Consider the following 142933-nt stretch of genomic DNA (forward strand, 5'->3'; position numbering starts at 1 on the left):
TTAAGCTGGCCCTTTAAGCTGGCCCTCTAAGGCTGGCCCTCTAAGGTTGGCCCTTTAAGGATGGCCCCTTAAGGCTGGCCCTCTAAGGCTGGCCCTCTAAGGCTGGCCCTCTAAGGCTGGCCCTCTAAGGCTGGCCCTTTAAGCTGGCCCTCTAAGGCTGGCCCTCTAAGGCTGGCCCTTTAAGCTGGCCCTTTAAGGCTGGCCCTCTAAGGCTAGCCCTTTAAGCTGGCCCTTTAAGATGGTCCTCTAAGGCTGGCCCTCTAAGGCTGGCCCTTTAAGGCTGGCTCTTTAAGGCTGGCCCTTTAAGGCTGGCCTTTTAAGGCTGGCCCTCTAAGGCTGGCCCTCTAAGGCTGGCCCTTTAAGGCTGGCCCTCTAAGGCTGGCCCTTTAAGGCTGGCCCTCTAAGGCTGGCCCTCTAAGGCTGGCCCTTTAAGCGGGCCCTGTAAGGCTGGCCCTTTAAGCTGTCCCTGTAAGGCTTGCCCTCTAAGGCTGGCCCTTTAAGGATGGCCCTTTAAGGATGGCCCTTTAAGGCTGGCCCTCTAAGGCTGGCCCTCTAAGGCTGGCCCTTTAAGGCTGGCACTTTAAGGCTGGCCCTCTAAGGCTGGCCGTTTAAAACTGGCCCTTTCAGGATGGCCCTTTAAGGCTGGCCCTTTAAGGCTGGCCCTCTAAAGCTGGCCCTCTAATGCTGGCCCTTTAAGGCTGGCCCTCTAAGGCTGGCCCTTTAAGGCGGGCCTTTTAAGCTGGCCCTTTAAGCTGGCCCTGTAAGGCAGGCCCTCTAAGGCTGGCCCTTTAAGGCTGGCCCTTTAAGGCTGGCCCTCTAAGGCTGGCCCTTTAAGGCTGGCCCTCTAAGGCTGGCCCTCTAAGGCTGGCCCTCTAAGGCTGGCCCTTTAAGGCTGGCCCTCTAAGGCTGACCCTTTAAGCTGGCCCTTTAAGCGGGCCCTGTAAGGCTGGCCCTCTAAGGCTGGCCCTTTAAAACTACAGCTTTAAGGCTGGCCCTTTAAGCTGGCCCTTTAAGGCTGGCCCTCTAAGGCTGGCCCTTTAAGGCTGCCCCTTTAAGTCTGGCCCTTTAAGCTGGCCCTTTAAGCTGGCCCTGTAAGGCTGGCCCTCTAAGGCTGGCCCTTTAAGGCTGGCCCTCTAAGGCTGGCCCTTTAAGGCTGGCCCTCTAAGGCTGGCCCTCTAAGGCTGGCCCTTTAAGCGGGCCCTGTAAGGCTGGCCCTTTAAGCTGTCCCTGTATGGCTTGCCCTCTAAGGCTGGCCCTTTAAGGATGGCCCTTTAAGGCTGGCCCTTTAAGGCTGGCCCTCTAAGGCTGGCCCTCTAAGGCTGGCCCTGTAAGGCTGGCACTTTAAGGCTGGCCCTCTAAGGCTGGCCGTTTAAAACTGGCCCTTTCAGGATGGCCCTTTAAGGCTGGCCCTTTAAGGCTGGCCCTTTAAGGCTGGCCCTCTAAAGCGGGCCCTCTAATGCTGGCCCTTTAAGGCTGGCCCTCTAAGGCTGGCCCTTTAAGGCGGGCCTTTTAAGCTGGCCCTTTAAGCTGGCCCTGTATGGCTGGCCCTCTAAGGCTGGCCCTTTAAGGCTGGCCCTCTAAGGCTGGCCCTTTAAGGCTGGCCCTCTAAGGCTGGCCCTCTAAGGCTGGCCCTCTAAGGCTGGCCCTCTAAGGCTGGCCCTCTAAGGCTGACCCTTTAAGCTGGCCCTTTAAGCGGGCCCTGTAAGGCTGGCCCTCTAAGGCTGGCCCTTTAAAGCTACAGCTTTAAGGCTGGCCCTTTAAGCTGGCCCTTTAAGGCTGGCCCTCTAAGGCTGGCCCTCTAAGGCTGGCCCTTTAAGGCTGGCCCTCTAAGGCTGGCCCTCTAAGGCTGGCCCTCTAAGGCTGGCCCTCTAAGGCTGGCCCTCTAAGGCTGGCCCTCTAAGGCTGGCCCTTTAAGGCTGGCCCTCTAAGGCTGGCCCTCTAAGGCTGGCCCTCTAAGGCTGGCCCTCTAAGGCTGGCCCTCTAAGGCTGCCCCTTTAAGCTGGCCCTTTAAGCGGGCCCTGTAAGGCTGGCCCTTTAAGTGGGCCCTGTAAGGCTGGCCCTTTAGGCGGGCCCTGTAAGGCTGGCCCTCTAAGGCTGGCCCTTTAAGGCTACAGCTTTAAGGCTGGCCCTTTAAGCTGGCCCTTTAAGCTGGCCCTCTAAGGCTGGCCCTCTAAGGCTGGCCTTCTAAGGCTGGCCTTCTAAGGCTGGCCCTCTAAGGCTGGCCCTTTAAGGCTGGCCCTCTAAGGCTGGCCCTCTAAGGCTGACCCTTTAAGCTGGCCCTTTAAGCGGGCCCTGTAAGGCTGGCCCTCTAAGGCTGGCCCTTTAAAGGTACAGCTTTAAGGCTGGCCCTTTAAGCTGGCCCTTTAAGGCTGGCCCTCTAAGGCTGGCCCTCTAAGGCTGGCCCTTTAAGGCTGGCCCTCTAAGGCTGGCCCTCTAAGGCTGGCCCTCTAAGGCTGGCCCTCTAAGGCTGCCCCTTTAAGCTGGCCCTTTAAGCGGGCCCTGTAAGGCTGGCCCTTTAAGTGGGCCCTGTAAGGCTGGCCCTTTAAGCGGGCCCTGTAAGGCTGGCCCTCTAAGGCTGGCCCTTTAAGGCTACAGCTTTAAGGCTGGCCCTCTAAAGCGGGCCCTCTAATGCTGGCCCTTTAAGGCTGGCCCTCTAAGGCTGGCCCTTTAAGGCGGGCCTTTTAAGCTGGCCCTTTAAGCTGGCCCTGTATGGCTGGCCGTCTAAGGCTGGCCCTTTAAGGCTGGCCCTCTAAGGCTGGCCCTTTAAGGCTGGCCCTCTAAGGCAGGCCCTCTAAGGCTGGCCCTCTAAGGCTGGCCCTCTAAGGCTGGCCCTTTAAGGCTGGCCCTCTAAGGCTGGCCTTCTAAGGCTGGCCCTCTAAGGCTGCCCCTTTAAGCTGGCCCTTTAAGCGGGCCCTGTAACGCTGGCCCTTTAAGCGGGCCCTGTAAGGCTGGCCCTTTAAGCGGGCCCTGTAAGGCTGGCCCTCTAAGGCTGGCCCTTTAAGGCTACAGCTTTAAGGCTGGCCCTTTAAGCTGGCCCTCTAAGGCTGGCCCTCTAAGGCTGGCCCTTTAAGGATGGCCCCTTAAGGCTGGCCCTCTAAGGCTGGCCCTCTAAGGCTGGCCCTCTAAGGCTGGTCCTTTAAGCTGGCCCTCTAAGGCTGGCCCTCTAAGGCTGGCCCTTTAAGCTGGCCCTTTAAGGCTGGCCCTCTAAGGCTAGCCCTTTAAGCTGGCCCTTTAAGATGGCCCTCTAAGGCTGGCCCTCTAAGGCTGGCCCTTTAAGGCTGGCCCTTTAAGGCTGGCCCTTTAAGGCTGGCCTTTTAAGGCTGGCCCTCTAAGGCTGGCCCTCTAAGGCTGGTCCTTTAAGCTGGCCCTCTAAGGCTGGCCCTCTAAGGCTGGCCCTCTAAGGCTGGCCCTTGAAGCTGGCCCTTTAAGCTGGCCCTTTAAGCGGGCCCTGTAAGGCTGGCCCTTTAAGCGGGCCCTGTAAGGCTGGCCCTCTAAGGCTGGCCCTTTAAGGATGGCCCCTTAAGGCTGGCCCTCTAAGGCTGGCCCTCTAAGGCTGGCCCTCTAAGGCTGGCCCTTTAAGCTTGCCCTCTAAGGCTGGCCCTCTAAGGCTGGCCCTCTAAGGCTGGCCCTTTAAAGCTGGCCCTCTAAGGCTGGCCCTCTAAGGCTGGCCCTTTAAGGCTGGCCCTTTAAGGCTGGCCCTTTAAGCTGGCCCTTTAAGCTGGCCCTGTAAGGCTGGTCCTCTAACACTGGCCCTCTAAAGCTGGCGCATTAAGGCTGGCCTTTTAAGCCGGCCCTCTGAAGCTGGCCCTCCAAGGCTGGCCCTCTAAGCTGACCCTTTAAGGCTGCCCTCTAAGGCTGGCCCTCTAAGACTGGCCCTTTAAGGCTGGCACTTTAAGCTAACCCTTTAAGGCTGACCCTCGCTGGCCCTCTAAGACTGGCCCTTTAAGGCTGGCACTTTAAGCTAACCCTTTAAGGCTGACCCTCGCTGGCCTTCTAAGGCTGGCCTTCTAAGGCTGGCCCTCTAAGGCTGGCCCTTTAAGGCTGGCCCTCTAAGGCTGGGCCTCTAAGGCTGGCCCTCTAAGGCTGGCCCTCTAAGGCTGGCCCTCTAAGGCTGGCCCTCTAAGGCTGGCCCTCTAAGGCTGGCCCTCTAAGGCTGGCCCTCTAAGGTCGGCCATGTAAGGCTGGCCCTCTAAGGCTGGCCCTTTCAGGATGGCCCTTTCAGGATGGCCTTTAAGGCTGGCCCTTTAAGGCTGGCCCTTTAAGGCTACAGCTTTAAGGCTGGCCCTTTAAGCTGGCCCTTTAAGCTGGCCCTCTAAGGCTGGCCCTCTAAGGCTGGCCCTTTAAGGATGGCCCATTAAGGCTGGCCCTCTAAGGCTGGCCCTCTAAGGCTGGCCCTCTAAGGCTGGCCCTTTAAGCTGGCCCTCTAAGGCTGGCCCTTTAAGCTGGCCCTTTAAGGCTGGCCCTCTAAGGCTAGCCCTTTAAGCTGGCCCTCTAAGGCTGGCCCTCTAAGGCTGGCCCTTTAAGGCTGGCCCTCTAAGGCTGGCCCTCTAAGGCTGGCCCTTTAAGGCTGGCCCTTTAAGGCTGGCCCTTTAAGCTGGCCCTTTAAGCTGGCCCTGTAAGGCTGGTCCTCTAACACTGGCCCTCTAAAGCTGGCGCATTAAGGCTGGCCTTTTAAGCCGGCCCTCTGAAGCTGGCCCTCCAAGGCTGGCCCTCTAAGCTGACCCTTTAAGGCTGCCCTCTAAGGCTGGCCCTCTAAGACTGGCCCTTTAAGGCTGGCACTTTAAGCTAACCCTTTAAGGCTGACCCTCGCTGGCCCTCTAAGACTGGCCCTTTAAGGCTGGCACTTTAAGCTAACCCTTTAAGGCTGACCCTCGCTGGCCTTCTAAGGCTGGCCTTCTAAGGCTGGCCCTCTAAGGCTGGCCCTTTAAGGCTGGCCCTCTAAGGCTGGGCCTCTAAGGCTGGCCCTCTAAGGCTGGCCCTCTAAGGCTGGCCCTCTAAGGCTGGCCCTCTAAGGCTGGCCCTCTAAGGTCGGCCATGTAAGGCTGGCCCTCTAAGGCTGGCCCTTTCAGGATGGCCCTTTCAGGATGGCCTTTAAGGCTGGCCCTTTAAGGCTGGCCCTTTAAGGCTACAGCTTTAAGGCTGGCCCTTTAAGCTGGCCCTTTAAGCTGGCCCTCTAAGGCTGGCCCTCTAAGGCTGGCCCTTTAAGGATGGCCCCTTAAGGCTGGCCCTCTAAGGCTGGCCCTCTAAGGCTGGCCCTCTAAGGCTGGCCCTTTAAGCTGGCCCTCTAAGGCTGGCCCTTTAAGCTGGCCCTTTAAGGCTGGCCCTCTAAGGCTAGCCCTTTAAGCTGGCCCTTTAAGATGGCCCTCTAAGGCTGGCCCTCTAAGGCTGGCCCTTTAAGGCTGGCCCTTTAAGGCTGGCCCTTTAAGGCTGGCCTTTTAAGGCTGGCCCTCTAAGGCTGGCCCTCTAAGGCTGGTCCTTTAAGCTGGCCCTCTAAGGCTGGCCCTCTAAGGCTGGCCCTCTAAGACTGGCCCTTTAAGGCTGGCACTTTAAGCTAACCCTTTAAGGCTGACCCTCGCTGGCCCTCTAAGACTGGCCTTTTAAGGCTGGCACTTTAAGCTAACCCTTTAAGGCTGACCCTCGCTGGCCTTCTAAGGCTGGCCTTCTAAGGCTGGCCCTCTAAGGCTGGCCCTTTAAGGCTGGCCCTCTAAGGCTGGGCCTCTAAGGCTGGCCCTCTAAGGCTGGCCCTCTAAGGCTGGCCCTCTAAGGCTGGCCCTCTAAGGCTGGCCCTCTAAGGTCGGCCATGTAAGGCTGGCCCTCTAAGGCTGGCCCTTTCAGGATGGCCCTTTCAGGATGGCCTTTAAGGCTGGCCCTTTAAGGCTGGCCCTCTAAAGCTGGCCCGCTAAGGCTGGCCCTCTAAGGCTGGCCCTCTAATGCTGGCCCTCTAAGACTGGCCCTCTAAGGCTGGCCCTCTAAGGCTGGCCCTTTAAGCTGGCCCTTTAAGCTGGCCCCTTAAGGCTTGCCCGCTAAGGCTTGCCCTCTAAGGCTTGCCCTCTAAGGCTTGCCCTCTAAGGCTGGCCCTCAAAGGCTGGCCCTCTAAGGCTGGCCCTTTAAGCTGGCCCTTTAAGGCTGGCCCTTTAAGGCTGGCCCTTTAAGGCTGGCCCTTTAAGCGGGCCCTGTAAGGCTGGCCCTCTAAGGCTGGCCCTCTAAGGCTGGCCCTTTTAGCTGGCCCTTTAAGCTGGCCCTTTAAGCTGGCCCTTTAAGGCTGGCCCTCTAAGGTCGGCCCTTTAAGCTTGCCCTGTAAGGCTGGCCCTCTAAGGCTGGCCCTTCAAGGCTGGCCCTTTAAGGCTGGCCCTTTAAGGCTGGCCCTTTCAGGATGGCCCTTTAAGGCTGGCCCTTTAAGGCTGGCCCTTTAAGCTGGCCATTTAAGCTGGCCCTGTAAGGCTGGCCCTCTAAGTCTGGCCCTTTAAGGCTGGCCCTCTAAGGCTGGCCCTTTAAGGCTTGCCCTCTAAGGCTGGCCCTCTAAGGCTGGCCCTCTAAGGCTGGCCCTCTAAGGCTGGCCCTCTAAGGCTGGCCCTTTAAGGCTGGCCCTTTAAGGCTGGCCCTTTAAGCTGGCCCTTTAAGCTGGCCCTGTAAGGCTTGCCCTCTAAGCCTGGCCCTTTAAGGCTGGCCCTCTAAGGCTGGCCCTCTAAGGCTGGCCCTCTAAGGCTGGCCCTTTAAGCTGGCCCTTTAAGCTGGCCCTTTAAGCGGGCCCTGTAAGGCTGGCCCTTTAAGCGGGCCCTGTAAGGCTGGCCCTCTAAGGCTGGCCCTTTAAGGCTACAGCTTTAAGGCTGGCCCTTTAAGCTGGCCCTTTAAGCTGGCCCTCTAAGGCTGGCCCTCTAAGGCTGGCCCTTTAAGGATGGCCCCTTAAGGCTGGCCATCTAAGGCTGGCCCTCTAAGGCTGGCCCTTTAAGCTGGCCCTCTATGGCTGGCCCTCTAAGGCTGGCCCTCTAAGGCTGGCCCTCTATGGTCGGCCATGTAAGGCTGGCCCTTTAAGGCTGGCCCTCTAAGGCTGGCCCTTTAAGCTGGCCCTTTAAGCGGGCCCTATAAGGCTGGCCCTTTAAGCGGGCCCTGTAAGGCTGGCCCTCTAAGGCTGGCCCTTTAAGGCTACAGCTTTAAGGCTGGCCCTTTAAGCTGGCCCTCTAAGGCTGGCCCTCTAAGGCTGGCCCTCTAAGGCTGGCCCTTTAAGGATGGCCCCTTAAGGCTGGCCCTCTAAGGCTGGCCCTCTAAGGCTGGCCCTCTAAGGCTGGCCCTTTAAGCTGGCCCTCTAAGGCTGGCCCTCTAAGGCTGGGCCGCTAAGGCTGGCCCTTTAAGCTGGCCCTTTAAGATGGCCCTGTAAGGCTGGCCCTCTAAAGCTGGCCCTTTAAGATGGCCCTGTAAGGCTGGCCCTCTAAGGCTGGCCCTTTAAGGCTGGCCCTTTAAGGCTGGCCTTTTAAGGCTGGCCCTTTAAGGATGGCCCTTTAAGGATGGGCCTTTAAGGCTGGCCCTTTACGGCTGGCCCTCTAAGGCTGGCCCTTTAAGCTGACCCTTTAAGGCTAGAGCTTTAAGGCAGCCCTTCAAGGCTGGCCCTTTAATGCCAGAAACAGGTATTAACATGTCAGTCCACTTTACAAAATGTACCGGTAAATAATCCAACACTTATACATCCAATTCAAGATGGCCATCCTTCATAATGACAGTAAAAGTTCACTCGTGGCATTCATCCCACTTTACTGTCGAGCAATGAGTTTAGCAGTTGAAATATATATATACACACAGATAATAATATATAATATATATACATAATATATCCATTCAGATGTGGCGGCCACAGACATGGCCGGTGAAATGGAAAGGCTTACCGCAAAGTTGTTTTCTGTAGGTATGGATATCAAAGAGGGTTGTGAGCATGCAGCTTGTTGACCAACCACAGCAGGAGCCACTGATGACCTGCACCTGCTGGCCTTTTACTGCTTCCTTGCAGCACAGACAGCCAATCAGGAGGGGACCTACCGTCAGCTGACCAAGTCATATGGCTGCTCATGATTAGGCTGGTGGGAAGACATGGGTTACACTGGCCCTCTAAAGCTGGCGCATTAAGGCTGGCCTTTTAAGCCGGCCCTCTAAAGCTGGCCCTCCAAGGCTGGCCCTCTAAGCTGACCCTTTATGGCTGCCCTCTAAGGCTGGCCCTCTAAGACTGGCCCTTTAAGGCTGGCACTTTAAGCTAACCCTTTAAGGCTGACCCTCACTGGCCGTCTAAGGCTGGCCTTCTAAGGCTGGCCCTCTAAGGCTGGCCCTTTAAGGCTGGCCCTCTAAGGCTGGGCCTCTAAGGCTGGCCCTCTAAGGCTGGCCCTCTAAGGCTGGCCCTCTAAGGCTGGCCCTTTAAGGTCGGCCCTTTAAGCTGTCCCTGTAAGGCTTGCCCTCTAAGGCTGGCCCTTTAAGGATGGCCCTTTAAGGATGGCCCTTTAAGGCTGGCCCTCTAAGGCTGGCCCTCTAAGGCTGGCCCTGTAAGGCTGGCACTTTAAGGCTGGCCCTCTAAGGCTGGCCCTTTAAGGCGGGCCTTTTAAGCTGGCCCTTTAAGCTGGCCCTGTAAGGCTGGCCCTCTAAGGCTGGCCCTTTAAGGCTGGCCCTCTAAGGCTGGCCCTTTAAGGCTGGCCCTCTAAGGCTGGCCCTCTAAGGCTGGCCCTCTAAGGCTGGCCCTTTAAGGCTGGCCCTCTAAGGCTGGCCCTCTAAGGCTGGCCCTCTAAGGCTGACCCTTTAAGCTGGCCCTTTAAGCGGGCCCTGTAAGGCTGGCCCTCTAAGGCTGGCCCTTTAAAGCTACAGCTTTAAGGCTGGCCCTTTAAGCTGGCCCTTTAAGGCTGGCCCTCTAAGGCTGGCCCTTTAAGGCTGCCCCTTTAAGGCTGGCCCTTTAAGCTGGCCCTTTAAGCTGGCCCTCTAAGGCTGGCCCTTTAAGGCTGGCCCTCTAAGGCTGGCCCTCTAAGGCTGGCCCTCTAAGGCTGGCCCTCTAAGGCTGGCCCTTTAAGCTGGCCCTTTAAGCGGGCCCTTTAAGGCTGGCCCTTTAAGCGGGCCCTGTAAGGCTGGCCCTCTAAGGCTGGCCTTTTAAGGCTACAGCTTTAAGGCTGGCCCTTTAAGCTGGCCCTTTAAGCTGGCCCTCTAAGGCTGGCCCTCTAAGGCTGGCCCTTTAAGGATGGCCCCTTAAGGCTGGCCCTCTAAGGCTGGCCCTCTAAGGCTGGCCCTCTAAGGCTGGCCCTCTAAGGCTGGCCCTCTAAGGCTGGCCCTTTAAGCTGGCCCTTTAAGGCTGGCCCTCTAAGGCTAGCCCTTTAAGCTGGCCCTTTAAGATGGCCCTGTAAGGCTGGCCCTCTAAAGCTGGCCCTTTAAGATGGCCCTGTAAGGCTGGCCCTCTAAGGCTGGCCCTTTAAGGCTGGCCCTTTAAGGCTGGCCTTTTAAGGCTGGCCCTTTAAGGATGGCCCTTTAAGGATGGGCCTTTAAGGCTGGCCCTTTAAGGCTGGCCCTCTAAGGCTGGCCCTTTAAGCTGACCCTTTAAGGCTAGAGCTTTAAGGCGGCCCTTCAAGGCTGGCCCTTTAATGCCAGAAACAGGTATTAACATGTCAGTCCACTTTACAAAATGTACCGGTAAATAATCCAACACTTATACATCCAATTCAAGATGGCCATCCTTCATAATGACAGTAAAAGTTCACTCGTGGCATTCATCCCACTTTACTGTCGAGCAATGAGTTTAGCAGTTGAAATATATATATACACACAGATAATAATATATAATATATATACATAATATATCCATTCAGATGTAGCGGCCACAGACATGGCCGGTGAAATGGAAAGGCTTACCGCAAAGTTGTTTTCTGTAGGTATGGATATCAAAGAGGGTTGTGAGCATGCAGCTTGTTGACCAACCACAGCAGGAGCCACTGATGACCTGCACCTGCTGGCCTTTTACTGCTTCCTTGCAGCACAGACAGCCAATCAGGAGGGGACCTACCGTCAGCTGACCAAGTCATATGGCTGCTCATGATTAGGCTGGTGGGAAGACATGGGTTACACTGGCCCTCTAAAGCTGGCCCATTAAGGCTGGCCCTTTAAGCCGGCCCTCTAAAGCTGGCCCTCCAAGGCTGGCCCTCTAAGCTGACCCTTTAAGGCTGCCCTCTAAGGCTGGCCCTCTAAGACTGGCCCTTTAAGGCTGGCACTTTAAGGTAACCCTTTAAGGCTGGCCCTCGCTGGCCTTCTAAGGCTGGCCCTCTAAGGCTGGCCCTTTAAGGCTGGCCCTTTAAGGCTGGCCCTCTAAGGCTGGCCCTTTAAGGCTGGCCCTCTAAGGCTGGCCCTTTAAGCTGGCCCTTTAAGCTGGCCCTTTAAGGCTGGCCCTCTAAGGTCGGCCCTTTAAGCTGGCCCTGTAAGGCTGGCCATCTAAGGCTGGCCCTTCAAGGCTGGCCCTTTAAGGCTGGCCCTTTCAGGATGGCCCTTTAAGGCTGGTCCTTTAAGGCTGGTCCTTTAAGCTGGCCCTTTAAGGCTGGCCCTTTAAGCTGGCCCTCTAAGGCTGGCCCTCTAAGGCTGGCCCTCTAAGGCTGGCCCTCTAAGGCTGGCCCTTTAAGCTGGCCCTGTAAGGCTGGCCCTGGAAGGCTGGCCCTTCAAGGCTGGCGCTTTAAGGCTGGCCCTCTAAGCTGACCCTTTAAGGCTGCCCTCTAAGGCTGGCCCTCTAAGACTGGCCCTTTAAGGCTGGCAACTTTAAGCTAACCCTTTAAGGCTGGCCCTCGCTGGCCTTCTAAGGCTGGCCCTCAAAGGCTGGCCCTTTAAGGCTGGCCCTTTAAGGCTGGCCCTCTAAGGCTGGCCCTTTAAGCTGGCCCTTTAAGGCTGGCCCTCTAAGGCTGGCCCTCTAAGGCTGGCCCTTTAAGCTGGCCCTTTAAGCTGGCCCTTTAAGGCTGGCCCTCTAAGGTCGGCCCTTTAAGCTGGCCCTGTAAGGCTGGCCCTCTAAGGCTGGCCCTCTAAGGCTGGCCCTTCAAGGCTGGCCCTTTAAGGCTGGCCCTTTCAGGATGGCGCTTTAAGGCTGGCCCTTTAAGGCTGGCCCTTTAAGCTGGCCCTTTTAGGCTGGCCCTTTCAGGATGGCCCTTTAAGGCTGGCCCTTTAAGGCTGGCCCTTTAAGCTGGCCCTTTAAGGCTGGCCCTTTAAGCTGGCCCTCTAAGGCTGGCTCTTTGAGCTGGCCCATAAAGCTGGCCCTTTAAGGCTGGCCCTCTAAGGCTGGCCCTTTCAGGATGGCCCTTTCAGGATGGCCCTTTAAGGCTGGCCCTTTAAGGCTGGCCCTATAAAGCTGGCCCTCTAATGCTGGCCCTCTAATGCTGGCCCTTTAAGGCTGGCCCTTTAAGGCTGGCCCTTTAAAGTCGGCCCTTTAAGGCTGGCCCTGTAAGGCTGGCCCTTTAAGCTGGCCCTCTAAGGCTGGCCCTTTAAGCTGGCCCTTTAAGATGGCCCTGTAAGGCTGGCCCTCTAAGGCTGGCCCTTTAAGGCTGGCCCTTTAAGACTGGCCCTATAAGGCTGGCCCTATAAGGCTGGCCCTCTAAGCCTGGCCCTTTAAGCTGGCCCTCTAAGGCTGGCCCTCTAAGGCTGGCCCTTTAAGGCTACAGCTTTAAGGCTGGCCCTGTAAGGCTGGCCCTTTAAGCTGGCCCTCTAAGGCTTGCCCTCTAAGGCTGGCCCTGTACGGCTGGCCCTTTAAGCTGGCCCTCTAAGGCTGGACCTCTAAGGCTGGCCCTTTAAAGATGGCCCTTTAAGGCTGGCCCTTTAAGGCTGGCCCTCTAAGGCTGGCCCTCTAAGGCTGGCCGTTTCAGGATGGCCCTTTAAGGCTGGCCCTTTAAGGCTGGCCCTTTAAGGCTGGCCCTTTAAGCTGGCCCTTTAAGGCTGACCCTGTAAGGCTGGCCCTCTAAGGCTGGCCCTCCAAGGCTGGCCCTCTAAGACTGGCCCTTTAAGGCTGGCACTTTAAGCTAACCCTTTAAGGCTGGCCCTCGCTGGCCTTCTAAGGCTGGCCCTCTAAGGCTGGCCCTTTAAGGCTGGCCCTTTAAGGCTGGCCCTCTAAGGCTGGCCCTCTAAGGCTGGCCCTCTAAGGCTGGCCCTCTAAGGCTGGCCGTTTCAGGATGGCCCTTTAAAGCTGGCCCATTAAGGCTGGCCCTTTAAGCCGGCCCTCTAAAGCTGGCCCTCCAAGGCTGGCCCTCTAAGCTGACCCTTTAAGGCTGCCCTCTAAGGCTGGCCCTCTAAGACTGGCCCTTTAAGGCTGGCACTTTAAGGCTGGCCCTCTAAGGCTGGCCCTTTAAGGCTGGCCCTTTAAGGCTGGCCCTTTAAGGCTGGCCCTCTAAGGCTGGCCCTCTAAGGCTGGCCCTCTAAGGCTGGCCCTTTAAGGCTGGCCCTCTAAGGTCGGCCCTTTAAGCTGTCCCTGTAAGGCTGGCCCTCTAAGGCTGGCCCTTTAAGGATGGCCCTTTAAGGATGGCCCTTTAAGGCTGGCCCTCTAAGGCTGGCCCTTTAAGGCTGGCCCTCTAAGGCTGGCCCTCTAAGGCTGGCACTTTAAGGCTGGCCCTCTAAGGCTGGCCCTTTAAGGCTGGCCCTCTAAGGCTGGCCCTCTAAGGCTGGCCCTCTAAAGCTGGCCTTCTAAAGCTGGCCCTTTAAGCTGGCCCTTTAAGGCTGGCCCTCTAAGGTCGGCCCTTTAAGCTGGCCCTGTAAGGCTGGCTCTCTAAGGCTTGCCCTCTAAGGAGGGCCCTTTAAGGCTGGCCCTCTAAAGTCGGCCCTTTAAGCTGGCCCTCTAAGGCTGGCCCTTTAAGGCTGGGCCTGTAAGGCTGGCCCTCTAAGGCTGGCCCTCTATGGCTGGCCCTCTAAGGCTGGCCCTTTAAGCTGGCCCTTTAAGATGGCCCTGTAAGGCTGGCCCTCTAAGGCCGGCCCTTTAAGGCTGGCCCTTTAAGGCTGGCCTTCTAAGGCTGGCCCTCTAAGGCTGGCCCTTTAAGGCTGGCCATTTAAGGCTGTACCTTTAAGGATGGCCCTTTAATGATGGGCCTTTAAGGCTGGCCCTTTCAGACTGGCCGTTTAAGGCTGGCCCTATAAGGCTGGCCCTCTAAGGCTGGCCCTTTAAGGCTAGAGCTTTAAGGCTGGCCCTGTAAGGCTGGCCCCTTAAGCTGGCCCTCTAAGGCTGGCCCTCTAAGGCTGGCCCTGTACGGCTGGCCCTTTAAGCTGGCCCTCTAAGGCTGGCCCTCTAAGGCTGGCCCTTTAAAGATGGCCCTCTAAGGTCGGCCCTTTAAGCTGTCCCTGTAAGGCTGGCCCTCTAAGGCTGGCCCTTTAAGGATGGCCCTTTAAGGATGGCCCTTTAAGGCTGGCCCTCTAAGGCTGGCCCTTTAAGGCTGGCCCTCTAAGGCTGGCCCTCTAAGGCTGGCACTTTAAGGCTGGCCCTCTAAGGCTGGCCCTTTAAGGCTGGCCCTCTAAGGCTGGCCCTCTAAGGCTGGCCCTCTAAGGCCGGCCCTTTAAGGCTGGCCCTTTAAGGCTGGCCTTCTAAGGCTGGCCCTCTAAGGCTGGCCCTTTAAGGCTGGCCATTTAAGGCTGTACCTTTAAGGATGGCCCTTTAATGATGGGCCTTTAAGGCTGGCCCTTTCAGACTGGCCGTTTAAGGCTGGCCCTATAAGGCTGGCCCTCTAAGGCTGGCCCTTTAAGGCTAGAGCTTTAAGGCTGGCCCTGTAAGGCTGGCCCCTTAAGCTGGCCCTCTAAGGCTGGCCCTCTAAGGCTGGCCCTTTAAGGATGGCCCTTTAAGGATGGCGCTTTAAGGCTCGCCCTTTAAGGCTGGCCCTCTAAGGCTGGCCCTCTAAGGCTGGCCCTTTAAGCTGGCCCTTTAAGATGGCCCTGTAAGGCTGGCCCTCTAAGGCTGGCCCTTTAAGCTGGCCCTTTAAGGCTGGCCCTCTAAGGCTGGCCCTCTAAGGCTGGCCCTTTAAGCTGGCCCTTTAAGGCTGGCCCTGTAAGGCTGGCCCTCTAAGGCTGGCCCTCTAAGGCTGGCCCTCTAAGTGGTAAGGGAGGAGTTAATGATACTTGTGATCAGCGGAGAGATGATGTGGAGGCAGGGTTTAATGAATGAAGAAGGGATAGGATCCAGGGAGCAGGTTGGAGTCTTAATACCAGTTAGGATTTCAGTGAGTTGCACGGGTGAGATAGGTGAAAAATGGGAGAGTCGTTGAGTGGAGCCAGATAGCGGAGGGTCGGGGGGCAGCGAGTGAGCTGAGGGGGGATTGAGGGAGCAGTATATTTAGGCAATTTTGGACTGGAAGTAGGTTAGGAAATGGTTGCACTTGGTGGTGGTGAAGGATGAGGGGTCGTCGTTGGGCTTTAGCAGTGTGTTGATTGTTGAAAAAAGAGATTTGGGATTGTTGGAACCAGATGTAATGAGATTAGAGTAGTATTGTGATCGAGTCGTATTTAAAGCATTTTGTTGTAGAAAATCTGTATAGGCTTGGAGATGAACAGTTAGGCCAGATTTCTTGTACAGCCTCTCAAGCTGGCGTTTACGGGACTTCATATTATGGAGCAGAGGGGTGTACCGGGGTTAGGGTTAGGGTCAGGCTTCCACCATAGAAATCTCAGGTAAGTGCGATGTTTAGCAGACATAGTTTAAAAAATTAAAACAAAACCAACAGCATAAATAAACAAATATGAAATGAAAGTCAAAATATTTTTTCAAGTCATGCTCTAATAATAAAAAGTCACCATTTAACAAGAATAAACTTTAGTAGCATAGAGTTGAAATGTGTTGGGGAAAAAAAGGCATAATTTTGTAAGCCTTTTCACCCACGACAAAGCTGAGATGGATTTTTTTTCTTGAAATACTATAAATAGCCTCTTAGTATATCTTGAGTTGCTGTATCAAATCTGCATCCTTTTGGGCCTTGCTGGAAAAAGGACACCCCTGCTATACGATTACTCAGCGGTAAAATGGACAGGGGAACCAAAGTTGCATCGACCAATCGACTTGGTACCTCGCCACTACAAATATGAACTCCTTGGCAGAAGTTTCCCGTGTGGCAAGCAATGCAGTCAAGCAAACAAGTCAGTCAGTAGGCTTTCACTACCATGTTTATTTACATAGCGCAGCGTTACAACTGAATTGTTTTCACCGTTTTATTATAAATACACCACTCGTTAAAATACATCCTTCAAACCCTTTGATGCGAAACCATAAAAATAATGTAATAAACCATTTCACGGCGCCTGCTCGTTCATATTTGTATCTTTTAAATGTTAGTAAATCATGCAAGTCATGGAAAAAATATATGAAAATAAAAGTATATAGGCTGACTAGTGATGCTGCTTTACAAAGAAGATTGAACATCAATACATACGTTGGCGTGGGGAAAAAATACTGCAGCTGGTGGCAAAGGAACAAAACGGGTGCTCAGGGCTTTCAGCAGTGGTGCTCCTACTTCCGAATTACACAACAGTCAAACCTCTGTTTTTGTATGATTTGGCAAAATCATGCTGTTTTCAGACAGCATCTCGGTTATCGTACAGCCAAACACAGACCCCAGTTTTCGTTAGACCCTGACCCGACCAGGAACCAAGGCACCACCGTACTTGTCCGTCAAATCTGTATTAACATGAGCGCTTCTTGTTTCATGTCGCACCTTAAAATAATGTAGACCTGATCACAAAGTACATCCTGCTTTCAGTCATGCCAGCACCGTCTTGTTGATAATATGCAGCAGCTTCCCAAAGTGTTTTTTGCAGGCACTTTAAGGAATTCTAACATTGTGAGCGAGCTCAGGTATTAGTATTGCGTCTCAGTTCAGCCACACCAGAGTGAATTTGGTATTTTTGCATCAATTATAGTCCTAGTCCAGGTGAGTTGTAATTCAGATGAATTCCGTGGGTCTCAGGACCTGGAGCAAAGGGTCGGGACAATATCTGCAAGGGAGAAAATAGGACGTCAGAACCTGGTGGATACAAACCTAAGACATAACAAGAACTGTCCTTCCATACCATTCACAGGATCCAGAGAGGCAGGGACTAGGTTTCTTTGGTATAAAGGGTCGAGAATTCCGAATGGTGAATATTACGTTGGTAGTGTACTTCTTCTGGTACATGGGAATGCGCGTGTTGCTGGTTTCCCCTTTTGATGTAAATCCATTGTGTTGTGAAGGACATCGAGAACAGGGTGGAGTTGGAGTTCTTGTAGTCACTGGCACAAAGGCATGCAGCACCGCAGCCGAGAAGAGGAAAGATCTTGAAGCTTAGTGTTTAGACACGAGTTAGTCATTTTGCCGAGACTCTTGATTCTGCTCCGCAGAGTGGACTTTTTCTTTCAATATATTCCTTTTTCAATGCAATCAAAGAGTATGTTCTTGAGTCGTCTCCATGTGACATCAAGGAAATGTACAATTGGAACATCTGGTGTAGATAAAGATAACATTCAAGAAAATACAAAGAGTTGCCTAACTGGTAGAAAATTAAATATTTAAAGTCTTGCAGCAACCATATGCAGAGCAGAAATCTGGTCGTCTGAGGCATCTTGGTGGCTTTATCGTCAACCCTTCCCTTCCATCAGTATCGGCGGCCATAGCCTGGCGAAGTGTATGACGTGGAGGAGTAGGTCGATGTGAAACTGGACCCAGTGGCGTCAAAGCTTCCTCTTCTGGACCCTGACCGGGAACCGGTCCTGGAGCCCGAGCGTGACCCAGTGGCGGAGCCAGAACCACTAATGCTGTAGGGACTGTACAGGCCTTTGCTGGACTGGGATGATGCTTCAAGGAGTCTGAGGCCAGTTCCCTCCTCTATCATGCTTCTTTCCAGCGCGTCCTTATAGGAGATTTTAAGTTTGGTTTTCGGGCAGGTGAGGTATTTTGAATGAGTGTTGACATCTCGCAACTTCTGTGCAGTGCGTGCCTCTAAGGTACCCTTTTTCACGGCTTCATCCAGTGGGACTCTGTTAGGGATGTCTGGTTCTATTAAACCACCAGTGAGGTACTGGACTTCCAGAAAGCGCTGGCCTGCCTCATAGTACAGCCAGCCTTTCTTGAGGGCTTGGGCTGCTGACATTTTGGTTTTGGTTCGAGGATCCTCAAATCCACAACACGCCTTCTGTGCGAGACTGATGCGGTCCACCATGATTTTATCCACAAGACCTTTGTTCATTGCATCAGCAATAGAGAACTTTTCTCCAGTGTTTGGATCAATGATGCCTCCGGTGCAAACCTGAGCTTCCAGCAGCCTTTGACCTGTTATGTTGTCCACAAGGTTTCTGTGAATGGCCTCTGTGACGGACACCTTCTCCAGTGTTTCAGTGTCCAAGATTCCAGCCACAGGGCCAGTTTCCTCGGTTGGGTCATTCCATGGGACAGCAGAAGTTTTTATGGTGGGCACTGGACTCATGGGGTAAGACGACGTAGAACCAAATGAAGATGACCGTGATCTAACGTCGCTGGAATTTCCAGACAGCATGTCTGCAAACTCTGTGATAGACAGAGTTCCAGACCGGTACTGATCCAGAGCTGACCTCTCAATGAGGCCACTTGAAATTGCATCATCGATATCATACTGTCGACCGGACCGTCTGTCAATAATTGTGGACTTTACAACTCCGTCTGCTAAGGTCTTGGTAATTTCCTCCCATTCACACTCCTGCTCTGCCAGCTCTAAGTAGGTCTGGTGGTCAATGAGGCCTTTCTGGTATGCCTCATACACAGACATCTCCTTGCCCGTCTCTGGATCCACAATAACAACTCGACGCTTGCGAACAGATGACTTGGACGATGTCTTCCTTTCTCTCTTCTTTTCCTTCAGCAGCAGAAGAGCAAGCCCTGTTTGTGGGTCGATCATACATCTTTCCATCAGCTGGAGGTAGGTGAGGTTTTCCTCCGTGTTGGGGTCAAAGAAGCCTTTGGTATCATCAGACGGGTCAGTGAGGATCTGATTCATTTCCTCGTCAAAGAGACCGCGTTCATACGCTGTTTCCACCGGCAAGCGATGACTCTCCTGTGGGTCAATAATTCCACCTGTAGCAATCTGAGCCTCTAGCAGGCGGATGCCGTGGTCCTTTAATATCAGGTCCTTCTTCATAGCCTGGAAAAGTGAGATGACCTTGCCGGAATAAGGATCTCTGTAGCCGGTGACTGCTCTCTCGGCTGACAGCAGCTTGTCTTTGAACTCTGGGCCGACAACACCCATCTTAACTGCTTCGTTGACATTTAGTTTTAGGTTTTTGATTGGGTCAATTATATAACCCGTCGCAGCTTGGGCCTCAAGGAGTTCAAAGGCAGTTCCCGGTCTGATCATGTTCTTCTTCATTGCTTGATAAATGGACAGGCGGTCTTTAGCTGATTCCACAAACACACCGGCAATGCAGCTTGTACCCTCGAGGTACTTCTTAAGGTCTCTGCTGACCTCTTCGACAGTCACGGTGCCCTCTGTGAGTTCGTTGTACGTCTTTTGGTTGATGATCTGAGAACGAAGCAGCTCGTCCACTGTGATTTGCTTTCTGAGACCCTTGAAGAGAAGCCTTCTGTCTGCCAGTGACAACAGCCTCAACTTGCTCTCTTTGTCAACTCGGCATCGATTCAGCAGCTGAGCGTAGGACAGGTCCTCATCTGTTGTTGGGTCGGTGTAGCCTTGTACATCACAGCCGGGCTGGGATATTCTGTCCATTGTCTCTTTATTGATGTAGCCACGCTGCATGGCAACATCTGAGGGGAGGCGGAAGTAGTATTCAGGATCCATTAACCCCCCAGTGGCATTTTGGGCTTCCAAGAGCCTCAGAGCATAATCTTCGGGAATCAGATCTTTTTTCATCGCCTGGAAAAGAGAAATCAGTTTTCCGCTGTAGGGATCTTTATAGCCAGTTACTGCTCTCTCAGCTGAGAGAAGTTTGTCATGAAGTTCTGGCCCCACAAGCCCCTTGCGCACAGCTTCGTCCACTGTCAGAAGTTCATCTTTGACCGGATCGATAATGAACCCGGTTGCAGCTTGGGCCTCGAGGAGCGTCAGAGCAACTTCAGGCTTAAGTTTTCCATTTTTCATGGCCTGATAAATGCTGATCTTGGTGGGACTGTCTGACATAATGCCGGCAACACAGCCAGTTCCAAAGAGATACTGTTTCACCGACGGCATTTCCATGATCTCGCTAATAGTCATTTTTTCTTGCTTCAAGAGATTGTAAGTTTGCAAGTCAATAATTCGAGCGCTGTAAAGCTCTTCGATTGTAATTCTCCTTCTGATTACGTCACATGACATGCCCTGCTCTGACTTTTCAGCCTCCCTTTGTTCAATAATCTCGATGATAATGACGAGCATTCTATCCTTTGTGATCTTTCCCAAGCGATACTGCTCCAGGAGGCGGCGCCTCTCCTCCTCTGGAAGCATGTTTGAATGAATGATTTCCCAGATGGTCATGCTCTTCCCTTCGAAGCTCTTGTGTGGGATGTCAATCTGAGTGTTTGCGAGATCTGACTGGGCTTGCTCCTCTGTGTACTGATAGGACTTCTCAACCGGAGTGGCAGTTTCTGCCTTTGACATAGGTAGGTAGCATAGACCAGAATTTGGCTCTTTAACACATTTCTCCAACAACTGCTTGTAAGTAACATTTTCATTGTTGTTGGGATTGGTGAAGCCTTGAACGTCACCAGAGGGTTCATCTAAAGAGGTGGCCATTTGTTTACTTAAGAAGCCCCGCTGGATAGCTACGTCGGTGGGAACACGATGGCTACTTACTGGATCGATGATGCCTCCTGTATGAATCTGAGCCTCGAGGAGAGGAATAGCATGCTCTCTCAGGACCAGCTCTTTCTTCAGGGCTTGGAACAGAGAAATTTTATTTCCAGTATATGGATCTTTGTATCCTGTCACAGCTTTTTCAGCAGACAGGAGCTTCTCATGAAGCTCTGGGCCAACAGCTCCTGCCTTCACGGCATCATCCACAGAATATTTCATATTTTTGACAGGATCTGTTATGAAACCAGTTCCAGCTTGGGCTTCAAGGAGCGCAAGCCCTGTGTTTGGTTGCAAAATGTTCTTTTTCATTGCCTGATATATGCTCAACTTTTCATTCGTTCCTTCCATTGAAATGCCGTCAATGCGCTCTGTGCCTTGTAAGTACTTCCTGACCTGATCGTAGTCACCGACTTCTTGAGGAGTCTTTGTCCCCCGTTGGAGCTGGTCAAAGGTAGTCTTATCGATGATGTTGGCGTCCATCAACAAGCTGGCAGGGACAGGCTCCCTGAGACCTTCAAAACGGGCCTTGTCTTTTGTCTGTGCCTCTTTTTCCTCGACCATGACCATCACAACCTTAATTAACTTTTCTATTGTCACATGGCCCGTCCTGTACTGACGAATCAGCTCGATTCTTTTCTCCTCTGTGATGTAATGAGAGTTGATGATTTCCCAGATTGTGACCTTTCTCCCCTTGAAAGGCCCATAGTCCAGCTCCATCATGTTCTGGTTTAAGGTCTCTTTCGTTTTGGCTTCTGTTATCTGTAGATCTTCTTTTGGCTTTGCTGCTTTCTTCGAGAGAGGCAGTAATGGAAGTCCAGTTTCATTATCAGACACACATTTCTTCATCAACTGTGCATAGGTTGCATCCTCTTGTATGTTTGGATCAAGAAAGACTTTAGTTTCATCACCAGTCTTGCTCAAGGTCTTGTTGGTCTCCTCATCTAAATAGCCACGTTTGCAGGCGACCTCATGCGGGACGCGATAGCTTTTAATGGGGTCAATGACTCCTCCTGTCGAGAGCTGTGCTTCTAGCAAACGGATGCCGTGGTCTCTCTTGATCAGACCTTTGTTCATGGCTTCAAACAGAGACACCTTTTTCCCAGTGTAGGGATCTCTGTAGCCACTGACAGCTCTCTCGGCAGACAGGAGCCGTTCATGAAGTTCTGGGCCGACTAAGCCCGACTTAACCGCTTCATCGACCGGGACCCTCTCATTCTTGACAGGATCGATGATGAATCCAGTAGCTGCTTGAGCCTCAAGAAGATTAATGGCTGTCTCGGGTGGGAGAAGTTCTTTCTTCATGGCTTGATAGAAAGACATTTTCTCCTTAGTTGGCTCATTAAACAGGCCAGCTATGCTTGGAGCTCCTTGGAGAGCTTTCTTTACGGGCTCCATCTCAGAGATCTCTTTGACTGTTATCTTGCCGTTACTTAATTTATTGAATACATCTTTGCTGATAATCTTCGAGTCCAGCAGTTCGCTGGCTGAGACCGGAGCCCTCAACCCGTTCAACACATTTTCGTTGCTCTTCTCCTTGTCCTCCACGACAGTGATGACAATTTTGATGATCTTCTCCACCGTGATCTTGCCTGTCTTGTACTGGCGAATCAGATCTCGTCTTTGTTCCTCGGTGAAGTACTCGGAGTTGATAACTTCCCAAATAGTAACCGTCTTCCCTTTGAATCGGCCAAAAGGCACATCGACATTTGATTTGCTGAACACTTCCTTCATCTCGGCGTCGGTGAATGTTGTCTCGCTTTGGGCAGCTTTCTCTGTCACGGGCAGAATCATCAGGCCTGAAACCGCATCCTTAGTGCACCTCTCCAGGAGCTGCTTGTAGGTGAGGGGCTCCTGGGTGCTGGGGTCTGAAAACGACTTGCAGTCTGCAAGCTGTTTATTCGTGTCGGCGTCAAACTGTCCCTGCTTGTAAGCTGTGGGCAGTCCCACTCTGTGACCATTAACGGGGTCAATGATGCCGCCAGTTGCAAGCTGCACATCTAAGAATCTGTTGGCCTGTTCCTTCTCAATTAGTCCTTTCTTCATGGCCTCAAAAAGGGAGATCTTGTCTCCGGTGTAAGGATCTTTAAAGCCAGTGGCTGCTCTCTCTGCAGAGAGCATTTTGTCATGGAGTTCAGGGCCAATCAACTCCTCCTTAACAGCCTCGTCCACAGACAGGAGTTTACCAGTGAGTGGATCCACGAGGTAACCAGAAGCCGCTTGAGCTTCCAACAGCATTGAGGCAGTGTTGGCCGTTATCATGTTGTCCTTCAGGGCCTGATAGATACTCATTTTCTCTTTGGATGGAGTCAAGACACCAGCAATGCAGCTCTGACCTCGAAGACACGACTGGATTTTGTCCATCTTCACAAGGTCTTGCACAGAGACTTTGCCCTTTTTGAGTTTGTCCAAGTCTTTTTTGGTCAGAACACCAACATCATGGAGCCTGTCAGCAGGAACTTTAGCTCGGATTCCATCAAAGGTCCAAGGCGACTCTTTCTTGACGCCATCAACCTCGCCAGAGCCATTGTACACCTTCTTTGTTGTTACCGCAGCTGTTGCAGCAACCAACTGCTCCCCAGCATCCTTGTCAGTCTGGACCTCAATTTCTTTTGTTTTAGATGGACTTTCTTTGGACGCCACCTCAAGACTGATGAGTTTCTCCCTGAGCTTTTTGTTCTCCTCTCCCAAGAGTTTTTCCTGCTCATTCCTTTTTTTCTCGAGCACCTCCATTTCCTTCTGCTTCTTCTTCATCTCGGCCTCGGCCTCCTTTTGCTTAAGCAAAGCATCATCCATGATGGCCTGGAGCTTCTTCTTCTCGTCCTCCATCAGCTTTTGCTGACGTTCCTGCTCTTCTTTGAGCGCCTTCGCCTTGCTCACTTCATCGTCAAACCGTTTCTCCAGCTTCTTTTTTTCATCCGCAACCTCCTTTTCTCTTTTCAACAGCAGCTCCTTCTCGGTGAGGAAGGTCTGCTGAAGAATGGCCTTCTGCTGCTCAATTTGCTCTTGTTGGGCAAGGGCCATCTAATCGGAACAAGAAAAGAATCACATTATAGAAGCACATTATAAAACAGTATGTTGGTTCATGTTATCGTACCTCTTTGGATTTTTTCTGAAGCTCCTCTGCATCTCCTTTCAGTTTCTCCCTCTCCTTCTCCAAGTCAGCAATGGCTTGCTTGAGGTCATCAGCCTCTCTGGTGCTCTGCAGCCGCTGAGTCTCCAGCTTCTTCACGACAGTCTCCGTGTTTTTTTGTTCCGTTTCTTGAAGACGAGCTTTGGCCTCATCCGCCTGCTTCCTGAACTTCTTTGCCTCCTCGGTGGCTTTTGCCTGAGCATCGCTGAGCTCTTTCACTTTCACTTTCAGCTTCTCTGCCTCAGCCGAAACCTCCTGTTTCCTCTTTCGCTCAGCCTCCAGGGACTTTTGAAAGCCTTCTGTCTCCTCGTCAAGCCGCTGCTGGATCTGCTGTTTGTCCTCCAGGAGCTTTTTGGCCGTTTCCTGTGCCTGGTCCTTCTGCCTCTGGAGCTCCTCGGCCTCAGCTTTAAGTTTTGTGGCCTCCTGGATGGCCTGCATCTTCTCCTTAAGCATTTTCTCTGCAAGTGCTCTCTGTTCCGCCAAGTCCATCTCTGCAGTCTGTCTCTGTTTAGCTGCTTCCTCTGCCTCCATGCTCAGTCGAGCTGCGTCCTCCGCCAAGGTCTTCATCCTCTCAGCCTCTTCTGCAAGTAATTTCTGTGACTTATCTTTGTCTTTTTTCATGAGACGCTTGTTCTCACTCTCAATTTTGATCTTGAGCTGAAGCAGCTCCTCCATTTGATTCCTAACTTTCAAGAGTTCGTCCTCCACCTGCGCCTTCTGCTTGACCGCATCGTTGACTTCGCCCTTTACTCTCTGAAGCTCCTCATCCAGAACGGCTTTCTGCTTGTCAGTTTCATCCAGCTGCAGTTTGACCGTCGTCAGTTCCTTCTCCACTTGAGACTTCTGCTTGAGGGCCTGCTCGGCCTCTTTCTTGTGTTTGGCCATCTCAGCATCAGCCTGTTGTTTCTGCTTCAGGGCGGCGGCCTCGGCTTCTGCCCGCTTGGAGGCCTCCGCCTCCGCTTCTTTCCTCAGTTTTTCAGCATCTCTCTGCGCTTTGGCTTGCTTGGCGGCCTCGTCCTCTGCAGTTTTTTTCTGTTTTTCTGCATCCTCTGCTTTCTGGCGGAGTAGCGCGGCTTCTTTCTCGGCTTTCTCTTTGGCCTTTTCAGCTTCTCCAGCAAGTTTCTTAGCGTTCACAAACTCCTCCTTCAACTTCTCCTGCGAGAGAACATCCTCCTTATTCTTGCTCAGAACATCTTGAGCTTTTTGTTCTGCGGCGCTGCATTTCTTAGCGGCCTCCTTTGCCAGCATCACCTGCTGCTCTGCTTCTTTCTCGGCCTTCTCTCGCTGTGTGTTTGCTTCTGCTGCTTTCTTCTTCAAGCGTTCCACCTCCTCTTGAGCGGCTTTGCATTGTCGAGCCGCTTCTTCCTCCGCCGCCGTGATCCTCTTCACTTTCTCCTCCGCTTCCTTCCTCTTCTTCTCCTCTTCTGCAGCAAGCTGTTTCAATAGCTCAGCTTCCTTTTCCGCCTTGAGTTTGCTTTTCTGTGTCTCATCCGCGATCGCCTTTAGTTTTTTTAATTCGTTCTCCAAGTCAGATTTGTCTTTGGAAGCCTTCTCAAAGTTGATCCTGATGATGTGAATTTCCTCCTCCACCACTTTCCTTTGTCTGAGAGTTTCTTCGACCATTGTTTTTTGTCGCTCTAGTTCGGTGTCAGACGAGCTCTTCAGGTGCTCGATCTTCTCTGCAATGTCTTGCTTATGCTGAGCCGCCTGGTCCTCCAACAGCTTCCTTTGATAGGCTTCGTCCTCAGCTTTTCTTTTCAGCCGTTCGTTCTCTGCCTCTTTGGCCTTCAGGGCGATCTCAGCCTCCGTCTTGAGACGAGTCGCCTCGTTGATGGCAGCCAGTTTCTCCTTTAGTATTTTCTCGGCTTCGGCTCGTTGTTTGCCCGCCTCCTCCTCTGCAATCTGCCTCTGCTTCTTTGCCTCCTCGGCCACGGACCTCAGCCGGGCGGCTTCTTCTGCAAGCTGCTTCATTTTCAGCACCTCAGACTCAAGAAGCTGCTTGCTCTTTTCCGTATTTGACAACGTCTCTTTCTCCGCTTTCACCTTCATCTGGAGTAGCGTGTCCATTTCCCTCCTGACCTTCGCCAGCTCCTCTTCCAGTTTTTTCCTCTGCCCTTCAACGGCGTTCACCTCATTTTTTAGACGCTGGAGCTCATTGTCCAGGAGGCTCCTCTGTTGCTCTGCATGTTCAAAGTCGGCCTTCAGGCGGATGCATTCCTGCTCGGCTGACAGCTTCTGCTGAGCTATCTGCTCCGCAAAAGTCTTCTGTTTGTCCAGCTCCTTCTCTGCATTCTCCTTCTGTTTGAGGGCAGCCTCCTCGGCTTTTGCTCTTTTCTTGGCATCTCGCTCTGCGTCTACTTTGTGCCGCTCTGCCTCCTCCTGAGCCTGGCTCTTCCTTTGGGCTTCTTCTTCGGCCTGCAGCCTTAAACGGAGAGCCTCGTTGGCCTTCTGTCTCCATGTTTCCAGCTCCTTCTCTGCTTGTTCACGGGCTTTGCTGGCTTCCTCTTGTTGTTTCCTGAGTTTCTCCGCTTCCTCCTGCAGCTGGAGAACAGTGCCCTGTTCCTTCTTGAGGGACTCCTCCAGTTTAGTCGCCCTCTCGCTGAATGATTTGGAGGTGCTCTGCAACTGTGCGGTGGCGCTCTTCTGTGCCACCTCCTCCACCACTTTGACCTGCCTGAGTTTCTCCTCCTCAGCCTGTTTCATACGCCTCTCTGCCTCTTCTGCCTGCATCTTGAATTTCTGCAGATCGTCCAGGGCCTTCTGCTTCTGTCTGGAGGCCTCTCGCTCCGCCTCAGATTTGCGCCTCAGCTCATCTTCTGCATTCTTCTTTTTCTGCGTCTCTTCTGCCACCTGCTTGCGAAGCCTCTCTGCCTCGTCCTGAGCAGCTTTTCGGAGCTTCTCGGCCTCGCCGGCCCTGTCTCGGAGCTGCTGTAGCTCACCATCGGCGGTGCTCTTCTGCTTGATTGTGGTCTCCAACTGGAGGCGGATTATGCGGATCTCCTCCTCGATCCTGGTCCGGCTGACTAAAGCCTCCTCAAGCTGCTGGTTCTTGGACTTAATCTCTTGCTCCGACAGACTCTTAAGTTGGTGCAGCTCCTGTTGGATGTTCTGCTTCTGCTTCTCAGCATCCACCGCAACATCTTGTCTCTTAATGGCCTCCTCCTTCATCTTAAGCTTCAGAGTCTGGGCCTCCTGTTCCGCCTTGGCCACAGACTGAGCATGGGCCTCCGCCAGTTGCCTCTGTTTGTCTAACTCAGCCTGGATCTCTGCCATCCTCTTCCTTTCCTCTTCTTTCAGCTTCTCAGACGCTTTCTGAATTTGTAGAAGCAAACAGCGAGTAGGGAATGTTATTAGAAGAGGGGAGTACGTTAAATGTTGCTGCAATAGTGTCACAAACACATTCTTTATTGAAATTATTGGACATGACCACTTCACAATGTCAACACAAACCCAATTTGCTTCCATGCATTTTCATGTTCAAGTATCATTCATGTGATCATTAATGTGAACGTTGTCTCCACCTAAGGAGGACTTTTCCTTCTTCTGATGTCTGATTGGACAAATGGAGAGTGCTGAATTCAATGGAGAGGTGACTGACAGCTCAAAGGAAGGTTCAGCATTCCAATGTGCTTAATTCACCAACTTATTTTCTGAAATATTTGCATCCTTGTCATAATTTACAAGGCGAAGAACCACTTAAGTTATTTCTGCTCGCATAGTGAGCAATGAATCCCAAACCTTCCTTTAAGTGCTGGATGGCGTGAATGATGCGGACTGAGAAGACGTTAAATACCTGCGTCTCTGTGGGACACTCGCTGTCTTAAGAGCGTGATTCTTAATCATCGTGACAAAGCACTGGCAAGCGGTTCAAAAGGATCAAACGCAATAAAACGTTAGAAGTGAGAGTGTAAGCAGTCTGGCAAAAAAAGAATTCATATGAGCAGGCAAGGAGAGCAAACGAGCGCCAGTGAATGACGAGAAAAATAAAAGACCAAATGAAATCAGCTGGAAGAGCCGTTTAGCGTGCGCTAGCGTGCAGGCTGACGTGCCTTTTCACTTTGGAGGCAAATGAGCAACAAGAGTTGTCATGGCGACATGCTGCAATGCTACAAAGATGCTGTACTGCAGATTGTAAATCCCAGTACTCAGTACTTGAACATTCAAGTGGTCGTTTATTTGAGGTACGTTTTTTTGAAGCATCATCACATGTTGTGTGTTTATACAAAAAAAGGTATCTCATTTTGATTCTCTTGAAGGAAAATGACAAACATGGAGGCAATAAGGAAGCCTCTCTTTGCACACGATGAAACTTTCAAGGCAAATAAGCTGAACAATTTTTTCATTGCGTTTTGAAACCGACAACATCAGAGACTGCAGTGTTGTTTTAGAAAATGTAACTTGTGATGTGAAAGACCGGATTCACATATAGATCCACACGCTGTTACCAAGGTTTTTAGATCTATGCACTTGAGAAAAGCGACAGGGCCTGATAACATGTCCACTTTTCTTTTCCAAACATTTGCCTGCGTGGCATCAGCTATCTGGAAAAAGTCCAAAAACTCCAGGTGCATATGCCAGATTGCTCCTTATTGATTTTAGCTCCGCTTTTAACTCCATCCAACCTCACATTCTCCTCAGGAAACTTTCTCAGCTGAATGTAAACCCCTTTTTAATCAGACGGTATCACTCTTGACTGTGTTAGTTCTGAGCCAAATCAATATGTGGTGAAGTTTTCTGATGACACTGCTATCCTTAGTCTGCTCACCAAGAATGCCAACGCATCCATCCACAAAGGGGGTGTGGATAGATTTGTGCACTGGTGTGAGGACCACAAACTTCACACGAACTCCTGTAAAGCTGTGGAAATGCTGTTTGACCCCAAATCAACTGGTGATCAAAGTCCTGTGACCAAACATGGTAACAATATAAAACAGGTGACATCATACAAGTACCTGCTAGCTAGCATTCACATAGACAGTGACCTTAGCTGGCAGAATCCATCAGCGCCTTCACTTCCTGCGGAGACTACAGTTGTTCAGCAAAAACATCATGCAAATTTTCTACAGAGCAACAATAGAGTCTATCTTACGGTACGAGATCACCAGTTGGTTTGGGAAACTCAACGTCAAATCAAAATCTCAGATCCTCAACCTGGTCAGAGTAGCAGGTAAGATTATGGGCAACTCCCCCCTCAACCCGCAGGAGCTGTTCAATCAGGCCGCCATCACCCAAGCAAAAAACCTCCTCGATGACAGCTCTCACGTTCTGTTCAATGAATACGTATTCATGCACTCGGGGAGAAGGTACAGGGTTCCGCTATGTAAACACCACCGTTACAAACTCATTTGTCCCTCTCTCAGTCAAGCTCATAAACGAGCAAATGTGAGATCTGGTCTATATGTGAACTAGCACTTGAAATTAGCATTTTAAATACTGCACACTGTAACTTACCAGGTTACCAGTTGGTCATGGCACAACTCAGATGATCGATCCCTCTGGGAACCAGTATGGTTCTGGTGTTTTTATGCTCTGTTTCTTTTATTCTCTCGTTTATGCTTGTTGTATCTGGTTTTACTATGTCTGTTTTTTTTCCATGTCTGTCATGTACTGTTTGTCTCTGTTGGTTGTATGCAGCTGTACCCTGCCTCTAAACCTCATTTCTCCCAAGGGAGACAAATAAATTGAACAGAACTGAACTATTATGTCAAATTTACAAATTTGCTCTAGATGGGAAATAGTTTTTTCATTAAGGGAATGGCAAAAGTTGATGAATTAAATGACGATAAATTATCCATCCATCCATTTTCTATGCCAGTTACTCTCACTAGAGTCACAGGGGCATGCTGGAGCCCATCCCAGCTGACCTCGGACAAGAGGTGGGGCACAACTCTGGAGTGGTCACCAGCCGGGATTAATGGATGTCAGTCATTTGTTGGAAAATGTCACAGTTTTATCACATTTACAATCGAATGACAAGAATTTAAGAATTTTACAACTTTCACCATTCCTTTGAAAAATGTCAACATTTTGTAAAATTGACTATAATAATCAGGAATGACGGAAATCTAATTTGCCCTTCTGCTATAGTAGGTTCATCATTCTTTTGTTGAAAGAATTTACCTGAGCTCAAATTTACCCCAGCCCCGGTGGTTGGAGCCCTCTGTTCTCGAAGTGGAGGTTGGAAGATTACATCATTTCACACATCATCATTCCCGAGATGGAAAATGTCCCAATTTTGTTGTGTTTACCAATCTGTTCCAGAAGGGAAGTTTGTCAATTGCATTTTACATTTTGTTAATTACATTTTATTTACTCTTTATCATTGGGAAATTGATCAGTTTTATATTTTGTCCTTCGTTTGATGGAAAATGTCACAATTATGATCATCTATCCATCCATTTTCTATACTGCTTATCCTCATGCATGCTGGAGCCTATCCCAGCTGTCTTCGGGCTAGAGGCGGGGTACACCCTGGACTGGTTGCCAGCCAATGACAGGGCACACAATTGACCTATTTTCCAGTCAATTATATTTTCATCATTCCTTTGATGACAATTTAATCAAATTTACAATTATGATAAAGAATGACAAAAATGCAATTAATCACAGAGGAAAATATTTATATAATAATATATAATAATATAATAATTGACCAACTTTCCCTCAAGAGCAAATTAATATGACAAAATTGAATGATGAAAATGATTTGGGGGGGGGGGGGGGTCAGCCAATTGTTGATTCATTCAGTTGATGAGAAAATTGATTTTGTCAAAATAAATAATAGTACATGGTTTTGTACAAACACAACCAATGTCACCATGCTCCAAAAAAAGACTTCCATTTTAAAGACTTAAATTCCTGAGAGACATGATAACAATCATATCTCAATCTGCAGTACGACGTCTTTGTCGCATCCCCATCACACGTTTACCGTCCACCCACCCTACTTTACTTTTCATGCCCCGGGATACATTGTGGTTGTCCACAGCAACCGAGTTGAGTTACCTCGTCGTCCTCCAGGCGACGCCGTCCGTCCGTGATGAACTGAATGTACTGGCTGACAAGCGTCATCAGCTCACTGTAGCGAGTCCTCAGAGTGACAAACTACACGAGACACCACAGCATTTAGCAGACAGCGCTAACGGCTACATTTTTGTTTTTTAGGAAAACCTGCCTCTTGGATGATGTCATCAGATGCACACTCCATTTTGGGTTTTTTGTACGGCGAGGCCACCGGGTCCTGCAGAGCCTTGTAGGTCAGAATCTGGAGCTCGTAGTCCTAGAAGTAGCGGGGACACTCTGAGTTTTGCCAGATGGACTTCAAGGCGATTGACAGACAAGACAAGGAACGCCAACAACAAACCTTGACAGAGTCAATGTAATCCTTGGCGTTTTTCTGGCACTTATCCATCTTGTCCTTGTTCTTCTCGATTTCATCCAGGAGTTTCTGCATTTGGAGGAAGTCAAAGGTTGCATGCTGAACTTAAGGTGCTAAAAATGAATGGAAGGACATGAGGTAATATTAAAACATATTAGCTAGCACGCTTGGGGCGTCGCAACTGGACTGTTCACATGGTCTTACAAACTGTTTCATCGCTCATAGGACTATTGTCCACTGTGGTCTTTCAGCAACAACCAATGAAGCTTGAAAGGGTCTCGACAGCTGACTAGTGCTGTCCTTTCTAGTCTTTCAGCATAAAATGATGACGCCTGCTTGAATGTGAAACAAAACATCCTCTAAGACTAGATAGGACTGCTGACTAGACCTTGTCCTATCTAGTCTTTGAGAGTAAAATGATGACGCCTGCTTGAATGTGAAACAAAACATCCTCTAAGACTAGATAGGACTGCTGACTAGACCTTGTCCTATCTAGTCTTTGAGAGTAAAATGATGACGCCTGCTTGAATGTGAAACAAAACATCCTCTAAGATGAGATAGGACTGCTGACTAGACCTTGTCCTATCTAGTCTTTGAGAGTAAAATGATGACGCCTGCTTGAATGTGAAACAAAACATCCTGTAAGTCTCGATAGGACTGCTGACTAGACCTTGTCCTATCTAGTCTTTGAGCTTGAACCAATGATCAGCATTTACATTTAAGAGGCATGTTAGGTCTTTAAAGACTAGATAGGACAGCGCCTATATAAAGAGTCCAGTAAGTTGAGGAGATACCTTCTCTTCTGACAGCTGCTCCTTCAGTGCCGCCCCGTCCCCAACAGGCGCCGCCTGGATGCCCTCCTGGCGCCGCCGGGCCTCAGCCAGCCAGCGTATGAGCCACTCGTAGCTGTCACAGTACGACCTCATATGGCGGCGGAGCAGCTCCAGTTCCTGCTGCCGAAGCACCAGCTGGGCCAGAACGGCCTGCCAGCGCTCTTGCAGGCCGCCCACCAGGTGGCGGTAATGTTCCAGCTCGGCATCGCGCTCGCTGTGGATTCGCGTCATCTTGTCGTGGATGTCCGCTGCCCTCTTGAGCTCATCCTGCAGGCGGTCGAACACCATCTGGTCCGCTTGAGATTCAGTTTGCATTTTCTGTCAGAACAAAAACGGACCTTCATTACAACCAAGGAATTCTAGATGGTGAATGATCCCGATACCTTTATCTGGCCCGCTTGGCTTTCCGCCTCCTTCCCCTCATACGGCACTTTATGGACATCCAGCAGACAAAACTCGTAGCTCTTCAGCGTTTCCTCCGCGTCTTTGGTGTTTCTGATCACGCCGTCGATGGCCTTCAGCCTGAGAAGAAGAGGAGATGGACTGCTTAGCACCAGCTTAGTCCCAACAGGACCTGGGCGCCGAGAGAGCCGCACTTGTCCAGATAGATGGATGACAGGCTGTAGACGTGGTCCATCTTCTTCTGCGTGCTGTCCAGCTCGGAGCGCAGCAAGGGGGCAGAGCTAGACGGCTGAGGGGAGGCCAGAACCTCCTCCGTCTTCTCCGTGATGGAGTGCAGTTCTTTCTTCAAGCCTTCCAGCTCAGACTGGACTTTCTGCCGCCAGGAACAAGACAGAAAACAAGATTTGTGAAAATTTGTGAAAATATGACATTTGAATGAGGCTGTATGGAGGTTGAGTGGTTAGCGCGCAGGCCTCACAGCTAGGAGACCCCAGTTCAATTCCACCCTTGGCCATCTCTGTGTGGAGTTAGCATGTTCTCCCCGTGCATGCGTGGGTTCCCCCCCCCCCCATTCCAAAAACATGCTAGGTTAATTGGCCACTCCAAATTGTCCATAGGTATGAATGTGAGTGTGAATGGTTGTTTGTCTATATGTGCCCTGGGATTGGCTGGCCACCAGTCCAGCTGGGATAGGCTCCAGCACCCCCGCAACCCTCGTGAGGATAAGCGGTTAAAAATGAATGAATGAATGACATTTGAATGCAGCACTTTTGTCATCATGGCATGGTGAACTACTAATATATGGTATTTTAGAGCAAAAAGCAAAATGCTGTTTTCATAGCAAAGCAGAACTTTTCCATTGCAATTTGACTTTTTGTGGTATGATAAAGTATATTTGTGGCAAATATGGCATTTTATAGCAAAATGTAGCAATCTTATGGCGTATAGAGATGCTTCCACTGCATATTTGTGCCAAGGTATTTGACTGCAGATTGTGGGGGCGTTGTGTGGAAAACATTCATTTCATGGCTAAATGTGGTGTTTTCATTGAAGTAGTAGTACTTTTTCTCATCTCACCATCTGCTCGGTGGTCTTCAGGGCGCAGGCTTTGAGTGGCTCCTTGTCAGCAAGCTGGCGAAGACGAGTCACTGTTCGATTCTCGCAAGCCTCCAGCCTCAGGCGGAGGTCCTTGAGCTTGTTCAGGTAAATCCTGCACACGGACTCGTCTTGTTCTCCTGGATGGAGAAGAAAAAAGATCTTAACTTAAAACGTAATGTGTTCTTCTGCGATGGATGTCAGACCCAATTTCACTGTGGATTGAATGTAAACAGTCTAAGCCAGATTGAACATGCCCGTCATTCAGGTTAAGTCATGTGAAAGATTCAACGGCATCAGAGTGGATCAGAGCACAGGAAACAGATGCCATGCTTGATTAAATCGTCCTCCGCAGACTCATTCACGGGTGGACATGACATCCGTGCACGTGGGCCACAAAGGCGTGGCGAGTGCAGTCAAGAAGACAAATCAGTGAGGAGGAGGAGGATGATGTTAATGAACACGGGAATGCAACATGGCCGCACGACAGCTTTGCTGGGGATCACAAGCGACACACAACGTTCAAACACACCGGCACACAAGGGGACCCACTAAGACATACATGAGGACGCATGAGAAGACATGGTGACATAGTTGGACACACTAAGACACAGCGGGACACATAAGGACCTACAGGACTCACTGGGAGATAAGGATGGGACACACAGCGAGGAGAGTAAGACACAGTGGGACATACTGGGTCACACAGGGACCAATTGGGACACGCATTATTTGGACCGGGTGAAATTAGGACCCCCGTGTTCAAACAGGGACATACTGGCGAGGACATACCTGTCTTGGGCGGCATGTAGCCTGTAACGTGAAGCCAACAGTCAACCGATGGAGCAACCATAAAGCGTGTGTCTAATGGACTGACTTGAGGACATGATGGACGCTTTCAAATGGAGTCTGCTAAAGACTTGGAAGGACACCCAGAGACGCACCTTGCTCCGCTGTGCTGACCAGCGTGTTGTAGTGCTGGTTGGCCTTGTTGTAGCTGGACTCCACCTGCATGCGGTCCTCGGCTCTGAACGTCTGGGAATCCTGGCTGTCTCTCAGGAAGTCCTGGTAGTGCTGCTCCAGGTTCCTCAGGGCCAGCCGGTACTCCTCCACCGTCAGGGTCTTGAACTGTCACACGATGAGGTTGAGTTTGTCCTGCTCAGGAATGAGAGGACGGTGTCTGGTGTTACCATGGAGATGTTCCAGGTGTTGATGATGTGGATGTCTCGCATGAGGTACTGCCAGGACAGGAGGCTCCTCAGGTCTACAAACAAGGTCTGCCACAAGTTCTGCAGCTTCTGCAAGTTCCCTTCCAGCCTGAAGAAGGTGAAGAGGAGTATGGTGAGCGTTTTTTTTGGTTTGTTTTTATAGTTGTCTTTTTTGGGAGGGTGGTCTTCACCCGGCAACGCTGCTCATGGCGTCCTTGTTGGTGGGCGGGACCAGGAAGCAGATGGACGGCACAGACGCCTCGCTGCCCTCTCGGTTGAGCACCTTCCACTTGTACGGCTGGGAGTTGTTGAGCAGGGCGCACTCGTCTCCTCTGTGGACGGTGATCTGGAGGGTGGGGGATGATGCGTCAGCGCCATCTACTGGCCAACTGGCTTTAGAAGCACCGTCCTACCTCCATCTGCTTGAAGTCACACACCGCCTGGATGGGCAGCTTGTTCTTGATCGGGGTGGCGGGGTTGCGCGGCTTCAGCTGCACCACGGTCTTGGCGCGGCGCTTCAGGCCTTCCAGGTGAGTTTTAAACTCACTCAGCAGCTCCTTCTCATCCTGGAAGCAACGCCTATCCCGTGTTAGGAGCACATCTCAAAACCAACAGACAACGCTAAATGAATGAACCCACAGCGGCGTCCTGCAGGAGGTCCTCCAGCCGTGTGACGGTGGTGGAACGCTCGCATGTGTACTTCCTCTTCATGGTGTCCTGCATCTTGGTCAGCTTGTCCTCGGCCTCTTTTACATCAGCAAAAAACTGCATCAGCAGGAAAAGAGGTGCACATATTTATTTATAGAAAAGTTCTGGCTGGAGTGGTTAGCGTGCAGCCCACACAGCTAGGAGACCCGAGTTCGATTCCACGCTCGGTGCACTCCACATCTCATGTGTGGAGTTTGCATGTTCTCCCCGTGCATGCGTGGGTTTTCTCCGGGTACTCCGGTTTCCTCCCACATTCCAAAAACATGCTAGGTTAATTAGCCACTCCAAATTGTCCATAGGTATGAATGTGAGTGTGAATGGTTGTTTGTCTATATGTGCCCTGGGATTGGCTGGCCACCAGTCCAGGGTGGACCCCGCCTCACCCAAAGATAGCTGGGATAGGCTCCAGCACCCCACCTGAATCCCTCATGTCGAACAGAAGCTCCTTACGGCCAAACGATTGGAGATATTGACACCACAAGACGGCCGTGAGCGGCCCGAGCGGTGGGGCTTCGCATAGACCTGCTCGTTTTGCAAATCGGTTGAGAAATGACCACAATAGGACGAGAGTTGGAGAAACAAAAGATGGCATCTTTAACATGGGAGTCAATAGGAGATTTTTTAGGGGCCACAGAAGGCAATCCGTACATCCCTCAGATGTAAAAGTGACATTTTTTGAAAGAGGAAGACAAAGATTCCTACGTTTTCATCAAAAGAAATCAAGCTAGCTAAAACGGCGTTGCCAGGAGGAGGACTTGTTTGCAAAAGTTATTTTTCAGCCTCCTATGCTGTAGCGCTAGAGTGAGAGACGAGGTGGATTTTGGCCCTGCACAAAACCTCCTTCTGACGAAGATAGAGCCAAAACTAAACATCCAACGAAAAAACAAATTAGCTACAGAGAGACATTTGTCTCAAAAATGAGCCATTAATCACGTTTCTACGTGATCAAGGCTGTGAAAAGTCTGTAAATTCTCGTTTTTTTCTCTGGCATTTGCTGTTCTAAAAGTAGAACAGGTGTACCTAATCTAGTGGCCCATTTTTGAACATTTTCCTTAATAGCGTCGCTATGGTTACGCGCACAAAAAATGTAAGATTAAGATCTAAGTATAGAGATGGGCTGTTCTGCTATGCAGACCCCCATTGACTGCTCCTTACGTTTTTCACCTGCAGTATATGATGAAGATGAGATGCATTTAAATGGGGTTAGGGTTAGATAACTTCTTAGCATATCTCCATGTCTTGCTTTGGAAAATATCAAAGCAGCAAAGTTGCGTCCTTTCATTTTTGTTGCTATGCTGCATGTATTTCTATATTATTCACTATTTTTCACTAAGTCACAATCACAGAGGGAGGTCCAGAAGTATGGACGCCCGAGGTGGACCACATGTATGCCAGCACTGCCAAGAAGAACCCACCTGGAAGTAGGCGGTGTTCTCCTTGAGGTGGCTTTCGATGCAGCAGCACAGCTGGAGGATCCAGCTCCACTGAGTCTGCAGAGCAGCGGTGAAGGCCTGCAGAAGGACGCCAACATCTTACGTATGCAGGGAGCGGGGTGGGGGCGGGGCCTGAGGAGGAGCCTACCTCTATGGTCTTCCTGCCTGGGTGGCTGTCTCTCAGTAGCTTGTCTCCCGTCACCTGGACGCCGTTCATCTTCTTCTCCCGCAGCTCCAGCTCCCTCATCAAACCCTGCAGACGTGACACGAGACGTCGCAGTCGAACCACTGATGGGTACAGGTGTAACCCGCCTCCCCGCCCCAGGCGGACGCCACCCGGGTTACCGAGTAGTTGTCCTTCTTGGCCGCCACGTTGGTGTTACGCTCGCTCCAGTCGTAGTTGACCTCCTCTTCCTCCTTCTCGTTCAGCCACATCAGCTCCTTGGTGGCGGCGGTGACAAAGGCGTGGAGCTGGTCCAGGTAGCGAAGGCGGGCCTTGGAAGCTTTCTAAGAGCAGAAGTTGGCGTGCGTACATCACCGCATTGTCTTTGGAGTACCTAATGAAGTGTTTAGCACGTTAACATGTTGGTAAGACTCACCAGAAGCTTCCCGTACTGAAGATCTACTTTGTTCAGGTAGTCATGGTAGGCGGCCTTACTCGCCGGTGAGACCTGGCTCTGCAGCAGAGAGGTCATAGTTCAAAGCCAAAGCCTACACACGACACCAAAGCCTGTTAACGCCGTTAACGATCATCACCTCATCCGCCTTGGCCCTTTCAATCTTGGAACGGAACTCCTCCACAGACAGGTGGAGCCCGCGGTGGCTGCCCAGCTGGGACTCCACGGTGGGCAGGTCAGAGCCCCATTCGCCCTGGTCCACCCGCTGCTGGTTCTCCTCCACCCAGCCCAGCAGGTCTTGCACGTAGCGCAGTGTGACCTCGTCCAGCTCGGGTCGCAGCCTGACGGGGGCCTGCTGCAGCACCTGGACCTGGTGGATCTGGGTCATGGGGATCTGCGCCGTGGTCACACCCGACTTGAGGCGCAAGTTGTACTCGCTGCGGAGGTTCACCAGCCGCTCGTGGAGGCGATACACTCTGGAGACAGAAGCCATCATTTGGCCATTTTCAGGGTTGGGCGATATGGACCTTAGCATATATCGATATTTTGGGGATGTAGTATCACGATGTGACGATATAAAATCATATCAGTCTAAAAAATTAAATAAAAATATCAGCAACAAATACAACATTTATTATATTCTTAAGCAGCATTGAACAAAGAAATGATTACATTGAATTTTTAAATTAATCTTAAAATTAATCTTAATCTCTGTTAACTGAAACACCCTAAAATAGACCAAGTAGATTAAAAAAAAGAAATAAAAGCTCTTTCATTTGAAACGATGGGTGTTCAGCGTATGCTGTGATTGAAATAAAATCAATGTTATGGTACATACTTCTTTGAAATGTTTACACTACGGCAAGACAAGGTAGGACAAGGTACGTGCACTTGGGAAGGTATCAGCTAGTACCTGCGGTACATCTGTTCGGCCTGCAGATGGCGCCCGTCCTTCAGCATCTGAACGTCGTTGAAGAGGAAGCGAATCATCCCCTCTGCTTTCTCCAGGTCCGCCTCCACCTCGGCCGTGTGCTGAGCGGGTTTGCCCGAGCTCAACATCCGCACGTCCTGCAACGCCACCGACGGACCGGTGATGTCACGTCCTGTTTTCATTTCATTCGACGGCATCAACCGGCGTGGAGACTCACCGTTTGCAGCAGAGTCTCCACCTGATTGAGCTGCTCCTCGCACACCCCAGACTCCATCTGGACCTTGCTGACGACCCTTTGGAGTCGCTCCAGCCTGCGGTGGGAAGAGAGTCGGGTGTCAAAGATCATAAATCAAAGCAGCTTAAGTGAAGAGTCGGGGCACTCACGCCGTCCTCTGGCGGAATTGAAACTTAAAGTCGTATCCCTGATGCATGAACGCCATGACGGCTCCCTGCAAGTCGTGGCACAGAAGTACAATAACAGAGCGCTCGCCCTGCTTGTCTTGTGATTCTATGTGCAAACATCATCATGTTGTTGTTGGACGGCTGCTGTGGCGCCAATGGCAACCGTGTCATGAGTTTCCCCTTTCCGACCTCCTCGGCTTGGTTTTAGTGCCAACATGGAGATGAGTCATGCCGGCGGTCACACTGTACCAACCTCATGACTCCTTTATCCGATTTATGTCATCCCTGAATTTTTTTTTATTAATGGGGGGCTGGGGGGGGGGGGGGGGGGGGGGGGTGGACTTGCCTCTCGAACTCCATCCTCAGGAGTCGCTCCCGCTCCAAGATGGCCACGTGCAGCCGACCCCATTCCTTTTCCACGTCCAACGGGTGGCAGCCTGGCGGCACCTTGACGTGGCCTGCCTGGACCGCACCCTGCAGACACACACACCCACATTTGGCGCTTCCTGTTCACCCTTCACCCATGATGACCTCCGAATGGCGCTTGTCAATACAACTCAGTACAGCAGACGGCATCTCCCTCTGCTTCTTAACAGAGCAAGAAGATGTAGCAAGAGGGCTCAGTGTTGCTGACATAGCTGCTTTGTTGCTAAATTTTAGGAGTTTTCAAACTAAAAAAAAATTGGACATATAATTCAAAAGTCCCACTATTATGGCAGTCTTACAAGATGGAATTTAAATAGAATATATGTCATATATTCATATCATATATTCAGACAAAAAAGTTGGATTTAACAAGAATAAACTTTTAATATTATGAGGAACAATAATGTCATTTTAATCATTTTTAATTAAAAAAATTGAATAAAAATTGAAATATTAAAGAAAAGGTATGTTATTTTTAAAAGCAGTAATAATGTCAAATTTCTTTTCCATAAAAGTGCTAAATCTATGGACTATTTCTAGCCTTATTGGACCCTGATAGAAGACTGTACGGCTCTTCTCAACGAGCGGTGGGTCCTTTTTCGGGGTCCTGGTGTCGTCTGTCTTCTGTCATCATTTTTTGCTGAGTTATTTGCTGCCATAAAAATGGCAATCATTATGCAAATGAGGATGCCATCGATGCCACTTACCTCGAAGGACTTGAAGATGTGTTTGGATCGGTTTTTGTCCGCCTCCTTGGCAGGGAGCTCCGTCTCCTTAAACTTGAGGAACTGACGCCACAGAACCTGTAGGAGGACGGCGGCCAGGGGTCAAGTGTACTTCCTGGATAAGACACAAGCGACAGCGGCGGCCACCGGGTACCTCGATCTCCTCGTAGCTGGTGGGAAACTTGCGCTCCTCGAACACGAGGACGTGGTGTCGGATCCACTGCAGGAGCATCGTGACCAGCTCGTAGTACTCCTGCCAGCGCAGCTCCAGCTCCTACACGACAACACTTGGCGCTAACATCGTGTCGATCTACGTTCCTGTCTAGAAGCCCGCCCCTAGAGGTACCCCACCATAACAGAACTGGAGGACTTACGTTGGCTTTGACGCCGTCCTGAGCGTCCGGCACCCGCGGCATGACGTCATAAAGCGAGGAGACGTACGTGATGATGGATTTCTCGTCAGGATGTGGCACGTCCACATCTGGAAGCAAAGATGATGTCATTGTTTGATGATTTTCCTGGCAGGCGGCGTCCTACGCCTCTGCCTCCTCACCTTCGGGGTCCAGCAACCTGGTGACGCCCAGCTCGCGCTCGGCCACGCTGAAGGCCTGCTCCAGGTTCTGCTGGTTGCTCTGGCGGCCCACTTGGTCCATGTCGATGAGGGTGGGCCTGTTAAGCAACGTTTGAAGTTGAAGCAACTGTCTTAAAGCATGAAGGCTGTCAAGTGTTAGTTTTTGTTAGTTTGTCTGGAGGACAGGAACGAGACGGAACACGCGTGGGCAAGACCGCAAAAGCTTGAAATTCCCCAAAGACTTGATAAGCCAAGTCTGATAGCATGCGAGCACAAGCACGGAACATCTCAGAGGACTAAAAGACATCTACGTGAGCACGCTCCAGTCTTCCTCCAGGTAGCAGGCCCGTCTGTAGGACAGTCTGTCCCTGCTCAGGTGGATCACGCCTCCATCGGGACCACCTGATTCCGAGCCCGCCTGGGTCTCCACCACAGCCTCTTCGCTCTTCCGATTTCTCTTTGAGCGTAACCTCCTCAACATGGCGGCACAAAAAAGTTATTGCTAGCTTCACCGAAGCTCCGCAGACACTCGTCTTCCTCCAAAGGATCTACCAGGAGTGGGTGCCACTTCATCCGTGTGATGCAACACCAAACCAGGAGGATGCCAGATTCAGACTTTGGGCGGGACTACACCCAAAAAAACACAACTATTTGTGCACATGTGACTAAATATAGCACTCTTACACATGACTGCTGTCAGGTATAAGGTACGAATAAAGCTTCTCTTCAATTGTTATTGACTTCTTCTATTTGTGAAATTACACAAAATGTCATATATGAATTCCTTTTTTGCAACATCTTACTATTCAAGTGCTTAACTTCTTTTTACACTTGTGGACAACCAAGAAAGTCAAAGTTCATCTTCCAGTATGTAAACGGTCCCGGATCAGCTTGAGAGTGCCCTGCCATGAAACCCGACAATCACTCCAGGCGGAGATGATATCCCGCGGTCCTTGAACGCCTCAAGCGTCGGAAGGCGAGCTCTGCTAAGCAGTGAAGGGGTCACCTGTGTTTGTGTATGATGGCGTTGAAGAGCTTGCCGTCCCGCCAGCTGCTGGTGAAGTTGTCGCAGCGAAGACCCTGGTAGCCCTCCACCATCCGCTGGGACCACAGCAGCAGGCGCTCCTTGGCCGTCATGTCGTCCGACTGGCCGTTCACCTGAATGTCAGAGATCTGCAGGGGGGGGGGGGGGGCAGGCGTGAGTGCAGTTGTACCTAATGAAGTGACTCCACTCGTGATGGTTCTTTTCCATTTGTGGAGTCATCTGCCCACATTTCCCCCCCAAAATTGACATGAGTCACTTTCTAAAGCTCGGTGAAAGTCAGTCTAACACAAACAGACACACAACAAAAGTCCTGAGCAATGAGTCATTCATCAAGTTTTTTTCAAAAGGAATGTTTCCCCAGGACTTCCACAAGCTAATTCCCAAATATTTCCTCCCAAATGAATGACTCACAGCAACAGACACTGAAAATGAAAAAGTCATCTACTACTACTGTTGGTCATTACATGTGCCCGTGAAACCCGTGCAGGGTCCTGGGTGTTTGTTTTAGGCATCGTGACATGCCACATGGGTGGGGTTTTACCACATAAGCAGCAGGGGACACTGCAACAATGTCAGGAAATCACCTTTTGTCTTTTTCTTTTTATTACAGCTTGTTTTGCTACTACTAAAGATCAGGACAGGTCCAAACTACTAGAGACACCTTAACTACTTAACTACCAGACTTCTGCTATAGAAATACAATCTTTATTTTTCAGTATAGTTGTACAGGTTAGAATTCTCAAAGAACTTTTCACACTTGCATTGAATTCAATTGAATTCAATTAAATATAGAAATAGAGCAAAATAAAAGTATAATAAAATTAAATGTAAATAAATAAAAATACAATGAAAAGTGAAATAAAAGAAATAAAAAATTGAATCAATTCAATTTACTATAACAACATTTTATTATAGAAATATAGAAAATAAGCAAAAGATAAATTGACGTTCTTACTAATGCTGCATATGTTTGCCATTGTGTTCATGACTCATGTAAACTTTCAGTTTGGGTTTTTTTTTTGCAGGAAAGGGTGGAGGAAGGCACATTTCTAAATAAAGGGGAAACCCTGACAAAGTGTGATTCAGACGCTGAATGGAAATTAGCCCTCCACCCTTTTTCTTGAAAGAGCATCCACTTCCTTCTTTTCATCCACTAAAACATTTGTTGGTTGTTTTTGGTCTTGAAATGAAATCTAAGCTCTGTAAAGATGCTGGTGGTGGTTTGGGTCGTTCCCACCGCGCTTTAAGGCCATCACACCCACATCTTTGCCCCCTTGGCTTTCCCGAGGGGGGCAGTGAATCACACAGGAAAACAATCCCCGCGTCCCAATGCGACCGTTACACCCGTTGGAGCTAGCGTGGAAACATCATGTGGACTCCCGCCGCTGTACGCGCAACATTTCCAAAGCTGCATTTTCATTCACAAGAAATGTTCTGACAAATGAGTGCTCTTTAAAAGTCTTTTGCTGGAATCGAAGATGGTCAAAATATTAGAATAGCCAGGTTTACACGGGGAAAGGAATATTCCAATCTCTTGTCTACATGCGCCGCTATAATCAACCACAATAGACAATGCTGCTTGCATACATATTTATAATATAATATAATATAATATAATATAATATAATATAATATAATATAATATAATATAATATAATATAATATAATATAATATAATATAATATAATATAATATAATATAATATAATATAATATAATATAATATAATATAATATAATATAATATAATATAATATAATATAATATAATATGGGGCGGCACGGTGGTCTAGGGGTTAGCGCGCAGACCTCACAGCTAGGAGACCAGGGTTCAATTCCACCCTCGGCCATCTCTGTGTGGAGTTTGCATGTTCTCCCCGTGCATGCGTGGGTTTTCTCCGGGTACTCCGGTTTCCTCCCACATTCCAAAAACATGCTAGGTTAATTGGCCACTCCAAATTGTCCATAGGTATGAATGTGAGTGTGAATGGTTGTTTGTCTATATGTGCCCTGGATTGGCTGGCGACCAGTCCAGGGTGTACCCCGCCTCTCGCCCGAAGACAGCTGGGATAGGCTCCAGCACCCCCCGCGACCCTCGTGAGGAAAAAGCGGTAGAAAATGAATGAATGAATGAATGAATGAATAATATAATATGGGGCGGCACGGTGGTCTAGGGGTTAGCGCGCAGACCTCACAGCTAGGAGACCAGGGTTCAATTCCACCCTCGGGCATCTCTGTGTGGAGTTTGCATGTTCTCCCCGTGCATGCGTGGGTTTTCTCCGAGTACTCCGGTTTCCTCCCACATTCCAAAAACATGCTAGGTTAATTGGCCACTCCAAATTGTCCATAGGTATGAATGTGAGTGTGAATGGTTGTTTGTCTATATGTGCCCTGTGATTGGCTGGCGACCAGTCCAGGGTGGACCCCGCCTCTCGCCCAAAGACAGCTGGGATGAATGAATAATATGTTCATTTTTCTTTTGGAATGAGGTGTAATCAAAGGTTCAATTCTTTCCCTTTGAGCAAATAAACCCAATGCAATTGGAATATTTGCCTCAATGTATACGTGGCTAATGTAAAAATCATTGCAGCGTTACCAAAGACCTACCTGGAAGTGAAGGATGATGGTCCAAATGAGGCCCAGAGTCAACTTGGGGTTTCCGTCGGCGATATCATCATTCCTGATGTTGACCAGTTTGACCTTCAGAAGCCACAAGTATCATTTTGTAACCAATCGATGAAGCAAGATGAGAGAGAAATCATCTTTAAATGAAATGAAATAAGAACCTGTCGGTGCTTGAGGAAGTCCAGAGCGATCTGAACATTCTGGAGCTTGTGGAAGCGCATGCGACCTTTCTCCCGCGGCTGCAAGACACCGGAGAACATAAAGGTTAAAAAAAAAACATCAACTGACTTGAAAAGGCGAGCCTGCATGACATCTGCAGGTTGCAGGTGTTGGTGATGATGATGATGATGATGATGGACGTGAGAAATTTCAAGCTTCCTCCCCGAGAACAACCTGGGCTCCGGTTTATCATCATGCATCGGTCATAAGCGCAATCAACTTTTATAGAGGCACGACTTGAAACCACTGTAAGGATACACGATGTCATTCCTGACACTTGGGGGGGGGGGGGGGGGGGGCTCCAGCCTAAACATGTTTGATGCAGCATGGAAGTATGTCACATGCAGACCAATATGTTGCTTTTTCTTGCTTTCATTCCAATGATTGCTAACGTACAGTGAGACTTAAGCGAGTTTGCATTTGTCTTATGGTAACACAATTTTTTTTTTTTTAATTCTGTATTGTTTTCACGCATGTAATTGCTATTTTATTATTATTGTTGATTTTATTTTATTTTGTATACACCATATGCTTTCCTAAATAAGTACATTGTAAATTTTAAATGCATATTATATTTAATTTTTTTGGAACTAATTCGGGATGTCCAATAATTATCTGTATCTATATTTAGCAGCCCGATTAGTATCGCATTTTTTGCCGATCATGAAAACAGATACTGTTTCAAATATTATGTCATGTTACATACAGTATATCAGTATCGGATGATCGGTATTGGAAATTGACAATATCGGCGTATTGGTCTTATTGTCAATATTGGACATCCCTAATATACTGTATACATATTTACTTTGTCATCAAGTCAAAATATTCAAACTTGTATGAAGTATATTTTTATTAATTTTGTATAAACATCATCATCATCATTCCATTGTGTCATTAAAAAAGAAATAGTTTAATTTTCAATAAATTTGTATTTTACTTTTTAAAACAAATAATAATGATGAATTATTTAAATTTTTAGTAATTTTTTTATTACATATTTTTTAGATAATTTGAATGAAATATGTGTCAATGTATTATTTAAGTTGAATTATTTTATGAATAATTTCTTCCATGTAGATTGTATTAGCAGTATTATCGTTTGTCATCAACAAATATAAATGTAACTGAATAATAAACACAAATAAGGTGGCAATAATAATAATCCCTCATCACTTCATGTTTGATGTGGCGGGGGGGTCGTTTCAGGGGGCCTGGGGTGGGGGCGTGGACACATGCTGCAGGCAGGCGGTGCACACACCACTCACCAACCGCACGTTCCTCACTAGGTCACGTTCCCTCGGCTAGCATGACAAGAACATCACAAGAGAGGAAGGCACAGGGTCGGGGGGGGGGGGGGTTAGGTCAAAGGTCAGCAGACGGCAAACATGACTCAAGATGGCAGCCGAGAATGACAATTAGTCCGTGCGTGCAACACAAGTCAACAACAATAGAAGAAGAAGACAGCACATGAAGCGCGGGGGGGGGGGGGGGGGGGTCGGTGGAGGGAGGGGGGGGCACGAAAGTGAAAGGTAGCTTCTCACCAGCGTCTCTCCAGAGAGCACCTCCAGCAGGGAGATGAGGTTGTGTCCATCTCGAAGATCCTCATACAGGTCGCTGACGTGTCGCTGGGCCTAAAACACAACATTACTACTATTATCAGTAGTACTCATAGTAACAGTAGTAGTAGTACTAGTAGTAGTATTTGCATATATTTGCATGATGAGGATGGTCAACATTAGAAACATGTCCCAGCATGATGCAGCACAGCAAACTACAAGCACAATAATAAACATACTTCAAATACTACATCAAATACTACTACTTGGATCTTGATGAGGTTTTAAGTGCAGCTACGATATGCAAAAACAAGAAGGGGGAGTGGGATTTTTATTGGAAACACCAATTGAAGTGAAATAGCTGATATATAAAATACTGTATATCATGAAATAGTTGAATCAGCTGATGAAAAGTTGAAGACCATCGCTCCAAAAATGGCCAAAGACTCCCCAAAGCAAAAGAAAAAAAAGTCGGCAATGAGTAGCTCCACCATTCTTGTTAAAAAAATGGCTTTGGGCATGCTTGATGCGAGCGCTGGGAACGTTGGTCTTCAACAAGGACATCAACGATCTGTCAACTTCCCTTGCCATCCATCCCCAAATGTTCTCCATGGGATGTCAATCGGGGGAACATGAGGGATGGTCCAAGAGAGAAGAAGCAGTCCTTAGTCAAGCCAGCATCATGAACTTCAGCGTTGTCCTCGGTTATGAGGGATGCTTGTCCACCGTTTGACAACCCTGCACCACACGAAGCTCCGGTGTTCTACTGAATGAAAAAAAAGCACCCTGGCTCATGACAGACCCCCCCCTCCTTGTCATGCCAGTGACTTTGGAAGCCATCCGGACCGCCAAGGTTACATTTTTTCTCATCAGAGAATCAAACATTTGTCCACCTTTCAATGTCCCATGTTTGATGCTCCCTTCCAAAGACTAAACGGGCAGTTTTGTGGCATTAAGGAGACCAGGTCTTTGAATTCCTTTTTGTTTTTTGATGGCATCTGATGGTTATTTTGCTGCAGTCGGCACCAGTAAGGGCCTTCATATGGGTCCAGGACCGCCCCGTGTCTTGACAGACAGCCCATTGGATCATTGTCATTTTTTGGGGTGTATCACTTGACTTTTTTTGTTCCGTAATGTTGAGGATCTTCCAAAAAGGTGGAATGAGCGTCTCACTGCGTCCAAGCTCAGCAGCCATGGCACGCTGCCAGAGGCCCGGCTTCGGCAGCTTCGGCAGCTCCACCATGCCACCGCGTTGAAGAAGAGAAAGCCATCAGGAGGGCATGACCGTGTCAATGCCTGACAGAAAATGACCATTTTGAAGCAGATTTTGGCTTTTATAGCTTACGGTCTTAAACTTTTGATCAGGTGAAAAATAACCTTTTATTATTTTTTAGATTTAAGTTCCAAATGTTTTTTGTCCAAGTCCCCCTTCTTGCTTTTGGGTATTGCAGTTCTACATAAAAGCTCATTAAGGTCTGAATGTGCAAAATACATATTCTAGCAATTTATCGACTGGTCTTAAGATTTGGATGGCGTCTGTGTAAGGCATTCAGAAAACACACTGAAGGACACTGATGATATGTAGTATTCTACACTGACCACCAGGTGTCAGCAATGTTACATTGATGAGACAATAGCCGCTGCAGGAAGTCCTGTGCAGAAACCCAAACAATCGATATCATTGAAAGAGCACGGATCCTGCCTGCTGAAGCAACGATGCCTACAACTCCGTCACCCCTACGTCGTCAACATTCCCGAGTCCAACACCCAGTGTCGTCTTTACTCCTACATCCCCAAAAACAGCCGGGTCGTGGAACTCGCTCTCACCAACTACGTATGTTTCCAACTGTTTCAAGTCAGCAGGTAATGCACAGTTTTTGGAACAAAATTATGAGGAAAATTATGAGGCGTTGTGGATATTTATATTTTATATTTTAGAACCATTTGACGGCACCACCAGGCCTTGAAGCTGCTAATAATAACTATACATCTCTTATTTTCTCTTATCATTAGGGATGTCCCATATGGGCTTTTTTGTCAAAAAACGATATTGTCCAACTCTCAATTTCCGATAGCGATGTCAGCCAATACCATATGTGTAACATGACATATCGCCTGTGGCGGAATCAACACATACGTATGTACATATTGTATACAGCACTTTTGAAATATCCTTTTTCATGATTGGGAAAATATACTTTGTCAATATAATTATCGGACATCCCTACTCATTGTGTCTATTATACTGGGCAATAGAGTGTAAATCTGGCTATAGGGATGTTATTTCATGTCGAGAGGGCTCTAATAGTAAAAAAAAACAAAGTTTGTAAAAGTTTAATATTCTATCTATATCTATAATATTGGATTTATATTGTGGAAATTCACCAATCACGGTGGGGTCTGAAACCATAAAGAGATTATTGTATATATTGTTTGATATATTTAGATTCTATAAAATATACATGAAATAATGATATTTTTACAACATGCCAGAAAACAACTTACGTGCCACTTTGGACACCCCTGATGTAGGATATGATTCCTGCTCCACTTGTCCTTTTCCTAAACGTAACCTTGGATGTGTCAATGATGAAATGAGGTGGAGGAGCAGTGAATGTTTATTTTAGAAAGGCTTGCACACGTTGGTCAAACATTGACGCCAGAGAGTGAGTAGCAGGTTGGCACGCTTAAATAAGAAGGTGGAATGCAGACAAGAACCTACCTCGGCCTTCCAGTGCTGGCAGGGAAAGACGGGACGGGTGTGGAGGATGGAAGGAAGACGGACGGTGATGAGAAAAGATTGAAAAATGAAAGTATGCAGACGCTGGTTTTGGATTTTGACTTTTGAAGAAAAAAAAGGTGTATGAAATTTAAAATTGTAATATTATGAGAAACAAAACAGCCAACAAAGTTGTGATTTTTACAAGAATAGTTACAAGTTACAAGAATAAAGTTATGGCAAAATCAAAACTCAAGGATAAAAAATGTATACAAGAACAGAGTTGAAATAGTTGAAGTAAAAAGATTATATTGTACGAGAATGAAGTCAAAATATTAAGAGAAAAAGTCCAATTCTAACAAGAAAAAAAGACGCAATTTATCCAGAATAATCTTGTAATATTAGGAGGGAAAATAATGTCAATTTGGTAGCATAGAGTCGAAATATTTTTTGTTTGTGAAGTTGAAATATCATTACAAACAAAACTAAATCAAGCTGTCATTTTTGGAAATGTTTATGGCAAAGCTGAGAATAAAGTAGAAATGTTCCGAAAAGAAAAAAATTTGGAAAGGATAGAAAGACAGCAAAAATAGAAAGCAAGCGCTAAGATGTAAGTTGGTACGAATAATACACTTTTTCACCTGTATGACAAAGCTGAGATGCATTGAAATATATGAACTTGTTAGCATGTCTACTTTGTTTGTTTGTGTTGCTTTACAAACATCAGTGGCAAAGTCGCATCCCTTCATATTTCACAGTGTGGCCCTCGCTGGAAAAAGTTTGGAAAAATGATGATAAAGATGATAAAACTATGGTGGCCGTCTGGCAAATACACACAGCAATATTCAAACGGGCTGCGAGCAAAAAATGGCCCCCAGGGCCGCACTTTGGACATTCCTGCCTTGTCATTATTCGGCATTATAGGCAGTCCAATAACCGGCCTTTTGGTCCCTTCCATAACTAGCAGAAGTCGAGCAGCAAAGTGCCCGGTGTGTCCTTGGTCAGTCACACGGCCCTGATGGAGAAACAATCGGCTTTGTTCCTCTTCGCATGAGAAAACCTGAGAGTTAGTCATCTTCCGCAGCGTCTCGTTTCCACGAAGGCAGACAACGTGTGTTATGAACACACCCCGTGCACTGAGTGCTCTGCGTGATGCTATCACAGGACGCACATCACAGGCACACCTGTACAATACCTTATTATATTGCAATAACCAACACAAAACAATACAGTATACACTGTACTGTACTGTACTGTACTGTACTGTACTGTACTGTATATACACCATCATGTCCACACTATAAGTTGCACTTTTTTCATAATTTCATACCGACTAACAAGAAGCAAAAAGTGAATATTACTGTCAACAGCTGGGAAAGGGCTCTCTAGGCTCGCATGGAATGGCTTCAGTGATGTGCAATGAGATTGGGAGCTCGGTGAACCTGCCGATAGGGTAACTTGAATGTGGATATGTTAAGATATGCGAACAAGTTAAATGTAATCATATGCATCTCAGCTTTGTCATATATGGTGAAAAAGCCCATTATTACTTCACTCTTTGCGTCCCCCCTTCCCCGTTTTCTTTAATGTTTCAACTTTTTTCATACTTTTACAAATTTTATTTGCGGTTGTAAAATTACAGTCCTAATTTATTCTTGTAAAATGTTTTCACATTTTGCTGTGTTTTTTTCTTGTCAGGTGACATTTTTAGAATGTGCTAGGAGTTGCAAACGGCCCCTGGGCTGCACTTTGGACACCCCTACAGATTTAACTCCCCGCAGTCGTCCGTGTGGTTGAACCTGATATGACAATGCAGTCACATGTGGGTTATGGTTGCTACAGCAAAACGACAACATGACCTTTTATTTGACTAATTTGCAGTATGCTAGCGTCTTCTGGTGATCTTGAGACAGTCACAAGATCCTTGACGCTTTGTTCTTCCCTCGTAAGACAGTGAAATCATTGATATTCCTATCAATGGTCCACATATTGTGGATAATGAAGCAAATCACTGACGTGCACTACGACGCCAAGCCGCGTTGCCCCTCTTTTAGAGATCCATTGGTGTCATTTTGACCTTGAAGACTAAAGTACGTGCAGGCAGGGCTCTTCAAGGCTGTGCTTATTACCCTGCAGAGCCCAAATGGAGTCAAACTAATATGTGCTTGGGCATCATCAAACACACGGAAGACGGAGGACGCGCTCCACAAAATGTAACACTGTAGCTTTAAGAGGCGGGCCGGAAATATGTATTACACACGTGTCAAACTTTAGGCTCGGGGGCCAGATTCGGCTCGCCGATTGTTTTGTGTTTATTTCTACCCATATTTGTTCTGCTTTTCATGTTTTGTGTCTATAAAAATGACATCACAGACACGCCATGGCCGACCGTAACATCGGCTATCCCAACATCACCACAAATAGATTTCAGTCCTGTAGTTGCTTTGTTTTGATGTCCTCCAGAAAAGAGCTGGATCGGATATGTGCTATCTAATGTGCTCTAATGTAAAAGTACACGCTGGCGGTACTTTTTTTGGTTTGGGTGCTCGTACCTTCACCAGGTGCTTGTTGACCCATTTGGTGAAGGTCTTCTTCTGGACTCGGTCCCGCTCATCTGTAGAGAAGCAAGAAAAGACAAAAGATTTAAATATCTAAAAAATAAAAATAAAAATATAAATTTCTTTATTTGATTAAAAAAATATTAAAGAAAATAATAATGATTTAATAGTTTTTGTATTCAATATTGTAGTAATTGTTGTTTTGAAAGACACACAAAAAGTTGAATGAAAACAAAAACAAATCCCCAATGTTTGGTGGTGTGTTCAAGAGCGCTCCAGTGCGTCCGAAAGGTCAGCAGCGCCCCTTAATGTTGTTTGAAAAGACAATGAAGGATAAAAAAGTGTCAGCGGGGGTAAAGTGAAGAACGTCTGTCATCCTGCATGTTGTTATGACGTGTGCAGGAACATGTTTCACCTTGCAGGACTCACATTCCTCAACACGGCTGCTGAGGCGACGCATCGTACCGAACAAACACCCCGCCAAGTGCACCGTGTTGCACCGCCACGCTTGGCGACACAATTCAGCACGACGGACGTCACGTTCTGTGCATAAATGCTACGCTGAGACAAGTGGACAGCCAAAGAAGGGGCGCACGAGGCTGCCAGGACACTTTAAGGACATCACGCCTCCACGTTGGTGCTGGATGATGCAACAGTTACACTCAAATCACACTTTATCAGTCAGGTCCTTGAACGCCTCCTCAGCTAATCAAAATCAAATCAAGTTCAGTCTGCATGCATCCATGGTTGTTTCTCTTCCTCCGTGCTGACCAATTCAAAGAGGAAAGGTCGTGACAGACATATAAAGGGGGCGTGGCCTGATCAGAGCCCAACACCAAAGTCTACCTTTCCTGTAGTCGGTGGGTTTGAGCATCCCCTGGTAGGGAGAGTCCTCCATGAAGACGCCGTCACTGCTCAAACTGTCAGAGGAGTACTGTCGGAATCTCTGCTCTGTCGCCATGCCGACGCCAAATTGCAAGTCTTACAGCGGGAAGGAGAAGTGAGGACTTGAAGGAGTGGGAGTGTTCCTACAGTGGCTTCCTGACTGCTTCCCTCTCCCTCCACGCGCTCGCTGGCGTTCCACTGCCACGCAAAAAAAAAAACCTCTGCCTGCAGGCGAGCGTGTCACTCACCACCACAGAGAGGAGAGCCTCCTCGTTGAGGTGCGACCACACCCTGAAAAAACCCGCCAAGTCCTCAAAGACCACCCAAGACAAGACCTCTGACCTCTGTTCCTGCGTCCATCCTGACGGCCACGTCGAGCAGCGCTAGCGTCACCTCCACCTCCCATCAGCGTTGGGATTATGCAAGAAACTAATCGACTGATTTCCACCAAAACATTGAAGAGGGGCGGAGCATGACTTCCAAACGCCGTATGAAGTATCCGTACAATTTTAGTGAGGATCTTGAGCGCCGCTCTTTGACCTCCTCCAACAAGGGTATTGCTTTCATCACATTTGGTAGCAGGACTGTGCCAACAAGTACGATTCCCAAGAAGCCCCAACAAGTGTAGAGGCTTCAACATAAGATTGTGGACATGATGTTTTAATTGCAGTTTCTTCATTTGTTAGGACTGTGAAAAAATACTTCAAAAAATACTCTTCTCCCAAGAAGATTGAAAGAAGTACTATGGGTCAAGGGCAAAGGAAGAATCCGTGTCTCGATGCGTCTCCAGCAAAGACGCCATCACAGTTTGTTAGCAAATTCGTACGTACAAAAAATGCTTCCAAGATTCCTAAGAAGATCTAAGGAATCGTGGGCCAAGAGCAAAGGCACAAATCAAATTTGAGAGATTAGCAAAAATACCCCAAAGGCTACTGTGTGGCTCAGGTTAAGGGTGAGTGAATTACATTTTAGCATGAATCAGGTTTTCTCTTGTACATTTGAAGGAAAATCCAAAAGAAACGTTACATAATAGCTTTCCTTAAAAACCACAAACAACTGTTGAAATGGAAAAAGAGGAAAAAACAATGAACAAAACCAGGACCAGAACCAAGTAGTCGAGTAGCAATTAGGAACGCCTGCACTTCATTTGAAACAATCTGTTTTCCATGTCTGAGTCCCAGTCTTCCATCAAAGCCTCCGATGTACAAGATGGACCAAACCAAACCCAGACTGCAGCACCAAACACCGCAAAGCCGAGGCAGCCAACGTGTGCTGGAATTTGGGAAACTTTCACTCCAGAAATAACACGTACATTCCTCAATGAGACACCTCACTCATCAAAGACCCAACAAACGGATTCTTAGGATGCTTCCACGTGGAGGAGGCTTGTCGGGACAGGAGAGGTGCGGTTCCTCCTCCGCCCGACCCCAGACCCACCTTGACCCACCCCCTGATAGCTAAGTGCAGGAAAGCACAGACTTCAAGGATGTCTCATTTTGCATCAAGTGTACCATTTTTCATTTCAACGATGCATTCCATCCGAGGGCACGCCCCCACCCCCAATCTCCCCAGACAGGGGGAGCAGCCACTTTACACACCAATAAAACGCTCCAAGCTAGTAAAAGTCGCTTGTGCAAGTGAAAGCATGCGTGTCCACCACCGGGAGGACAAGAATGTCAACCAGCGCCAGCCAGGTATCAGTTCACCCAATGGAAGCCGCCCACCAGATCCCTCCCCCTCCCCTCGCCCCCAGGCATTATGGGGCATGCAGAGCCAAGCTGCAATGAAGCACACGGCGAGGATTGTTATTGTTAACGCATGTGGAATGTGCTACTTCAAGATAAGCGGATGAAAAATTAACTTGATAAGACAACATCCTAGTGCATCTTTTCGTCATGTTGGCTTTTATCTGCCAGGTTAGTAAAGAATGTGCTAACGAGTCCAGCAAGCCCAGCCCACGATGGCTCCATAGGACCCTTTTTGTGGTGGTAAATGATATATTTTAACACATAATTATTTTTCTTAAAATAGATGCGATTGATACAATAAAACAAACAAAATAATGATTCATAAAAAAAAGTGAATAATTACAAATCAACATACAGTATAGGGCTTCGTCTTTCAGTGAGGTTTGTCTCCCTCTAGCGGTGTAAACCTGCAATGACAAGTGACGCCTTCGCCCAATGACTTCCTCGAACTTTTCTATTCAACACTTTAGTTTCTGTGCAAAATCCTACTGGATCAACGAGTTCAAGGTTACTCGGGGACAAGGAGGGGCACTGTCAGTGTTTGTGCATAATTAGCAGTTTGTGAGGGCGGTTGCCATGGCAACACAGCAGCAACACTTAGTTCGGAAAAAACGCAAATATGTACAAAACACAAGACTGTGATGGTAAATAACGAACATGACTGATCTGAGAAGTGGATTTTATCATTTAAGAATTGAAGTTAGCTCACTCAGCTATAGAGTTAGCTATGAAGTTAGCTCACTCAGCTATAAAGTTAGCTATGAGGTTAGCTCACTCAGCTATAAAGTTAGCTATGAGGTTAGCTCACTCAGCTATAAAGTTAGCAATGAGGTTAGCTCACTCAGCTATAAAGTTAGCTATGAAGTTAGCTCACTCAGCTATAGAGTTAGCTATGAAGTTAGCTCACTCAGCTGTAAAGTTAGCTATGAGGTTAGCTCACTCAGCTATAAAGTTAGCTATGAGGTTAGCTCACTCAGCTATAAAGTTAGCTATGAAGTTAGCTCACTCAGCTATAAAGTTAGCTATGAAGTTAGCTCACTCAGCTATGAAGTTAGCTATGAGGTTAGCTCACTCAGCTATGAAGTTAGCTATGAAGTTAGCTCACTCAGCTATGAAGTTAGCTATGAGGTTAGCTCACTCAGCTATAAAGTTAGCTATGAGGTTAGCTCACTCAGCTATAAAGTTAGCTATGGGGTTAGCTCACTCAGCTATAAAGTTAGCTATGAGGTTAGCTCACTCAGCTATAAAGTTAGCTATGAGGTTAGCTCACTCAGCTATAAAGTTAGCTATGAGGTTAGCTCACTCAGCTATAAAGTTAGCTATGAGGTTAGCTCACTCAGCTATGAAGTTAGCTATGAGGTTAGCTCACTCAGCTATAAAGTTAGCTATGAGGTTAGCTCACTCAGCTATGAAGTTAGCTATGAGGTTAGCTCACTCAGCTATAAAGCCACGTGTGTCTGTGGTGTAAACAAAGTGTCGTGACGTCACAACACCACAGACATCATCCTGCTGCCAGGTCGGATGAGGAAATCACACCAAAAATGCGGCCATTGCGCTAATTAGCCTTCGTGACGTCACGTTCCCCGTGACTCCAGTCAGGTGGGCGGGGCCGCGTCAAGCGATAAGCCATAAGCTCCTCCCCCTCCGCCTGAGGGCAAGCCAACGTACCTGCGCAGCACATGCGGCTGTAAAGGTGCGAGCCCACCTCCACGCAGCTCATTTCGTGGATGTAATTCGTCCTCCGGTACGCGAGTCCACACACTCGGCTGCCGAGGAGGGCGGGGGGAGCGGCGGTGGCCATCTCCTCGTCCACACGAGCCATGACGGCGCGCTCAAAAGGGGCACAAAGCGCGGAGATTTGGCGCCCTCGCTACAGGTTTTGTCGCTCTTCGAGGTCCACGGAGGAGGCGGAGAAATTTTCTGGGTGGGTTCCAGTTGCAGTCAAGCCCGGCCCACTCTACAGCGTTCGTGCGTAAAAAGCTCCCATTTACGCACGGACACATGAGCGCTCCCGAGACTTTTTTTTTGGCTCCAGGGGGGACATCTGGACCTCCCTCCTCTTGCGTAACACACCCAGATCCCCCATTACACACACTATAGTTTCACTGCTAGTACTCTTACGGGAGCGTCTCCATTCAGCCTCCTGTCCGCCATGTTGGCAACAGCTGTGTGTCATAAATAACCTCCACACGCACACTGAAGGAACTATTGTGGTCTTCGTGCTCCTCAGTAATGCCCTTCACTGAGGAGGAGGACCTCTCACACGGGGACCAGACGTGGGAGGACCCTTGAAAGAATCCACTGTTTCATTTGTTTTAGTTAGCCGTGCTTCTTCTAAAATGAAGATACAGTATGTGAATTATGGCTGCTCAATTATAACTACTGACTTTCATACAGCATGTGACCACCATGATGTATCCACCCAGTCATTTATGATGCTGAGCCAATCTACTGCTGGTGGTCATTTTATTTTGAAAATACAAGCTCGCCCCAAGTTAGCGGCGACTCGCTTTACATTTTAACACTTTAGTGGCCTGCTGCAGTCCAGGTCGCATGATGGCGGCTATGAAGTAGCAGGGAAAGTGTGCTGCTCTCCCGGCCAAGCCTGTTATTAGCAAAGAGGAAGGCAGCGGAACGAGTGAGTCACTGCCGCACCGCCGCCATTCGATGCGGTGTGGATCTGGGTGTGGCTCGCCCACTGGATACTCCATGCAAGATGCACATGGCGTATTATGGTGTACTTCATCTTTTTGGAATAATGGTGCACCGGGACTGTGTTATGCTCATTGGAGCCTTGATGCTGGAAGTCAGACAATGTAACTCTTGTGGTCACCAATACTCGGCGGCGTATAGGACGATGGTACACACACCCGTGCAGGGAGGTGTCCAAACTTATCCCAGCGAGGTCCATGGTGAAAAATGAAAGGATGCAAAAGCATGCACATTAGTACTATATGGCAACTTTGCTCCTTAGTTTTGCTGTTTTCCTCCAAAATGTTTCAACTTTCTTATTCAATTATCTTTGTAAATCATCTTGTCTAATTGTCCAACACTTACAATTTTGGTTCTCATATTAGGACTTCAAAAAATATTTTTTTTCTTCTGGTAATGATGAATTTATCATCATAATATTCTGACTTGATTTTCATGAACGGCTGACTTTTTCCCGAGCCAAATTCTCCAAAAATGACAACTTTGTTGTGAAGTTATTGCATTATTACATTACATTATTACAAATGAAAACAAAATAACTGTATGCTACTCGTAATATATTAAGTTCTAAGTAAAATATTCATAATGCCTCATATTTAATTCACTAGCAAGATGTCTTCATGTATATACTGGTCATACATTTAATCTTGCAAACTGTATTTGTATATAATCCTGGGTAAAATTGTTTTTTTTGTTCATACTTTTTAGGTTATTTGTATTGTTTATTTTTATATTGTTTGTTTTGTACTGTTTAACTGGTTCTGGACGAATAAAGGCATATGTTATTAATCTTAATAATTTTAATATCTTAAAAAAATCTTAATATCTTAATCATTTAAATTTATTGTCATATTTTTGCAAACTATTTTTTCAAAATATTATTCCCATAATATAACTTTTAATACATAAATGACAACTTATTTTCACTGTAGTTCTAACCTCAAACAAAATAATGTCTTTCTTTATTATTGCAACGTTATGCTCCTCAAACGATGTTATTTTCCTACACAATATTACGTTACTCTCAAAAAATTGTGATTTTTTTCTATGCATATTTTGTCTAGTTTGTCGTCTTGTTCAGTATAATTTTACACCGCTTTCACGTTTGGTGGTCTGGAAAAGTCTCTATTCCATCCCAGTCACTTTTGCATGAAGGACATTTAGAACAATCGCGTGTCCTCCTTGAAGGAGACGCTGGCAGCTTCAGTTTTGTTGTGACGGTGTCCAGGAGACAAACCCTCCATGGTTGCCAGGGTCAAGTTTAGCCGCACGCGGCGCTCGGCCAGCTTTTTTTAAAGCGCCTTCTTTGGCCCGTCCCACTGTGTCAAAGGCACCTTGCTGTAGGTAGGACTCCATCTTTCATGCAAAGCCAAGCAAAGAACATATGTTCTCCACAATTATCATCATGGCCTGCAGGCGCGAGCTATCGACGCTATCAAATTCAGACGCTAGATCATCTCATTGCGCGTGCAGGGTGTTGCTTTGTCACGTGACGGTGCCGTGGGGGCTGAAATACGATACCTCCCGCAATGCAAATAGTCCTGTATTGACAGAAGGCACCCATACGCTTGCTAGGTGATATTTGTCATGGAGCAGTCAAAGATACCTGGATCTGGGTTGGTGTGCGGGCAGCAGGCCTGGCTTACAGGAAGCGGATGTTGTTATGATACGAAATGTGCAGAATGATAACCTCTCCCTTTGTGTGGACTCATTACATAAAAAAACAACAGCACTCTTTTTAGGTGCACACCTAGTTTAGACGTGGATTTTGCTTCTTTGGGGATTTTTTCCTCTTGATGTCTTTTAGTCATGATTTCAAATGAAAGAATACTAAAAAAAATGACGTATGAAAAAAGTCTTTGTTGTGTTGTGTTAGGATTAGATTAGATAACATAAGATCACCTGACCTTTGTGAGGATAAGCCGTAGAAATTGAATGAATGAATGAATTATTATTATATTATAATAATTATATTATATTTATTTATTGTTATTTTTAGTTTTAAAATGTAAATAAAAATTTTAAAAATACAAATAACGATAATTAAATGAAGAATAATATTGCTGTGCATCATATGCAATAACATGGTATAGTGGTGTAACCTTTTCCTGCTCCATAAATAGCAACTCTCCTCTCTCAAAGCTAATGGCTAACATTGCTAACTGCTGTTCTTGTTGTTCTTCTGTCTGTCTCTTGTCCAACAACCAATCAAACAAACCCTGAGAAAGTCATTAAAAAAAAAGTCTTTCTTGTTATTGTGTCGCGTCTTATCTCCTCAAGGTGTGTCCTGTCCTCTTCCTTTCTCGGTGTCTTTTACGACCGACCCGCGCCGATAAAGGAAAAGTACCCGGCCCGACCAACACTCAACATGGCCGCCTTTGTTGCCTCTCACACAACAAGAAGACGGCGAGTGCCGGCTGCTTTGAAGCAGGACGTCAAACAGGTTTGTCCGCCACACAAAACAATCAGGCGACGTTTGACAGCCGCCATTGTGTCACCTTGACGCATCAACACGCCTGGCATGTCTGGTGGCGTTGAACGCACACAGCACGGCCACGGATTCCGTTATTGGACTTGAAAGAAATGATCCGGTCTGGATGCTAAACGATTTCTCAGCAAATTCCTAAACACGAGCCAGTTAGCTAGTTTTGATTAAAAACAGCAGAGCACTCGCAATTTTCAGCAAAATGCTCGTGTCATTGACAGGAACTTGGACGGCCATTTTGGAAGAAAATTCCTAAAAACAGCGTAACACTCATCGTAGAGGATCTATGGCTAGCATCTTTGCAATAGATTCCGAAACAGCAGTGGGCTTCTGTCATATAGAGCATCTTTGACCAGCGTTTTAGCAACATTTCTTAAAAATAGTAAAATCGGTGTTGCTGTCGTGTAAAGGATCTTGAACTGCTGTTTTTAATGATCTACTGCAAATACAACAGAGCTAGCACTAGCTTAACGCAATGCTTCCTTGTCAGCACCAGACGAGCACTCAGCTGGTCCAAGCAGCATTTATAGGGTTAACTCGTGCACCATTCCACAGGAAACCAGGGGGAGGGGGGTGAGGGGGGGGGGTGTTGAAGGCAGGCGGGACAGAGCGGAGACGACGGCGGCGAAGACGGCGACCAGAAAGCGTTGCTGCAGTCGAACTTTCCCCTCTCCTCTACTTTACCACCGCGACCTCCAGCCCGACCTTGCCGCGCGTCTTACCTTGCTTCCCGCGCGACCTCCAGCGCCACACCAACATCAAGGTCACCAGGTGACCCACCGCCACCAAGGTGGGGAACACATTTCCTGGGGGGCTTGCCGGCATCGGGCCTGCTTCAAAGTGGAGCGTCCCAAACTCTGAGGGCACGTGGGAGGGGGGGTGACAGGTGAGGAGGGGTGGGGAGGGGGGGTTGACTGGGTTGGGAGGGGTGGGGGGTATCTAGGGGGGTGGTGCCATGCGAGAAGTTGTGCGCGGCGCTGCAGCTAAATCCTCCACCGGTTTTTGCAAACAGAGAAGTCCGGACGAGGGAGCGAGAGGAACGCCTCCCTCTGAGTCACTGCTCCCTCCCTCCTTACTCCCTACCCCCTCCTTCCTCACCCCTAGGCCCTCCCCCTGCACCGCTGCTCCACGTTGCCCCCAAGGTGGGCACAACTCCTGAAAGTTAGCACATAAACAAAAGTACTCCGCCCCAGTGACGCTCCCTGACTGCAGTCTGTTAATAATACATGAGGACGTTTCCTAAAGCCCCCCCCCCCCCCCCCCCATCATGTTCCAGGTTCCTCTTATTATGGGATCATCTGAGGTTTAATTCCCAAATGTTTCCATTCATTTCCTACGGCTTAATCCCCGTCTTACGTAACCCCCGTCCTGACGAGCGGCTAATTTCCACCTTCTGCTTTCCTCAAAGTCTGACAGCAAAGTCTCCCACAATGCTTTGCAGCTCATCAACGCCAGCCGTTTTTGCCTGCGGTGGCATGAAGCTCCCACCGCAGGGAGGAAAAAAAAATGGGCGTCGCCGATGCTTTGTATTGATCGGAGATTGAATCATGGCCGAAGATGAAGATGATGCCGCTATTTGTCGCTATTTTGGCGCGGCGAGCAGGCGTGGCCTTTCACGTCCATGAAACCCGACGCCCTTCACAATGACACACGGAGAACGAGGGCGCCAAAATAGACGTTAGGACCCGAGACGCCAGTTGAGAGCCAATGAATGTGTTCAAGTTTAGCAGGCCTCGTCTGCGCCTGAATACGTAGTATGGAGTATAGATAGAATATGTCATTTGAATATATACTATGGTTATATAATATATAATATTGGAATATAGAACTCGGTACACTCATCTAAAGACATCTACTGACAGTAGTACTGCGATTACAAATAATAGTAGTACTTATTTCTATTATTACTCAAGGTGCACGCTGGTAAAAATGTGAAAATGAGTCAGTATTTCTATGAAAATGTTGTGCATTTCAGCATGTAAATAGACATCGCCTCCGAGTGGCCTGGCATGCACATTACATGGAATATTGGCAGATGTTTCCTGAACCAAAATACTTCACTGTTAACACAGAGGAATATGAGTATTATTACTATTCTTAGATTATTTTGCAAAGTATTGTCCTCCAAGTAGGGCGGCACGGTGGTCTAGGGGTTAGCGCGCAGACCTCACAGCTAGGAGACCAGGGTTCAATCCCACCCTCGGGCATCTCTGTGTGGAGTTTGCATGTTCTCCCCGTGCATGCGTGGGTTTTCTCCGGGTACTCCGGTTTCCTCCCCCATTCCAAAAACATGCTAGGTTAATTGGCCACTCCAAATTGTCCATAGGTATGAATGTGAGTGTGAATGGTTGTTTGTCTATATGTGCCCTGGGATTGGCTGGCGACCAGTCCAGGGTGTACCCCGCCTTACGCCCGAAGACAGCTGGGATAGGCTCCAGCACCCCCCGCAACCCTCGTGAGGAAAAGCGGTAGAAAATGAATGAATGAATGTCCTCCAAGTACTTTTCAAAACTACAAACAACAAATTGACATGAACAGTTGTACAACCTGAAGAACACGTATTAGTATGATTAATTATTACTGCTTTATTTGATCATTATATATTCATTGTATTATTCATGTACGCTTTTTTATTATTTTTATTTTATTTTTTGTTAATGTATTTTCATTAATTTATATTTATTCTTCTATTTGTATAATTATTCTTATTAATTACTAGTTTATAATTTCATTTTATAATGATTATTGTTTTATTTTATGATGTACTACCTTTATTTGATATTTCAAAATGGTTTTTATTGTTTTATTTTATTTTATTTGTTATTTGTATTTAATATTCATTATGACCAATTTATTTATGTTCTATTGCCAAATTCTATTTGTTTGTATACATATATGTATACGTGTATACATATGTATACATATATATACACACACATATACATGTACACACGTGTACATATATATATTATTTTATTATTATTATTATTATTAAATTGTACAACCCACTTCAGTGTATTCAACAGACAGACCCCGGCAGGAAGTTGCTGAGCATGCATTTGGTCACCAAAATATTCCTGTTCCTGTTCCTGATATTGATGCAGTACAAAGTAGCTGCACTGTAATATTAATCTAATACTGGCCTTAGTGTGTATTAGTGTGTATTAGTGTGTATTATGCATGGGGTGCGTGCAGAAGTACCTAATGAAGTGTTAAGCGTCTGTCCTGGATTTAAAGAGACAGACCGCCTGTGAGGATGAATTGCAAATAGCACATTGAATAAGAGAAACATTGAAAAATGTTTAGTATGTGAAAAAAAAAAAAAGCTAGAGAAGTCGGCACATCCAACAATTTGAGAGAAGAAGCTGAACAGACGTCTGGAATTCCCACCCTCCTCCCGGGGAGGAGTCAGGCCGCTCCCCACACGTGCGACACAAACAGCGCTCAGCATCCTCACACTAAAAGTGCACAATCACCCACGGACGCGTCCATAAACGCTGCTTCGGCATCCATTAACACCACGTCAACACCAGCCAGGGGAGCAAAAGCAGATGTTCTCATTGGGAAATGTTCTCGAAGGAGTTTCAAACAGCAAAACAAGAACCTACCACCAGGAGATCCTGGACAGACGCAGCAGCAAAAGTCCATCCTGTCCTTCCGCGTGCTCACCACTTTTAGAGAAAAAGCTGGAATGCCTCGGCAGTCCTGACCTCACAACATTGGGAGTTCTAATCACAACCCAAGGGGGGAGGAGGGGCGTGCTAGGAAAAACAGAGGCTGAGGAAAAAAAAGAAGCCAAAAGCGGAGGCTCGGCCGGGAAGTGCAAAGCGGAGCGTTGCATGTCATTGACGAGGTTCTCCTCAGTGGAAAGAGCATCTCATGCTCGCTGCTTTTCCTGACAAGCGCCGCTGGATGGCTTCCATGTGTGCAGGAGGGAGGGGGGGAAAAAAAACAGGATCTGGACAAAGGGCGGAAAAGCGCTCAAACAAAGAGTCCTCTGTGGATGGCGGAGAAAGTTGGACAGCGTTGACGCCGCTGCTCCTCGTCCACATGATGCGGCTCAGTCACATTTCTTGCTGATGGCTGAAAAGTTCTCTTTCTGCTCGCTAAGCATCTGTCCTGTCACCATGGCAACCCCAAAACACCTCCAGCCAACACCAACATCTGTGAACCAGCCAGGGTCCCCCCTAACAAGCATACACCAACGTACCGCTTTAAAGGTAAAAGTACTTCCTGTTTTGCCCCATCCATTTTTATTAGTAGGCGACTCGCCATAAACACATTTAGACCGCCACAAATAAACTTGGCACTATCACTACCTCAAAACACATCATATTAGCAACTTAAATATACATGAGTGCCGCAAGGTATGCTGGGAAGTCGGAAGGAATCCCAGGAACACGACATTCAATTTCAGTTTTAAATCTGGAAAAAGCCCAAAGAAACAAACAAAGGTTTTTCTGGGCTCTAAAATAAAAGTACACATCGCTCGTCTCCACGAGCAGCAGGGTTCTCGTGTCACGTACGTCATGGGACATTACAAAAGCTTGTTGGTATTTCGAAGAATTTTTCTTTGCTTTTTGCTCACTTTTGGTCACTGACAGCGTCCATTAAAAGGACAGCAATGATGAGAATGAAAAAGGAGACAACCACGCTACCTAGTGGTCATTTGTGGTGATGCTCATAAAAGTCCATCACCTGGAGCTAGCGCCACTGCAGCCTTTCCTGCGGTGTCGTGTCTCGCCCTAAGTAGCGTCTTGGGCGGTGTCGTCCTCTCGCTTTCCCTCTAAACAGAAGCAATCGTTTCTGCTGTGTGGAGCTGAGCTACCAAGACATGCCACGGGGGAAAAACTCATTGAATTACTCATTTGATTAGGAATGACCCATTTTTGGGTAAGGTCATGGTTTCATTTTACCTGAACAGCCGTGCAAATTACAATGGAATACACCACATAGTACAACTCGTAGTTTTAGTCCAAAAGTAGTTCATTCATTTTCTACCGCTTATCCTCACAAGGGTGGCGGGGGTGCTGGAGCCTATCCCAGCTGGACATGGATCCAGTGGGTCCGTTCTAGATGGTTCCATCTAGTACTGCATGCAGGCCAAGTTGGCCATCGCCGTGGTTACCAAACTTTTGACAGTCACATACCCCTTCAGTCATTTGACCTGAAGCCATGTACCCCCCTCCTGCACACGCCAAAAACATTCATTCATTCATGAATGGGGGGGTCCACCCTGGACTGGTGGCCAGCCAATCCCAGGGCACATATAGACAAACAACCATTCACACTCACATTCATACCTATGTACAATTTGGAGTGGCTAATTAACCTAGCATGTTTTTGGAATGTATTAATGTTCTTACAAAGAACACTAAACTCATCACACACCAACTTAACACTCAAAAGGTATAATTATGAAACCAGCTCAGCTCATTCATTTTCTATACCGCTTTTTCCTCACGAGGGTCACAGGGGTGCTGGAGCCTATCCCAGCTGGACTGGTGGCCAGCCAATCCCAGGGCACATATAGACAAACAACCATTCACACTCACATTCATACCTGTGGCCAATTTGGAGTGGCTAATTAACCTAGCATGTTTTTGGAATGTGGGAGGAAACCGGAATTGAACTCAGGTCTCCTAGCTGTGAGGCCTGTGTGTCATATATATAGAATACATATATTTCTGTCTAATAATATAAAGTGATGATGTACTATGACTATATTAAAACGAGTTTAGTGCAGATCTGGGTAAAGGTGCACATGCAAGTGTTTTTTGATGCTTTAGTGGACATGAAAAATGTCCATTTGCTGTGATTCATCTAAAAAGGAAGATGTAGCACAAAGGCTGTGCTAACACACACACACACACACACACAGATGCTAAGCTGCCGTCCTTTTGCATGTGCTGACACCTTTTGGTCCAAAGACAGAAGTGTCCTTCCTACCTTGAGCCTTCTGGATGAGGACCTCCATGAAGTCCGGACTACGCAGCACCTCCATGGCGGCTCACGAGGCTGCTTTGTCGTGCGCCACGACAGCCAGCAGCCCGGCCCAGAGACACGTGAAAAGGGGGGGGGGTGCAGCCACATGTTGCACCACTACTGCCCGCCTGCACCCTCCCTGCTGGGAAAACATGACTCCCGTTTGCCCGACCAAAATCCTACTTTTAGCAGCTGTTAGTCATGGCTACAATAACCATGATGCATGATGTGCTCAAACATTGGAGAAACTTACCCAACCCAGCATGCCTTGTGGGCTTAAAATGTTGTGTTTTCTATATTTCTATACTCGAGTGACAAACAGTGAAGCTGCAGTGTATGATACAAGCTTAGCAACCTTTCTAATTGTCAATCATAATCATAATCATAATGGTCCTACAGGAAGTCGATGGACTCGCCTGCTTCCTGTTCAACTTCATGAAAAAGGACAAGATCATCGCTTTTGTCTTGAGCAAATCACATTATCGACTCAACAAGAAGATGGCGACGGTGGAATAAGATAACGGCGTGATGATAACACGAATTGGTTTAGAAGAAGGTCAACCGGCGTTTGAGCGAAAAGTCGTGGATCAATAAGTTGCTAGCAAGAAACAGCTCTTATTTTACAACAATAAATGATTGGCAGGTAAACAATGTCCTTTTCATAGCATTCATTCATTTTCTACCGCTTATCCTCAAGAGGGTGTGCTGGAGCCTATCCCAGCTGGACTGGTGGCCAGCCAATCCCAGGGCACATATAGACCATAGGGTGTTTTTAAGTGCTGCTTGTGGCCATGATTCCTTTTTCCAAAGGTTACATGTTTCTTTTGGAAAAGACTAAATATGGCGGTGAAATGCCAGCTCATTTCTTCCCATTTCGGAAGACAATCGTGCTTGTGTTCACATCTACGTTACGGATCAGCGCTGGAAAGCAAGGAAGCAAATGGAGGCAGGATGGCGGTCCGATGGCGGTCCAATGGCGGTCGCCTGCGGGGCCAAGAATACACACGCAAGGTTTGGAACATTTTTCCACAGGATTTTTTCCTCCTTTGCCCATAATTTGCTTTTCAAGACGCTGGTGGAAGGTTGCCGTCCTTGAATTTCATTTTCATGCTGCTTTCAGGTACCATGGAGACGCTACACTGCCACCGCACCACTGCACTGACATGTACTACAGTACTACACGACAGGTACTACACTACACGGGTAAATCCCTCCATCCATTTTTAATGCCGGGTAGCCTACTGGGGTCATGGCAATGGCAGGGCACACATGAATGGGGGGGTCCACCCTGGACTGGTGGCCAGCCAATCACAGGGTACATATAGACAAACAACCATTCACACTCACATTCATACCTATGGACAATTTGGAGTGGCTAATTAACCTAGCATGTTTTTGGAATGGGGGAGGAAATACATTTAATATTTCATATGTTTTTTAAAAGATTTTGGATTGAACATTTGGATTTGAACAAAAGAAAATAGGTCACTACACGCCACCCAGAAGTCATTTCTGAGCCCAATTGTGGGCTGCGATCCACCACTTATCCACTGGTCCAAAGGTAAACCCGTGTTTGGTGCAAACACGCTCCCTGATGACTTTGAACAAATGGCACAACTTGGAAAGTGTCAGACGCCAAGCAGAGAGTGATGGACGTCTGAGAGGTGTCTCTCTTCATCAGCTGTGCCGTCGCATCCAAAACAACCGATGATTTACCACAACCAAACCCAAACGTAAAAAAACAGACTCAAATTCCGCCGCAACCTTTGCCTCAGCAAATAATCGGGATTCTCGCCGCCTGTTTGCAGTTTTCTAACATCAGTCACGGAAGAAAACTGCATTCCTGACCACGGTTTATGGAGAAGGATTTAAGAGCCCTGGTTGTCTTCCAAGCTGTTAAAAGCAAGTCCAGTACTTCAGCACTTGGAGCTTGCGGGCGTGGGAGCGTACAGGAACATCTGGGAGGGGGTTCTTGGGAAGGTTGTTCACCTTTCACCCAATCTGGCTCTTCAACAAACGAGCAGAAAAACCGGATTTAGTTTGTTCCAGCAAAACTCAGACCCGAAAAAAGCAAGAATATTGAATGTTGAAGTCTGAGTTACCAAGTTGGTGCAAGACCACATTTCTTCTCATTCAAGCGTGTGCACCCCCCCCCCCCCCCGCCCCCCCGACCTAACGACTTGGTTTAGTCAGGTAATCACAGACGACCTGCCACATCCATACCACACACAATGGAGTAACCAGTTGATATTGAACATGACGCTAGACCAGGGGTGGGCAAACTTTTTGACTCGCGGGCCGCATTGGGGGGGGGGGGGGGGCAGACTATATATTTTACACGTAACAGTCCACCTGGTATTATTGTATCTGTAAAATTGTCATGCAATCTGCTATTATTATTTATTATTTTATATTTATATTTAAATATTTTTAAAATAATAAAATATTATAATTAAAATAAAATTAAAATAATAATTATTATATTATTATTACGTAAAATATGCAAATATAACAATATTATATATAATTAATATAATAACTAGCATTAATATAATAAATATAATAATCATAATAGTTATAATAATAATATGATAATTATTATTTTAATTTTTATTATTATGTGCTTGTGTCTCTTTTTTCAGGAGCACTTTGTAAACAACAGACCATGTCAAACAACGAAATTGATACAACCATCAAAAGGTTGGCTCAGGCCATGATGCCAGGTTGTATGTTGACTTTAAATGAAATACTTTGGAAAGATTGGGCGGGCCGTATTCAAACACTTGGCGGGCCGGATGTGGCCCCCGGGCCGTAGTTTGCCCACCCCTGCGCTAGACCGTCTACTGCTCCCCATTTTAGGCTCTTTCTCTTGTTAGGCCCTGGCAAAAATGTGCTCATCTATTAGCGATCAGAAGGACCTGTTACTTTGTTATTTGGAACAATACTGCGTACTCTTTTATATCGTACAAGACACTGGGTGACGCTCTTTTTGGATTTTGGATTTTTTTGGAAAAAGGTTTTCATGGGACAGGACAGGATGTAAAATGTAAAAATGGATGCTAACCTACAGGCCTAGCCTCGCAGATGATAAAAGGGCTCCGCTCACACGTCTGGAGAACAACAACAAGGCTGGGAGCCGATATCGTAATCCTACTTTGATGTCAGAGTTAAAGTTAAATTAGAAAGAATTCACATGACAAGACGTGTTTGTAACGTTTCAATTGTAGGGGTTCTAGAAGTGAGCCCTGTGGGACACCGCATGTTGTGTTTTGTAGCAGCATAGTGTCTCTCTTTCCATGCAAAAAATGGCACTGGTTATGCAACCCAACAACAACAACAACAACAACAGTACATATAATATCCTAAGCTTTGAAAGATGTCGAAAAGAAAGACTGCTATGCTAGCAGGAAATTGAACTCTGACTCCTAAACGTGGATTTAGCACAAAGGTGACTAAACTGGAGTTTGTGTGATAGTGTGTTTCTGCGTGAGAGAGACAATTATCCAGAAGGAAAAGAAGAAGCCAGAATGGGGCGTGGCCTGTAACCATGGAAACGTGTCCCTCCCGCCACTGAAACATGAGTCAATACAGTGGAAGCTAAAACGCTAACATCGCTGCTACTGGCAGCACTTTAGAAAAACAACTAAAGTAACTACATTTTTCCTATTTCACTGCAAGGCACATATTTCGACCGACGAGTCGCACTGACCACCATACACGCACGCGCACGTGCACGTGCACGCACGCACAAAGATGAAGGAAAAAAACGATATTAGCATGACTGCAACACCACTGCCCCCCCCCCCGTTCCCACCCAATCCCCCTGGATGCCACTGGAAGAGTCAAGACTGAGGTCGCCTTGTCAACAAGAAATATGGGAGAGGGAGGGGGTCTAGTCTAGTCTGGTCTGGTCTATAACGGGTCTCCTTTGAGACCTGTGGGGGTCCTGCGGCCTTTTGTAGACCCTGAAGACTACTGGCAAAGCTTCCAATGTCAAACAATTCCATAACTTTTAAAGAAGTTTCTTTTTTTTTTTAAAAAAAAAAATATATATTAAAAAAATAAATAAAAAATAAAGAAGTTTCTCACGTATGAAATATATTGGTCATGAAATCATTTCATAAATCATGCTAATTTCTTTCAAGGTTAGACTGGATTTCATAATGGAATCATAATATAACAGAAATGTATGATGATATAGATTATATAATGTCTATTATGAAATATAACCTTAAAGGAAATTGTTTGTGTATGACCATCATATTTAATACATTTAGAGATTTGATTTTATTATTTCACATTTTAAACTGACAGAACGTGCTATATTAGTGCTACATTATTATATTAAAAAGAAATAATAAAATATACTTTGAATTGTTTTCTTTGTATTTCAACACCAATATATTTTATACATGAGCTATATATTTATTTTAAATGCTTTTTAACTTGTTTTAATATGTTTTAATACTAATATAAAATTTTCTCAATTTTTCTCCGGGTACTCAATTAACAGGTAGTTAATTGGCCACTCCAAATTGTCCATAGGTATGAATGTGAGTGTGAATGGTTGTTTGTCTATATGTGCCCTGGGATTGGCTGGCCACCAGTCCAGCTGGGATAGGCTCCAGCACCCCCGCCACCCTGGTGAGGATAAGCGGTAGAAAATGAATGAACTAATATAAAATAGTAAATATAAATAGGCTCTGTATTTATTTATGTCCATAATAAACAGCTAGCTAGCAAGCTTTGATGATATAAATGATATGTGATAAGATCCAGGGCCTTAGAGGCTGGATGTCTGATTGGATTCACACTAATTGAAAGAAATGAGTGAAAAGAAGCATCTTTGCATCATTTTCCACTGCATTATGACGGCAACCAGCCAACAGCGCCCTCCTTTGGCCACTCTCGGTAGAGCACTAAAACGCACCTCAGACATATCGAATAATTCCCTCGTACCGCGAGTTAGCAAAGTCATTTAGTCCCCCTACAAAGATCACATGACCTCTAGAAGAGATGACATCATCACGATAGAGATGATTAAAAGTCATGAATTCCACACAGTGTCATGAGGATGGAGACTTCTTCCATTCCCATATAGGATAGGAGGAGGCAGGATATGTTAGCATGAATTCCTGTCACTCAAATTAGCAGCAGAGGCCTCTGAGGTCCAAAGTGACATCTGAGATGTCCTGTAAGTGTGAAAGTGTGCATCAGCAACGTTGCCCTGATGGCAGGATAAACGGAGCCCTCTTGGCTGTGATGCAGGAGGAGATGCTGGCTAATTCCTGGCAAGCCGGAAGTACAGCAGCGTGGGGGGTGGGGGTGGAGGGTGTAATGCTGAGGCATGCTGGATGGGTTCAAGTCATGCAAGAATCCCAGTATGATTGCAGCGGCGAATACCGGAGGCCAGTGAAGAAAACAATGAGAGACATGGATCCAGTGGGTCCGTTCTAGATGGTTCCATCTAGTACTGCATGCAGGCCAAGTTGGCCATCGCCGTGGTTACCAAACTTTTGACAGTCACATACCCCTTCAGTCATTTGACCTGAAGCCATGTACCCCCCTCCTGCACACGCCAAAAACATTCATTCATTCATGAATGGGGGGGTCCACCCTGGACTGGTGGCCAACCAATCCCAGGGCACATATAGACAAACAACCATTCACACTCACATTCATACCTATATGGACAATTTGGAGTGGCTAATTAACCTAGCATGTTTTTGGAATGTGTTAATGTTCTTACAAAGAACACTAAACTCATCACACACCAACTTAACACTCAAAAGGTATAATTATGAAAGCAGCTCAGCTCATTCATTTTCTACCGTTTATCCTCAAGAGGGTGGTGGGGGTGCTGGAGCCTATCCCAGCTGGACTGGTGGCCAGCCAATCCCAGGGCACATATAGACAAACAACCATTCACACTCACATTCATACCTATGGACAATTTGGAGTGGCTAATTAACCTAGCATGTTTTTGGAATGGGGGAGGAAACCGGAGTACCCGGAGAAAACCCACGCATGCAAACTCCACACAGAGATGGAGGGGGGAATTGAACTCGGGTCTGTGGACTAAACACTCCCTGCCGTGCAGCCACTCAAAAACATAAACCTTATGATGTTAATTCACTTGAAATATGGAAGATAATTCATTGGTTCGTTCATGTTAGTCAGTGGTGGCCAAAACCCTTCATTTCAGTCAACTGGATCATTCCGATTCCCCCCCAAAAAAAAAGCATTTCCAACTGAACGGGTATTTTAGGGGCGGTGACCTCCTTCATTCAGTTCACAAACAAGAACAAAAAGTTCTTTATAGTTCTTCAAAAACTAGCGTTCAGCGTGCAGAAGCTATTATGATATTTGGACATGGAAAATGGAATATTAAACATTCTAAATAGTAAATATGATATAAAAACAAGCCTGACATCACTTCCGCTTTGCTCACCTTTCCACGACCCAATGTCAGCTATCTTTATTAGCACTTTCACCACGGGGTGTGTACAGTATACACTGCTGTGTTTTCATGTCTACATCAGCGCCACCTACAAACCTGAAGAGTGGACTGGCCCAAATGTCAAAGGGCAACGGTGCACGAGTGACACACTTGTGTAACACGACACCGTACACGGGTCAAGTGGCGTCTTTTTAGGGGATCGCCACAAGTGGAAGCAACCCAAGGGTTCAAAAGTGCAAAAAAGGGTGAAATTGTATTGATTTAGCTTGTTGGTATTCAGGGCAGAATGAGATTTGGGTCAAGAACTAAAGCGGATCAGTAGCTAGTGGGTCCATTCAGAAGTGTCTGTGGAGTCGTGGAGTCTTCTGGTGGTGCTGAGGTGACGGCGGGCTTGCAAATGATCAGAACCCGAGAGAGAAAGCCGAGTTTTCCCAATATGTTGAGGCATTCCTTGGAGAGCGCTCAATTGGGGCGGTGAGGGAGCTTTTGTCTCCGCAGTCAAAAACAAGCCCCCACCCCCCACCCCAACTGGCCAATCTCTGTGGGCCAGAACCCTGCAAGACTGGGTCTTTTTGTTGGACCAGAATGCTCCTAGGATTCACACAGAAGCCGCTAAAAACCGTTGCTTCACCTCATGCCATGAAGCTCTCCCAAAACACCACGTTAGCTTCTACACCAGAAGCTAACGAGAACGTAAACAACCACAATAAGCATATTGTCTGTTGACATGGTAGTAACCAATTAGCAGCAGAGTCTCCTATATTCGCCAGGTGCGTCGACATGTAACAAAACACATAATTGCCTCTGTTGGCAACTGCGGCTGTAGGCAACCTTCCAGTGTAATGTTTACAGAATCGGTGAGACACAACCAGTTGCATAGTGCCACGGTTGGTCAGCATTTCATGTGCTTTAAAATGTCGCTATACTCTTTGAAAGTCCTATAACGCACATAGAATTGATGCTGACTCAGCAGTTTGTGGTCAGATAGAGATATGCTTTCCTTGACCATTTTTAGGCAGCATGTTCAAAGTAAAAAATTACTACAAAATTGTTAAATGTAATGCGTTTATATATAGAAGCCCCTTTGTGTCTAAGCTAGGTGTGGACAACTATTGTGGACAAAATTGTCCGGGGGGGGCAGAACATATATTTAACACACACACTATTTTATGCTTATAATTTTCCTTGAATTATTTGTCTAATTTGATCTGTAAAATTGTTATACTATCAGCTGTTCTCATGTTTTCAAGAGCACTTTAGACATCAAACTATGTCATTTAATTTGATAGTTTTGTTTACTTTTTTTTTTTACTAAATAAGACATCCGACTTGTCATGTTGCCAGTTTGTATGTTAAAGTTGAAATACTTTGAAACGCTCGGTGGGCCGCATGTGGCCCCCGGGCTGTAGTTTGTCTACCCCTGGTCTAAGGTGAAACATGAAACATGAAACATGAAATCAAACAGAGCTCTTGTATCTCTAGAACTGCATGGCTATTGCAGATATCGGGTATCGTGATTGGTTCCAAAAGTGGGAAAATGTGAATCGGCGCATTCCTAAAATCAAGTCTTTTCATTTATGCGAGTTAGTCGTGAAAATGGTGAAAAGGTGCAGTTGGAGTAGTGTAGTATTTTCCCTGTGTAATAATAATAATAATAATAATACTAAACTTCATGTGATTATCTTTCATTGGGTTGCGTTTAAATAGTGTACCTAATCAAATGTCCCATTGGCCAAACACATCCCACATCCCTTTAAAGTCCACATGATCAGAGCATCATCCCAACATGGGAATAGAGCAGATATTCCATATCCCGCCTGCTCCCAGAGTGGCGGGTGGTTGGCTGTTGTTGCCACGGCGATGCTGCAGCGGACGCTCAGCTTTTGCCGCATGCAGCAGCAGCAGCTCAACCTCTCAGACTTGCTCAAACCCCAAACCCCAAACCCCCCCACGGCCCCTTCAGCGGGGCACAAAAGAGAACAAAAAGCTTTTCATTGCCACTAAAAAGACATCCACAGGCCCGGAGTCCCACTTCCACTCGTCTAGGAGAAGAATGATGATAATAGGAGACTGTACCTTTAAGAGAGCTGATCTCATGCTGGATGGACCTGGAAGGATCCATGCTGTGATGCTTTCGCTAAGGCCGGCTGGAGGATGTGGAGGATGGAACAGTCCCACCGTGGACAAGCAAGCGTATTCTCCCCGCCTCTCGCTCTCCCTCGTCTGGCTTCGTGTTTGCTTCCTTCCCTCCCCCTCCTGCCTTGCACACATTGGTGAAATTGTGCAACAACAAAAAAACACACACCTCCTCTCTCTCCACCTCCAGCCCCACCCGACAACGTCCCGTGTCAGCGTCCTGATGCTGCACTGGGAATGAGGACAGGAATTGTAGAGGTCACCTGCTCTATGGGACTCCATTCTGGGATAGCGCCATAAGGAGGGGCTGCTTATGTTTCATTTCTTTTCAACATGCATACATTTTACATTGAATGCTCATTGTTGCTGACTCAGCATTATCCGCCATAAAAACATCACGTGCCTGACAAAGCGGCACGAAGCATCACAGATGTCAGGATTTTTTGTTCTATTTGAAGTTAAGATGTGGCTATTAAAATTGGATATCGCTATCAGGATTTTGTCCCAATCATGTTACACATATCGGTATCGTCCGATATTGATATCGGAAATTGAGATTTGGACAATATTGGCATATTGATTTTCAACAAAAAAAACAAGTATCGGACTTAACTAATTGGATTTAAAAAACATTTTTTTTTTTAGCAACAAACAATATCCACATGAATTAAAATGCAGTGTTTCCCATACTGGGCGGCACGGTGGTCTAGGTTAGCGCGCAGACCTCACAGCTAGGAGACCAGGGTTCAATCCCACCCTCGGCCATCTCTGTGTGGAGTTTGCATGTTCTCCCCGTGCATGCGTGGGTTTTCTCCGGGTACTCCGGTTTCCTCCCACATTCCAAAAACATGCTAGGTTAATTGGCCACTCCAAATTGTCCATAGGTATGAATGTGAGTGTGAATGGTTGTTTGTCTATATGTGCCCTGGGATTGGCTGGCCACCAGTCCAGCTGGGATAGGCTCCAGCACCCCTGTGACCCTCGTGAGGAAAAAGCGGTAGTAAATGAATGAGCTGAGCTGGTTTCATAATTATACCTTTTGAGTGTTAAGTTGGTGTGTGATGAGTTTAGTGTTCTTTGTAAGAACATTAACACATTCCAAAAACATGCTAGGTTAATTAGCCACTCCAAATTGTCCATAGGTATGAATGTGAGTGTGAATGGTTGTTTGTCTATATGTGCCCTGGGATTGGCTGGCGACCAGTCTAGGGTGTACCCCGCCTTACGCCCCAAGACAGCTGGGATAGGCTCCAGCACCCCCGCGACCCTCGTGAGGAAAAGCGGTAGAAAATGAATGAATGAATGTTTCCCATACTTTCATTTGGGGGGGGCGGCGTGCAAATAAATTTGGACCGCCACAAATTAATTTGGCACTATCTGTTTCGTCCCTCTCGGGCAGCTCCAACTTGCTTGTGACATGAAAAAAAGACACCCTTACAAATATCCTTCATGTGCGTCGTTGCCAATTAGGCTAATTTGTAATTGAAGTATCTGGCCCATCCCTAATAAGTAGTACTCATGATGGCAATTTCACTGCTGTCATATTGTGCAATGACAATAAAGAAAGTCTATCTATATCCATCTATCTATCTATCTATCTATCCATCCATCCATCCATCCATCTAATGAGCAACTATAAAGGTTGAAATGATAGCATCACCATCAAGTGTCCACCCTCGGCCATCTCTGTGTGGAGTTGGTATGAATGTGAGTGTGAATGGTTGTTTGTCTATATGTGCCCTGGGATTGGCTGGCCACCAGTCCAGCTGGGATAGGCTCCAGCACCCCCGCCACCCTCGTGAGGATAAGCGGTAGAAAATGAATGAATGAATGAATGAGTGACACCCCAACTATTTGACCAAGCTGGCAAAGCCAGTGGACGGATTCTAACCAGGAGAAGCGTCACCTGGATGCAGACAAGCTCTTCTTTCCTCACACGGAGCTGCAGAATTCAACAACCACACTGGGAGCTTGTTCACCTTCACAAGTTTGGACCCAAACCCGACAAACGGTGAAGTCCATGACTGCGTGTGAATCAACTTTTCAGGCTGAAACAGAATTGAGCTTCTCTTTTCATCAAAGTTGTGGTGAACCTGTTGATCCGTATTTTACTGGTCCTGCTGGTGGTCACTGGTCTATGACAGGACGCACAAAAAAAGTCTCCAGGTCCCGTGATTGAAAACAAACAGGAAGTCAACCATTTTGGTTTGGACCGGCCATTTTGGCAGACAACCAGGGACTACTTTGATGAACTCCACCCAGGTCTTTGACTCAATGAGTCCAAATCACGGATATGACAGATGTGAGACTGTCAATCATGTGAATGAGTTTACACTGTCCCATAAGATATGGGAGGGGCCTGTAATGATTTGCTAAGTGACACAAACACAAACGGTCGTGTGGAGGATGAAGATGGCCCCCTAAGGAGATCCATATGTCCCAATCCATATACGCATTCGTATTGAGAGCTAAATGGTCCGTTTCATTGACTCCACCCCAGTCCTCCTCGTGGTACGGCCACTCCGCTGTGATTGGTCACAATCCCAAACGCTCCCGAGAACTTCCGGATACGTACCTCCGCATTGATTATATGCGTACCTCAGCATATATATCATAATAATAATAATACAAAGTCAAATCTTATCCAAATGGAATATGGAACAATGTGTACATGCGGTTAGTGGCTGCTGTCAACTCAAACCAGTTGACATCTGGATTTGATCCAGATTAGACACAATGTGAATGCGGCCTGGCGGATGTTTGTGTGCGGCACCGTCTGAGCACGTGGATGACTTGATGCTTTAAATCAGAGTCATTGAAAGTTGCAAAGGGGATGAGCTGACAAAGCGGAGGGGGGGGGGCTGTCGGAAAACCTGGACAGTCCCATTGCTGACATTCCATGCATGAGTCGGGCTAGCTGTGGCATGCCTGAGCCTCGGGTCTTAGCACCATTGTTCTCGCAACAAGAGGGATGAAAAGCCGGCAGTCTAGTGTTTAAAAACCAGCACCTGCACTTTGAACAAAATCTGCTTTTGCAAAAACAATCACGAGCCCGTACAGTTCTGCTCCAGCCCTGCATAGTATGTGATAATAGAATTACCCCCGAAATAGACTTCCAATAAGTCATTTGACCTTTCAGGGCTTCCACTCCAATCCGCAGGAAGGTGAAGCACGACTCAAAGCTCTTGGGAACTTTCTGTTTTTAGGCGCAAGATTGCATAATTCATGTCAGCTGTTGCTAACGCTCTGTGTTCAGATTGGAGGAAGACACTAGTCCTCCCCCTTCCCCCGCTGGTACTCATATCCCAGATCAATTACAGCCCCAAAAGGACACGCCGATTACATCCTGGTGTCACAAATCAAAATACAGTTGTTTTTGGGGGACAGAGGTATTGAGACACCAGTCCCAAACTGTCCCTCAATCTTCGCTTCCGTAATAATTGATTGCTTCCAGTCATGACCACACATGACAGATATGAATTTTGACCAAACATGCCCAAAACACAGCAGAAACATTATCAAATCATAAACAAAACAACCTAAACAAATTATCATCAAATGTGACCAAACACGACCAAGCCACAACCAAACGTGTCTGAGCATCGCCCAAACATGTCCGAACGAACAAAAGACAATAAAACACGACCAAGCGTGACCAGACATTACTGAATGCGACCAATGGGACGGAAACAAGACAAACATGACTGAAAGCAGACCCAATCATCACCAACAGGACCAAACATGAGAATGTCTGTACATGACAGAATCACGACCAACCGTGTCTGAACGCAACCAAAACATGACCGAATCACGACCAACCATGACCAAACGTGTCTGAATATGACTGAAACACAACAAATGATAACCACAAGTGACGGAAACATGGCTGAACGCAACCAAAACATGACCGAATCACGACCAACCATGACCAAACGTGTCTGAATATGACCGAAACACAACAAATGATAACCACAAGTGACGGAAACATGGCTGAACGCAACCAAAACATGACCGAATCACGACCAACCATGACCAAACGTGTCTGAACATGACTGAAACACAACAAATGATAACCACAAGTGACGGAAACATGGCTGAACGCAACCAAAACATGACGGAATCACGACCAACCGTGTCTGAACGCAACCAAAACATGACCGAATCACGACCAACCATGACCAAACGTGACTGAACATGACTGAAACACAACAAATGATAACCACAAGTGACGGAAACATGGCTGAACGCAACCAAAACATGACGGAATCACGACCAACCGTGTCTGAACGCAACCAAAACATGACCGAATCACGACCAACCGTGTCTGAACGCAACCAAAACATGACCGAATCACGACCAACCATGACCAAACGTGACTGAACATGACTGAAACACAACAAATGATAACCACAAGTGACGGAAACATGGCTGAACGCAACCAAAACATGACGGAATCACGACCAACCGTGTCTGAACGCAACCAAAACATGACCGAATCACGACCAACTGTGTCTGAACGCAACCAAAACATGACGGAATCACGACCAACCATGACCAAACGTGACTGAACATGACTGAAACACAACAAATGATAACCACAAGTGACGGAAACATGGCTGAACGCAACCAAAACATGACGGAATCACGACCAACCGTGTCTGAACGCAACCAAAACATGACGGAATCACGACCAACCATGACCAAACGTGACTGAACATGACTGAAACACAACAAATGATAACCACAAGTGACGGAAACGTGGCTGAACGCAACCAAAACATGACCGAATCACGACCAACCATGACCAAACGTGACTGAACATGACTGAAACACAACAAATGATAACCACAAGTGACGGAAACATGGCTGAACGCAACCAAAACATGACGGAATCACGACCAACCGTGTCTGAACGCAACCAAAACATGACGGAATCACGACCAACCATGACCAAACGTGACTGAACATGACTGAAACACAACAAATGATAACCACAAGTGACGGAAACGTGGCTGAACGCAACCAAAACATGACCGAATCACGACCAACCGTGTCTGAACGCAACCAAAACATGACGGAATCACGACCAACCGTGTCTGAACGCAACCAAAACATGACCGAATCACGACCAACCATGACCAAACGTGTCTGAATATGACCGAAACACAACAAATGATAACCACAAGTGACGGAAACATGGCTGAACGCAACCAAAACATGACCGAATCACGACCAACCGTGTCTGAAAGCAACCAAAACATGACCGAATCACGACCAACCATGACCAAACGTGTCTGAATATGACCGAAACACAACAAATGATAACCACAAGTGACGGAAACATGGCTGAACGCAACCAAAACATGACGGAATCACAACCAACCGTGTCTGAACGCAACCAAAACATGACCGAATCACGACCAACCGTGTCTGAACGCAACCAAAACATGACGGAATCACGACCAACCATGACCAAACGTGTCTGAACATGACCAAAACGTGACCAAATGAGCAAATGTGAAGGAACGTAGCTGGAACATGACCTCCAATCTTAATTCTTCATCTTAGAAATAATTGTTGAGGAGTCCATTATTCGGTTCCCAGTGCGGTTGGACGCTACAAAGGTCTCAAGCTACTGTGAAGTCTCACAGGATCGAGAAGCTTCTTCTGTCCCGCTGCGGGATGCCACGTTGGTGCCAACATATGCGGAGGTAATTTACGAGTCTGACCTCTGTCACCAGAGGGTGGCCATCACCCCAGTGGACGCAGACACCATAGTCACATGACACACCTGGTTATTATCTCCACTCACAACTGTGTGTGTGTGTGATTACTATTTTGGAGTTCTATGAAAGTGATCCCAGGCAACGCAGGGAGTCACGGCACTGGGGGGAGGGGGGGGGGGGTGCAATGCAGGCTTTGACAGCCATTCCCAAAACAAACTCATCACATTGCCGCTTCAGACGTGAACTGTGCTGGCATTTGCACACACACACACACACACACACACACACACACACACACTAAGCTGGAGCTTGCTTCTCTCCAAGTGTGTATTTTGGGGGTCTAAGATGTGGGTGTGGCACATGTCCTGCCAGGATGTTTTTAGATGTTTACTTCACAGAGGATCCTTTGATTTGCTGGAATGGATCAGCTTGCTGGAATTAAATATACTTGTGGCAAGTGGAACTAAACATTTGCAGCCCGCCACAAAAGAATTTGAAGCATATTTGAATATATTGGAGGTTTGGCGCTACCTGTTCCCCTTTGCTCATAAGCACTTTATAACGGGACCGTCTGTGAATGTCGCTTAGCATTCCAATTACCATTCCTGCTGTAACTTACGGAAAGACAGCTGACTAAGTCGGTGGTGGCGTTGAAGTACAGGAAGTACTTCAAAATACAGCAACCAATGTTTGGATTGCGTTCAATGTGGGCCAAACATCTACAGTGATAACACAGCAGAAATAGCGGCGACCATGAAGGGGGGGGGGGGGGGGGGGGCGTGGGAAAGAGTCTAGATGTTGGAGGCTTGTCTCAAGAGTTTTGTTTGTTTTTCCACAAACGTTCCTTCCCTTATGAAATCACACTTATGACACAGACACACCCCCTTTTAAAAAAAAGGTAGTTGGTGCGCTTTATTGTGAAAGTATTCCACTTCCTCCTCCATGTACACCAGTTAAATCACGTGACAAATGTGTACCGTACCTTTATACTTCTCCCTCACGTTCTCATAGGCTTGCATGTAGTCCTGCTCCTCCGGCAGACGCTGACCTGGGGTCAGCACGGGCGGCTTGGCACACTCCTCCAGGGGACGCATGCTTTCCATCACGCTTGCCACCACCTCGCTGTCACTCATCTTTGCACACATAAACGGAAATGAGGAAATTCAAGTGCCAGTTGGTGGCGATGGCCTGGCCTGACCGTCTGTGCCCACCAAGTCCCTTCAACGCCCCCGCCTATGCCCCCCAGTAACACACACACACACACACAGTATCATGTCAGACCCTCCTCTTAAAGGCGCAGACCTGCATAAGCCTGACAGACAAACAGACGATAAAAAGGTTAAGCGCCTTCTGATGAGGGCAAACCACAAACCGCCAAGATTTCATTTGGACCACCTGACCATTCTCTCACAATTTATTTGCAATTTACCAAGTGCCCAAAAGGCATGCTGGGCACTCCAGTGTAAACTCCCCTCGACACGACCGTATAGTGAGTCATTAGATGTACAATGACGGATACTGTACATTATTTTGAAGTTCAGCACACACTTGGAACCCAGGACGTGTCATGGATTTTTTCATGATGCGTAGTGAAGCCTTCAAAGGAGCAAACCACTGCTCATAAGAACATCATTAAAGTCATTTGGTACAAGATGGGGGCCTCTAAGGGGGTGCTGTGTTCTTCTGCCAGCCTCTCAAAAGGCTTGATAAGTCATGAGTGCTGAGATACAGTGGCAGGGCCATCCTATGATGTCACATGGGGTCTTCAAAACTCCTCACCCACCAGTAGATCAGCTATCACATGTCCTGTGTGGCATCACAATACTGCAGTACCCCACCCTGACTGATCAATATCTGAGGCAGTGGGGGATTCGAGGTTGAGGGGTGGGGAGTCTTGTTTCATACCACACGGCCACTTGTAAATGGATCTATGCGCAAGCATTGAAGCACTGACGGACACCTCATTGGTTACACAACCCAAACATTAGCAAACCTGAAAGAGCATGACTGAAGATTAGCCAAACACGTCCGAATGATGAGCAAACACAAACAAACATGGCTCAAGGTGTCTGAACACAACCAAAATATGTCCGAATCATGATCACACGTGACTAAGTCATGTCCAACTGTCACCAACACCCAACCAAATCAAGACCCAACATGACCCAATATGACTAAAACATGACCAAACGTGACTGAACACCACAGAAACCTGACTAAGGCCAAATCATGACCAATCATGACCGAATGTGACTGAACGTGATCGAGCGTAACCGAAAGTGACAAAACATGACTGAATCATGACCGAATGTGACAAAAGCACAACAAAAATCTACAAAATGGTGTCCATACTGTACGTGACAAAAGCCAAACAAAATCATGACCAAAAGTGTGTACATGATCAAAACCTGTCTGACTCATGACCGAATGTGACCAAACATGATGAAGATGGCCCAAACACAAACATAACACAATTGAATCCCAACCAATCGTGACCGAACATGACCAATCGGAACCAAATCGTGACCGAACATGACCAATCGGAACCAAATCGTGGCCAAACGTGTCTGAGCGTGACTCAAACATGACCAGACGTGTCTGAGCGTGACTCAAACATGACCAAACGTGTCTGAGCGTGACTCAAACGTGACCAAACGTGTCTGAGCGTGACTCAAACGTGACCAAACGTGTCTGAGCGTGACTCAAACGTGACCAAAAGTGTCTGAGCGTGACTCAAACGTGACCAAACGTGTCTGAGCGTGACTCAAACGTGACCAAAAGTGTCTGAGCGTGACTCAAACGTGACCAAACGTGTCTGAGCGTGACTCAAACGTGTCTGAGCGTGACTCAAACGTGTCTGAGCGTGACTCAAACGTGTCTGAGCGTGACTCAAACGTGTCTGAGCGTGACTCAAACGTGTCTGAGCGTGACTCAAACGTGTCTGAGCGTGACTCAAACGTGACCAAACGTGTCTGAGCGTGACTCAAACGTGACCAAACGTGTCTGAGCGTGACTCAAACGTGACCAAACGTGTCTGAGCGTGACTCAAACATGACCAGACGTGTCTGAGCGTGACTCAAACATGACCAAACGTGTCTGAGCGTGACTCAAACATGACCAAACGTGTCTGAGCGTGACTCAAACATGACCAAAAGTGTCTGAGCGTGACTCAAACGTGTCTGAGCGTGACTCAAACGTGACCAGACGTGTCTGAGCGTGACTCAAACATGACCAAACGTGTCTGAGCGCGACTCAAACATGACCAGACGTGTCTGAGCGTGACTCAAACATGACCAAACGTGTCTGAGCGTGACTCAAACATGACCAAACGTGTCTGAGCGTGACTCAAACATGACCAAACGCGTCTGAGCGTGACTCAAACATGACCAAACGCGTCTGAGCGTGACTCAAACATGACCAAACGCGTCTGAGCGTGACTAAAACATGACCAAAAGTGTCTGAGCGTGACTCAAACGTGACCAAACGTGTCTGAGCGTGACTAAAACATGACCAAAAGTGTCTGAGCGTGACTCAAACATGACCAAACGCGTCTGAGCGTGACTCAAACATGACCAAACGTGTCTGAGCGTGACCAAACCACCAAAAAAGCATGGCCAAATTATGACAAAATATGACAGAACCTGACTGAAACCCAACAGAATCATGAATAATCCTAACCAAAAATGACTAAAACACAACCAAATCATGACTATACATGACTGAACATGACTGAAAGACGAAGACGAGGGAATCCTGACTAATCGTGACGATTCATGATAAAAACAACTGAAACACGATCAAATCATGACCAAATATGACGGAACTTGACCGAAACACAACAGAATCATGAATAATCCTGACCAAAAATGACTAAAACACAACCGAATCTTGTCTATACATGAGTGGCCATGACTGTAAGACGGTCATGACTAATCGTGACTACTCGTGACTGAACTTAACGATTTGTGATAAAACGACTGAAATACGGTCAAATCCTGACCAAACGTGACCAAAATACAAGGAAACGCGGCCGGAACGCGACCAAGTGTGACCAAAACATGGCTGAATGGTGACCAAACACGGGACAGAGCCATCCCCCCGTTCAATACCTGCGATGCGGATGACAGCCCGCTCGGCCGGGTCAAGCACATCCCCCGAGGCGGACTTGGAGCGCTTGATGCGGTGATGTTTGGGCAGGTTCCACGGCAGCGTGTCCCCCAGAGATGGCGAACCTCCCGCCGAGCTCAGGTCACCCGCGCTCTCCTCGGATGCCGCCCGTACCAGAGGTCTTCTCTTGAGCTTCTCCTGGACTTCCTCCATGGCCTGCATGCAGACAGACATCACATGCATGTTGTTGGAAACTTTGAGTGAGTAAATAAACATACCTAATACAGTATAGTATAGTATAGTATAGTATAGTATCACTGTCTCTCTGCAGCTTGTCAGTGCAGGAGTGTGCACGTGAAGGACGTACTCTGCTGAGTCACCATCCGGTACAAAGCATGCCCCCCCCCACTGGGCGCTGGCTGCACCATCACAGACTCTCTGATTGGATGAGAGCCAGCCGGGAGTATGAAAAAAAATCAGAAATATCCCCACAGGACGTCTGCTGCTAAGCACTGTAGATATCTACTCCACTATATTTACATGGATGGCTCTGATAAACAACTACTGTAGTATCACTCCAAAACCATGTTATTCAGATCTTATATGGTGTTTTCTTAATTCCAGGTCACTTTGTGCCGCCCCTTATGCTAGGAGTTGACTGGGCCGGCGCCAGTTAGTGCCAGTTCACGCCAATGCACTTTGCTGTGGCGCCGAGTAGCGGTGGGCAAAACCCTTCATTTCAGTGAACCCGATCATTCTGCTTCATTCAGTAAAAAGATCCGTTCATTTGGGTCAATTGGTGGTTAGCCTGTGATCTCCCCCTGTGCATAGACCCGGTCAGCCGTGTCGAGTCAGTCCGTTTACTCATGTTCACGTTGGTTCCGACTCAAGAGCGCAACAACACGTGATGACTAGAGGTGTCGGTCATGAACGAACAGGTCAAAAGAACTAGTTCTTTTTTGTGAACGGACTGAACGAGGTCACCGACCGTGTCCGTCAATCTCTCGGTCTTTCAGTCAGCTAACCCCACCCACCCACAGAACGAGGTGACGATAGGATAAGACAGGCAAGCACGCAGATAGTCCCGCCCTGCAAAATGAACGGTGAACTGACTCTCCAGCCAATCAAAAAATTGAGTTTGGTGGCAAGAAAATTTCAAAATGCTTAAAATGTTCGTCTACCAAGTGTCTACCAAGTGGAACCAAACAATTGGAATCCACTGGAATGTAACGGCACGAGCCAAGTTGCGCCAATGATGCTAGGAGTTCACTGGGCAGGTGCCAGTTGGCGCCAAAGATGATGTGACTGGCGCATGGTGGCGCATAGTGGCTCGCTGTGGTGCCGAATTAACGTCAACATGCCGAGCGAACATCTTAGCGTTAGTTCCATTTCCTTGGCCTCATCCTGCAGTACCCACGTTGATGTTGACGCCATGTTGATGAGCTTGTGGCGTTTCAGTCACCACCTGCTTTTCCAGATCGCCATATTCCTTTTCAGCCCTTCTGATTGGCTATAAGGCTACATTTCATATGATTGGTCACTAGACTGGCTCGGGCGAGTTCAATGAAACTTTTTGTCAAGTTCTTTTGGGCGTATGCCAGCTAGCACTTGGACAGGTTGAGAAGATCAGAGAGGATTTTCTTCAGTTTTATTTGATCACGTGATGTTGATGTTTACGTTTTACTGGGCATGCCTCCTTAACTATTCTGTTTGATTATAGCGGCGCATTTAGACAAGAGATTGGAATATTTCTTTCCATGGATACAATTGTTTTCGGAATGGTCATTGGGAAAGAGGAAAAACTCCTGGTTATGTCAAATTGGTATCATACAAGTCATCATATAATTTGTTTCACTTATATCACCTTAACCCTCATTAGAATTGTCATACTGGTACAGGCATGTGACACTAAACAATATATTCTTCAATCTTTTTACTATGTACGTGTTTCATAAAGGATTTGAAGACAATGGATGACACAAATCCATCTTCTAAGGATGGAGGCCGACCACACCACAAGCTCAAACCCTCAGCAGGTGCCAGGAGAGCAAGTTAAGAGCTCTACTCATCCCCCCCCCCTTTACTTTTTGTCACAGCATGACCGCAGTGATCGAGCTGATCCCAGGACCACAAATAGAGGTGTACCCCAGGAATAGAGGTATATACGTAAATAGAGGTGTACCCCAGGAATAGAGGTGTACCCCAGGAATAGAGGTATATACGTAAATAGAGGTGTACCCCAGGAATAGAGGTGTACCCCAGGAATAGAGGTGTAGCCCAGGAATAGAGGTGTAGCCCAGGAAGGAGAGACCTACAGGCTGCACCTGCTCCCTCTCTGCCCGGCTTCTGATGCAAACACCCCCCCGCCCCGCCGTCATCCGCAGGACCGGCGAACATGAAACTTGCCGATCTCATCATTACGGTACTCACGCCAGAAAAGGTCCGCAGCAAGTTCTGGTTCTGAGATGGTCCCGTACGATGACAGAGCTTCTTTAGATTTCAATCAAAAGCAAGCGTCCTATTTAAATCGCCTTCATCCTCCTCTCTCTGCAGCGGGAGAGGCGCGCCTGCGTCCTGGCTGCTGCTACTGGGATGGGGGGGGGGGGCTTAAGCGAGTACACCATACTGCACCATACTATTTGTGTCGCTCCATATATATTCATATATATATATATATATATATATATACACACGACGATGTCTTAAAGGTACAGCACCTACTATACACTACATAGTATATACTATACCAGTGTTAAAGGTACAGCACCTACTATACACTACATAGTATATACTATACCAGTGTTAAAGGTACAGCACCTACTATACACTACATACATACGTACTATACCAATGTGGGGCACTGAGCACGTGACCACACCAGGAAAAGTAGCATCTTCCACAACATACATGGACTAAATTGTAAAACTTTATTGATCATAGTGTTCAAATATAATGTATTTGTAGGCAAATATCTATTTATATTGGAGTATTTATTGTATATTCATAATCAACATGATTTATGTTGTGATAATTTTGTAATATTTCGTATTTTTTGACATTTTATTAAATGTCTGAAGTACCTTCTAAACTTTAATCAGAAAGGATATACATATATAATTTATTAAGAACTGAAAATATATCATATATATGAAATATTTTTCATATCGTTAAATGTTCTAAAAGTCAACTGGACTCTATTTTTATTCACTAAAGCGTATTTGAGTATTTTGAAAAGCGCTACACAAATAAAACATTATTATTAAAAATATATTTAAAATAAAGGTTCAATATTATTAAATATATGTTAAACATGTTTGAAATATTCAATGTACCTTCCAAATCTACCATAAAATATGTTTTTAAAATGCTACAAAATATATGTATGGCATTATTAAACATTATTATTATCATTAAAATGTTCTTGGAATCTATAATGAAACATTTTTTTATATTTAATGTCTGAAGTACCTTCTAAACCTGCCATAAAATATATGATTTAAAGAATTCTACAAAATATATTCATATTATTCAATATTAATTATAAAATATTAAGTATGATTCTACAGCCCATAAAATCTATAATTTATAGATAATTGTAAAACATAAATGTATGAATTGGTTTTCCATCATGAAATATCTGCAGTTGCTTCCAAAGCTTCTATTTCTCTGGTCCCGCCCCCTTTGATGACCAAACTGAATGTCAAAACCAGGAAAATAATGACCCCCCCCCGTCATGGAATAATAGCTGTGTACTTAGTATATACTTTTGTCCATGTGGCATCTTGAGAGCTGCTTTTATATGAACGAGTAATAATAATAATAATAATAATAATAATAATAATAAAGCTCCGAGTGCAATGAAAGGGCAATAAGCGACACAATGACTGTTTGTTATTGTGTCTCCCTGCTGAATGGACCAGTGTGCTGCTTCGCCCCGCATGCCATCGTGCGGTCCCCGTGCCAGCTTTGTTTGGGGGCTCCTCCGTGAGAAAATGACTTTTCATCTACAATTGGGAATTTTTCATGGATACAGCATCTATCATAACCCTTTGGGGCAAAAGACATGGCACATGTAAAAGTGACTTTTGAATAATGTCTTACAGTAAGTCATGTATGTACACCAGTCTTACAGTAAGTCATGTATGTACACGGATGGCCAAAAATATATCATCTTCCTCACTGGTTTGCTGCTTTATTTTTCACATCCCAAAATGCAATCCAAAGCTTTGCCACAGGAACCAAACGGTATTACTCAACCTTTCCGACTGTCTGCATCACCTGGCCCTATAGTTCCTAATGGATAAGAATCATCATCATCATAATAATAATAATAATAATAATGGACCTTAAAGGAGACCAAGAGAAACAAACATTGTGGTTCCTCTCACCTTTTGTGAGGTCACATTCTCCACTTTGAGGGGTCGCCGCCGCCTCTTCCTCACAGAGGGGGGCGGGGACTCGTGTACTTCTTTGGACGCCACCTCCTTCAGCTCCAGGACCACCTTCACCTTCTTCTGTTGCTCCTCCTTTTTCATCTCCTTTGCATCCTTCAACACCTTCTCCTTTGTCATCTCCTTTGCATCCTTCACCACCACCTTCTCCTTTGTCATCTCCTTTGCATCCTTCACCACCACCTTCTCCTTTTTCATCTCCTTTGCATCCTTCACCACCTCCTTCTCCTTTTTCATCTCATTTGCATCCTTCACCACCTTGTCCTTTTTCATCTCCTTTGCATCCTTCACCACCACCTTCATCTCCTTTGCATCCCTCACCGTCTTGTCCTTTTTCATCTCCTTTGCATCCTTCATCACCTCCTTCTCCTTTTTCACCTCCTTTGCATCCGTCACCACCTCCTTCTCCTTCTTAGTCTCCTTTGCACCTTTCACCACCTCCTTCGCATTCTTCACCAGCTTCTGCTTTTTCACCTCCTTTGCATCCGTCACCACCTCCTTCTCCTTCTTAGTCTCCTTTGCACCTTTCACCACCTCCTTCGCATTCTTCACCAGCTTCTGCTTTTTCACCTCCTTTGCATCCGTCACCACCTCCTTCTCCTTAGTCTCATTTGCACCTTTCACCACCTCCTTTTTCATCTCCTTTGCATCCTTCACCTGCTTCTCCTTTTTCACCTCCTTTGCATCCTTCACCACCTCCTTTTTCATCTCCTTTGCATCCTTCACCACCTCCTTCTCCAGGAAGATGTCCATGTGCTTCTCTTTGGTCCTTTTCTTCCTCTGCAACAACAAAGTAAGACTATATTTGCATCCATTTTACAAATGAAAATGCCTTTAATAAGCGAGGGAGGCATATCATGCACCAGGGGTCAGCAACCCAAGGCTCCAGAGCCGCATGCGGCTCTTCAGCCTCTTCGTTGTGGCTGCCTTTGGAATGCTTGCATATTTTTTTAAACACCCAAGTGGGGAAAATTAACGTCTTTGTAGTGACCTAAAAAAATCCAACATTGTATGAGACCATGAACGCATCCTGGTCGAGTTCTTCTTCTCTCTCACACATGTAAACATGGAGGGAACAAGGTGTCGCTCCAGACTAAACATATCAGGTAAGTTTACACATACATTTATGGAAGTTTATCTTCAATACTAGCAAGAGTATTGTATACTTTTCTTATCTGAACTACTTTGATACCACAAAATTCCCTCCAAGCCAGGATACAGGCAATAATGCATGTATTATACAATTCAAATAATAATACTATATAATATCAATAAATATTTGATCAACTTCTCCCCATAACCAGAAAAGCCTAAAATGATTACATATACTTACTGTTTTTAATATCAAATATTTAACTCATGCTTTGTAAATATTGTATTATTTAATTGTTGATAATGACGCCACGACGCCAGTGGCATCCTGGTAGAACTCCCGGCCAGATACCATGTGCCAATACACCCAGTAGACCCAGTAGGCCCAGTAGACCCAGTAGGCCCAGTAGACCCAGTAGTTGTGGTCTACATGGTGTTCACGTAGAATATAAAACTTGCTCTAAAAGGTGTGCCAGTTTTCTTTGAAAGATGATCAAACACCTCAGGAAGAATGCAAGTTCTTTGGAGGTTGTGGTCCAGAGCCTTGCACTTCAGGATATAGGTGTACCTTATTGGGTGTCTGGGGTGTTTTTATTTTGTTTAGTTTTTCTTTTTATTCCATAACTGGGCGAAAAGTACCATTTAGTTATATTTGCATATTTTTCAGGTGCTTTTTCTGGAAAAAGTCAGGGGCGTGACAGTGACGTCATTGGGCCAGCATATGGGCCCCAAGTGAAAGCGAATGAGGACCCCTACAGGTCAAAGAGAGAATTCCATGACAGTTCATTGCAGGCATGTACGGTACCGTAAATTGATGCAATTAGGAGCAGGTTTGCTCACCTGAGTGGGAGCTTTGGTTCCAGGGCGCTTCACCATCACTGCGTGGAAAGAAAGCATGATTGTTGGAATGTTTGCATTGAAGCATGACGCCAGTGTATAGTTGGACTTTCTGGGTGTAAACGTCAGTACTGTAATTATGTGTGTGAAAGAGAGCCTTTGTGTGGCCAACCCAAATATTTCCAGCCACTAAGTGGCAGCAGAGCCGGTGCGGTTGCAGAAGTCTTGGAGAGGAAGCATGCAGTGACAATTGAGACAACCCAAGAACGAACACGGGAGAGCAAGAGTGAGTCAGAGTGGAAACAGGAAGTAGACCGTGTGCAGGCCAATCACAAAGGAGGGCGGGGGAAGGAAACGAGGGTCCGCCTACCTGCCAGGTAGCGCTCCATGGAGGCCGAGGAGGAGCTCTGGTTCCATGTGTAGCAGCAGAAGGAGAAGAACCACACCAGCAGGGTGGCCAACACCAGGACCAGGATCCAGAGGAGCCGGGCCACAGTCGGGTTAGTGACAGCCCAGGCTGTCAGCGTGTCCATGATGAAGTCCCTCTGGAACGGAGCAGTCACTGTGGAGCGGAGCGGGCCGGATGGCGTCTGCAACGGGAGCAGGAAGTAGCAGCCAGCAGGCCGACCGCACACTGATGGATTCCAGCTGTCAGCCCACGTCAGCCCTGCGTGCGAGTCGGCTGCATTTTACTGGAAAGGAAAAGGAGCGAGAGAGAAGGGGGCGTGGCCAGCAGCCTCGCCATCTGAGGGGAATCCTCACACCGCTAAGAAGAACTTGAAAATGCACCTGAGGCACTTTGCCCTCAGACAAAGCAGGAGACTCATTTGACAAACCAGTTTTAAATATTTGCACACCTGAGAGAACTCCACGTCGAGTTTAACAGTGACGTGGAATTGGAAGGAGGTGTGGTGTGAAAAACAGTAACATGACCAACTGAAGGGGAAACGGGACCAACCTGCATTCAGGTCAAGTACCCATAGTCCGTATTCCTTAACTAGTACACATTACGCAATCCGTAGTGGACCACGTCACACAGCAAACTGACACGATGGCACCATCTAGTGGACAAATGAGGGAATTAAAGGAAGAAAACACTTGTAGGGAGAGGCCAAACTTTTAATGTTGATTTGACATTTTCTTCTGCTTTCAGAATATGTGGGGTATAAAATAACATTTGACCTGAAAAGGGTAATAATAAAGGAGACACCTTGCATGACTCCTGTGACGCCTGTTTGAGCCACGGACCACCACTGGAAGAAGAACAGAGTCCAGCATCCCACAAAAAGCCACTTTTATTTCTCTTTCTTTAGTAGAAACCGGAGTCTTGAGCAGCCCAGTTTGGCGTCTGTGCAAACGAGACAGTAGGAACAAAAATTGAGTAAGAGGAAAGGCTGAACGAGTCTTCAATGGGAAAAAGTGGCCAAAGTGTGGACACACCGGATCAAACACGGCCCTCATTAGAACTTGGCCCAGAAAACAAAGAAAACCTAGGAATGGTCCCAAAATGGCTGACCACCAGTAAGTCATGGCTCGTTCCATGCTTCCACAAGTTAAAAGGCAATTTAGTTGCCAAAATATTTGAGTATGCTTAACATGTCAATATATAATATGGTTATACGGTTGTGTCCAACATCATGGCCTCCCTCTATTGCATTTTTCCTAAATTAATCAATAAATGCCTTTGGTGGTTACCTATTGGCTACTAGACAAAAAACTATATTCAAGCTAATGTTGTGCATTCTTGGCCTAAAAATAAACTAATGTAGTATTATACACTGGCCACTAGGCGTCACTAGTTACACGAGCACTAGACTTGAATTCTCCCTTGACAGACACAATGACGTAATAATCAAGAAACGGGCTAGTTTTGCGGCTGTAATCTAGTTCAAACCACTCGGAACCCTGACGTCACTTCCCATCCACTCATCCAATACATTTATTGCAGCACCGCCGAGCACGAGGCTTATTTTCTCTTATTATGTCTACCGTGTTGGCCATTAGGAGTGTAAAGGTGACAATAGGGGGAAGTCATAAAATATAATATACACACCAATAAAAATATCAACTAAAAACGGTGTACCTCATTCCTGTTGCTGTGAGCCACCTTCTTCTCGATGTTCATGGCCAACATCTGGCTGCGGAAGGACAAGCTCTTGGTCTTCTCGATGACCTGCTGGTAGGGCGACACGGCGTTGTTGCCCATCACCACATGACCCTGTGGAGGACAGACAACAGAAGTGGTCAATAAGCAAAAAAAAAAAAACAGACGGCATTTTGAGTCTGCGTCAGCCATGTGCGCTCACCAGCTTGGAGTCGATCTTGGCGTCGAGCCTGGCGTTGCGGATGAGGTTGACGATCCACCGCTCGGCCTCCTCGGGCGTCATGTTGAGCTTGTCGGCCAGCATGCTGAGTGGAGAAGACGACTGGTGAGTTCAGGAAAATCCATGCTTAAATACGCGTGGTGTGACAAGCACCTAATGCTGATGCACTGATGGATTCGGCAAAAGGTCTCAAAGATGAAGATTCGAGCGTTCTCGATGAAGTCCTCAAGACACGCCACCAAGAAGAAGTCATTGACGAGAACCTAAGAGGAACACACAGCCGTTATCTCAGACAAACATCCTTGCAGTCATGTTACAAAACATTCATTCATTGCTTTATTGGCTGGTTGTTTTGTCACATTTCGTTCCACTGAGCCCTTTTTCCAAAACACATATCATGATTTCATTTCAATGTATTTTTTGTTGGCCTGCTTCATTCACACTAGTTAGACTCCCTGAAGAACAGTCAAATTGTAAATAGTGTACATAGCCCTAAAAATAATCACCAGTTACACTATGCCCAAAGTCAAATTAAGAAATAAACAAATTAAACCCTGGTTCATTATTTAAATGTTATAAAATTGTTTAATTCATTCTTTTGAATTAATTATTGCTCTTTAACCAAATCAACGCAATGAATAGTCTGATTAATCGCCAAAAATGTCAGTACAACACTGGATGACAAATGTTCGATAGCTGCAGCCCTAAACGCCTCCTATGAGCTGTTCTTAAGTCATTAAGCTGCCTTCGGGATCAAGTGTGTGTTAAATTGGGAGTGTTTCTGCACTGTCAGCATATCTTAGTCCTAAACGTTTGTGTTTTTATAGCAACCCAAAACCGTCAAGTGGCGTGTTTGGCCTTCTTGTGTCTTGCTTGAGTAGAGCTTCTTCACATGAAGGCATGATTCGTGACTAAGACCAGAAGAAGAGACATTATGTGATGCACTCAATTGTAATCTGATGCATGTTCAAATGAAATAAAACCATTACCATTACTTTGTCCTGTCCATTATGATGGTTTATAACCAGCATAGACATTTGCTGATGTAGTCCAGTTTTTTTTCTTGTTCTGTTAATGCCATTGCATTGTTGTTCTTTTTGTCACCCCTCTTCCCCACACTCCCGTCTTTTCTTTCTTCTTCTTTTCTGTCCCCTCCTGCTCCGGTCCAGCCGCTCCAAATGTGCATAACAACAAAACATCAAATAAAGCCAGATAATACTCCATATAACAGGGAAGCTGTAGCTTACACTTCTCCCCGACAGAGTGTTGGAATAAAACTGTATATATCATGTACTCACATTTAATAAGCTTGCTTCATATTATCCAAGTTAATATCATGTAATCACATTCTTCATATTATTCTTCATATTATCCAAGTTACTGTTACATGCACATATTATTCTTCATATTATCCAAGTTACTATTACATGCACATAGAACACACGCTTGCATAGAGCATCACATTCCTTTAGACACTGTTTTCTCTTGATGTCCTTGAACTATCTGTCTCTGCTTTGCTTTCTTTTTTGCTTTCAAATCTGTTTATCATGTAAGAGCATTTAGAACAATAATACCATTTGCACCAATGCTTAGACAGGACCCCAAAAAAAGGTTCCACACAACCTAGACAAGATAGCGGCTTCAAATACCACAGGTGGCAATTGGGAAAGGTGTGTGCAGCTTACCGCATGGCGCTTTTATCCATCAGCCACACCAGCAAGCACTGAGATTTCATTGTTGCCGCACATCGTCAACGGCCCATCAGGGGGTACTCTTTTTGTGATATGCAAGTGCAGCGTTCCAACGGATACACATTGTTGTTTAGCCACATTTTCCGCCACATTACAAAAACGACAGGAATCCAGGAAATTTTACCTGCACTGTCAGGTATCCAGGTATTTCAAAGTCAGACTGGTTGAATTTTAGGCTAAAAAGTGACAATCAATTTAAAGTTACAGAATGGTTTCAGGTGGCATCGTTCTAAATAAACCATCATCCTTGAACCATATTGGCAACTGTGAATCATGAAATCGTTATTAAAACAAATCGTTACACCCATCATAGCGACCACATCTGCACTGACCCATCTTCATCACTTCAGGCACAAAAAAAGAAAAATGAACCCTGACAACTGACAATCTGCCGTGCTGTTTTCGGACAGGATAAGCGAGGCGGACTCGTTGACACGAAGCGGCTAAAAGGCTAAGCAATGTGATGTGAGCCCCCAAGTGTGACAGCACACACTCGAAGCTGACAGCTGAAGCGGTCAGACATGGATTCACTGAGGCGGAGTAAAAGTTAAACACGGGGGAAATGAAAGGGGCGGGACTTCACACAGCAAAGGAGGTCCGTTCACGGCTGACGGACAGAAAACCGGTCCTTACCGACTCGCACTCCCTCAGCTTCTTCTGGGCACTGTCAAAGTCGAAGTTGACGTAGAGACACTCCACGAATTCAGTGATGGGGTCCTTGTACGTGTATGACTCCTACACACAAGACGTGTTTAATAGCAGGCGGGGATGTGCCGCACTCGTTCAAAGGCATCCTCCACCTTACCTGCTGAATGACCTTCACCAAGTCCTTGAGCACTTGTCTGCGCTTCCGCACATCTTTGTTGGTGATGACAGCGGTGGTGAGGTAGCGCAGGATGTGTGGGCACATTGTCTGGATGACGTTCAGGTACCTGCAAGATGTGATGTTGTAGGAGGACGATGGTGTTTAATGTCAAAGATGTTTACCATGACCACTCACTGGGGCTGGTAAAGAAACAGCTCGATGATGTTGTCTCGGCCTTTCGGGTGGTTGAAGAAGACAAAGAGGGACCAGTGGATGAGCCACGTCCTCTGCTGGAGCGACTGAAGAGGAGAGCTCACCGACTGCAAAGGAGGACAATAATGACTCTTCCGGTTGAAGCTGGAAGAACCAACATGCTTGCTTACATTGTTATCAATGGTCTCTCTCAGTCGCGTCAGATCCTCCATGGCAGCTTCCCAGTTCTGCATGAGAATCTCAGAAGCGAGTTTACCCCACAGAGAGCTCAAGGCGTTCCTGTCTGTGGCCGGAACCTTAAATCGGAGCCAGACAGTCAGTGCATACAGATGTGTAATAAAACACAGTCTAAGGTTAGAGGCTCCACTGTGCTGACATTTATTTTGAAGCTAATAAAATCGGTCCTGTGTTGTTTTTCCTACCAGCACACGGAAGAAGTAGAGGTACTCCGCTGCCCCAGAGTAGTTTCCGCACTCGTACTGGAACTTGGCGTAGCTGTACAGGGTGTCCAGGTACTCTTGGCGGAACTGAGGAATCGCAACATAGAAAGATTGACAAGTCATATTTGTTGGAGTTGATGGCAGCATTTGCATTAATTGGCCACGATTAGTGTATGCCTGAATACACAAATGTGTTCACAGACACAAATGAACTTTCTCCTGTCACTTCTGCTTGGAGTTTTTAATGTTACAAGCACACCTGACACACAAGCATCCTTTTCAGTTTTCCCAACTGTGGAAAAACAAATGCAATTGGAGGCGCAACACAGCCTTGGTCCCGCTAGCCAAAGCTTTCTGAGACGCAAAAATGTGCACACTCATGAACAGTGCTGCTTGCTACATTGTAAAAGAAATGCAACCATTCAATAACGGCTATATTGCATACATTCTTTGTCATATAATTAATGAAAAAAAGGTCTATCAACATTTTTCAGACAATTTGTAGCACAGTTGTCAACGAGCAAAAATTGTTACCATGCCAGGCTTAAGTGTGACGGACCATTGTGTCCCCAACCCCGACAAGTCAAGCCCAAGGAGCCAATGCATGGAAGTGGATTTTATAAAAAGGCAATTGGCATGCAGCAACAGTAAAGTTCAAGATTAAAAATTAGACTAATGTAAAAAAAAAAAAGTGAATAGTTGAATTTGACTCCCCTGAACAATACATACATCATAAATCACATGACTCGCTATTCATATATCTCTTGTATGATAAATACAAATATTCTCTGACAAAAATGCAGTAAAGTGCCTGTAAATGGAGATCCTTGTATGTTCAATTGTACATCGTGAGTGAGTGATGTCCTCTGCAGGCAGTTAATTGTTATGGAAACAGAGTGACTGTTTCCGCCTGCTTTGAGATATTAAAAGCAGTTAGCAGAGGGAGTCAATGATGAGATTTCAATACTCACATTGTGTTTGTCAGATAGGTACTCGAAGAGCATCCTCCCATCTCTGTCAGGTGATAAAAGACAATTTTAGCTACGACTGCAACATTGTTGTATTTTTGTAAGAAGAATGCCGACCTGGTGGACTGCATCTGCCGTGTTGTCTCCGGGTCCTCAAACATCTTGACAATACGCTCTGTTTCTGATTGGAGCTGCTTCAGCTGAGTCACCACGGTGGTCCTCTTCTCTCTCAAAGCTGTCAGGGACATCAGTTAGTAAGAATAGCACACATAGGGTGTGAAAAGTTATTTCTAAGACATTAGTGTGTACTTGGGTTGGATAAACCAATCAACCAAGTGAAAATGTTTTTAGAATCTACAACCAGTTGCAAAATTGCTCAACTGGAGACACGTCCTTTAATAAAATAAAATATTTTTTTATTTTTGCATGCAACATATGCTACATCACGCTCTGCTTGGCTAGTCTACTTACAATGTGGGATATCCTTGTCAGGATAAAGATTTGTGTACACATCCATGGCAAAGTCCACCATGTTCGTGTCGCTGAGAAGATCCAACTTCCCTTGGAGAAGTTCCTTTTCATTGTAGATCTGTTTGCACGAAAGACACATGGTTTTGCCGGTTCCTCTAAATCACAAACACCCAATGCTAATGTATAGCTAGCTAGGCTAACAAATACCCATAAATAAGTTGACAACACATTTAAGTCAGACTACTTGCTGTTCTTATTGCAAACTATAGTAAGGCATGCAAATAAACAAGAAGAACAAAACGGGAGCGATTATTTACAATTATAAAATTTAGCCTCAACTAGGCCAGCTAACTAGCCAACGTGACTGGAAGCTAACAGGCAGTGGCTGACCGGCGTATGAACTCATTTCCCCGAATGAAATGACCAAATAAAACAGCTTCGCTATAATTAAGTCACATCCGACATGGAAACAGAGGCACCTCTTTTACGGAAAGAAATTCCAACAAGGGGAAAACCAAATGCCGGTCGAGAAAATGTGCTATCTTGGTTGTCAGGTCGTACTCCGCCATCTTGGCTGCTTTGAAAAGGGAAACTTTATTGACAATCGCGTATAACATAGCAAATGTATGTCACTTCCTTTCCCAGCCTTTACTTGTCGGATTAAAAAAACAAAAACGCGATTCTTATTGTGTGAAGAAAAAATGACATTAAAATTTTTTAAGTCACAACATAGACTTGTTTGGCTTAAAAACTTTAAAAAATCAAATAGTACATAGAAAATATATACGCTGGGAAATGGATAAGTAAATCAAGACATACTGTAAATATGGATAAATACTGGAGTAAAAATAATTGATTAAATTTCACAATTCACTAGTAATTTATGTATGTTGATTAAATCATACCGTTTCATGAAATAACTGTATTGATTAATATTGTTGAATTTTTGTATCATCTATAATCTATGTTATTAGTAGGGTTAGTTAATTATGACTTCAGCTGCATCACGTCTTTTCCATTTGAGTCTTTTACTTCCTTGTCGTCGAGATCTTAACCTGAGTGAAGTTGGCCCACCACCCCACTCAAAAGTCCGGTCAAATAGACTAATTTTTTAGTGCTATTTTTATTATATTATTATATTACATATTTATTATATTATATATTTTAGTGCTGTTTTGTGCAGTTAAAATGAACGTTTGTGCTATCTACTTTTTGAATTGTTAAAGATTAACAGGCTACATACAGTGGTGCATGGAGGAGGTTACAGTCACCAAGACCATCATCACACGGGCCAACCAGAACCCTTGGATGACTAAAGAGGTGCGTGAAAGACTGAGGGAGTAAGTTGGAGCCGCTGGGCCTGCTTGACTTCCTCCCAGATAGAAGCCAGTATGTCAGAGTGGGCAACATAGTAATACCAAATAAGCCCCTCTACCTGCCCACACGCACACGCAAAACTGTAAATTATTATTATTTTTTCTGAATTATTGAAATTATTTGAGCAATTGACTGTTTATGCTGTACATTGTTGTTCATATTTGATGTCACCTGTCAAGAAGTTCAGATCAGGCCAAACGTGGATGGCTGGCGGGGGCACCTCTGGGCCCGCTGGTGTTTGGCCCCCAGTGCCCGACACGGGTGGTCTTGGGGGTTGGCCGTCCTCCGGCATGCCGGTACCCTCTTTGCTGGCAATGACTCCTCGGACCCTTGAACTCCTGGCTGCTTCTGTCCTGTGTTACATTATCAATAAACACGAGTGACCCAGTGCCACTGGCAGCCATGCAGGCCCAAGCCATCACACTGCCTCCCCTGTATTTTACCCAGGATGGAGTGTGCTTTCTTGCCATCATTCTGGTAGAGGTTGATCTTGGTTTCATCTGTCCAAAGAATGTTCTTTCAGAAACATTCTGGCTTTTTTAGATCTTTCTCAGCAATGTCCAATCTAGCCGTTCTATTCTTCAGAATTACGAGTGGCCTGTACTTGCAGTGAACCATCTGTATTTACTAGTGCAGTCTTCACTAAGAAGGTAGACTTAGGTATTGATATTCCGACCTCCTGGAGAGTGGGGTTCACGTCACTGGCTGTTGTGAAGGGGTGTCTCTTCACCACGGAAATTATTCTGCTATCATCTACCAGCATTGTCTTCCGTGGACGTCCAGGTCTTTTTGCGTTGCTGAGTTGACCAGTGCCTGATTTCTTTCTCAGGATGTACCAAAGTGTACATTTTACCACTCCTAATATTGTAGCCATTTCTCTGATGGCTTTTTTTCTGTTCTCCCAGCCTAAGGATGGCTTGGTTCACCTGGACGGAGAGCTCCTTTGACTGCATGTTGTCGTCACAGCAAAATCTTCCGAATGCAAACTGCACACCTCAGATCAATTCCTCGCCTTATATCTACTTCATTTATATTGATATCATGAAGGAATTGGCCAAGCCTGCCATGAAATAGCCTTTTGGTCAGTGGTCCAATTACTTTTGGTCCCTTTAAAAAGAGGGTGGCCCGTGTTAAAGAGCTGAAACTCCTAAACCCTTCATCCAATTTGAATGAAAGCTGAGAGTCTGCAGGCCTCACAGCTAGGAGACCCGAGTTCAATTCCACCCTCAGTCTTCTCTGTGTGGAGTTTGCATGTTCTCCCCGTGCATGCATGGGTTTTCTCCGGGTACTCCGGTTTCCTCCCACATTCCAAAAACATGCTAGGTTAATTAGCCACTCCAAATTGTCCATAGGTATGAATGTGAGTGTGAATGGTTGTTTGTCTATATGTGCCCTGGGATTGGCTGGCCACCAGTCCAGGGTGGACCCCGCTTCTCGCCTGAAGACAGCTGGGATAGGCTCCAGCACCCTCCGCGACCCTCATGAGGATAAGCGGCAGAAAATGAATGAATGAATGCTAATCTTTTGTTTTGGACAGGCCCTTCTAGTTTGACAGACAAGGAGGTGAACGATCACCCCTCCCTCAGAGATTGTGTCATTCCATGGGACGAGTGGAAATGTCATGATATTTTCTTCCGCTTACCCGTGTCCGGATGGTGGAGGCTGAAGTCTTGGTTGGGAAGGTGCAGCAAGGTGTTCTGCGGGATAAAACATGCTTTTACTGATGTTTCATGAACCAAGCGACATGCAGCAATGGTGGAAAGTAAGAGGGAAAGATAAAGCAGAGCAGCAGAGCAGGACAAGGGCTCTTACAGGAACACACGCTCACAGCTGCTGTTATTTGTGGTTATTTAATGTATACGTTTTGATTCAGATTGTGTTTTTTGCACAATAGTTGTATTTATTGGAATCATTTTTGATTTATTTTATTATTGGTAAAGTCCTTGGAGATCTAGTAACTACTAAAAGTTAAACTACTGTTCACTTAACTTAGGCCTAATACCTTTTCATTTTATTTCTTATTTATCTCACAGATTTAAATGATCAGGCTAAGTTGCAGCTGTCACTGCTGTTGTTGTTTTTTATTGATTTTATATTGATAAGATGTCGGTTCAGATTGTTTTTTGCAGTTTTATTTATTGAAGGAAAGGTTTTCAGTAAATGGTTGTCTGGTTTATTCACGAATTATAATAATTAATTAATTGTTAGATGAATCGACGCATCAAATAATCAAACTATTTTCTAGCTTAATCGATGACTGTACAAAAGACTCTTTGTGATACCTCTTCCGTTTTGGTTTATTTCAAGTTGACGCGTATGCAAAGGTAACTCGGAATTACGACGCTGGTCGGGTACCTGAATGTGTCACGGCAGCCCTTTAGCTTCCGGAGTCGTTGTATCCATACGGACTTTGCGTTGATGCTATAAATAGCTGCGAGTAAGTCTTATTCTCACTTGTTTTTAATGTTAGTCGCTGTTTGGTCGATATTATATTGTTGTATATTGTCGTGTACCTTTACATCCAACCACCAAGCTGGTTGCTAACTGCCTGGCTAGTTAGCCTTGTTAGCATCGCCACTCGATGTTGTGCTGTTCAATTGTGCGCATGTTGCTAACTAATGTGGACTGTAGCAGGCCTTGTGCTTTTGTTTGCTTTCATTGTGGCCACTTCTAGGCTCATAAGTGTTTACCAGAGAAACTCTCTTTCACTTTGTGGGGATCTCGGGAGGACCAGGGAAGAGACTTGGCGGCCCCCGGAAGCTGCTATTCCATTCTGTCTGAGTTATTGTCCAATTCTATTTTGTTGAATAGGATTTGAGTACATTTTGGAAAATCTAATACCAGTTGGTGAGTCTTTTTTCCTTCTCATTACCAGAAATTAATATAACACATAAGGAGAGATGTATCTGGCTTAATTAATTAATTAATAACCAAAAGTGGTCTGTTTTGGGCTCCATAGTTTGAGGAGAGGTTTCATCTCCAAAGTTCCCAGGCCAGCTGTAAGACATCTCACATCCCAACAGCATCTCCTCCCGGCTGGAACACCTCACCAGGGAGGCGTCTAGGAGGCATGCCAGGCTCCTGGAAGGCCGAGGTCCTCACCCGATCCCTTAGGGTGAGTCCGCCCACCCTGCGGAGAAAACACGTTTAGACCGCTTGCATCTGTGATCTCCAAAGCTCATGACCATAGTTGACTCTGGGCTCAGCTCTTTCTTCACCATGAAGATCAGGTACAGGGACCGCACTACTGCAAACTGTCAACCTTGCAGTCGTGAACAAGACTCCCAGATACTACCTTCCTCCCAGCCCAGAGGGTGCCAAGAGAACCACGGCATCGGATTTGGAGGTGCTGAGTGGAAAACATTCAGGGTACCAGGTGAACTGGAGCCTTCAAACTTCAGGCAAAAAGGCGGACTGCACCAAGTCAGTGACTTAGTGAAGCAAAAATGAAAACCCCAAAATCTTTCTAGAAAAATCCAAAGTAAAAAAAAACTTCTATTGAGGAGTAATAGGATTTTCCAACTTCCTGCGAGCGTGTAATGTGCTCCACTGCCAGACGTCGACTTGATTTCACTGTGAAAAGTGAGCCTCACTGTGAGGATGCCAACGTTTCCTTCAATCAAACGCTTTAACCATTGCTGTCGAGAATTATGATATCCACTTCTATACAAAATCCCCACTACATAAACTACATAAAGTGAGTGCAGTTACCACATCAAGCTCATATTTAGTGCAGTACTGCGGCATGGCAGGAACAGTGCACGTGTTCCTAATGAATAGCGCGTGGGTGCAGACGTAAGGAAGCACTTCCTGTTCACTTGTTGATGAAGACAAGAGGCACCTGGCGGCACCTTCTAGGAGTAAAACAAACACGGTGTCACTTTGAGAGGAGAGGAGGATGGCGAGCGCCCACATCCTCCACGATGCCCCCCCCCCTCCTCCTTGCAGACGTTTCTCCGTAGCAACAGGGCGACCTCGTTACTATGGTAATGTCCCTTCGGCTTGTCTTCCAGCCAGCAGGCCTCAGCAGGTGGTTCCTGCACGAGGAAGCATTGTGCATGTGGTCTCCAAGCAGCAGAAGTGAAGATAAAGAGGTCCTCCCGGTCTTCCTGAGTTAAGGCGACAAGTATCGCAGCCCCTTTTTTGCACTTTTAATCCTTCAAGGAGTTAAGCTGATGAACCGCAGGCGTCGTGATTTTGTTCCCAACTCTTTTCTTTTTAAGACAAATCTCCATAAGCTCGGGTCGTCGCTCTCCTGCCTGCAGCCTGGGGTTGCTATGCAACAATGTCCTAACGACAATGCTTATTGAATAAGTCGTTAACGCTCCAACCGGCTTCCTGAGATATACCTGGATGTCTCCAAAGGATGGCATAGCAAAATAATAATAATAATAATAATAATATTGTGGCGATGAAAGGCTTTTCTTCTTGATAAATCTTCAAGCAATACTCTTTGTTTCCTGCTGCCATCTGCCCTGACTGATGGCCGTGTGTGTTGACTGCATGAGGCTTTTTATCAGAGCTTTGATTTTGTGTCTGCAAAAGCCTCCTGGCCAAACAAACAGACGCCAATTAAGAACCTACACAGGGCCGCCATCCTCTTACATCGTGGAGCATCCACACAATGTCATGGCGCCGACCCCATTGCCATCCAAACACGCCTCCCACATGACATCACATACATACTGTGGATAATAGATTATATATACTATATAATGTACTGTATGTATGCAAAAAAAACCTAGTTAGTTGGTTACCGAGCTAATGAGTTCAAGTGCTCAGTGTAAGATAGGGCTGGGCCATATAGCAATATTTTTTTATATATTTTATTTTATTTTATATATATATTTTTTAATATCTTTTATCGTTTACATCCATATAGACAGGATTTGATGCGGAGGTCTCAGGTTTCAAGTTGGCGCCGCCCAAGTGCAAGCTAGTTAGAGCAGACCTTGGGGGATGGCAGAGAGTTTCTATATAAGGAAGTCGGCCCCTCTGTGACATCACAAAGGGGCAGTTTTACCACGCCTTTTCAAACCGAGCGTTTAATGCTGTTTAAATGTGTGTTTAAGAAAGCTGCCGTGTATTGTTTAAACTTGACACCTGTAATATTTGTTATTATTGTCATTTTTTCATGTAAATTGAGGGAGCAAAAGCAGTATCGGCCACAAATATCGGCCTAAGCAAAATCGGCCATCGGCTAAGGGTGATGGAAAAAAATCGGTATCTGCATCGGCTGGAAAAAAAACCATATCCGTCGATCCTTATTATTAAACACAGTGAAGTACTACTGCAATGTTTATAAAGCTAGCAGTTAGCAACATAAACAAATGCACAGCAACAAGCATCTCAGCTTTATAGCAGTACATGAAACACACTGACATAGCATGCTAACGATAGCATGAATTAGTGGCAATGGCTAACTTAGCTCAGCAGTTTGCGACCAGCTAAACTGTAAAAAAAACTTGTAAATATTATTGTATTATTACAATAACTATTCATTAGAAATCCCACAGTTTTTGAATGTTTAATGCGAGCTACGATTTGTCCTACTTTTTTAACTTGCCTGATTTGAAGTGAACTGGTTCACACACCAAATGATGGGTGGAAATGAATGAACACGGACTATAAGCGGGAGCTAGCACAGAGTTGGCGGGTCGACTTTTACCGGTAAGCTAAAACATCTCTATCCATTTTTGGTGCCGCTAGTGCGTATGTCCGCCGTTGATGTTGGGTTCATTGAATCCACGGAGCGTTGATTTGTAGCGCTTTCACTGGGACAAGGATACTTTTTGTTTGTGGTGCTGGTTGGTTGCCTTTCTGTTCACATTGCATGCTGGGTAATGTAGTCGCTGTTGTCATCGTTGAGGGATTTCAATGTGCGGCGTTACTATATAAAACTACGGCACACAACAATACTTCACACTGATATTTGATGGGCTTATCTTGACTACCTAGATTAACCCTCACTTATCTTACTTATAACTACTCATTACATTTATAAAAGACTGTGGTTTATTGATGTGTATTTATACAAATGCATACAGTGTATGCATTACGTACAGTGTACGTATGTATATATATATATACACATAGATTTGTGTGCTGTGTACAGTGATATCATGCAATGTTTTCAGAGTTGTTTCAGTGTTGGAATGGGGGAGGAAACTCCACACAGAGATGGCCAAGGGTGGAATTGAACCCTGGTCTCCTAGCTGTGAGGCCTGCGCACTAACCGCTCGTCGGCTGTGTAGCCTATCAGCCATCATTTGTGGACAAATCTGCTGGAGAAGATATGAAGTGATTTATTTATGTTAGCATGTTCATATGGTGACGTATGCTAATGTTGATATGCACGTTAGCATATGTCCCTACTTGCAATGGAAGTGATTTATTTATGTTAGCATGTTCATATGGTGACATATGCTAATGTTGATATGGACGTTAGCATATGTCCCTACTTGCAATGGAAGTGATTTATTTATGTTAGCATGTCCATATGGTGACATATGCTAACGTTGATATGCACGTTAGCATATGACCCTACTTGCAATGGAAGTGATTTATTTATGTTAGAATGTTCATATGGTGACATATGCTAATGTTGAAATGGACGTTAGCATATGACCCTACTTGCAATGGAAGTGATTTATTTATGTTAGCATGTTCATATGGTGACATATGCTAATGTTGATATGTACGTTAGCATATGACCCTACTTGCAATGGAAGTGATTTATTTATGTTAGCATGTTCATATGGTGACATATGCTAATGTTGAAATGGACGTTAGCATATGACCCTACTTGCAATGGAAGTGATTTGTTTATGTTAGCATGTTCATATGGTGACATATGCTAATGTTGATATGGACGTTAGCATATGACCCTACTTGCAATGGAAGTGATTTATTTATGTTAGCATGTTCATATGGTGACATATGCTAATGTTGATATGGACGTTAGCATATGACCCTACTTGCAATGGAAGTGATTTATTTATGTTAGCATGTTCATATGGTGACATATGCTAATGTTGATATGCACGTTAGCATATGACCCTACTTGCAATGGAAGTGAGTCAGCTTCACAAGTTCCCAGTGAGTGAAACTTAGTAGTAAATATCTCTTCAACCTAACACAGGAGTATATGTACATTACTTGGCATATACTTTGTAGTACACATTCCTGCTCCTACAAGCCTGGGGTGGAACATGATGCTAATTTCATGATGCGTGTACGCTAGTCTTCTCCTCATCTCCCTAGTGGCCACTTGAACCAACAACGCTGAAGATGCAACATTGCTCTCCAAACACTTTTTGTTTTTTTTTGTTAAATGAACACACAAGACGCTTGATAGCTGTTAGCAACACAACATCTGCCGTCAAACATCAGCCCCCAAGTGCCTTTGGCCTAAACTCTGGCATTCAACCGAAACATCTAATTAGGTCTCCTGTGGCACTACCCTGCATGTGTGTGTGTGTGTGCATGTGTGTGTGTGTGTGTGTCCAAGTCACTACCCAATTCCAGCAAAGCATAAAAGTGCAGTCCAATTGAGTTAGCTTGTATTTCCTGTAAAGACTTTCATTCAAGTGGACTCTTTAGTCTCAACTAAAGTACTTCTACTCTTTCTTATACTCATTACTACACAAATACTACAATAGAAGATGTTTTTTATATTTCGCGTGACTCATGAGTCCACTGACATTTACAGCCATGATGCAAATGCATCCAATAATAGCATGATTTATTTGATCAAGTATTTAGCACACACAGTATTTAGCCTGGGTCAAAAGGGCGTCAAACCATTTATTCATTCATTCATTCATTCATGAGCTTTTCAGAGAGGTATTCATATAATAATATTAGATAACGGCGTACAATACTCTATACTCTAATACTACTACTAGTCATTTCATTCCAGTGTGTTCAAAAGCCACCTTACGTCTTTCGGCATCATTTTAGTATTTTTCATGTGATTAAAAAGGACAACACACACGAAGCCATCATGCTATGCTTTAATGTGGTCAAATAATATCTATATCATGTTTAGGGATACAAGCTAGCACGGTAGTAGCGGCTATGACGACAACAGGGGTACCTAATGCTGTGGCCATTCCACCAAACGGAAGCGCCAAATGAAAGCGGAAGTTGTTAGCCCAGCGTCCAAACTCAGCTGAGCAACTCGGGCTCCTCGTCAGACAAATGCGGGAAAGAGTCCCGAACCGGACCGGACTCCGCCCCCCATCCCATAGACCCGTACAACTTTGGCGCGTGCCGGGCGTGCGCCAAGGCCCTCCTGCGCATCATCTCGCCCTTCCACATGGACGCCATGAGCAGGGTGGAGAGCAGCACGCCGCCGAGGGTGAGCAGGCACAGCCCGGCGATGACGCACCGGTCCAGGTGGGCGCCCAGCCGGGCTTTGTCCCGCTCCAGGCGCTCCATCTCCCGGGCAGGGACGCTGTCCGGGTCGACGCGCGCCTCCCGGGGCACCGCGTAGGAGATGGCCACCAGGGAGATGCCCGTGACCAAGCAGGAGACGGCGGCGACGAAGCCGTAATCCACCGAGCTACCGGAGCCTTCGGAAGAAAGGTCCTCCTCGGTTGGATAGTAAAGTTCGGGGACGTCCTCCTGCTCCTCCTCTTCCTCGCCCTCACGCGGTCCACTTGAAGACGTGGGACCCATCAGGCGGACCCCCTCGGGAGACGCCTCGTCCTCGGCTGGGCTCATGCTCTCCGTCCGCGGCGCCCGCGCTGCTCCTCCGGCGGGACCGCTGCGGCATGCCTGGGTGACACATGCTCCTGTCCGCTCCGGGGAGGGGTCGTCTCCGTCCGAGTTCCGGTGAGCCATTTGAAGACGGTGTCCTCGCCCCCATGGGGAGACGCACGCGTGGATCCAAAGTTTGCAAAGTATCCGCGGCGCATGTTCTTTCCCGCGCCTCCTCTCTTCCCGCGGAGGACAATCGGTGGGATTTGGCGTCGATTGGGGGGAAGGCCCCTCCCACTCCTGTGCGTGGATGTTTGGCTGTTTCTTGTGCCGTTACTAAAAATAGAACACGCATGATGCCCTTTTCTAACTTTAAAAATCATCTTTACTGTAGTATTTTGGAGTGGGTGCTCCCGTCATAGAGGATCTTTGGCAGGCAATTCTTTAGTATGCATCTAAAAACGGCATTGACAAGCGTTTTTTAAACACCAGCATGCTCCTCTATTCCTGAGGATCTTTGACTGGGTTTTTTTTCACGGAGTCCTTGTCCTGTCATATAAAGGATCTTTGACTGTAGCGTTTTTGCAGTAGTTTTCCTGTCATATCTCTTTTGAATAAAGTTTTGCAGCGGGTCCATCAAAACAGCAGAGTCCTATAAATACACAATCTTTGATTTGCATTTTTATACCTTCAGGAGTTCATGGACATACAAAGCCATCCTGTCATATGGAGGATCTTTGACTGCAGCATGAACAAATATATTGTTGTTTGGATTTTGACTTTGGCCTCACTTTTATTTTATTCCTGATTATATTATCCATTTGTTGATATAAACATTTGAAGAAAATAATAATAATTAATAATTTTAACAATGATTATTATAATAATAATTGTGTTCTTGGGTTTCTGAAAGTGAAGCAGTAATGTGTCGAGTAAGATGAAAAGGTTTATATAAATGTTGCAAAGTGGCGTAAAAAAGGGGGGATTTTATACTTCCACTTGCTGAGCTCCTTATGAAAATCCTTCTGACTGTGTGTGTGTGTGTGTGTGTGCGTGTGTGTGTGTGTGTGTGTGTGTGTGTGCGTACGTGCTGCAGCAGATGTAGGTTAGGCTTTACCAAAGGTCACCAATATAAAACACTTGAGAGCTCCCCGACTGTTTGTGCTGGTGCTGGGAGTCCAACCTTCAACCTTCATCTTCATGTCGTGGACACGCTGCAGGGTGCTAAGTCATGTCCCACCAAGTAGCGTGTATGTCTTGTCAAGGGACAGCGATATTTATACAGTAAACTTGGGATACACTTTAAAGTAGTCAGTGTACAGCTTATAGAGCAGTAGCGCTTTGAAAATCAGTATCATTATTGTCCAAACTGCCATGTTTACATACCCCCCCCACCAAAAACTAAAACTGCCATGTTTACATACCCCCCCACCAAAAACTAAAACTGCCATGTTTACATACCCCCCCCACTAAAAACTAAAACTGCCATGTTTACATACCCCCCCCCACCAAAAACTAAAACTGCCATGTTTACATACCCCCCCCCCCTGACAAAAACTTTGAAAAAAATTTGAAATATGAATGTTTATCATTCTGTTTCCTGAACTGTAATTGGTGGCCAGCCAATCCCAGGGCACATATAGTCAAACAACCATTCACACTCACATTCATACCTATGGACAATTTGGAGTGGCTAATTAACCTAGCATGTTTTTTGGAATGGGGGAGGAAACCGGAGTACCCGGAGAAAGAACATGCAAACTCCACACAGAGATGGCCGAGGGGGGAATTGAACCCTGATCTCCTAGCTGTGAGGTCTGCACGCTAACCACTCGACTACTGTGCCGCCCGTCGTTTTTATCGTAGAACACGCTTCATTGCAGTCTGACTATAAACAACACTAAAGTCATCACACAGCAACTTAAAGCGGAACCACACTTTTCTAATAATTTTGCCCATCATTCCCAATCCTTATGTGAAACATGAACACATATTTATTTCCCTTTTCTGTGCCTTATAATACGAGAAAACGGGTTAATGAGCTAGCTAACAATGCACGTCATTGTGACACATCTAGTTTGGCTATGAAGGCATCAAAAAATCCATCTTTTGATATAAATGCACTAATATATGTAATAATTACAATCATTGTAATCATTGCAGTATCTGTACTCGATGATTTAAAACACTACAAAAACTTCTTTCCTAGGCGCATACTTGTCATGCACATATACTTCAACCGTCAACAACACCAGCTTTGATACAGCAACAGCACTTACGTCCGCCCTCCTTGGGATGGCCGTATCTTCCAGCACAAGACGTGTGCTCCAGTCCTCAGGTCAAAAACCAGCATCTTATTGAGTCTTGGGAGGGAAGTGAAGAGCTAGCCATCCACTCTTCCGTCTATGAATGATGCTGAGACAAGAGGGTAGCGAGATACCGTGTTAGTCCGCCGGATAAATATTCTTTTTTGATGAACAAACAACTCACTTATGTTTTTTTGTTTGGTTTTTTTCTTTTTGTGAGTGCTTTAGCATCAAAATAAGTCGTTCCAATGACATCCATTGTTCGCTAGCTCATAATAACTTGTTTTCTAGCGCTGGAATGCAGAGAAAAGGGAAAGAAATATGTGTCCATGTTTCACATAAAGATTGTGGATGATGGACAAAATTCCAATTGCCCATCATCCACAATCCTTATGCCAAACATGGACGTTATGCCAAATGAGCATCTTGTTGAGTCTTGGAGCCAAATGGAGAGCAAGGAGTAGACGAGGCGGACGTTGTGTTACTCCACCAGATGATAAATACATTTTTTTCTTGTTAGCTGCTACAATAACATATATTATATTATATATATTATATTGCTGTAGCTTGGTTAATGGAACACATGCATGTTTTTTCTTTTATTTTAGGGCTTTATCGTCAAAATGGGCTTTATTGACTTGCATTGTTAGCTCTGTAATGCGTGTGAGAACGCACAAAAAGACGTATGTGTTCATGTTTATGATGATGTACTAATACAAGTTTTCTGAGCAAGGCATTTCATTGGAAGACGAGCAACATACTGGTGGTTCTGAAATGCTGTCTCTGTCCACCAGAGGGCGCCAAAGGAGGAGCCCAGAGCCCAGAGGGAGGCTGACAACATTTCAGCACCCCAATGGTACCAGTCAGAAAACTTTTTTCAATTTTACACTCATATTGGTACATGTTTGTGTATTTCTGAGATACGTATCTCAGTATTAAGGTGTTGTGCGATGAGTTTAGTTTTATGTGTAAGATGACAGACTGAGGGTCAGACTGTTGTATTGTATACTGGTCTACATATATATATATATATATATATATATATATATATATATATATAGGTCAGAAAAGTGGAAACACATAATAGGTCCCTCTTGAAGTCATTTTTATTACTTTTACACTTTAGAGTCATTTTTCTTACTTTTTGTGCTTTAATTTTAATTTAATTTAATTTTTTTCTTAAATTTTTTTAGTTCATTTTTTTAGCACTTTGAAATCATTTTTATTACTTTACAATATTATTTAAGTCATTGAGATTTTCATGACTTTTTCTTTTTTTAATGACTTTTACACATTTATAAAAGTAATTTTTATTTTTAAGACTTTTGACTCTGAGCTGAGTTGGGTCACATGACCCAGGAGAAAGCCAGACTGACATGGCAGACCCAAACGTTGGGAATGAGTCTTCAACTCTCACCTTCTGCTGAGCTTCCTTGGCATCCTGAGGGAGGACCGGGATACTGAGTCGGAATGGGTCGTATTCCAGGCCTCCGTTGCTCAGGCAGCCCATCAAAGCTGCGGTGGCAAACTCCAAACACCATGGTGGACATCAGAGGTGAGGGCTACCATCAGACTGAAGAAGGAGTCCCCAGCAGGATGGCTCGGGACTCCTGAAGCAGCTGACCAGGGAGGAGATGGATGTTGTGGAACTACCTTGGACGACACGTATCTTCAACATCGCGTGGAAGTCGGGAACGGTACATCTGGATTGGCGAACCGGGATGGCGGTCAACACACAACCGTTACTGAGTAAATATCCATCAGCGAGCGTGAGGCGCAAAATCATTTAGTGCTGGTGGTGATCAATCAATCATTTTCTTGTATTAATACTGAAAAATTAAACATCGTTTCCTTCCGCAAACAATCTGCACTACTGAGAAACCCGACTCCCCTGGCCAAAGATGGCTCAACTGTACTCCCAAAACCAGACCCAGGACAGCAGGGCTGGCTTCTTGCTGATGCAAAGTGATTGGTCATATCCTCTGGGGACGCTCGCAACCAGCAGGCCCGCTCCATGGGGGGCGGGGGTAGGGGGCGGCGTTACGGGAATGGACGTGAGGGACCCACGGCGCTGTCAAAGTCAGAAAGGATAGGAATTAGTGATGGGAAACTCATTTTGCTGAGTGGAGTTCTTAAGAGGGTCTCACTCAAGTGAATCCGGGACGCGTTAATATATAATATATATATTCCTTTTTAAAGGAAAACTGGACTATTTGCCTTTTATTGAACCTTCAAAAGTGTCAGATCATTTTGCCTAACCCTGTATGAAATATGAAATAAATATGTTGATTTTGGCACGGAATTACTGTGTACATGCATTGTAGTGTAATGTAGAAACCAATACGGCGTGCAGCTGCAGTGGCGTAGCTATGGGGTGGCCGTGGCCACCCCAAGGTTTATTATTAGACCAGCCTCCTTTCTTCCATTTCCTGTTCATTTGGTGGCTGGTCCCACCACGAGTGGAAGTGGTTATTATCAAGAAACTACACTTGAAATTCTTCCAAGCTACTTTTGTCGTCATATTCCATTTGTAAAAATGTACCTTTAGTTGTACCCGCCGTCCTTTTTCTATGACTGTATGTGAGGAATGGTCGCACCTTGGCCGCCACATTGACTCGTTTCTGACTCGTTTTAATGAGCCGACATGAACATTTTTCTTCCCTGGACTTTTGATGGTTCCCTTTTGATCATTTCGGTAGCAACAGCAGGGGTGCGTGTGAACGAGTGAACAGAGACGGGTACCCATGAGTCCCGACTCGTCTGTACAGAAGACTGCAAAGCACCACACGTGTGCTGGATTTCATCTGCAGTGTGCAGTAAAGTGGAAAGCGTCCTGTCAGCGGAAACTAATGGACTCGGCGTCACGCTGAAGGAGGTCAGGGTCGGCCGACTGGGCTTGACCTTGATTTTCTCGGCAGGCTTTCAAAACGATCTGTCAACAAACAAACATGTCCAATGTCTGCACATAAAAGGAATATATATATGTACTATATACCATCCAGCACTATATGGTCACATACTGTACGGACATATTCATCATCTTTGGCTTGGCTGTTTCCAAAGTAGACGACTTGTTTGGCCAACAGTGAACTCCTGCTGGAGATCAACACAAATATTAATACGACACTTTTGTTTTTGCTGCCATTTTTCATGAGCTGAAGTAAAGAAAACAAACATATCAAGATGCTGATTAGACAGCATGGCTACAATAAAAGGCCACTGAAAACGGCTCTTTCTTAATTACCGATTGTTCTCTTCACTCTTTAGACCAGGAGACTTGCGGTCTGCACTGATTTAACCAAATTGACGGGGGTCCAGACTATATATTTTACACGTAACAGTCCACCTGGATTTATTGTATCTGTAAAAGTGTCATGTATCTGCTACAGTGGGATGGAAAGGGATCTGGACCTTTTGGAATTTATCACATTTCTGCATAAAATCAGCATCAAATGTGATCTGATCTTTGCCAAAATCACACAGATGGAAAAACAGTGTCTGTTTTAACCAAAACCACCCAAACATTTATAGGTTTTCATATTTGAATGAGGATAGCATGCAAACAATGACAGAAGGGGGAGGAATAAGGAACTGAACCATCACATTGAATATTTTGTGCCCCCCCCCCCCTTTGGCAGCACTAACTTCAACCAGACGCTTCCTGTAGCTGGAGATCAGTCTGGCACATGGATCAGGACTAATCTTGGCCCGTTCTTCTTTACAAAACCGCTGTAGTTCAGTCAGATTCCTGGGATGTCTGGCATGAATCACTTGAATCTTGAGGTCATGCCACAGCATCTCAATGGGGTTCAAGTCTGGACTTGGACTTGGCCACTCCAGAACGTGTATTTTGTTCTTCTGAAACCATTCTGATCATTGTCTGGTTGCAGCATCCATCCTCTTTTTAGCTTCAACGGTCCGACAGACGACCTCAGGTGTTCCTGCAAAACATCCTGATGAACTTTGGAATTCTTTTTTCCATGAATGATTGCAAGTTGTCCAGGCCCTGAGGCCGCAGAACAGCCCCAAACCATGATGATGAGGTGTTGATGTTGGTGAGCTCTTCCATTTTTCCTCCACACGTGACGTTGTGTGTTCCTCCCAAACAATTCAACTTTGGTTTCATGAGTCCACAAAATATTTGGCCAAAACTTCTGTGGAGTGTCCAAGTGCCTTTTTGCCAACATCAAAGCAGCAACTATGTTTTTTTAGACAGCGGTGGCTTCCTCCGTGGAGTCCTCCCATGAACACCATCCATCCATTTTCCTCCGCTTATCCGGGTCCGAGTCGCCGACACCATTCTTGGCCACAGTTTTCCATATAGTTGATGTGTGCACACGAATATTGGACCTTGCCAGGGATTTCTGGAAGTCTTTAGCAGACACTCGAGGGTTCTTTTTTCCTTCTCTGAGTATTCTGTGCTGAACTTTTGGTGTCATCTTTGGTGGACGGCCACTCCTTGGGAGAGAATTAACAGTGGCCAACTCTCTCCGTTGGTAGACATCTTCTCTGACTGTCCATTGGTGAACATCCAGACTTTTAGAGATGGTTTTGGATCCTTTCCCAGCTTCATACAAATCAACAATATCGATGGCAGGTCTTCAGACGGCTCTTTTGAGTGAACCATGGAGCACATCAGACGATGCTTCTCATCAAGACAATTCTTACCAGGTGTGTGTTGTATAGTGGGCGGGGCAGCTTTAAGCCAATCATCAGTGATTGGGCAAACACCTGACTTCAATTGTTTGCTAAAAACTGGTCTCAATTTAAGTCTCCTTAAGCAGATGGTTCAGTTCCTTATTCCTCCCCCTTCTGTCATTGTTTGCATGCTATTCTCATTCAAATATGAAAACCTATAAATGTTTGGGTGGTTTTAGTTAAAGCAGACACTGTTTTCCATCTGTGTGATTCAGATTCAGATCACATTTGATGCTGATTTTATGCAGAAATGTCAGAAATTCCAAAAGTTTCGATACTTTTTCATCCCACTGTAAATGTGCTAGCGTCCTTTTTTCAGGACCACTTTGGAAACAGCAGACCACATCAAAGAACCAAATTGATGGAAAAAAGGCTGCTTAAACCATCAAACAGCTCAAGCCATGCTAGCTTGGATGTTAATTTTAGATGAAATACTTTGGAAAGAACGGGCCGGATGTTGCCCCCGGGCCATAGTTTGCCCCCGGGCCATAGTTTGCTCACCCCTGCTTTAGACTCTTTAGGCCGGGCTCCGTTAAAATGCTCCCTTAGACAGGAGGGCTGCATGCTAAGGTGCTGGACAGCCTTGTCCGCTAGGTGGCGGTATAAATCTTCCTACTGATCCCACCAGCTGCTGGAGTCGAACCGCTGACCCGGGAGGATGATTGACACATGCGGTCACAGCAATCAAGTCTACCCGGAAGATTGAATGAGATTTGCCACAACGAAAACCAAATATGTGAATTTTGACTCACCTCTTAAGCCCCCGGTGAGAACCGGACACATGGTTCTTCTAGATCTAGAATCTAGATGGTGCATTTGTGAGAGCTGTGAATAAAACAGACGTGCGTTCTGACGAACGTGCACAGTTGGTGTGGAGGAGCCTAGCCCGCCTCCACGCGTGGACGCCGGCCACACAAGCGACAACTGCAGAAGAACATGCCGTTAAAAACAACAACTGGTCTGCGCCTCTTTGTCACATCCATTCATTAGAAGGGATATATATATATATGTATTGTATACATAAAATAAAATTTAAAAAAATAAAATAAAAACCAGGGAAACCTGCTCAGGCCACTTAAAGAAATAAAAAAAAATCATATCCCAACTGTACGTCATTTATGACGTAAAAAGTACAAATTCCGAGATTCAAAAGTCGAAATGATGAGATAGAAACTGCCCTCGTCACGTGCTGGCACACGCTGGCACATGCGCACTTTGCATCTCGTGATTTAGTTCCACTTTTCATCACATAATGATGACTTTTGATGTCACAGTTGATATTTTTATCTCATCTTTCTCATCATTTGTAATCAACGATGACTTGATCTCATATTTTCAATGATTGATGTCATATTTATAACTTTCTCCGAGCGAGATCAAAAAAAAAATCATCTTTAAACTTTCAGCGGGGGAAACGTCTTCCACGGAAAGTCCGACCCGAAGGATTCGAGGGCTTAAAAATCCACCTTCGGATCTCCCAGTCCTAAATGACACGCGCACCAGGAAGGACTTTTACGCGCGGTTCCAGCCGCGGAAGCGCGCGCTCGCCTCCTCTCCGCGCGCGTCCACGAGCGCGCGCCCCACCGAAGGTGGGCACTCCGCACGTGTCACCCCTCCGGGAGCCCGCCGATCCGCCGTCGGAGCCGCGCGTAAAATCCGCTCGCTCGGCGCGCTCTCGTCGGCGCTCAGTCGGCTCAGCGACGATGGACAACTCGAGCGCTCCGGGGGGGCTCAACCGCACCCTGGGCGTGTGGACGGACCACAGCGTGGCGTACAAGGTGGTCAGCACGGCGGTGCTGCTGCTCATCTGCTCGGCGGGCGTGGCGGGCAACGCCATGGTGGTGCTGGTGGTGCTGACCACCAAGCACATGAGGACGCCCACCAACTGCTACCTGGTCAGCCTGGCGGCGGCCGACCTGACGGTGCTGGTGGCGGCGGGCTTGCCCGCGGCCGCGGACGGCGTGTTCGGCTCGTGGGTGTTCGGCCACTCGGGGTGCCTGTGCATCACCTACCTGCAGTACCTGGGCATCAACGCCTCGTCGTGCTCCATCACCGCCTTCACCGTGGAAAGGTACATCGCCATCTGCCACCCCATCAGGGCCCAGTTCCTGTGCACGCTGTCCCGCGCCAAGAAGATCATCCTGCTGGTCTGGACCCTCACCTCCGTCTACTGCGTCATGTGGTTCTACCTGGCCGACCTGCAGGTGCTGGTGTACGACAACGCCGCCGTCACCACGTGCGGCTACCGCGTCTCCAGGAAGTTCTACCTGCCCGTCTACTTCTTCGACTTCGGCGTCTTCTTCGCGGTGCCGCTGCTGCTTTCCGCCGTCCTCTACGGCCTCATCGGGCGCATCCTCTTCCTCAACCCGCTGCCCTCCGACGCCAAGGATCGCCGCGACGACGGCGGCAAAAAGAGCAGCGGCTGCGGGAACTCCGGCTCCACCGCGGCCTCCAGGAGACAGGTGCGCCCCTGCATGGACACCCCTTAGGGACCCGATGGCGTGATCATAGGAGGCGGAAGTACTGCTACTATAGTACTACTACAACTACTAACAGGCTGGCAGACTAATTCATGTCGTTTGAGCTCAGGCAGGGGTGTCCAATGTCCGGCCCGGGGGCCGTTTGTGGTACGCATGTTGGGTATTTTTCGTGGTCCGACTTCCAAAAATGTCATTTAAAAACCGAAATGAGAACAGATGGCAAACAACCACGTCTTTGTCGCGTGTTGATGCATGCAAAAGTTAGGACGCCCCTGCTTCTCCGCTGACGGAACTATGCGCTAATAATAATAATAATAATAATAATAATAATAATAATAATAATAATAATATCAAAGAAGAAGTAGCTGGTGTGTTGGCTCCAGCAACCGTCTTCGAGACCGTCTTGACCTGAATGTGAATCTGTCGTGGCGATGTCAGGTGACCAAGATGCTGGCGGTGGTGGTGGTTCTGTTCGCCGGCCTGTGGATGCCGTACCGCACGCTGGTGGTGGTCAACTCCTTCCTGGACCGCCCGTACCTGGACAGCTGGTTCCTGCTCTTCTGCCGGGTGTGCGTCTACCTCAACAGCGCCGTCAACCCCGTCATCTACAACGCCATGTCCCAGAAGTTCCGCGCCGCCTTCCTCAAGATCTGCCGCTGCGGACGCCGGAGCTCCGACAAACCCTCCGCCGCCTACAGCGTGGCGCTGAGCTACAGCGCCACCAAGGACACGTCCATGGCGGAGAGCACGGAGCACTTCACCACCGACCTGGAGGAGCTCACCGTCACCGATGAGCTGCTGTCGGAGCACAAGGACCGGTACCCCCGCTCCTCTTCTGATGGGAAAGTGGACTTCAAGCTTGAGGCTTGAGTCCGGGAGAAGGTTCTTCTTTGAGTTCTTTGAGAGTGACGGTCATCTTCCAAAGACTGAAGAGGAGATCCTGCAAAGGTTGCACAGATGCCATCTTGGGTCACTCGCAGCTTTCCACAGACCAGATCCAAACCGCTGGACACATTCCCCAAAAGCCATCAGATCAGTTCAGATCGGGTTTCTGGGATGAAAGGAGTCCATGAGGTCTGAGGACATCATGGACTCCTTCTAACGTTGTAACATTAGAAGTCCATGTAAATGTGAATATGAGTATTATAACTATATGGTACTGTAGTACAGTGGAATACCTCCACGTCAACAATCTGGAAACAATCTGGAAACAATCTGGCAACCCCCCCCTCGTGTTCTAATTATTCCTGAACAAACGCTCCGCTTAAGTCGACATCAACACACACGGCTGACCGCTTTGGTCAACAAAGTGGTTGCCAAATGTTCTACGATGAAGTTGACGAGTATTACGAGTATTACGAGTATTACGAGTATTACCAGCTTGGTCATCGCTAACCCCTAACTCGAACCCTAACCCCTAACCCTAACGTAACGTCAGACGTTTCCAACAGGTTCTCCAAAATATCAAAGACCGATCCCGATGATGGAATCATTCTGGATCCTATGATCCACGATATGATCAAATCGGGAACTTTGGGAATTTTCATCCTAGGAAGATAACGCGTGAAGCTCTAAAAATGCAACAAACACGGTTGTACTATATAACCAGGACGCGGTGGAATCTGGAGTGGAGTGGAGTGTCCCGACGGATTTGTTGTATCTTCAAAAGCGATGGAGCTAGATCCAGAAGAAAATGCATTTTTTGTGAATAACGACTGAACTAATATTGATATATGATTGATATATGATTGATATATGATCATCAATGCGTTTGCTAATGTTATGTTGTTGTGGTGAGGGCGTCTAAATGCATTTTCCGGACTATAAGTCGCACTTTTTTTCATAGGTTGGCTCTTCCTGCGACTTGTACTCCAGAGCCACTTATGGTTTTTTCTCCTTGGGGGCGTTTCCCCAAGGAAAATGGATGGGATAGGCTCCAGCGTACACCCGCGACCCTAATGAGGATAAGCGACGTAGAAAATGGATGGATGGAAAATGGCAGGGTTGGCAGGCATGTTTCTTCGGCCTTTGACTTGCTGCTCATGTGGTTAGAGCAGGGGTGTCCAAAGTGCGGGCCTGGTGCTATTCACATACCGCAGCTTTAAAAAAAAATGGCCTCAGAGGAATATTTTAGGAATAAAATCAAATATTATGAAGGAGGTTTAGGGCCACATTAAAAAGTGAAAAATGTGAAATATTGAATGTCAAACTAACAATTCTAATTATTGACATATTTAACAACTTAGCTAACTTTTCCATATAGTGAAATATGAAATGGAATTTTGATATTTTGTAATGCAACACATGTAGAAATGCTAAAATTAATATTTTCAAGCAATAACATCTCAGCTTTGTGATATAAGTTAAACCCCCACCCCCTTTTTTTGTGGTTATTGTTTTTATAATTTTTCAAATATTTTAAAGTAATCTTCTTACATTTTCTTCTCATAATATGACTTCAACTGAGTATATTTTGACTTTATTCCCATAATATAACTTTCCCCAGCCTAATTTACCGCAAAATGGGTTTCTTCATTATGCCTTAAAAAAATTCTTTAAGGGGACCTATTATTATTATTATTATTATTATTATTATTATTATTATTCCCCTTTTCTGACCCATAAAAGTAGTTAGAATGTTGCATTCTGGCGTTAAACCATCCCAAAGTTTCAGATAGTTTGGGTTCGCGCATTTGGAAGTGAGCCCTGGAAGAAGTCTGGGATGGCTCGGAAACGTTTGGTTTCAGAGAGTTCACTGTGACTTCACAGTGACTCTTGCCAGAAGTTATATGGGCATGCCCTGTACAAGCTGAGTGGGACCAATCACAGTGGAGTAGGCGTGCCCGGAGGCAGACTGTGGGTGGAATAAATGAATAGGTACTGAAGTCGATTCTGGAAGATCTAGAAAGTTTTCTGTGCTGGTTATTGTGTGTAGCGGCTCTATAGGAGTCCACAACTCAATACAAAAGGCCAAAAATGAGCACAACAGGCCCCCCAATTCCATTTCAACTAAATGCAAGGAGAATTACATTTTTCCTCATAATACTACAATTCACAATATTACAAGTTTATTCACCTAAAATCTTTACTATTTTCTCTTTACAGTCAAAGTATTATCACAAATTTACAGCTGTTTCTTTTTCATTTTTGCTGTTTTTCATTTAAATGTCCAATTATTTAATTTATATTTTATTTTTTCTTCATTTTCTTGTCATAGTCATGACATAACTTTTTCTAACTTAATATATATATATATATTTAGCAAACTTACAACTGAGTTTTGTCACATTAGGATTTAAAAAAATGAACATCTTACTTTAATATTTCACAACATAATTTAACTAAAATGACAATTTGTTTTTCATACTACATTATGCTGGTAAAATGATTTCTTTCTCTCAATATTATGACGTCATTCTTTTACTGCTGATTTTTTTATTTTTAGTTTTTTGTGCCTCGGACCAATAATAATAATAATAAAAAATAATAATAATAATAATAAACCCTGGCTGAGCATATCTTCAGCTACACTGGAGTGATTTTTTTGCGCGTTGAATTCAAATAAATGCAGAAAGAAAAGAGAAAGTAAAATAATATTTGGACAGCCCTGGTAGGTTAGCCGTCCTAATCACCAAAAAAGCCCAACAATGGCGATGGAAGAAGGCCTTTGTGTAGCGGTCCAGGTCTCCTAGCAACCGTATCCCAGAATGACAAGATGTTAATGAAGTCCAAACGAATGCAGCGGGTGTCGCGGCTAATGACGCCCCCATCAGTAAGACGTTTGTCATGGTGCTTGGCGTTGTGCTTGTCGTTTGTTGTTATGAAAGAATGAAAGAAGTCGGCTTTTCTTCGCTTTTCTGTGCTTATTTCCGTGCTTATATGTGCATCGGTGGAGTGTAGATGAAATAGAATTACTCTTTGCATGCGTGTGTGGAATATGTTGACAGCAGGCATGTCTTCACACACGCTGATTAGATGTTACAAGCTTATGAATGCTTATGAATGCTTATGAATGTGACCTTTACGGCGTGGAAAAAAAAATGGAAAATAATGTTTCAGTGTGGCTCATTATTGCCTGTCATGGAAACATGGATGTTGTTTATTTGCATAAAATGTGCTGCTGACGGTCAAACTGTGCTGTGTTCAAAATAAAGTTGTCTTCAGTCAGGAGTTTTTTTTTTGTCCAAAAAAGGAGACTAAGATTGAACATCTCCATGTCTTCCGAGGGTGGCGTTAGGATCCTAGTAAAGGCAGCTCCTGCATTCGGTGTCACTTGATGAAACGTTGCAGAGACGCTGGGTCGTGCCAACAGTGGGAATGTGCTGAAAGTTTTGTGTGGGAAAAAACATTTCTTCATTCGTGATACGACAACGAAATCGTCCTCGTCCTGGCGGCTCTGAAATGGTCTCAACCGGAGACCCGCATCTTCTTGTGGTCATTAAGTTGCTTTACTCTTATATACGTCATATAGAAGATGAAGATAAATATATCTTCTAGTGGTCATTAAGTTGCTTTACTCTTATATACGTCATATAGAAAATGAAGATAAATATATATGACTTTTACTAAATGTTTATTCAAGGGAACCTCTTCTGTTTTTCCACTTTTCTGACCCATAAAAGTAGTTAGAACGTAGTATTCTGGTGTTAAAGTGTCAGATCATGAGGTTTGGACATTTGGAAGTGAGCCCCGAAAGAAATTTGGGATGGCTCAAAACGCTCGGTTTCAAAAGGCGTGGTCAAACTGCCCCTTTGTGATGTCACAGAGGGGCGGACTTCCTTATATGGAAACTCTCTGCCCTCCCCCAGAATCAAACTAGAAAGCTTTATGTGCTGGTTATTGTGTGTAGCTGCTCTATAGGAGTCCACAACTCACAGGTACCCTTGAAGTCATTTACATTTGTTATTTTTACACTTTTAAGTATTTTTTAATGTATTTGTATTACTTTAAAAAAAAATCACATTTAAGTCTTTAATTAAATGTTTTTACACTAATAAAAGTATGTATTTTTACACTAAGTTTATTTATGTTTATTCTTTCATGTATTATTTAATGAAGTAATCAGACGTGAAGTCATCCTTTGAAACATGAACATCCATAATTATGAATTATGTCCATAATGTGCATCATAAAGGAACTTCTTAAGGGATCCTGTCAAGGAAATGAAGAAGACAAATCAAATTTTAACAAATAAAAGAAATGAAACTAAAATCTTAAAGTGAATTGAAGTCAGACATGAGTTGTCTATATTATTATAAATATTGTCATATTTTAATGGAGTCTTCGACTGGCCCGACCCGCCATGATTTCATCACCTTCATCACTCATCATTGTTCCCCATTAGACGCTAATTCTATCACCACCTAATTGTATGTTAGCGCCTCTGGAGCCTCTGGAGTCCAAACGATGGCGTGATGCAAGCCTCGCTCTCTCGGCCTGTCAGGTGACGCCACCCGGGACCTTGACTTGAGAACGTGAGGGAACTGAGTTATGGCGACACAACTAGCATGTGTTGCTAATCAGGAAAAGGGGCGGGACGGTGGGATTCAATTGAACGCAGCCAATTGGATTAAAGCAGGGCTTTTCCAGAGCCACAACCAGCAAAAAGCTAGGCTGTAGATCAACGTGAGATCTTCGGTGTTTGGGCAGCAGGAGCGTAAAGGTGACGTTAGAAGTCTTATTTCATGTGTGGGGGGCAAGAATAAGGATGAAAACTGTAGAGGATAAAACCTTTTCTAGGTCTTCAATTTCCTCTTATTATGTCTCCGGAACTAAATAGGGTCATAGGAGTGTAACAATGACTATAGGGTTGTTACTTCATGTCTAGAGGGCTTTAATAATGTGGAAAAACCTTATTTAAAAGCTCCTAACTGGTTTGCTCAATGTTCATAAATGGCATTTACTATTGAAAAGCATTATCTTATTTTCAGATGACACAAATAAACAAAAACATTTTGGATTTTCTGATAACATAGCATGATAACCGTTAGCATGTTAGCATTTAAGCTAATTTACTCATGTCCAAAGGCAAATACACACATGGCATTATGCAGGGAGGTTATAGGACAGCTTTGGCACTTTGGGTACTTCAGGCTCTGTTGCTAGGTGCTAGCATGATAACCGTTAGCATGTTAGCATTTAAGCTAATGTACTCATGTCCAAAGGCAAATACACACATGGCATTATGCAGGGAGCTTATAGGACAGCCTTGGCATTTTGGGTACTTCAGGCTCTGTTGCTAGGTGCTAACATGATAACCGTTAGCATGTTAGCATTTAAGCTAATTTACTCATGTCCAAAGGCAAATACACACATGGCATTATGCAGGGAGGTTATAAGAAAGCCTTGGCACTTTGGGTACTTGAGGCTCTGTTGCTAGGTGCTAGCATGATAACCATTAGCATATTAGCATTTAAGCTAATGTACTCATGTCAAAAAGGCAAATACACACATGGCATTATGCAGGGAGGTTAAAGGAAAGCCTTGGCACTTTGAATGCTTGAGGCTCTGTTGCTAAGTGCTAGCATGATAACCGTTACCATGTTAGCATTTAAGCTAATTTACTCATGTCCAAAGGCAAATACACACATGGCATTATGCAGGGAGGTTATAGGACAACCTTGGCACTTTGGGTACTTGAGGCTCTGTTGCTAGGTGCTAGCATGATAACCATTAGCATATTAGCATTTAAGCTAATGTACTCATGTCAAAAAGGCAAATACACACATGGCATTATGCAGGGAGGTTAAAGGAAAGCCTTGGCACTTTGGATGCTTGAGGCTCTGTTGCTAAGTGCTAGCACGATAACCGTTACCATGTTAGCATTTAAGCTAATTTACTCATGTCCAAAGGCAAATACACACATGGCATTATGCAGGGAGGTTATAGGAAAGCCTTGGCACTTTGGGTACTTCAGGCTCTGTTCTTAGGTGCTAGCACGATAACCGTTAGCATGTTAGCATTTAAGCTAATTTACTCATGTCCAAAGGCAAATACACACATGGCATTATGCAGGGAGGTTATAGGAAAGCCTTGGCACTTTGGATGCTTGAGGCTCTGTTGCTAGGTGCTAGCATGATAACCTTTAGCATGTTAGCATTTAAGCTAATTTACTCATGTCCAAAGGCAAATACACACATGGCATTATGCAGGGAGGTTATAGGACAGCTTTGGCACTTTGGGTACTTCAGGCTCTGTTGCTAGGTGCTAGCATGATAACCGTTAGCATATTAGCATTTAAGCTAATTTACTCATGTCCAAAGGCAAATACACACATGGCATTATGCAGGGAGGTTATAAGAAAGCCTTGGCACTTTGGGTACTTGAGGCTCTGTTGCTAGGTGCTAGCATGATAACCATTAGCATATTAGCATTTAAGCTAATGTACTCATGTCAAAAAGGCAAATACACACATGGCATTATGCAGGGAGGTTAAAGGAAAGCCTTGGCACTTTGGATGCTTGAGGCTCTGTTGCTAAGTGCTAGTATGATAACCGTTACCATGTTAGCATTTAAGCTAATTTACTCATGTCCAAAGGCAAATACACACATGGCATTATGCAGGGAGGTTATAGGAAAGCCTTGGCACTTTGGGTACTTGAGGCTCTGTTCTTAGGTGCTAGCACGATAACCGTTAGCATGTTAGCATTTAAGCTAATTTACTCATGTCCAAAGGCAAATACACACATGGCATTATGCAGGGAGGTTATCGGACAGCCTTGGCATTTTGGATACTTGATGCTCTGTTGCTAGGTACTAGCATGATAACCGTTAGCATATTAGCATTTAAGCTAATTTACTCATGTCCAAAGGCAAATACACACATGGCATGATGTAGGGGCAGTATGGGACTGCCTCAACACTTTTGGGACTTGGTGCTTTCTTGCTAGATGCTACCATGTGAACTGTTAGCATGCTAACATTTTAGCTGTATCCTGTTTAAAGGATGATGCAGGGATATTGTAGGACCACGTTGACGCTTTTGCTATAGAGTGCCATTTCGCTAGATGCTAGTGTGCTAATATTTAGCATGTTAGCTTTTTTGCTAAATTCCTCCTGTAATGTATGCACGGCATGGCTCGGCGGCGTGGCACAGCAGACACGGGCCCGAGGTTCACAGCACAGGTTGCATGCCCATCAAAATTTAAATGAAGAATGATGATGAATGATGAATATGTGGAATAACGGTGGAACGACAAGCCTGCATTGACGAGTCGCCACTTTAGATGAACGTTAGCGCGTGGATTTCATTCACTTAAAGATGTGATGTCGTTATTGGAACTCAGCGTTTTGTGTATTCAGCTAATGCAAGCAGACATTTGACATGAAGGACATGGAGGACATGGAGGACATGGAGGACATGGAGGTCCGTGGGCAGAAGGCAGAGGTGGCCTAAACAATCCAACGTATGCTAAGCTATCTGAACAAACGCTCTCGGCTTTGAGTTATAGATGACAACACATTTGTGTGATATATGTCATGAATAATGCATTTATTTGTCCAATATGTCAAAGGCTACACTTTGAGTATTTTTGGGATGCTCATCTTCCCATCTAATGATTATTAACCTTCAGCACAAAGAGGTGAGCAGCAGTCAGGACGTAGAGCCTCTCGTTGGAGGCCCTGAAGCCCAGGATGCTTTTGTCAGAGTCCAGGCTGGCCACCTGTTGCTTGGCAACCTGCCCTACCTGCCGCCCCTGCTTCCGGTTGAAGAGGACGCCGTCCACCGGGGACGGCTGCCGGTAGATGAAAGCACGGCGTAGGCACTCGCACAGTGAGGCGTAGGAGAAGTTGGGGGCACACGTGGCAAACTTCTTGTCCCGCTTGGAGGCCTGCACATAGCCTGCCGGGGGGACAAGAGGGGGGTGGGCGTGTCACATGACAAAGTGAAAACCAATGATCTTTTCCACTCTCCTAAAATGGGATTATCCACCGTAGTCCTGCCCCACCAGCCAGCTTTTGTCCCCCCCCCCCCCCAATGAAGACTAATAAAGTTTGTGAGCCTCCAGCTCTCGCTACAAAAACACGCAAAGTGATTATTTGCCGACGTTCATGATCCAAAATGATCATTAAATGCTAAACACACACAACCTTTTCCAGCAAGGACGGCGTAGAAAAAATGAAAGGATGCAAGCATGGCGGCTTTGTCATATTTGCTATGAAGTCATATCCCATATTTAATAAAGAACCGCATCCCCAAGTCATCACAGCTTAAATTTATGCTTTCCATTCCCACATCGTAGCAGCATTCCGGAGCAAATATGAAGGCGAGAGAATAACACATCCAAATACATCTATGGTCCATGGTGCGTTCAATGACCGTCCAAAAAGTAGGACAAATCGCAGCTCAGATTGATTTAAAAAACTGTGGGATTTCTAATAGTTGCAGTATTGCAGTAATAAAATAATACTGACTGTAATACAATGATGAATTTCTATGTATTTTCATGTGTTTTTAAAATTGCAATTAGGATAAAATGTTTTCTGACTATTTGTACATTTGATGAAGGAAAGGTGCATGGAGGCAATTCTTTCATAATAATCCTTTCCATAATAATGTTCCTAAATAGGCTCACAAGCATTTAGAATTGAAAATCAGACTGTCAATCAAAATGCCCCAAATGGAGCTGTGGCGGTCCAAACGTCCAAACAAATAAAATAAGCCGGGGTACCACGGGCGCCTGTCTTACCCAGGGCGTTGAAGGTGGCGACGTGTTCCCACATGTCGGCGGGCTGGTCGGGCCGGGGCTGCCACAGCAGGGCGTCCACGTCGTGCCGCAGGCAGAGACACGGCATCTGGGCGGGGTGGACCTCCACGGTGAAGAGGTACTGATGGCTGCCCAGATTCACCTGTGGCAGAATGACATTCACCGATGGTTATTTATGATTCATAATGGCCGCCATTTGCCGTGTGTTTTGTGTGCATGAGATGATCCCACTGAGGCGTGGAGCCAGTCACACCCAGCATCCCACCTAACCCCGTGGACCCCAGTACAAGCCATCACGCCTCCACTCCAAAACTCATTTTCGCACTATTTGGCAGTCGGCACGCTTGTCGGCTGACAAACACGGCAGCGAGGCGGCGAGGCGGCGAGGAGGAAGAGGAGGAGGAGGATGGGGGCATTCTGGTATGAACACTAACCAAGCGTGACGGAGAGGAGATGCAGACCCGGTGAAGGAATGTGAGAGCCTGAGCATTCTTCAATATGAGCATAGCCACGCATGACCATGCTACATGATTTTAATATTCATTTTTCAAAGTAAAAGACCAAACTATGACTGGACTAACTAGTTCATTGCATGACAAAATGATGCAGGTGTTTTCTAATGTTTATTGTCCCACAAACTGCCATGAAATTATATTATTAGGGGTGTCACAAAATATCTTGTGAGCACTTACGTAGGGACCATAATAAATCATGAATCACAAAATAAATGAAAATGAACTCCAGCATTTTGGTGGCTTGAATATTTTGCCATTTGCAATGTTTGTCTGTTTTGTGTCTCCCACTTTCACTTCGAGAAGAAGAAGAGAGTTCACATGTGCAATATGATCCAATTTTCAGGATCCCAAAACTGTCATGATTGGGCTTGAGAGCTTCACGGTGCGATCCCAGGATCGGGCTTGAGGGCTTCACGGTGCGATCCCAGGATTGGGCTTGAGGGCTTCACGGTGCGATCCCAGGATCGGGCTTGAGGGCTTCACGGTGCGATCCCAGGATTGGGCTTGAGGGCTTCACGGTGCGATCCCAGGATTGGGCTTGAGGGCTTGAGGGCTTCATGGTGCGATCCCAGGATCGGGCTTGAGGGCTTCACGGTGCAATCCCAGGATTGGGCTTGAGGGCTTCACGGTGCGAGCCCAGGATCGGGCTTGAGGGCTTCACGGTGCGAGCCCAGGATCGGGCTTGAGGGCTTCACGGTGCGAGCCCAGGATGCAGAGATGAAGACCCAATTGCAGGTAAAAATGTATTTCTTGTAGATGGTCTCTTCTGGAGAAGTAACAGCCCTCCATAATCTATCCATCCATTTTCTATGCTGAATATCTCCATTAGGATAGCAGGGGTATGCTGGAGCCTATCCCAGCTGACTTTGGGTGAGAGGCGGGGTCAGCCAGCCAATGGCAGGGCACATATAGTAGACTTCATTTGCACAGTCTGGAGTGTAACGGACAATTTCCAGTCGCCATTGAACTTAGCTTAACGTGCACGTTTTTGGAATGTGGGAGTAAACTGGAGTAACTGGAGAAAACCCAAGCATGTATAAGTAGCATTTTTTTGCAGGTCATTTCTTTTCCAAACTACTTGACCAAAACAGACATTACGCCATCTTGGAAGGCAAGTTCTAACATGCAAACACTTTTTTCATGTATAAGTCGCTCTGGAGTATAAGTGGCAGGAACAGCCAACCTAGGAAAAAATACCATACTAATTGACCCCGAGTCACGCGCACACACAACGACTTGGCGTCCCAAATGAAGCTAACCTCTGCTAGTACGAGGAGATTCAGCCAGATTTCGGCGGCGTTCGTCACCACTTTAACCCGTTTCTGTCGGGAGGTCCGCCGAGTAAATACTTCCCCACACTAACGTTCCTTCTCACCATGACAGCATTTGATTGGTCTCATGTATCCATTTGTAGCGGTATAAATCATTTTCTTATGATGGAAGAATCTATACATAAAAAATATCGCCCAACCCTACTTATGAGCTGTTATTGTTCTTATTGTTTTATGTCGCCTTTAGTTGTATCAGGCATTCAAATTGATTATTAAACTGAAGAAAGAAGGCTGGTCGGATCATTTTTTCCATGACTATATATTATAAATAATATAATAGAACAAATCCTATTATTAGTATCACCCCCCCACACTTTCACTCTTTAATATTCCAAATATATCAAATAATATATCACCTTTGTACATTTTATTCTTGCTATACTTTGACTTCATTTCCATCATATTTTTGGCTCTATTCCCATGATATTATGTATAACATTTTCCAAAAATGCTTTAGTTTTTAACACTTTTTATGTATGGCGCTCACCCATGTCGCATATAGTTGAATCCAAGATATGAAATTATAAGCATAAGAAGGGCTTTCACTGTATTTCTGTTCTTCGCCTTTTGAATCGCCCGCAAGCCAATAAATGCATCTTCAAAATAATATTCCAGCCTCCACTCATTGTGCATTTTGGTGTGTTGACTAGCCGATAGACGATATTCAATTCCCCAGGAGCTTGTTGAATAAATTGGAAAAGAAACGTTATCTAATTATTATTGGCGGACACTTCCAGCTGCGCTAGCAACACCGCTGTGGCTTTTCACAATAAACTACCAAGGACCTGTTCCCACATCACAAAAGCTTACAAGGACCGTGAGCTCTAAAGAAGTGGAGTGAAAGGGGTGACATTATAAAATAAAATAAAAAAATAACTCAAGTGGCAGATTTCCCCCTGAAGGCCAAACAAGGGTGGCCTGGTGCCCACCTTCACCAAGATACCTCTTTTGTTTGAATTCTTGACATACGTATATTCCGTGTTTGTGTGATTCTGTTGTTATTCTATACCGGGGGTTCCAAAATGTTGTCAAAATGATGCCATCAACCCCCCCCCCACACACACACACACAAACACCTTGCAGGGGAGCACTGCACATCACTGCTTAGAGATGACTTCAACTTGAACAATTGGCTCCACTGTGCAGAGCAACCAGAATAAGTCCACTGAACGTCTTCGCCGGCGAGCGTGGCCATGGAGAGGCGGATGGACAAAAGACGCTAAATGAATAGGATGTGCTACAATTTCAAGATGAAAGGGGAGAACAGAAGGTCAGCAGATATCTCAGAGAGCAGGGCCAAGCATTCAGGCCGACACAATGAGCAGGTGAAGAAAAACAGGAGGGGAAGGCTTTCCTTTCCGGATGAGGTTGAGATAAACAAACACACGCTTGCACAGATGCTGGTGGTCTTCAAAAGGCTTCTGGTTATTTGTGGGCAGCAGAGGAACATTAAAAGGGCTTTCAATGGAAAGACGTCCACGCTAATTATAAGCCTTCCATTCATTACACAGGAGAGTGGACTCCTGTGGGAGCTTTGTAATGGACACAAAATGAAAGTGAAAGAGGAACATTAGCTGTGGACATTCAGCTTCCTCTTCATTAGAAGCTCACAAGGTCATCCTTCAATGATGGAAGACTACCGCAGGATGCTCTTTCCGTTTAATCCACTTTAATCCGCCGTTTAGATTGTTTAGGGTTTTTGGTTTTTTTACTCCATGCTTTCCGTGACAGAACAAACGTACAAGTTTAGTGTCTAAAAGAAAACTTTAAAACAGGGGGGGCCTCCAAAGTCTATTATTAGTCTAGTCTAGTCTAGTCTAGTCTAGTCTAGTCTAGTCTAGTCTAATTCAAAGTCAAAATAATACAAGAAAAAAAATCCTATTCGAAAAAGTCACAATTTTAGGGTGAGGGTCGTGGGCATTCTGGAGCCTATCCCAGCTGTCTTGGGGCGGGAGGCGGGGTTAAACCCTGGACTGGTTCGCCAGCCAATCACAGGGCACATATAGACAGTTGGAGTCTAACCTAGCATGTTTTTGGAATGCGGGAGGAAACCAGAGTACCCACAGAGATGCCCGAGGGTGGAATCAAACTCGTGGTCTCCTAGCTGTGTGGCCTGCACGCTAACCACTCGATGAACTCATACTATGATGAGGAAAAATAATGCTATCGTAGTCGTATACAGTCACTTCCGTTGTTCAAGCCAAAGCCACTACATTTACAGAGAAAAACAGACGTGTCCATACGGCATATATATATATATATATATATATATATATAGCATATAGCATATATATATATATATAGCATATATATAGAGCATATATATATATATATATAAAAAAATATATAAAAAAAGTCATTATATCAGTAACTAAATAAAGTTGACATTTATGGAAAATTAGGTTGGGGAACAAAATGTTGTTACAAGAATAAAGTAATACATATTAAGGCAATAAAGTCATAATTCTAAGAAGAGAATGTAAAAGAAGAAAGTTGAAATAGAACATTAAAAAAAAAACTTGGAATTTTCAGAGAATAAAGTCAAAATATTAAAAGAAAAAAAGTCATATTCTAGCATGGAAAATAAGTCTAAATTTTACGAGAATAAACTATTATATACAATTATTTCAGTAGCATACAGTCATGGAAAAAATGGCTGTTAATTTTGAATACATTTTAAAGTATGAAAACCATAGAAATGGCTAGATATAAGCTCTTAAATTCCACTCTGAGCTCTATTTGTTGTCATCACTAGATTATATTAGATTCCCAAAAATTGGTTTTAGAACCTTTTCCAGACTGAAAAGTCTCAATGACTTTCTTTGTCTTTTGTACCTGAACTTCTTTAGATCTCTGCCAGGGTGCCAAGTGATACGACGGCCCAGAAAATAACAGGGAGCCATTTGCAAGGTGTGATTTTTTTTCCAGTAGGCCTTTTTGTGATGCAAATATATTGCATATTGCATAACGCATATTGTTTTGAGAAGCCAAGCTCTGTGCTTAACAGTACCCAGCAACTACCTGGAACTACTTTCCTCAGCACCGAAATCCCACCAGAACTCGGCTCAGGGTATGAAGTGGGGAGTGAGTGGCTGCTTATGGGGGTGTCATACAACTACATGTCCAAAAATACATCTCAACTACTCCTTCAAGTTAGGTTTTAAAGGGGATCTATGATGCTAATTGTTGAGTTGTGGACTCCTATAGAGCAGCTACACACAATAACCAGCACAGAAAGCTGGTATTTCTTCAGCTATATTTCTTTGTCTGTTTTAATGTATTTTTTCCATGTTTTTTTCAGCCATACCGTCTGTGCAGGATCCCGAATCCGATCCAGAAGTTGATACCGGACAGTCCAAAGTTTGTCAAGAAAAGAGGTTACTTCAATATGTCTCTCAATGGTAAGTAGCTTTAGCATTTTAGCCTTAGTTTTCAACATCATCAGTAACATGTAATGTGTTGTGCAGGACTACCAGTGTTTAGCGGCCACTAATTGTGGTGGGAAACGGCTATTAGCAACCCCGCTACCTGTATGCACACTCTATAATGCTACACAGACAACTGCTTTTGCTCCATGACTTCCCCAAAATGAAGACAGTTAGACCCTGATAAACTGTTACTGACTGCTTGTTCTTCTGACTCTTCCACACCACCAGGTAACGTTGGAAAGGTGTCCGGCTTCAGCAGGTTTGTGGACTAGTCCACAGTACTAACCGTAATAACAGTAATAAAATAGTATAGTACCAGACCCTACCCTACTCTATCACCCTAAAATGTTCTCTACAGATGTGCAACAGTATAAAAAAGGTCCGTTTTGACTGAAAATAAGCGGAGGAAAAAACGTCATCACGTGTTTTCCGCGCGACTGCTCAGCTTGTGATGAAATAGCCAAGCATGACGCGTTGTTAACCTCGGAGGATACCATGCAGGGCAGCCAGCCGACGACCAGAGTACTTCCTGCTGCTTACAGCAAGTCCGCTTCAAGCCAAACACACAACAGTACACATTTGGAGGCTTTAAATGACAAATGACACCTTTGCTGCAGCATGAATGCCAACATAAATCATTGAACATGTTTTTTTACAAGATGGTGTGTTGTGCTTATATATACACAAACACTCTTCAGGGGGGAAAATGAAAAATAAAAGCAAAATAAAATATCCTACAGCAAGATTTTAACAACCGATATTATATGAATCTTTGTTTTTAGTTGTTGTCTAATGGGCCACGCTCTATTTCTGCGTCTTGGCTCATTTGCATACTAACAGTGATTGGATGTTGACTGAGGGAAGGGAGGGGCGATCATGCAGCACGGCAGCGATCATGCAGCTTTGGGGGGGATAAGTCATTTTAGACTACCCAGCCCACTCACAACAATATTAAATGACTGTAAATGTATATTATATTTAATATTTACAGAAGTCAGTTCAATGGTTGCAATCACATCACCCCAGTTAGTTGGGGGGGGGGGGGGGTATGGGAACAGTGACGTCTGTGTGCTGTCATCTAACTTCATACAACATGATGACTGCATAGAAATGCGGGAATTGAACAGGGTGCCTTTGGATTGGGAAGCCACGAAGCCACAAAGTGACCTTTCACCAGTAGGGGGCGCCATTTAAAGAGGACATTCATTTTTAAGAGTTACATTTTCATGCGTTTCAATGCTTTCAGCGTTCCCACAAATAGAAACATTTCTAAATACATTATTCATAAAATGGTAGTCCAGCTGGTGAAATACGGTTCCTTTCCTGAATGTGTGATGGAAATAGCGATGGAAGTGTTTTTAAAAGTACCTGACTGCCTTGTGAATCAACCTTGCGGGGGTGGAGGTGCTCAAGGATGTCCAAGGTGCTAACAGAACGTGAGCGTTGATGTTCAAGTGTTTACTACTCACCACCTGAGTGGGCTTGAGCGACTCGCCATCAAAGTGTGTGAGGCTGGAGGTGTCTTCTGGGAAGCCGTCGCAGTCCTCCAGCTCCTGGGGGTTGCAGGCTGGCTCGTCCCTGTCAGGTTTGGCGCTGTGCTGGAGAAGAGATGGAGATGGAGAAGGCGGGTCAGTCCGGCGTTTGCATCGATTAGCAGCGTAGTAGGGCCTGCTTAGCATGGAGGTCCTCCAGTGGGAACAGACGATGCTAACGTGGAGGCTGAAGGGGGGCTCGGAGCAACTGAAGGGGTTGTGTTGTGGGGGGCGGGGGTAGGACGGAGGTTCATTTCAAAGTTGGAGAAGACAAATTGAATGAAGGGGAGGTCAAACAAGCAGTAAGAGAAGACTTCTTTCGAAGTACCATACCAAGTACCACAGGGATGTAGTACTCTTCAAACTTTATCCTTCTCTAAGAACTTGCAGTTTGGGCATCAAACATACAGAACATATTTAACTCAGTGGCATGACAGGCCTCACCAGGTCTTCGGAGGTCAGGTGGGTCAGCCTCTCATGGATGAGGGCGGCCTGCTCATCATTCATCACGTGCTCCCCCCTGCGGTCGCCGATAACCAGTTCAGGCCACATGGGCCCCTCAGTATGCTTCTGAAGGGTCACTTCCAGGCTGAGGGGACAGCAAATAAGGGTTCAGTTGAAATGGTGTAAAAATGCACGATGGAGCAGGTTTGCACACCTCTTGTCTTCCTTGAAGATCCATGTGCTGGCCTCCGGGTCCACCGAGGCGTACAGCTGGCCTTCCAGCAAGGGAGCCAAGCCCTGCACACCAACGCTAATGTTGTCCGCCATCAGCCGGAAGTGCACGGCTTCTTTGTTGATGCCCTCGGGCATGCGCACGCTGGCCGTGATGTCCTCCGCCGTCTGCTGCCAGTAGTAGAAGGGGTCTGGATGCAAGAGCTGCTGGAGTTAGTCATTAGTCAAACAACTGATCACTGTGATGACAAAATATTTCCATAAATACGTGTACTGTGTACACTTTTTCTAGGGCGGGTCACATAGTGAAACATTTAAGGAAGCAACTTTTCCACTTTCATGTTTTGTAAAGCACACATGTAGATATGCTGACAAGTTCCAAATTCCAATCAAATGTTCCAAAAATGACAACTTTGTCATCAAAAATTGTGAAAAAAACATTTTTCCTCATAAGACTAGGACTTTATTGTTGTTTCTCTAATATTTTGATATTATTCTTGCAAGATTACTGCTTTTATTTGGCATTATTGCTGTTTGTTACCAGCTTTCTTCTTGTAATGCCAAAGTTTGTAATACAAATCTTAGGAAATAAGTGCATAGTCTGGAAGATCTGGAAGTTTTCCGTGCGGGTTATTGTGTGTAGCTGCTCTATAGGAGTCCAGAACTCAATACAAAGGGTGGAAAAATTAGCATATTAGGTCCCCTTTAAATTTACATTTATTTTCTTCTCATAATTATGACTTTATTCTCATATGACCAAAACAGTTCGGCAGTGTGACCAAGGCAACCTGAGCCGTTTTCAATTCCCCAATTGCACCGTGTGAGACACCCCTCAGCTCCTCTGTGGCCGCCTAGGGACATGACTGGCCAATCACAGAGCATGAAGAGTGAATACATCATGAGAATTATCTTTAAAACACCAATATGGATAATGATGAAATGTACTTGTTTCATACTCGTATCCGGCAAAAATGGATTATTCGTAACGGATACTCCTTAAAAAAAAAAAGCTGATTGGTGGAGGGGATGGGCGTTTGACAGCAAGTATGGGCAAATGTCAATAACGTCCTTTTTCACTACGATCTGCGGCCGATGGATGGGAGCACCCTAACGTATACGTATAGATAAGAGTAGCGTCAAACAGATCCTGATCAATTTTCCTGCTTTAGCTTCTCCGCTGAGAGGCCAAACAACAAGGCTTGAAGAAATGACTTTGCCCCGCTGTTAGCGCTTCCATCACAAGCCATTTTGCAGTCTCGCACTCAAGTTGATGGCGATATGTTCACAAACAACAAGCTGTCCTTTGATGACCTGGGGAAAGGGAGAGACGCCCCGCGACTGATTCCCTTCAGGCAACTACATTTTGCTCCTTTCTCCGCATTGCAGCCTCGGGTGAAAAGATTTCCTCCCTTGGTTGGAGAGGATTTAATCCGGGAAATAAAAAAGAGCGATGCTATCATTCCTGCCAAACAGAAGCACATTCCAGAAATCTCTTTCTTTGAAATACGGCACCGCCTCTTAAGACACATACAATCCTAATCAAAAATGGAAGACCAGTTGAAAAAGAGAGTTCATATCGGAACAAGGTTCTTAAGTAAACCTTCATGGGAATGAGACAAAAACGGAGTAAACAATTCATTGCAAACGAGCGTTAGAGTCAAATAGGCTGTATAGATGTCACATCAGCTCATCTAACGTTTAAGAGTAAAAAACAAACAAAAACCTGCTAAAATAGAAATGTTTAAAAAATGAGTCAGTAATGGGTAAATGTGCCATTAGACACGTATACATGGAGCCAAATATTCCAATTGCTCAAAGGGAAAGAATTGAACCATTGTATACACCTCATTCCCAAAGAACATATAATGGGATTCCCAGGGGTGGAATATTCCTTTCCCCAATCCGATTGAGGTATCTTGTACCTGCTCAAACAGAAAGTTGTTGGGGTTCCTTCTTCTTCTTCTGTTGGCGGTTGGCAAACAGCTTTGGTGTGCATTAGCGCCATCTGTGGAACACAATCTAAACCCTTGTATGCTTTTCCTGTTTAAATTTATCCCGGCTGCGGAAAGTTTGTTTTTGATCCAAACTAAATTTCAATACCGGACGAAGGAAAAACTGGTAATACGGAGTAATATAATAAGTCGGTATCACGTGATGTTGATGTTTACGTTTTACCGGGCATGCCCCATTGACTATTCTGTTTGACTATAGCGGCGCATGTAGACAAGAGATTGGAATATTCCTTTCCATGGGTACCATTGTTTTCGGAAAAACTCCTCATGTAAACGTGGCTATTGTTATTAATCCGCTGGAAAAGGGGTTTGGGCATGTTTCCAGGACGCTAGCGGTGGTTTTGCTCCAGGTCTACGTTACGTCCGTAATGACTGTCTGGCCGTGTCCAACCACAGCAGCGGGAAGTCTCGCTAATGCAGTTCAACAATTCCAAAGCAATGAAAGAGCGACACCAGAGACTCCAGTGCTGGCCACACTGGTGGATGAGTGTCAATGAATGTTTGGTAGCGGTCGCCAAAGTTGTAGGCCCGACTTAGCAGCCACGTTTCCAGCATTCTACCCCAAGGCAGCTGTGATACAGACGTAGATACCGCCACCGGTGTGTGGATGAGGAGCGAATGAATGTGAAGCGCTACTGTAGGGGACCTAAACCCCCCCAAAAAAACCCCAACACTAGCAGGCTGGGTTCGTTCACACAGTTTAACCCTATACCTGTCAATCAACTAGAACACATTCATCTTCTCTGAGTGATTGAATCAACATTTATGCTGTGATTTTAGTTGTATAACCATGTTTTTTTTTAATATGTGGTCAAATATTGGCCAAAAAAACCCTCAGGTCGTGCCATTTTCCATTTGCATGCCACATGAGTGTGGCGAGGGCCTCCTCTCTTGACTCTGTGAAAGCGCTGATGAAAGGAGCGGCTAAAAGAGCTGCCATTATTCCACCAGCAGGCGTATCTGTATGCCTCTACTCGCTGCTGTTTGTCTGGTCGTGTCATGAGAGGTGGGGGGGGGGGGGGGGGGGGGGGGGGGGGGTACGACTACGACTGCTTGATAAAAAGGAGCTGATGCAAAGAGTGGGATGTGAAAGCTCGGCTCAGATCATAAAAAGATAAATATTATGTGTATTTTATATTATATTATATGTATGTGTATATTATATGTAGATGGGATGGTGGGGGGGAGGCTCTGTGTGGAGTTTGCATGTTCTGCCCGTACGTGTATACGTTTTCGCCGGGTACTCCGGTTTCCTCCCACATTCCAAAAACATGCTAGGTTAATTGGCCACTCCAAATTGTCCATAGGTATGAATGTGAGTGTGAATGGTTGTTTGTCTATATGTGCCCTGGGATTGGCTGGCCACCAGTCCAGAGTGTACCCCGCCACTTGCCCCAAGCTGGGATAGGCTCCAGTGAGGACCCTCACCTGCGACCCTTGTGAGGATAAGCGGTATAGAAAATGGATGGATGGAGGACGATTTAGACCAGGGGTGTCAAACATACGGCCCGCGGGCCGGAACCGGCCCCCAAGGAGGTTCGATCAGGCCCGCAGGATAATTTGAAAGTGGAAAAAATGCATAAAAGACATGGAATTCATATTTTTAATTCGCTGCAATTCATGGATTATCCGCTAAGGGGCGCACTCTTTCCATCAGAGTAGAAGACAAGCCGCATCACTGAGACAGACTGAAAATCTGCTGCTTGTTACGACGTTGTTAATACCTTGGTCTCTACCTCTTCGCTACACCCTCATTAGCCAAAATGTCGTTATCCAAACGAAGAAAAGTAGATAAGGAGTGTAGAATTTTCAAAGAAAAATGGACCACGTCCTATTTATTTACAGACATGCACGGAAAACCTTTGTGCTTGGTGTGTTTGCAACAAGTTTCGGTATTGAAGGAATATAATATTCGACGCCACTACGAGACTCATCACAGCGAAAAATATGACGGCTTACTGTTTGCATTGAAAGAATACAGCTCTGTGAAGATGAATCCTTACTGTGGTGATTTAAAAAATGTGCACTTTAATGTTAAAACTTTAAAAATAAAAACAAAAAAAGTTGTGTGATGGAATTCTACTGTTCATACAACTCCATGAATTTTCAGTATATATTGTATGTGTATGTATGTTTCATGTATGAAGTTTACAGATTTACAGGACAGGCGAACACTTTCTTCATTACACATTTCAAATCACTCTCCTTAGTTTGTAAGGTGTACGCAGGGATTACATTTACATTTTATATGCGTATGTGTAAGTGGTTTAAAAATCCCTTTCTTTAAAAGTCTCATTTAATCTGAAAGTGCATTACTATATTTTTCAGTACCAATTAAAGTTGTGTGCCTTTGTACAATCAGTGGGATCAGTTGCAATGCATATTTGTGAATGATAAAAGTAAATTGCACATTTGTCTAAGGAAATATGAGGTGTTTCATAAAATGTTTTGTAAAAGGATAGTTCATTAAATTTCAATATTTTCCTAATGTTCCTAATGTGCTTCTTTACACCAAAACAAAGGAAAGACATGATATTTTGGTTATTTATAGCAGAGTATGGTATAATTTTAATGGTCCGGCCCACTTGACATCTCCTTAGGCCGTATGTGGCCCACGATGCGAAATGAGTTTGACACCCCTGATTTAGACTAAGTTTTCCTGAAGAGATCGGAAGATGGTTGGTTTGACTTTCAGTTTTTTGTTTTTTCACTAAAAGTAAACAACAAATATGGAGTCTACGGATGTTCACATCAGGGTTTTATGCTGCTGATACCGATCCCAATAATCCATGGGTGAAATCAGACGATACATCCATCCATATGATTACATGTACTACTGGCTATTTTAGGGGTCACCAAGGCATTTTCTTACAGCCGACTCCTCTTCTGTAGCCAAAGAGGAGACAAAATGCCGGCACTTGTCCGTCAGCTTGGCGTCAGCAGTGTAGTACATTTGTGGTAGAGCTTGTTGTGACTGCGGATCTCGCTGGACATCGCGAGTCCATGGTTTTCAGCAGGTTTCTAAAGCACACGTTTGTTTCTACTGTTTCAACGGAAATCACGTCTTAGCAATTTCCCTTTCGTGAGAAACGCGTCGGGAACTCAGCCGACAGGGTGCAGCTTCATACATTTTAAGGTGGTGATAAAGATTTTTTTTACTGCTGTGAATTGGAAGTACCGACCAAGATACTGCTTATTATCCTTCCTGACTACTTCCTCCATCCCAGATGCTGAAGCCTGCGTGGAGCTGCTCGACAGGAGTCCACAACTCAATACAAAGGGCGGAAAAAGTCCATCCATTTTCCATGACGCTTATCCTCATTAGGGTGGTGGGGGTTTACTGGAGCCTACACCAGCTGACTTGGTGTGATAGACAGGGTACACCCTGGACTGGTGGCCAGCCAATCACAGGGCACATATTCAACCATTCCCATTCATACCTACGAACGACTTGGAGTGGCCTATTAACCTAACATGCTCATGTGTCGGAGAAACCAGGGGTCAAAACCCACGCACGCACAGAACATCTGAACTCAAGTGGAGATTCGAACCCAGGTCTTCCTGATCGCCTGACTGTGTGGCCACCATGCTAACCACTCGTGCGGGCCCCTTTTAAAGCAAATATCGATATCTTGAAAATATCACCCTGGCCTAAAACTAATGTGTATTTTGATTAATTGTGTAAAAATATGGAATTCCCAATCACACACAAAAAAGGGAATTCCCAATCACAAGATTGAACCTTAAATTGGATATTAATGATAAATTGTTGAGCTTGCAAAAGTTGATTTGCATGTGTTGTTATTATTATTAGTTATTGATTTTTGGGTTTGTTTTGTCGTAACTAAGTGTTAATCGAACGTCCACTGTATGGTGATGTTGGACCATCTTGTCTTGTTTTGGTGGCTCCGTAAAAGCCTGTGAAATCAGTTGTGCTCCTTTCCCCGTGCACCCACCTGTCGTCTCCTCCACCTCCATGGCCTCCGTGGCGGGCTGCTTGACGGGACGGCTGTCGACGTGCGTGAAGACAAACGGCTTCTCTGAGGCCACCATCAGGCCATCGCCACGTGGCGTCACCGCAGCGTAATGAGGCACCGACTTCCCCCTCAAGACGCGCCTCTTCGTCACTTTGTAATTCTTCTCCAGACCTGAGAGGAGGACACTTCCTAGATGAGTCCCCGAGGTGGCGTTTAAAAGAACAACGTGTCACAGCTTCTTGGCAGATTTGACAGCAAAGTTCTGCAACATCAGCAACTGCCGGATTCCTCAATCCATCACACGGTGAAGCATGGCTGACTTTGCTTTGCTATTGATCTGCATCTCCACGTGTCCACCCTCTGCTTGTTTAATCGACATGGAAGTCGTGTAATCAGTACCCACCCGGCCCTGCCGTGTTGGCGACGGTGATCCACTCGAGTGACACAGAGTAGCCACTTCCAGTGGTTTCCTGGGTGTCCTTGAGGATGCTGAGCAGCAGGACCTCCATGGTGTGGATGCCCGCCTGAACGTGTGCCGTGCTATGGAGGACGATGAAGGGCTCCCCCAAGTCCTCGCTGAACAGAGGCTGATGAGACAAACACTACAAATCAGCCATTTATTCGCCTCCATTGGCACTCTGCTCCCTAGAAAGTATTGGTCTGATGCAGAGAGGCATTCATTTAACAACGCCATTATTATTATGGGCATGCACTGCAAAGCAGCAGTCAATGCACAGCAGCCCATCTTAATATTCCTCGGGACGGTTAGTTATGGGCATGCACTGCCATGTAGGGACATTATTAGATTAGATTAGATTCAACTTTATTGTTATTGCTCATGTCACTGGTACAGGGCAACAAAATGCAGTTAGCATTATGGGACTGCCTGAACACTTTTGGGACTTGGTGCTCTCTTGCTTGATGGTACATGCTAACTGTTAGCATTTTAGCTAATGTACTCACGTCTAAAGGCAAATACACACATGGCATGATGTATGGACACTATGGAACTGCCTTGGCACTTTCGCCACTTAGTGCTACCTTGCTAGGTGTCACCATGCTAACTGTTAGCATTGAGGAATTTGGGCTATTTGACTCCTGTTTAGAGGCCTATATACACATGACATGATGTAGGAATGCTTTTAGCTGTAATGCTCGCATCTAAACGCTAATACAGACATGGCGTGATGCAGGGATATTCTAGGACCGCCGTGACGCTCTCGCTATAGAGTGCAATCTCGCTAGATGCTAGCATGCAGACAGTTAGCACGTTAGTTTTTTTGCTAAATTCCTCATGTAATGTATGCACGGCATTGATCGGCGGCTTGGCACAGCAGACACCAGGTCCGATGTTCATAGCTCAGGTTGCATTTGACTAGAGACAGCTAGTTTCTGGAGAGTCTTAGTTGTGATGAAGTTATGTGAGCACATATTGGATTAATAAGTTCTGGATGGACACACAAACTAACTCTCGAAAAGATTACAATTCGCCACTCGGGGTCAGTGCTGCTTAACGCTGTCTTGAAAAGTTTTATTTTAGTTTTATTCCACAAGAGGCCCCCTCTCTGTACAGGCACTTTTTGATGATTTTGACTGATTTTCCAAGGCACAGAGAATATTGGAATATACCAAAAGAAAGGGGAGATGCTCATCTTTCAAAAAACGTTTCTTTCTACCTTTTCTATTCTTTTGTAATAGTAAAGTAACAACAAAATATCAGTTCTTAACAAAAAGGAGAAAAACAGCTACAGGTACATTTCAAGCATAACTTTCACTTTGACACAGCCATATTTATTGATCAAAATAATTGTTGTTTTACATAAAAATAAGAATTTATTGACAAATGTAACCCCGTTTTCACATTTGGAACTGAACTGTGTGTGTGCATGTGTTTTAATTTCCCCTCAATGTATATAATCTCTTCAAGGCTTCAAGATTCTGTTATTTTTCCCTTCCTGGTAACCGCACACTGTGTATTAATATGGGAACGCCGCAAGTTCTTAGAAAAATGCACTCCTGCCATCTTGTGGCCGTTTTCCCGCTTAAAACTGCACCAAACATGCTCTCTTTTATTGTGATCGGATATTGTCATCACCTCTTTTTGCCTCTCCATTTAATAGATGGACGTCTTTGGGAGCAAGCGGTCGCTTTGAAAAAAGAACCTTTTATAGCCAAGAAGTTATTATTAGGACTATGACTATGAGTATTGACAAAATAGTTTTTCTTTAATATTTCAAGTCTATGTTAGTAAAATTACATTTTTAATCAGACTTTTAAGAGTTTATTCTGGTTAAATGGTGACTTTTTTCTCAATAGCATACGACTTTATTCTCTTTGGGCTTTTTTCCTTGTAACATTACAGCTGTTTTTTTTTCCATTTCTGCTGTTGCTGTTTTTCCCTCCAAGCTATTTTAACCATCTTCTTGGAACTTTTTCCGCAACCTAAAGCATATTAATATTATATAATATAAAAATTGGTGTTTTATATTATATTTCAACTCCATGCTGTTAAAATGACATTCTCCTTCTTTCTCTTTGGGCTTTTCCCTCCAGGGGTCACCACAGCAAATCAACCTCCTCCATCCAACCCTGTGTTCCGCATCTGTCTCTCACACCAACGACCCTATTAAAATGACATATGCTCATAATATTATGAGTTTATCCTCTGAATATTACAGCTGTTTTACAATTTTTTTCATTTTTAATTTTCAAACTATTTCAACTTTCTTTTCGTAAATGTTCTTCTTAAATCAAATCAACTTTATTTGTATAGCACTTTTCCTGCAAGGAGATTCAACACAAAGTGCTTTACAGAATTAAAACAATTTCCACAATTAAAAAGGAAAACAATGAAGCAAAAAGAAAGCCCCTCCTTCCCACCCTCCATACTAGACCCACACACACACGCACACACACGCAAGCACACAATCACCCACATTAGGGAGACATGGCACGGTACTGAGGAACAAGGAAACGCCACCTTTGGGGCCATCCACACTGGGAGGAGCTGCAGGCCGTGCCATCGGAGGACCAGCACCCGGGCCCCCCGACTCCGTTAGACGGGCGGACCCCCACATTAAAGGGAGGAACCCCCCAGCCGGCCGTGTCGAAGGGACCCAAGGATGGCACCCCCTCAGCAGACCCGAACAGCCCCCAGTGTGGAGGACCCCCCTGAGGAAACACTGAAGTTAGAAGCTAAAGACCAAGAGCAAAAAATATGACTAGAAAGATAAAAACAAAACACTGGAGTTAAAAGCTGAAGATTAAGAGCAGAAAATCGGACTAACAAGATAAAAACAAAACACTGGAGTTAAAAGCTGAAGAATAAGAGCAGAAAATAGGACTAAAAGGATGAAAACATAATAAAAGCTTAACAATATGAGTTAAAAGCCTGATTAAAAAGGTGCGTCTTTAATCTTCTTTTAAAAATATCAACAGTCTCCGCAGTCCTGAGGCTCTCCGGCAGGCTGTTCCACAGGTGGGGGCCATAGTGGCTAAATGCTGCCTCACCGTGGGTTTTTGTTCTGGGTTTTGGTTTCGCTAAAAGGCCAGTGCCGGAGGACCGCAGGGTCCGCGGGGGTTGATATGGTAAAAGCAGATCAGATAAATAAGAAGGGGCAAAGCCGTTAAGACATTTAAAAACAAGTAAGAGAATCTTAAAATCCATCCCGAATCTTGTGATATTATGACTTTAGTGCAATGATGTTTTCTTCTTTCTTCTCAAAATAGACGTTTTTCTGCAACCTAAATTACAATTTGATTTTTTTCATTTGTTTTTCATATCACAACTACAAAAAAAATGTTTTTCTTTAATCATTTAACTTTATGCTACACATGACATTATAAATGTATCCCTTATAAATGTATCTTGTTACAACAGTATTCTCATATAATTATGACTTTTTCCTGTTAGATAACAGATTTTTCCTCATAATATTTTGACTTAATTTCTCAATATGCATGTAAACAATAAACTATATAGAATATGCTGTGAATACATTTATACAATATATTAGTCAACATTGTCTTGAAGTTGGTTTTAAGGTGTAGGGCTTTTATTTTGTAGTGATGGGCCACCACCATCATCCATGAACCAAAACCCCAAAGTGAGTGTGCACCCACCTCCCATTTGCAGTGGGTGCTCTGCCCCCGTTGGCTCGTGCGAAGGAGGTACAGTCTGCCGGTCCCGTCGGAGAGGGCGGCCCAAGTAGCCGAGGTGAAGCTGAGGGAGGCGCAGAGGCGCTCCTCGTGTGCGGCGGCATCAGTCTCTAAGCA

General features: G+C 45.7%; 5 protein-coding genes across 31 annotated transcripts in view; 1 reads left to right on the plus strand and 4 right to left on the minus strand.

Annotated features, from left to right (window-relative positions):
- Window positions 1-15077: 15077 nt before the first annotated feature.
- On the minus strand, window positions 15078-89911 carry pleca (plectin a). Of its 26 annotated transcripts, none has more exons than XM_058047998.1 (40): window positions 89316-89910; window positions 88949-88986; window positions 87634-87796; window positions 86954-87444; window positions 82568-82781; window positions 50316-50377; window positions 47767-47781; window positions 45030-45119; window positions 44754-44789; window positions 43428-43505; window positions 43249-43341; window positions 40606-40772; window positions 39582-39697; window positions 39403-39509; window positions 39183-39302; window positions 39011-39106; window positions 38224-38351; window positions 37693-37786; window positions 37458-37612; window positions 36684-37020; window positions 36527-36604; window positions 36273-36434; window positions 36076-36180; window positions 35910-36005; window positions 34426-34551; window positions 34200-34352; window positions 33978-34132; window positions 33769-33895; window positions 33523-33706; window positions 33371-33391; window positions 32561-32718; window positions 31678-31856; window positions 31465-31603; window positions 31043-31399; window positions 30234-30317; window positions 30045-30149; window positions 29876-29974; window positions 22835-26182; window positions 16018-22761; window positions 15078-15942 (listed from the first exon to the last, which is right to left on the minus strand). In XM_058047998.1, exons 1-39 carry the CDS (start codon window positions 89476-89478, stop codon window positions 16579-16581), a joined length of 14622 nt encoding a protein of 4873 aa, XP_057903981.1. In that variant the 5' UTR covers window positions 89479-89910; the 3' UTR covers window positions 15078-15942; window positions 16018-16578. The 26 variants fall into 26 exon arrangements, with proteins under 26 accessions (XP_057903981.1, XP_057903980.1, XP_057903974.1 ...); XM_058047997.1 differs by having other exon boundaries at window positions 86954-87540; XM_058047991.1 differs by having other exon boundaries at window positions 86954-87796; window positions 89316-89911.
- A 311-nt stretch (window positions 89912-90222) lies between these two features.
- Window positions 90223-96535, minus strand: eif3eb (eukaryotic translation initiation factor 3, subunit E, b). Its single transcript, XM_058048017.1, has 13 exons — window positions 96397-96535; window positions 95918-96035; window positions 95564-95681; window positions 95450-95492; window positions 94461-94565; window positions 94209-94334; window positions 94021-94145; window positions 93826-93952; window positions 93654-93755; window positions 91423-91532; window positions 91252-91354; window positions 91029-91163; window positions 90223-90293 (listed from the first exon to the last, which is right to left on the minus strand). The coding sequence occupies exons 1-13, from the start codon at window positions 96532-96534 to the stop codon at window positions 90255-90257; spliced, it is 1389 nt and encodes a 462-aa protein (XP_057904000.1). The 5' UTR covers window position 96535; the 3' UTR covers window positions 90223-90254.
- Window positions 96536-105179: 8644 nt separating this feature from the next.
- Window positions 105180-106266, minus strand: LOC131102322 (transmembrane protein 74-like). Its single transcript, XM_058047891.1, has one exon. It carries the CDS (start codon window positions 106139-106141, stop codon window positions 105464-105466), a length of 678 nt encoding a protein of 225 aa, XP_057903874.1. The 5' UTR covers window positions 106142-106266; the 3' UTR covers window positions 105180-105463.
- An 8354-nt stretch (window positions 106267-114620) lies between these two features.
- Window positions 114621-119639, plus strand: LOC131102305 (thyrotropin-releasing hormone receptor-like). 2 transcript variants are annotated; one of them, XM_058047866.1, is made up of 2 exons: window positions 114621-115463; window positions 115920-119639. In XM_058047866.1, the coding sequence occupies exons 1-2, from the start codon at window positions 114705-114707 to the stop codon at window positions 116349-116351; spliced, it is 1191 nt and encodes a 396-aa protein (XP_057903849.1). In that variant the 5' UTR covers window positions 114621-114704; the 3' UTR covers window positions 116352-119639. The 2 variants fall into 2 exon arrangements, with proteins under 2 accessions (XP_057903849.1, XP_057903850.1); XM_058047867.1 differs by having other exon boundaries at window positions 114621-115425; window positions 115879-119639.
- Window positions 119640-121306: 1667 nt separating this feature from the next.
- Window positions 121307-142933, minus strand: part of nudcd1 (NudC domain containing 1) — a 26286-nt gene continuing 4659 nt past the window's right edge. Inside the window, exons 3-10 of the mRNA XM_058047300.1 lie at window positions 142781-142933; window positions 139062-139245; window positions 138638-138829; window positions 132653-132860; window positions 132439-132583; window positions 131932-132060; window positions 125171-125330; window positions 121307-124323 (exon numbers count right to left, since the gene is read on the minus strand). The exon at window positions 142781-142933 is cut by the window's right edge and continues 33 nt beyond it. Coding sequence (XP_057903283.1) covers window positions 124034-124323; window positions 125171-125330; window positions 131932-132060; window positions 132439-132583; window positions 132653-132860; window positions 138638-138829; window positions 139062-139245; window positions 142781-142933 — 1461 coding nt within the window. The 3' untranslated portion in view covers window positions 121307-124033. The remainder of the gene's footprint in view (window positions 124324-125170; window positions 125331-131931; window positions 132061-132438; window positions 132584-132652; window positions 132861-138637; window positions 138830-139061; window positions 139246-142780) is intronic.

This window comes from Doryrhamphus excisus, chromosome 14 (assembly GCF_030265055.1).
Source record: "Doryrhamphus excisus isolate RoL2022-K1 chromosome 14, RoL_Dexc_1.0, whole genome shotgun sequence".
Classification (NCBI taxonomy): Eukaryota; Metazoa; Chordata; class Actinopteri; order Syngnathiformes; family Syngnathidae; genus Doryrhamphus; species Doryrhamphus excisus.

What these genes read in the sequence shown, in the direction of transcription:
- pleca (XM_058047991.1), bottom strand. Translation starts at nt 89,478, where the DNA reads ATGGACACGCTGACAGCCTGGGCTGTCACTAACCCGACTGTGGCCCGG. An exon ending in TAGTGAGGAACGTGCGGTTG is followed by an intron (nt 43,506 to 44,753) that starts GTGAGTGGTGTG and finishes GGTGTCTTGCAG; the next exon opens with CCGCGGGAGAAAGGTCGCAT. An exon ending in ATTACATTGACTCTGTCAAG is followed by an intron (nt 30,150 to 30,233) that starts GTTTGTTGTTGG and finishes CGCTACTTCTAG; the next exon opens with GACTACGAGCTCCAGATTCT.
- eif3eb (XM_058048017.1), bottom strand. Translation starts at nt 96,534, where the DNA reads ATGTTATACGCGATTGTCAATAAAGTTTCCCTTTTCAAAGCAGCCAAG. An exon ending in TGACAAGGATATCCCACATT is followed by an intron (nt 95,682 to 95,917) that starts GTAAGTAGACTA and finishes TGTCCCTGACAG; the next exon opens with CTTTGAGAGAGAAGAGGACC. An exon ending in CATCAGTGCATCAGCATTAG is followed by an intron (nt 91,355 to 91,422) that starts GTGCTTGTCACA and finishes TTCTCCACTCAG; the next exon opens with CATGCTGGCCGACAAGCTCA.
- LOC131102322 (XM_058047891.1), bottom strand. Translation starts at nt 106,141, where the DNA reads ATGGCTCACCGGAACTCGGACGGAGACGACCCCTCCCCGGAGCGGACA.
- LOC131102305 (XM_058047867.1), top strand. Translation starts at nt 114,705, where the DNA reads ATGGACAACTCGAGCGCTCCGGGGGGGCTCAACCGCACCCTGGGCGTG. An exon ending in CGGCAAAAAGAGCAGCGGCT is followed by an intron (nt 115,426 to 115,878) that starts GCGGGAACTCCG and finishes ACCGTCTTCGAG; the next exon opens with ACCGTCTTGACCTGAATGTG.